Below are 144,179 nucleotides of genomic sequence, written 5' to 3'. Positions count from 1 at the left end.
CCTTTACTTGCTCTGTACATAGGCAAAGAGCCCTTGCTGAGGTCTCTGGATTTTCAGTGACACACTCTGTTTAGTCATTTGCGGTAAAAGAGTGTTCTGGAGCAGTTAGTATGGGCTCTGTCATGAAAGCTAACTGTTCCATGTTCCAGAACTTGATGAGGAATTACTAAATGGTAAGTACCACAGTGGGGTGGGAGTGTTCTCAGGAAATGAAGCAAACCAGTTTTCGTTTAGTTTTAGAGATGTGCTTGTTCAGCATTCACCAGAAGACTACTGCACTTTGTCCCTAGAACTTTTAAACTCTGTTCTTTGACTTCACGATTTTCTTCTTACTGAAGTGTGTCTTACATTGGACCATAATATAAGCAGTTCCCGTGTGGCTCTGTTTGAAGCCTGAGACATCTGCAATGCGGTCCTGACTATGAACACATGCCCCCCAGTTTTGCAAGTCCACGGTACACACTCTTGTGGGGAGCTCAGACCTTCACCTCCAGCAAACATTACTGCGAGGTAGAGGTGGGAAACTCTCATAACTGGATTACAGGACTTTGCAAGGACTGCGAGGTAGAGGTGGGAAACTCTCGTAACTGGATTACAGGACTTTGCAAGGATTCCTGGATAAATCGCAGTGATATGCTGCTCAACCCTGAGGGTATCTTTCTACTTCTGTGCATCCAAGTGGACGACCTCTGACACCTCTTCTCTGCCTCCCCAATATTGTGCCACTACATCCAAAGACCCCAGGGCTAAATAGGGGTGTTTCTAGATTATGCACATAGTACAGTAAGCTTTGTTGACAAAAGCTCCCTTATTTGTAATTTCCTCTCATGCTCCTTTTCTTGCCCTTTCAGACCTTTCATTTGCTGTGGACCCAAATGATGAGGAACAGCTCATAAACCTGTCCAAGGTCTCGGGAATTTTAATAGCTGGGTAGTGTCCTATCGTGGTGACTTCTCAAATGGGGAAAATCACTTATACCTCATGGACTTGAACTTCATCTTACCTTCAGGAGATTTATCTGCATTATTTTTTAAAGTGGTGACAATGTGAAGGATATACATTTGTCTTTTCTGTTTTATTTAAGTAAAAGTAATCTCTCTTATTTTCTTGTGTGGGATATGTGCACTTTTCATTTGCTGAGCTTCCTAGACATGGAGGAATGCATGGGTGTGGAAGCTCACTAAATGGATGAACACAAAGCACAGAGAATTCTCCTTCCAGGCAGTTCTTGTCAAAACCCAGTGTCACTTTGGGTCACTCTTCCTCCTCCATTCATCTGGCTAAGTCCCTCCCTCCTCCATGCGTTCTCGCTTTACTGGAATAGATTAGGTTCCATTATAACAAGACCTCAAGAACAGCTTATCTCTAACCTTTGTAAAACTCAACAACTCGACAACAGAATTCAGGTCTTTTCTAGTTTGCCAATCACAAGATGGATGGCCAATCTCAGTGCTCTTCATACCACATTCCAAGAATGAATCAGCAGCCTGGCGGCATGAAAGATAACAACAAAATATTTGAATAAATAAATTAAAGAATGTGTAAAAAAATATTAAAAGCAAAGGCTACAGAACCAACAGAAAGTTAAGATAATGAAGACACAGTAAGACAGGAAGTGCTGAGAAACATTATTGAATAAAGAAATGAATTATGTTACTGTTCAGATTAATGGGTCACAAATTCCCTTTAACTGAAAAGAAAAATATAGATCGTATATAATCTGACTCCTCAGTGTTGCTGTAAGTACTCAGTAATGAGCACAGTATTCCAAGAATACAGAGAAATTTTACTAGAATGATAGTTACAGACAAAAATGCCTTGATGCTTGGATACTGAACTAGTTTTAAGGATATTATATAAATAGTCAAAACACACATACACACACAGATTTGGGGGAATGTGTAAACCTCAGTTCTCAACCACACAAAATATCAAATAGCCAACATTCAAATTTCATTTCAAAAAATGCTCCAGACTTAGATCTTAGAAGTTCACAAAGTAATCAGACATTAAAGTAATTCTCTCCAGGAATCCCTGCTCTCCTTCTCTTCCCAGAGATTCTTCAGTAGTGAATATTCTGGCAACTAAATTCACTTCTGTGAAAATGTAGCAGCATAAAAGCTACACCTAGATTTTCAGAGTGTTGCCTAGGGAGTCTTTAAAGCAATCTGACAATCCTGATTCCCTCATCTCTTGGAAGGTTCCAAGAGTTGCTACATACTTAACAGTTTTGTGTTCACTTCTGGCACTGGCCAAAACGGAATAAATCCTCGAGTCCAACTCACCCACGGAAGACAACTAGAGACGTCTGAACAGACCACCGAAAGTAAGAACTCTGTATGTGAGGACTGCGAGAAGTTAAAAATAGAATGTGAACCCACTCAAATTGCCGACTGGGCGACCCCCACCAACACACACCACCCCCAAAGAGCCTTTACTTGGGATTTCTAAGACTTTACAGAAAGGGTGGCCCAAAGCGCACATGCTCCTTCTGACCTCACCCCCTCCTCCCCACCCCCACTCCCGCCCCCCAGATATTTAGGGCAACCTCACTGGTCATTACAGCTCCTCGCATTTTACACGAGGACGTGCAGATTTCTGCTCCTCCTCCTCCGCGGCCCTTTGCACGCAGGATTCAAAAACCTGGATCAAGGATAAAATGAAAGGATTGGAGAGAAGAAACAGACAGAGATACAGTCGCCCCGGGACAGTTTTTGATGCAAATTCCCTGTCAAATACAGGGAAGAGAATGACTGATTCCTCTAAGGCATAGGGACAATAACATTGTCAAACGGGGAAAGGAAAACAGTCTGTTCTCTAAGAGGCTGATGCAGGAGCTGGACTGTCTGGGCTTCTGAGCTTACCAGGTGTTCCTGAGATACCTGCTGGGCAGGAATTTTCATGTCCTTCAGAAAAATACTGAAGAGCTGGCAAAGACCAGATCAGAGAGCGAAAGAAGAGAGAACCAAATACAATAGACAGAAGAAAAAAGAAAACTGCAGACACAACAAAAACTATCCCGACGTTTCTCACAATTCTTCTTTGACATAAATACTTGACAAAAGAAAGTTAAAAAAGAAACAGATTTAAAAGATGATTGAAGGTGGATGTGGAGTGAAGCTCCGGAGGGCGTTATAAAACACACTGGGAGTGAGCAGTCCATAATACATTCCGTTGTAGGGCCCACTAGATATTTAGAAATACCAGTTTGGAACATGGGAGCTATCTTCTAGTGGGAAATCTGGGTTAGTGAATTACAGTCGAAGCCATAGGGATATGGAGCTCATTGTGGGAGGTATGCAAATCACACTTAGAGAATCACCATCTACCAAGGATGCTGAAAAAGGAGTCCAGATGGATAAAGGAAGACAGTAACCAGAATGAAGTGGAACCAGAAGGGTAAATACCAAAAGGTCAGGGGCCAATGGAGTGTTGACCTCCTCAGGAGGCCCTCCTGTCCTTGCCCACCTCTCCTCCAGCCCACTGATCCCAATCTCTCCTTTAAGAGTCCTACTCTTACAAAGGAACACTATAATCACCTTAATTTGGGAGGGCAGGAAAATCCGCCATTTATATTTTTTCTTACTGAACCAATCTGAGAACGCTCACTCTGGAGACTGAGGTCATCAATAAATACTGTCCTATCTTCGCAGGAAACAGTTTGGGAAGATCTAATCTGGCTTCGTATAAACAATCTAAGTCAAGAAAGTTTTTAACGAGACTATGTCAGGAATGCTTATCGATAAGAAAGTAGTTAGTTGGGAAATACTGTGGCCTGATTTCTCTCCTATATAGAACAAGACCTGTAACTCAAGAGTGTGTTGCCATAAATCACCTCATGGGAACAGGCATGGAAAAGAAGAGTGGCAAGTTCTGTCCAGAATGGCAAAGCCTGGAAACGGGCTATAGGACAGTTTCTATCTTGTCCTCATTATGGTAGAATTTGAGCCTATTTCTACATTACACTTTTTTTTAAAGATTTTACTTATTTGTCAGAGAGAGAGGGAGAGCACACAAGGCGGGGCAGAAGGGGGGAGCCCGGGGGAGGGAAAAACAGACTCCCCACTGAGCAGGGAGCCAGACATAGGGCTCCATCCCAGGACCCTGGGATCATGACCTGAGTCGAAGTCAGCAGACACTTAACTGCATGAGCCCTCCAGGTGCCCTATAGATTTTTTTTTTTTTAAATAAGGAAATACTCTCTCTAGAATATGTAAAGTGAAATAAATTTGTTATTTCTGACTCTCTTACTATAAACAATTCCGGTCTCCCTATTCATGAGTTCATGGTACTCTCTGCTTTTTGTAAAATGTTTAGATTTATTATTTGTAGTTATTTTTTTGTCTCTTTTTTAAAAAAGCAAGTACATCTAGTAAAAAGTGTTGGGTTAAGGGACAATATTGAGTTAAATATTGAAATATTTAATTTGAATTAATGATAATTATAATTAATAATAAATAAATAATAATTAATAATAAATTGAATATTGAATTAAAGCTGTTAAATAAAGCCTTCAGGCACCTGGATCCAGCAAGAGCCCTGTAGGTGAATCCCAACAGCCCAGAAGTGGGCTCCATCCAAGTCGGGGACAGGAGCAGAGGGACTTCTCAGGATCAGCTGACCCTGCAGGTCTGCAGACTGCTGACCCCCATATGCTCCTTGGGTTCAAGGTCCCAGTTTTGAGACAAACCTTTTGAGTCCAAGGGGATGAGGCAACTTCCCTGGGCTTGGCCCTCTGGCTGCCAGAGTTCCAGGGCGGGAAGGCAACCCACAATCTGGGTTTAGGCTCCCACGCTGGAGCAGCCTTCCTCCAAGGAGACTGGCTTTCCTAGAGAAATGTGTGTGTTTGTGCGGATGTGGTGGAGTGGGACTTGGAGTTTGCAGGGCCATCACCAGTAGGGTGGGCTCAGGACATAGACCCCCTGAGTGTGCGGAGCTGGGGGAGGGACGCTTGGGCCTGGCAGGGCTCCCTTAAAAGAGATGGTGTTTTCTTCTTTCGCTGTTACCCTTTTTATTCCTAATAATATGCAAGTGGTTTCTTGGGGCGCCTGGATGGTACAGTGGGTTGAGCATCTGCCTCTTGGTTTCAGTTTGGGTCACCATCTCAGGGGCTGTGAGATGGAACTCCCCTGCACACTCACCTCAGAGTCTGCTGGAGCATCTTTCTCCCTCTCCCTCTGCCCGTTCCCCCAAACCCCGCTTGCGCGCTCTCTCTCCCATCTCTCTCTAAAATAAAGAAATCTTCAAAAAAGTGGTTTCTTTACATGGTCAAATAAACTCACACGAGCAGTGTAAACACCTTTGAAATAAGCTCACGCTAGTGTAAACACCTCCAGCTGCGTGAGTGTAAAAACACATCACGGGCTCTCTCTGCTGCGGCTCCGTAAAGAAATCCTTTTATTACTCCTTTTATTTTTCTTCCATCCTTTTACTTTTAGCCTTTCTGAGATACATCTTACATTCAGCACAGAACTGAGTTTTGCGCCGTGATTTAATTTGACAGTATCTTTTTTCTTTTATAACTCCATTTACTTTTATTGATAGGAGGATTTTGAGCGGTTTTATTTTGGTTATAGTATTTTCTACTCTGTGTTTATGCCGCTGTCTGTTCCTATTTTGCTTGTATTTGTTGCTTTTGTTCTGGTGTTAAGATATTCAGCAAGGCTGGGTTTTGTTCTGATGGCTTCTGCATATAACCCGCTGCAGTCATCTGTTTCTTTAGACCTAGTCATTGTCTGCGAACTGCAACAACATTGGCTTCCCCTCTCCATGCTTCTTCATCTTCCACTCTGATGTAATAATACTCACATTAAATGTTTCCCTTGGCAGTAGCAAATGTGCCTACAGCCTACACTTCTACACACAAGACCCTGGGACTCCAGGCATCGTAGAGAAGGTGGTCTGCAAGCTCATTCTGTGCCATGCTTTTCTTCCTCGTGTTCTCCCATTCTTCTTAGTCCTGTCATTTCTCCATTATCAGAGCACCTCCTATTTAAATTCCTTTCTGTCCCTGTCATCCTGCCTATTCTTTTGTCTTTTAAATATACCCTCACTCACCACCACCACCACCAAAAGAAGAAGGTTTTTTAAAAAATGCCGGAGAAAGCACCCAAAAATGCATCCGCTCGTAGAATCGAAGGAAGAGAGAAAGAGTGTGAAGGAATCTTTTTTTTTTCTGGGGGGAGGGGAGGTCACACTGAGCTCGGTCTCCAAGAGAGCAGCACAGGAGAGTTGATTGGGAACAGGTGGAGTTTGTAGCTCTTCCTAGGAGGAGGGACGCTGGCCCCGCATAAAAAGCTGAGCAGAAGCGAGAACCAGTGATGTTTCAGATCAAGGTTTCCACCCGCAGGTAGGACTGCGAGAAAACTCCCTTAGCATTTCTTTTCCAAGAAAATATTCGATACTCTCATCTAAGCAAAAAGGCCGGAAGATCATATCTCATTAAACTAAGACTTCCTGTTTTCCACGTGCGGCCTCTGGTGTTTCTGGAACTAGAAGGTAAGAAAATTATCTGTACTTGGACATGCTGAGGACTGTCTTCTCTACCTCCTCCATGTCTAATCTTTTTCTTGGACTTCCGGAATTTTCTCCCCAGGTCAAGGTTCTGTCCTGGAGGTGGTTAGTGTGGTGGGTTCCCGGGGTGCAGACCACTCACTGCATCTGCTTTTGCTATCCTCACTGTCCCCTGCACGTTGGGACCAGAGGAGCCTCTCCTGGCTTCTGCTGCTGTTCTTACATTACACTACTGAGCTCTCTGTGCCAAGTAGGAATCTCCAAATTTGGAGGTGCCTGTTTATTATCAGTTGAGTTTCTAAGTTTTCGGACTCCCCAAACCCTTGGAAACCCTTTCCTTCACGTCCTCCAGGATGGCTGGTCATCTCCCCCTGGGTGTAGGCAGTTTAGTTTTACTTGCTCAATCTGGGGTTCCTGGGGACACCCCATCATGTTGTTTTCTCATAGACGCTGTCTTCTTGTCTCTCTTGCTCTGTCAGTACTGGTGGCAAATTCAGAGATACTACAACTATGCTGCTGCTAACCTTCTGTCTAGAAGCCCTATTGATTGAAATATTGAATGTGTACCTGATTTAAAGCTGTGATTTTAATTCCATGTTATTTGGCAGAGACACAGAAGAGCCTCCTTGGGCTTGTATTTTCATGCACTACAACATTTTTTAATAGAACATGAGACTATAATTACAAAACACAAACCTGGCCATCAGCCAATAACCATAAATTGAAACACTATGTAGCTGTTACAAATGAGGGACTGCAAACGTGCATAGAGGTAACTAGAGGCTTAAGTTTTTTCAAATTTACTCATGTAACAACATTATTGTAAACACACACACAACTACACATGCATACATCCTCAAGTAAATGGGTACAAATATTAAGAAATAACTAGATTGGGATGTCTGGGTGGCTCAGTTGGTTAAGCAGCTGCCCTCGGCTCAGGTCATGATTCCAGCGTACTCAGATCCAGTCCCACATCGGGCTCCTTGCTCGACAGGGAGCCTGCTTCTCCCTCTGCCTCTGCCTGCCACTCTGTCTGCCTGTGCTCGCTCCCTCTCTCTCCTTCTCCCTCTCTGACAAATAAATTTAAAAATCTTAAAAAATAATAACTAGATTGAGTGAAGGGTTTAATAACTACGTAATTTTATGTGCTGTGAATATGTTGTATGCCAGAAGCAGGCATTAATGTTTTTATTTCATTTTTAACTTTGAGGTAACACAGATTCACCTACAGTGGTAAACTACTGATACACCAAGGTTCCTTATGACCTTTGCCCATTTCCCCCCATTGGTAGCATCTTGCATAGCTAGAGTACATTACCACAACGTGGAAATTGACATTGATGCATTTCACAGGACTCGCTCAGATTTCAAATTTTATACTTATTTATGACTTTCCTTTCATTGTATGTATAGATTCCTGTAACCATCAACACAATCAAGATACAGAACATGCTACACAATGATCCATTGTCCCACCCTTCATAGCCCCAGCCAGCTGCTCATTCTTCCTGTCCTTAATCCCCACCAACTACCATGTGTTCTCCATCTCTACAGTTTCTCAATTTCAAGAACTGAATAGATGCTATCCTGTGTTTCAAAACCTTTTGAGACTGACTTTTAAAATCAATCTCATGCCCTTAGGGTCCCTTTAGGTTTTTTCCTGTATTCATAGTTTATTTCTATAGCTTGTTTATTGACGAGTAGTATTTCATGGTACAGATGTACACTAGTTTGACCATTCAACCATTGATAGACATTTGGTTGTTTTCAGTTGAGGTCTAATATGAATACAAAGCATACATACTCATGTGTATGTTACCGTGTGAACATAAGCGTATTTTATATCTGAGTAAATTGCCCAAGAGCCTTGCTGATGGGTCCTATGGTTACCACAGAATTTTGTAAGGAACGGCCACACTCTTTTTCAGAGTTACTCTACTGATGTACATTCCCATCAGCGATGTATGTGTGCTCCTGTTCGACGTGTGTGTGGTTCTGTTCATTTGCATTCCTGCTGGCATTTGGCACTGACACTTTATTTTAACTATTCTGAGAGAACAGTGATTTTTATTATGGTTTCAATGTGCATTTACCTAAGGGCTAAGTATACTGAGTATACTTTCCTTATTTACCATCTGTATGTCCTTTTCAGTTAAATGTCTATTCATAACTTCTGCCTATTTTCTGATTGAATGGGTTTTTAAAAACTGCTGAGAATTCTTGTAGATACAAGTCCTTTTTCAGACAGGTTGTAGGCGAATGATTTCTTGCAGTATGCGATTTGTCTTTTCAGCCACAGACTCTTTCCCAGGGAGAAGTTCTAATTTTGAGGAAGTCCAGTTTTATTATTTTTTTTGTGGATTGTGCTTTTGTTGTCAAGCCTAAAAATTCTTTACCTAACCCCAAGTCCCGAGGATTTTTTTCCTCTTTCTCTCTAAAAGTTTTACAGTTTTACCTTTAGGTATGTTTTACTTTGATCGTGTGAGGTAATTTTTGTATAAGGTGTGAGTTGAGGTCAAAGTTCATTTTTGTGCCTGTGGAGATCCAATAGCTTTAGCACTGTTTATTGGAAAGGCTATCCTACCTTTGAATTGCTTTTGCACCCTTTGAAAAAATAAGTTAGGCATATTTGTGCAGGTCCATTACTTCTTAATAAAATAAAGACTTAATGTTCATCAGTTATGGAAGTTGAATATGTATTTTTTAGAATATCTACCTCTGAAAATAGAATAAAACCACCCTCACAGGTCAAATTGGTCAATATGCCTGGTACTACTTCTCTTAAAAATATGAAAATGAAAACTAATAAACTGAAATTATATTATACCATAAATAATTAATGCAATTTTAATTAATGGGTTTTTACATACAGTAGAATGAGTTCTGAAAGGCCCATTTTTATCCTTGAAGCATGAACTTTTGCTTGAGACTGGAATTGATGCTCTACTGCCACCTTGTGGAAATTTTCTCCCATTACAGGCTCTCTTAAAAAGAAATGAGGGTAGTATGAGCTCCTGAGAGCCATTTTCTGCTTTCTGGATTTCTCAAATATGATGGAACTTTAGAGAGGGCTTTTTTCCTTTCTTAAAATGAGTTTGTAGGTATTTGTCTCAAGGAAATTTATTTGTGGTAATATATTTTAATAGTTTAATCTGTTAAATAATATCAGATAAATTTTAATAATTTATTCTGTTAAATATATGTCAGATAATCTGATTTAAAATTTAAACTACAAACCAAGAAGAGTGAGAGGTTTTTTCCTGTGAAAAATGAAAGTTGAATCTAAAAATTATAAAAACTTACGGTCTCTTGAAAAACACATTTTGAAGGGCTTGAACTCAAGATAACTTATTTTAAGAACGTAAGTCCCATTGGAGTTTGTATGCTTTCCAGACCAATGCTTCTCCAAATTAAAGTACACTGAGGTCAGCTGGGTGTGCCCTAAACCTGCAAGAGGTGACTGATGTTCGCTTTCTGCGACTATCTCAAATGACCTCAAGGAGATAACACACACAAGAACTGGTAAACAAGTTAGGCAGAGGTATGCAGGCAGTAACTTTGAAAAATCAGATATGATAGGAACATAATGCATTAAGATTACCTAAGGGTCTTTCATTTATCTCTGGAAATCAGTAAACCTGATTTACAACCAGGCTAATTCTACCTCCTACTGCACAGGGATTTGGAGAACTGCTTGCAAGCATGCCTACCCCTTCCCCTCTTTGCATACAATCCCCTGTAAACTAAAAGTTTTGGAGCAGTTCTTCAGAGCAATCTGAAATACTGAGTAAGACAGAGGGCAGTTACTGACCTATTTTGAGGTTGGCTATTTTTTTTTTTCCCAGTTGACATGAGTATTTTGTCAAAATGAATAAATATAACAATGAGTCAATTTACAAGGAAGCCTGAGAAGGCTCCCATGTGATATTGAGGTGCTGATCTTTGACCAATCTTTGAGCAACAGGACTGTGAACGACCAGTCTATAACCTCTCTGCATAGTCACCTGGGGAGCTCTTAACTTTATAAATACCTGGATCACATCAATTAAATTAAGATCTCTGGGATTGGGCTTTAATCATCAGCATGCTCAAAGCTCTAGGGTGATTCTAATATGAAGACATTACGTATTAAACCTAAGAAATACAATATAAGGGAGAAGCAGACCTCTGTTAATTAAAAAAGTACAAGGAGTAGCATTGTCGTTATCTTCCTGGAAATCTCAAGTGAATGTCAAGGTTGGGACAGAGAAACCAAAATGATCCTGAAAATACCTAACATGGAAGGCCATTGATAGACCTCTGTATAACCCGATGCATAGACATGAGGTCAGTTTCCGTAAACCATTAAGAATTAAGTCTAACCAGGGGCACCTGGGTGACTCAGTCGTTAAGCATCTGCCTTCGGCTTAGGTGATGACCCCAGGGTCCTGGGGTCCAGCCCTGCACCAAGCCTTATGTCAGGGACCCGGCTCTGAGGGACACCTGCTTATCCTTTGCCCTCTCCCACTCCTCTTGCTTTTGTTCTCTCTCTCACGGCCTCACGGACATTCTTACTGTCAAATAAATAAAATCTTTAAAAAGAATTAAGTCTAATCAGTAAATGAAAAGGTATCATATCACATAATATCATACATATCACGGGTTAGAAATATTGATACTGTAATGCCAATTGAATATTACCCCCACCTTAAAAGACCAGACCAGGCACCCTATTGCATAATCATTTTGTGAGACCTGTAAGTCAAACCATCATGCTGTACACCTTAAACTTATATAGTGATGTATGTCAATTATATCCCAATAAAACTAGGGAGTGATAGCAAAGGATAAAAAGTTGTGGGCGCCTGGGTGGCTCAGTGGGTTAAGCCACTGCCTTCGGCTCAGGTCATGATCTCAGAGTCCTGGGATCGAGTCCTGCATCGGGCTCTCTGCTCAGCAGAGAGCCTGCTTCCCTCTCTCTCTCTCTCTGCCTGCCTCTCCATCTACTTGTGATTTCTCTCTGTCAAATAAATAAATAAATAAATCTTAAAAAAAAAAAAAAAAAAGTTGTATAAACGGGGCGCCTGGGTGGCTCAGTGGGTGAAAGCCTCTGCCTTCGGCTCGGGTCATGATCCCAGGGTCCTGGGATCGAGCCCCATGTTGGGCTCTCTGCTCTGCAGGGAGCATGCTTTCTCCTCTCTCTCTCTGCCTCTCTGCCTACTTGTGATCTCTGTCTGTCAAATAAATAAATAAATAAAATCTTTAAAAAAAAATTTGTATAAACTTGTTTTGAAATCTTTTTAAAAACTCAGTTTTGTGCTCACTGATTCTTAAACAGTCACATGATGCATTTTCTGATTGTTAAGCATGCTTTTCTGTAAAAATAAAGTCTACCTTTTGAGTAAATCAAATTAAAGACTTCTCAGCCTGTCTGGATGGGCCCCATAACCCATGCTCAGAGAGCATGTCATTAATGAAGTGGTTCTTGTATGTAGGGCAGATAAGAATTTTCTGGACATCTTGTACTGGGCAGGAATCAAGATTTCTGGGTAGAGAAGCAGAAAAAAAAAATCACTGCTGGTCAAGAAGAACAAAAATGTTCTCTGAGGGCGCCTGGGTGGCTCAGTGGGTTAAGCCGCTGCCTTCGGCTCAGGTCATGATCTCAGGGTCCTGGGATCGAGTCCCGCATCGGGCTCTCTGCTCAGCAGGGGGCCTGCTTCCTTCTCTCTCTCACTGCCTGCCTCTCTGTCTACTTGTGATTTCTCTCTGTCAAATAAATAAATAAAATCTTTAAAAAAAAAATGTTCTCTGAATTTTCCTACTTGGATTCTGTTAACTCAAGCCTGTAATTTATTATAATATTACATATAAATGTAATAAGCGCGAACATAGTAGGGAGTCATAACATCACCAACATATGAAAGGGAGAAAATGCTGTTTTACCTAGGATACATATGGGGAAATAGGGACTTGAGTAAAAGTCTTGACTTTCAATTAATCTTTCAGGTTACTTCAAATGCATTCCATTAAAAACTGTATGCTGGGGTGCCTGGGTGGCTCAGTGGTTAAAGCCTCTGCTTTCAGCTCAGGTCATGATCCCAGGGTCCTGGGATCGAGCCCCACATTGGGCTCTGCACTTACTGGGGAGCCTACTTCCCCCTCGCTCTCTCCCCGTGCCTCTCTGCCTACTTGTGATCTCTCTCTGTCAAATAAGTAAAATATTTTTTTTAAAACACAACTGTATGCTAGCTGAGATAAAACTTCTAATGTCTATAGAGGAAGAAAGAGGCTAATGGTTGAGTTTTGTTTCTGATGCAAGTGACTGTGTCTAAAACTTAGGGAAACAATGACTCAATCTTTTTTTTTTTTAACCACTTATTGAACTGTAATTGACATGTAATTGACTCAGTAATTGAGTTCGGTAAGTTTTGGCCAATGTATACATGTCTAAAACCACCGCCTGATCAAGATAAAGAACAACCCTACCAGAAAGTTTCCCCCTCCCATTTTTTGCTCTCCTTCCCCTGACCCTTCAGGCTGCCCCTTCCCCTGACCCTTCAGGCTGCCCCTTTCTAGGTAACCACTGATCTGCCTTTTGTCACTGGAGACGAGCTTGCATTTTCTAGATTGTGTATACATACCTCATATACTATATAGCTGTTTCTGCCAAGTTGTTTCCACTTAACATTTACTTTGAGATCTGTCTGTGTTGTTATGGGCATAATTTTATTGCTGAAAGCTATTTGATTGAATGGATGCAACATCGTCTAACCACGTACTTGTTAATGCAAATACTGTTTCCAGTTTGAGACAGACCTAAGAACAAAATGGATGAAACCCATGTCTCTGCTTGCTGATAGCATCCAATTAGAGCTATCCTCTTTTTCCTTCAATTCTCCTTCAAATCCATTAGCCAAAGCTCCAGTCCTACAATAGGTTCTCTCTAATACTCTATTCCTCACACCTCCTCAGGGTTCCCCTTGGCATGAGTTTTCCCTCATCAAGAGGAGTTTTAAATGTAACTTGTTCAATTACAAGTGTGTTCCTGGTGGTCTTTAGCTAACGTTCCTTTCTAGGGCTTTTTCTGTGTCATCTAAATTGCCTAATATATAGGCAGAAAGTTGTTCATAATATTTTACTATTTTCATTTAGTATCTGTATCATCAACAGCGATGTTACTGAGTTTACCAAGTTTATTGATCTTCTCCAGGACCAGTAGGTTTTGTGGTTTTTGTTTTGTTTTCTCCATTGTTTTCTGTATAACACTGGTGTCTGTTCATACTATTTTTGTGCTTCTTACTTTGGCTTTAATTTCTTTTTTTTTTTTTTATTATTCTTAAATATGAAGTCACTGATTTGAGACCTTTTTTTTCCTAATTGTGGAGGCTGTTAGTGTCATACATTTATTTTTTTAAGTGTTACTAAATCCTACAGATTTTGGTATGCTGTGTTTTTATTCTAATCAAGCTTAAACCATTTTCCAACTTTCCTTTACATTTCTTTTTTTTTTTTTATTATTTCATTTATTTATGTGACACAGAGAGAGATCACAAGTAGGCAGAGAGGCAGGCAAAGACAAAGAGGGGGAAGCAGGCTCTCCGCTTTGTGCAATGCGCAAAGAAAGGGGGAAGCAGGCTCTCCGCTCCGCAATGCGGAGCTCGATCCCAGGACCCTGAGATCATGACCTGAGCTGAAGGCAGAGGCTTAACCCACTGAGCCACCCAGGTGCCCCTACATTTCTTTTTTGAATTATAAGTTGTTTATAGATGTCACTTAGCTTCCAAATAATTGGAGATTTTTCCAAATCTTTGTTATTGGTTTTTAATGTAATTCCATTATTCTCAGAAAACATACTATGTGGATTTTTATCATTTTAAAGTTGTTTAGATTAATTTTATGGCCTAGAATATGAACTTCCTTGTTAAATGTGCACAACTGAAAAGAACAATCTGCTGTTATTGGGTGCTGTGTTTCTTTTTTTTTTTTTTTTTTAAGATTATTTATTTATTTATTTGATAGAGATCACAAGTAGGCAGAGAGGCAGGCAGAGAGAGAGGAGGAAGCAGGCTCCCCACTGACTGGAGAGCCTGATATGGGGCTCGATCCCAGGACCCTGGGATCATGACCTGAGCCAAAGGCAGAGGCTTTAACCCACTGAGCCACCCAGGTGCCCTGAGTGCTGTGTTTCTTAAATGTTAATGTGTCGTTCATCTTCTACATATATTTTTAAAGTATAGTTAATATACAATGTTATTAGTTTCAGGTGCACAACATAGAAATTTGACAATTCAATACATTACATAGTGCTCACCACTGTTCAGTATAGTCACCATTTTCTATATCTGTTTATTTCATATCTGTTCTGTCAAATATTGACAAAGGAGTATCAAAATCTCCTACTATAATTGTGGGTTTATTTCCTTTTGCAATTCTATCTGTATTTGCCTCATGAATTTTGAAGGTCTGTTAGTAGGTGCATAAGTATTTAGGATCATTATATCCCCTTGGTGAATTGAACATTTTATCTTTCTAAAATAGCCTATTTACCACAATTAAATAATTGGGAAAAAATTATTGAAATGTCCAAAAAGGCAATAAAAAGAAAATAACAAGTTTCGAATTTTTATGATAGGCCAATATATATATACTAAAATAATTATCTACCTATCCTTTAAACTTTAGTTCTAAGACATACTTTCTCTGATATAGTAAAAGCCAATCTTGATTTTTTTTTTTTTTGGCTTAGCATTATCACGTTCTTATACCTTTTTTTCATACTTTCATCCTTAACCAATTTATCTTTACACTTAAAGCACATTTCTTATAGGACACATATAGACTAGACTTTTTATTACTATTTTTTAAAAAGATTTTATTTATTTATTTGACAGAGAGATCACAAGTAGGCAGAGAGGCAGGCAGAGAGAGGTGGGGAGAAGCAGGCTCCCCGCTGAGCAGAGAGCCCGATGCTGGGACTCAATCCTAGAACCCTGGGATTGTGACCTGAGCCAAAGGCAGAGGCTTTAACCCACCGAGCCACCCAGGCAACCTATTACTATTTTTATACGTTTTATTTTTATGTATATTATAAAACCCATAATACACTGATATTATTTTTTCTTAAACAGTCAAATACATTTAAAGAGATTTGAACATGAACAATGATCTATTGGTGACCCAAGAACTCTAATCCTGTCTCCTATTTTACTGCCTTAGGTGTATATTTTCTATCTATTTTCTCTCTCACTCCCCACTGCTTATAAAATGTAAGCAGGGTATAATGTTGGTGGCTATCTTTCCAGTTTTCAAGGGATGAGACCATTTAGATGGACCCATCATGGAACTAGACAAAGAACGAGCATTGCCCAGAAATACTAGACTTACAGGTGGTGTCAGGAACTGGGACTTTATTCCTCCATCCTGTAAATCTGTAAAAACACCTCTCTTTCTCTTTGGCTGTCAACATCAATCTCTCTATACTGGTGGTTCTCAAACTTTAGCATGGCCAGAATACAGTCAGGGATTTGTGAAACACAGATTGCTAAGTTTCCAATTGAATAATTCTAGGTTTGGCTTGAGGATTTGCACTTTTCATAAGCTTCCAAGTGATAACAGAGCTTTTAGTGGGGTGACCTCACTTTGAAAACCACTTCCCTAGATAGTACTCTAACACATTTTTTCTGTTTAGAGAAGGAATGAGTGGACTCTTGTTAAGTGTGAAAATCGTAAGACTATAGAGAATTTTTTTTGGAAATATAGCTATAGGAAGACTGATGTATATGAATGTTGGGCAGGAAAGAATGGACTATTTGATTATTTGCTGGCATGTTTTTGGTTGTCTAGTATTTGAAACCCTTAGCTCTGTTTGAGGAATATTCCACTCTGTGATAATTCAGGGCTCCGGGATTCTTTTCCACTAGAGAAGCTATAAGGTCTAGATCTTTCTGTTCCCTGACCTTGAAAGCTAGAGCACAGATACATGATCTAAGTGTTTCAATAGTGGGAGTAAAGATGGTCTCCTAAGCAAAGTGCTGCAGAGCAGCATGGTTAGTGTGATCTGGTTCCCTGCTGCTACAGCCATACTATCTTTGCCATTTTACTCCCATGACATAAATTTTGCCATAGTTATGGATGCCCGATTGCCTTGATTTCTGCCCACTTTAACGTTTTTGATATTTTCTTATCTTTCCAGAAATTGTGAGTTATGATTACTTTCCTATTCAAGTTAGTCCAAGTCAATGAATATTGCTTGCAAAATGGAACCTTATTGTTATCAAAGATATAGGTTAGTAGCAATGATGTAGGTTGCAGATGAGCTGCTTCAGTTTTAGTTCATGTTTTCTGATTGGCCTTTTAGTTCTTTTGCTTGTATAACTGTTCTAGCTCTGACTTCCAATTCTGTTGAATAAAAGTGACCAGAGCAGGCATTCCTGGGCACCTGGGTGGCTCAGTCGGTTAAGCAACCGCCTTCCGCTCAGATCATGATCCCATGGTACTGGGATCAAGCTTTGCACTGGGCTCCATGCTTGGGGTTGGGGGTGGGGAGGAATCTGCTTCTTCTCCCTCTGCTGCTCCACTACTTGTGCTCTCGCTCCGTGTCAAACAAATAAAAATAAAATCTTAAAAAAAAAAAAAAAGGAGTGGGCATCCTTGTCTTATTCCTGAGATTACAGGAAAAGTTAATCAGCTTTTTGCCATTGAGTAGGACATTAGCTGTAGACCATAAGTATGGCCTTTATTATGGTGAAGTATATTCCCTCTGTAGTTACTTTGTTGAGAGTTTTGATCATGAAATGATTTTTAATTTTATCCAATTATCTTTCTGCACCTATTGAGATTGATCATACAATTTTTATCCTTCATTTCATTAATGAGGTGTATCATGTTGATTGATTTGCAGGTACTGAGCCATCTTTACACCCCGGGAATAAATCTCACCTAATTATGATGAATGGTCCTTTTAGTATATTGTTGAATTTGGTTTGCTAATATTTTGTTCAAGATTTTTGCATCTATATTAATCAGGAATATTGGCCTATAGTTTCATTAGTTTTTTGGTGTGACTTTGTCTGATTTTGGTATTAGGGTAACTGTGGCCTCATAGAATCAATTTGGAAGTCTTCTAGCTTTCGAATAGTTTGAAAAGGATAGGTAGTAATTCTTTTCTAAATGTTTGGTAGAATGTACCCATGAAGCCATTTGGGCCTGGACCTTTTGTTTGTTGGGAGTTGGGTTTCTTTTTGTTTTTCTTTTTGTTTTGGTTTTTAACCAATTTAGTTTTTTTGTTTTGTTTTGTTTTGTTTTAAACCAAGTCAGTTTTATTCGTAACCAGTCTGTTTAAATTTCTGTTTCTTCAGTCTTGGAAGATAGTATGTTTCTAGAAATGTACCCATTTCTGTTAGGCTGTCTAATTTGTTGGCATGCGATTTTTCATTGTAGTCTCCCATTATCCTTTGTATTTCTGTCATGTTGGTTGTAACTTCTCTTTCATTTCTGATTTTGGGTCCTCTCAATTTTTCTTGAGTATTCTGGCTAAAGATTTATCTGTTTTGTTTATCTTTACAAGAACCAGCCCTAGTTTTATTGAGTCTTTTTTTTCTGTCTTTTTTTTTTTCTTATTTTTTCTGTGAGTCTTCATTTATTTCTTCTCTGATATAATTACTTCTTTTGAACAATTTTAGACTTTGTTCTTTTCCTGGTTCCTTTGGTGTAGATTGTTTATTTGAAATTTTTGTTTCTTGAGGTAGGACAATAGAGCTATAATCTTCCTGAGTTTTAAACTGTAGTGTTTCTATTTTCATTTGTCTCCAGGTTTTTTATCTCCTCTTTAATTTCTTTGACTCAGTAGTTGTTGAGTAGCATGTTGTTAAGTCTTGACATGATCTTCTTCCAGTTGTCTTGTAATTGATTCCTAGTTTCATACTATCGTGGTGGGAATAGATGATTAATATGATTTCAATCTTTTTACATTTATTGACACTTGTTTTGTGGCCTACCATGAGATCTATCCTAGAGAATGTTCTATGTGAACATTGAAAAGAAGCTTGAAAAGAACATGTGCTCTGCTGTTTTTGGATGGAAAGTTCTGTATATATCTGTTAAGTCCAATGTGTTATTCAAAAATACTGTTTCTTTACTGATTTCCCATTCAGATGATATCTACATTGATGTAAATGGGGGTATTAAAGTCCCCCGCTATTCTTGTATTACTGTCAATTTCTTCCTTTATGTCTGGTAATATTTATCTATTGAGATGTTCCAATGTTGGGTGCATAGATGTTTACATTGTTTTATCCTCTTGTTGAATTGACCCCCCCAACATTATGTTGCGCTCCTCTTTGTCTCTTGTTACAGACTTTGTTTTAAAATCTGTTTTGTGAGTATTGCTACCCTGGCATTTTTCTGCTTCCATGTGCATGGAATCTCTTTTTCCATCCTTCACTTGTGGTCCGTATATGTCTTAGGTCTTTTGATTGGAGACTTACTCCATTTACATTTAAAGTATCGATAGCTATGTATTTATTGCCATTTGTTAATTGTTTTCTGGCTGTTTTTGTAGTTCTTCTCTGTTCCTTTCTTATCTTTCCTTGTAGTTGAATTAGTTGAATGGCTTTTTTAAAAATTTATTTCTTTTCAGAGTAACAGAATTCATTGTTTATGCACCACGCCCAGTGCTCCAAGCAATACGTGCCCTCCATAATACGCACCACCTGGCTCCCCCAACCTCCCATCCCCCACCCCTTCAAAACCCTCAGATTATTTTTCATAGTCCATATTCTCTCATGGTTCATTTCCCCTTACAATCTCCCTCAACTCCCTTCTCTCCACCTCCTCATGTCCTCCATGCTATTTGTTATGCTCCACAAATAAGTGAAACCATATGATAATTGACTCTCTCTGCTTGACTTATTTCACTCAGCATAATCTCTTCCAGTCCCATCCATGTTGCTACAAAAGTTGGGTATTCGTCCTTTCTGATGGAGGCATAATACTCCATAGTGTATATGGACCACATCTTCCTTATCCATTCATCCGTTGAAGGGCATCTTGGTTCTTTTTACAGTTTGGCAACTGTGGCCATCACTGCTATAAACTTTGGGGTACAGATGGCCCTCCTTTTCACTACATCTGTATCTTTGGGGCAAATACCTAGTTGTGCAATTGCAGGGTCATAGGGAAGCTCTATTTTTAATTTCTTAAGGAATCTCCACACTGTTTTCCGAATTGTCTGCACCAACTTGCATTCCCACCAACAGTATAAGAGGGTTCCCCTCTCTCCACATCCTTTGCAACACACGTTGTTTCCAGTATTGCTAATTTTGGCCATTCTAACTGGTATAAGATGGTATCTCAATGTGGTTTTAATTTGAATTTCCCTGATGGCTAGTGATGATGAACATTTTTTCGGTGTGTCTGATAGCCATTTGTATGTCCTCATTGGAGAAGTGTCTGTTCATGTCTTCTGCCCATTTTTTGACATGATCGTCTGTTTTGTGTATGTTGAGTTTAAGAAGTTCTTTGTAGATCCTGGATATCAACCTTTTTTCTATACTGTCATTTGTGAATATATTCTCCCATTCTGTGGGTTGCCTCTTCGTTTTGTTGACTGTTTCCTTTGCTGTGCAGAAGCTTTTGATCTTGATGAAGTCCCAAAAGTTCATTTTTGCTTTTGTTTCCTTTGCCTTTGGAGACATACCTTGAAAGAAGTTGCTGTGGTTGATATCAAAGAGGTTACTACCTATGTTCTCCTCTAGGATTCTGATGGATTCCTGTCTCACGTTGAGGTCTTTTATCCATTTCGAGCTTAATTTTGTGTACAGTGTAAGAGAATGGTTGAGTTTCATTCTTCTACATATAGCTGTCCAGTTTTCCCAGCACCATTTATCAAAGAGACTGTCTTTTTTCCACTGTATATTTTTTCCTGCTATGTTGAAGATTATTTGACCATAGAGTTGAGGGTCCATATCTGGGCTCTCTACTCTGTTCCACTGGTCTATGCGTCTGTTTTTATGCCAGTACCATGCTGTCTTGGTGATCACAGCTTTGTAGTAAAGCTTGAAATCAGGTAACGTGATGCCTCCAGTTTTGTTTTTCGTTTTCAACATTTCCTTAGCAATTCGGGGTCTCTTCTGATTCCATAAAAATTTTTGGATTATTTGCTCCAGCTCTTTGAAGAATACCGGTGGAATTTTGATCGGAATGGCATTAAAAGTATAGATTGCTCTAGGCAGTAGAGACATTTTAACAATGTTTATTCTTCCGATCCAAGAGCATGGAATGGTCTTCCATCTTTTTGTGTCTTCTTCAATTTCTTTCATGAGTGTTCTGTAGTTCCTTGAGTACAGATCCTTTACCTCTTTGGTTAGGTTTATTCCCAGGTATCTTGTGATCCTTGGTGCTATAGTAAATAGGATAGATTCTCTAATTTCCCTTTCTGTATTTTCATTGTTACTGTATAAGAAAGCAACTGATTTCTGTACATTGACTTTGTATCCTGCCACATTACTGATTGCTATATGAGTTCTAGTAGTTTGGGGGTGGAGTCTTTTGGGTTTTCCATATAAAGTATCAACAAATTAAAACAACTCCACACACAAGAAAGGAAATAATCGGGGCGCCTGGGTGGCTCAGTGGGTTAAGCTGCTGCCTTCGGCTCAGGTCATGATCTCAGGGTCCTGGGATCGAGTCCCGCATCGGGCTCTCTGCTCAGCAGGGAGTCTGCTTCCCTCTCTCTCTCTGCCTGCCTCTCCGACTACTTGTGATTTCTCTCTGTCAAATAAATAAATTAAAAAAAATCTTTAAAAAAAATAAAAAAAAGAAAGGAAATAATGAATATTAGAGCAGAGATCAATGAGATCGAAACTAGAGATACAGTAGAACGTATCAATGAAACTAGAAGCTGGTTTTTTGAAAGAATCAGTAAGATTGATAAGCCATTGGCCACACTAATCCAAAAGAAAAGAGAGAAAGCTCAGATTAATAAAATTATGAATGAAAAGGGAGAGATCACAACTAACACCAAGGAAATAGAAACAATCATCAGAAGTTATTACCAACAGTTATATGCCAATAAGTTAAGAAATCTAGACAAAATGGCTGCATTCCTGGAAAACTATAAACTCCCAAAATTGAACCAGGAAGAAATTGACAACCTGAATAGACTGATATCTAGTAACGAGATTGAAGCAGTGATCAAAAACTTCCCAAAAAAACAAGAGCCCAGGACCTGATGGATTCCCTGGGGAGTTCTACCAGACTTCAAAGAAGAAATAACACCTATTCTCCTGAAGCTGTTTCAAAAAAATTGAAGCAGAAGGAAAACTTCCAGACTCTTTATGAAGCCAGCATTACCCTGATCCCCAAATGAGGCAAAGACCCCACCAAAAAGGAGAATTTCAGACCAATATCACTGATGAATATGAATGCTAAGATTCTCAACAAGATCCTAGCAAATAGGATCCAACAGCATATTAAAAAGATTATCCACCATGACCAGGTGGGATTCATCCATGGTTTACAAGGGTGGATCAACATTCGCAAATCAATCAATGTGATAGAACAAATCAATAAGAGAAGAGAGAAGAACCACATGGTCCTCTCAATTGATGCAGAAAAAGCATTTGACAAAATCCAGCATCCATTCCTGATTAAAACGCTTCAAAGTATAGGGATAGAGGGAACATTCTTGAACTTCATAAAATCTATCTATGAAAAACCCACAGCAAATATCATCCTCCATGGGAAAAAGCTCACAGTCTTCCTTTTGAGATCAGGAACACGAAAAGGATACCCACTCTCACCACTCTTGTCCAACATAGTTTTAGAAGTCCTAGCAACAGCAATCAGACAACAAAGAGAAATAAAATGTATCCAAATTGGCAATGAAGAAGTCAAACTCTCTCTCTTCGCAGATGACATGATACTTTATATGAATGACTTTCTTTAATGCTTTCTCTTTGTGGGTGTGTGTGTGTTTCTGAATCTATTATAAATTTTTGGTTTGTGGTTACCATGAGGTTCATATATAACATCCTGTGTAGATCCAGTCTATATTAAGTTAATGGTTGCTTAAGTTTGAACTCATGCTAAAGGAGCTACATGTTTACACCCCCCTCTACCTTTTATGTACAGGATATCATATTTTACATATTTTATTTCATGTATCCCTTACCCAAATTTTGTAGGGGTAGAATACTACTTTTGTATTTTAACAGTCATATTAGCTTCATAAATGATCTACTACTTCTAGTGTGTGTTTGCTTTTACCAGTGAAATATTTTTCTTCTCATAATTTTCTTCTACTTATAGCCTTTTCTTTTGTAGTTTAACCCATTTAGTGGTGATGAAGTCCTTTACCTTTTGTTTATCTGAGAAACTTCTTATCTCTCCTTTAATTCTGAATGGTAACTTGCTGGGCAGGCTATTCTTGGTTGAAGGATTTTTTCTCTTTCAGCACATTGAATATATCATGCTACTCTCTTATGACCTGCAAAGTTTCTGCTGAAAAACCAGCTGATGGCTTTATGTGGTTTTCCTTGTTCATAACAATTTGCTTTTCTTTTGCTGCTTTTAGGGTTTTCTCTTTATTTTTAATTTTTAATTTTATTCTAATTTTTTAAAATATTTTATTTATTAGGGACAGAGAGAGAGAGAGAGAGGGAGGATGAGTGGGGGGGAGGAACACAGGGAGAGGGATAAGTAGACTCCCCACTGATCAGGGATCCTAATGTGGGGCTCGACCCCAGGACCCGAAGAACATGACCTGAGGTGAAGGCAGAGGCTTAACCGACTAAGCCACCCAGGTGCCCCAATTTTTCCATTTTGATTATTATGCTTCTTGCTGTGGACCTTCTTCAGTTCATCTTATTTAGGAACTTTTCTGCTTCCTGAACTTAGTGAATCTTTGTTTCCTTCCTGAGATTAGGGGAGTTTTCAGGTATTCTTTCTTATTTCTGACAATATTTTCTTCTTAGTTGAAATATTATGTTCATGTTTTAGTGTAAGTACTTATATATTTAAGCTTAATTACCCACTTTGTATATACATATTTTGAAATTTATTATTGAAGTATGGTTGACATAAAATGTTATATTAATTTCAGGTGCACAGCATAGTGATTTGACAATTTTATACATTACTCATTGCTCACCATGATAAGTATCATCACCATCTGTCTCCATATGACATTATTATAATATTAACTGTATTCCTTATGTTGTACTTTTCATCCCTGTGACATATTTTGTGACTGGAAGATTGTACCTCTTAATCCCCTTCACCTGTCTCACTATTCCCCCAACCACTTCTCTTCCAACAACCAGCAGTTTGTTCTCTGTTCTTTTGAGTCTGTATGGGTTTTTTGTCTTTTTTTTTTTTTTTTTTGGTGGTTTTCTTGTTTAGGTTTTGTTTTTTATTTGTTTGTTTGTTTGTTTGTTTAGATTTCACATGCAAGTGGAATCATATGATACTTGTTTTTCTGACTTATTTCACTTAACGTATTACCTGCTAAGTACATTCATGTTGTCATGAATGGCAAGATCTCATTCATTTTTATGGCTAGTATTGCATTGTACATATATACCACATATTTATCTACTCATCTATCAGTGGATACTTGTCTCCTTATCTTGGCTATTATAAATAATGCTACAATAAACATAGGGATGTGTATATCTCTTCAAGTTACTGTTTGCATTATTTTTGGACAAATTCCAGTAGTGGAATTACTCGATTATATGGTATCTTTATTTTTAATTTTTTGAGAAACCTCCATACTGTTTTCCATAATAGTTGCTTCAGTTTGCATTCCTACCCACCAGTACATGAGGGCTCCCTTTACTCCACATTCTCACTAATACTTGTTATTTGTTGTCTTTTATTTATTAGCGATTCAGACATATGTGAGGTGATATCTCAATGTGGTTTTTATTTCATTTCCCTGAGGATGAGTGATGTAAAGCATCCTTTCATGTGTTTGCTGGCCATTTGTATATTATCTTTGGGAAAATATCTATTTAGGTACTCTGCCCTTTTTTTTTTTTTTCTTTCTTAGAAATAGGGGAGAGGCAGAGAGAGAGAGAGGGAGAGAGAATTTTATGCTTCGTGAGGAGCCCAGCACAGGGATCCTAAGATCCCTGAAATCATAACCTGAGCCAAAATCAAGAGTTGGATGCTTAACCACCTGAACCACCCAGGCACCCCGCCCATTTTTAAAGCAGGTTTTTTTGTTTGTTTGTTTGGGTTTTTTTTTTTTTTATTATGAGTTAAATCAGTTCTTTATATATTTTAGATATTAACCCCTTGTTGAGTAAATCATTTGTGAATATCTTCTCCCACTCAGTAGATTCCCTTTCTGTTTTGTTGGTGATTTCCTTTGCTGTGCAAAACAACTTTTTATTTTGGTGTAGTCCCAATTATTTATTTATTTTTGCTTTTATTTCCTTTGCCTGAAGAGATATATCCGGACAAATATTGTACAGGTGATATCCAAGGGATTACTGTCTACATTTCATTTTAAGAGTTTTATGGCTTTAGGTCTCACATTTAGGTCTTTAATCTACTTTAAGTTTATTTTCACATATGGTGTAAGAAAGTGGTCTAGCTTTATTCTTTGACATGTAGCGGTCCATCTTTCCCAGTAGTTTTCTACAAGATGATCTTTTCCCCATTGTATATTCTTGCCTCCTTTGTTGTAATTAATTGACTATATAAGTGTGAGTTTATTTCTGAGCTCTCTATCCTGTTCCACTTATCTATGTGCCTATATTTGCACCAATACAAGCCTGTTCGGATTATTATAGCTTTGTAGTATAGTTCGGAAATTTAGGATTGTGATATCTTCAGATTTGTTCTTTTAGGAAATTGTTTTCATTGTTTAGGTTTTTTTGTGGTTCCATACAAATTTTAGGATTATTATAGTCTGTAAAATAATGTTTTGCTCTAGGTATTTTCATGGGGATTACATTGAATCTGTAGATTGCTTTGGATAGTATGGGCATTTTTGATAGTGTTTATTCTTCCAATCCATGAGCATAGTATATCTTTCATTGTTTGTGTTGTTTTTATTTCTTTCATCAATGTCTTAATTTTCAGAGCACAGGTTTTCAGCTTCTTGGTTAAATTTATTTTTTGGTGTTTTATTGTTGGTATAATTGTAAATGGGATTGTTTACTTAATTTCTCTTTCTGCTACTTTGTTATCAACCTATAGAAATGGGAAATTTTCTGTTTATTGAGTTTGAATCCTATAACTTTACTGAATTTTATTTCAATTTTCAGTGAAACTTCAGGGCTTTCTATATAGTATCATGTCATCAGTAAATAGTGAAAGTTTTACTTCTCCCTTACCAATATGGATGTGTTTTATATCATTTTATTGTCTTACTGCTGTGACTAGGACTTCCAGAGATATGACGAATGAAAGTGGTGAAAGTGGACATTCTTGTCTTGTTCCTGATCTAAGAAGAATGGTTTTCAGCTTTTCATCATTGAGTACAAAGTTAGCTGTGGGTTTTCATATATGGCCTTCATTATGTTGAGATATGTTCCATCTAAACCCACTTTGTTGAGGGTTTTGTTTTGTTTTGTTTTAATCATAAATAGGTGTTGTATTTTGTCAAATATTTTTCTCCCTCTATTGAGATGATCATATGGTTTTTATCTTTCCTCTTATTAACATGATGGATCACATTGACTGATATGAAGATATGATTCCATCCCTAGAATAAGGCCCACTTGATTGTGGCAAATGATCATTTTAATGTATTATTGAATTCAATTTGCTAAAATTTTGTTGAGGATTTTTGCATCTATGCTTATCAGAGATATCTGTCAATAATTTTCTTTTTTGTAGTGTCTTTGTCCTCTTTTGGTATTGGGATAATGCTGGTCTCATAGAATGAATTAGGAAATTCTTCTTTCTCTTCCACTGTTTGTAATAATTTGAGAAGAATAGGTAGTAACTCTTTTTTAAATATTGGTAGAATTCACCTGTGAAGCCATCTGATCTTGGAGTTTTATTGGTTTTATTTTTTATTTTGATTACTGATTCAATTTTATTACTAGTAGCTGGACTGTTCAAATTGTCTATTTCTTCCTGATTCAGTGTCAGAAGATTGTGTGTTCCTAGAAATTTATCCTACATATTTATCCAGTTATTGTTTCATTTTTTTCCAAGATTTTATTTTTTTATTTGACAGACTGAGATCACAAGTAGGCAGAGAGGCAGGCAGGGGCGGGGAGCATACTTGCCTCTGAGCAGAGAGCCCACTGTGGGGCTTGATTCCAGGACCCTGGGATCATGACCTGAGCCGAAGGCAGAGGCTTTAACCCACTAAGCCACCCAGGTGCCCCACTGTTATTGTTTCTTTAAGATTTTTCTCCCACTTTCTTTTCTCCTTCTGGAACCCCTATAATATAAATGTTGCTATGATTGATTTTTGTTGCAGATGTCCTAGTCTGTCTTCATTTTTTAAATTCTTTTTTTTTCTTTTTGCTGTTCAGCTTAGGTGCTTTCTACTACCATGTCTTCCAGATTGCTGATCTGTTCTTCTGCATCCTTCAATCTGCTGTTGATTTTCTCTAACATATTTTAAATTTTCAGCTATTCTTCAGTTCTGATTGGTTCTTTGTTTTATTTTCTATCTCTCTGAAGTTCTCACTAGGTTCATTCTCTAAAGTCCATAGAGTATCTTTGTGACCATTACATTGAAATCTTTTTCAGGTAGATTGCTTATCTCCATTTCATTTAGTTCTTTTTCTGTGTTTTTATCGTATACTTTTATTTGGAACATGTTCTCTGTCTCCTTATTTTGTCTTTCTGTTTTTTTTTCCCCTTTGTATTATACAGTTCCACTACTTCTCTTGGTTTTTAAAAGTAGTGACCTTATGTAGAAGGTGTCCAGTGATGCCCTGTAACACAACCCCCCCTCATCACCAAAACCAGAAGCTCCGAGGGTGTCCCCTGTGTGGCCTGTGTTTGCCCCCCATGTGACTCAGCCTCAGCTCTTTGGGTGCACTGGTGGATAGGGCTTGTCCCCTGCATGGCTGACTGAGAAGCCCTGTTGCAGCCGCAGCAGGTGTTGTGGTGGGTGGGGCCACCCCTCATCCCATCTGTCCACAGTGATCAGCTGCATGTGCTGCTGATGCATGGGTGGAGCAGGCTTTGCTCCTGGCACAGCTAGCTGAAAAGCCCAGCTGCAGCTACTGCAGGCACACCAGTGTGTGGGATTAGTTTTTTCCATTCCTTTGAAGGGGAAGCCATCCCAGCTGAGGCCACCTCTCCAGTGTTGCAGGGCAGAAGTCACCATGGAGGGGCACCAGTTCTTACTGGAGCTGCCTGCTAGGTGAGGCAGGGCAGGAGCTGTTTGGAGGGGTTGCCTGCTGAGGTAAGCAGATGGGGTGGGGGCAGGTCTATAGGGAAATGTCAGGGCAGGCAATTGCTGCTGCTAACTAGGTAAATGGAGAGTGTCTGAACTGGTGCTGCAACCATTGGTTATCTAGGCTGAAGAAGGGAAAGAAAAACGGCACCTGCTAGCACTCCTGTTTCAAGAGAAAGCTCCTGCAGATCCCTGACTCTCTGGCATATGTCCTAAAATTAATCAATAAATTTTCTTTATGTATAACTCAGATGATTTTCAAACTGCTGCTCCAGTGCTGGGTCCTCTGCCAAGGTGTGTCCTGTAGGAGGCAGTGACTCAGGATCAGAATACTCTGTCATCTTCTTTCTCTCACATTTTCTCCCCCCACCCCCCACTTAGGTTCAATTAGCCAGCATATAGTACATCATTAGTTTTTAATGTAGAGTTCAACAATTCATTAGTTGCATAAAACACTCAGTGCTCATCATAATACATGTCTTCCTTAATACCCATCAATTCATCCATCAATGGGCATGCAGGTTGTTTCTGTTTCTTGACTATTGTAAATAATGCTGCCATGATTATGGGGCTGCAGATATCTTTTTGAACTAGTGTTTTCATCTTCATCAAATACTCAGAAGTGGAATTACTGGATGAATATGGTAACTATATTTTTAGTTTTTAAGTTGTTTTAAGTATAGTCAACACCCTTTCATTTGGGTCAGATGCTCCCAATGCCTAGAGAGGAAGTATCCAAAGCAAATTTTAAAATGGAATGTAAATAAGAATTATATCACTCTAAGTTCTGTATTTCTGGATTAGTTTTAAATTTGGTTTCACCAAAACTAACTAAGAAATAGTATAAAATTCATTAGAGCTGATTGTCCACTAGGATAGAGTATCTCTCCTTGGTTGTATTTTGCTTGGGGAAGGGAAGAGATCATGTGTCTCCCAAGGCCAATAAATTGCAAGGACAGTTTTCTCTAAGCAGTAGGAAAACACAATGTTTGGATACTAAGAGGTTGTCTTTATAGTAAGCCTGCTCACCACACCCTTTTTCTTCAAAAGATAACAGGCATGACTGGTATAACAGTCGTGGCATTTATCAATCTTTCCAAGTTTGTTGCAGTTTAGTGCTCTTTAAATTTTTTTGGAATTAAAAGTTCTGAGAATGTCTTTTAATTTTTTATGCATCTTGAGTCCAGTTTTACGGATTTAGTTCTAGGGACTTCTACCCTATTCTGCAAGATGTAAGGTACCCTCAGATATTTTGTATCAACATAAAGTAACTTTTATAAAATATCCTAATAGCATTCTTACTTATGAAAAAAGACTTTAAGAAAAAGTAAATAAAATATCTATATTGGTTAAAAATTGAGTGTTGTTGAGAGAATGACCTGTGTTTTAAGAGGTAGGGTAGATAGGTTGTTAAAATTTTGGTCTTTGTAAAAGCCAGAGAGCATTCATTGAATCAGTTATTTCACAGTCTCTTGGAACACACCATGGTTCTTTTATCCTTTTGTCTCTTCTCCCCTGGAACTTTTCCTACCTTCTTTCTATGAGCCAAGGTCTGTAATAACTTCACCACTTGGTTATCTGAAAACCTCTTTCACTTACTCATGAACACCCTTGCTTGTGTGGGTCTAAGAAAAAGAAGGCCTTCTACATGAAAGCTAAGGGTACTGAGAAGCCTGGTAAATGTCTAGAAGCCTTTCTCGGGATGGTTTGAGATTTAGAAGAGATTAAGCACTGAGTCCCAAATACTGGCAATGAAACTTAGGAAACTGTAGGATCGAGCTTCATTATGTCTAAGGCTTATAGAATAGTGATCATATTGTCATATTGTCCTTGGTCAGTTTGAGAGGTCAAGAAGGGTTATTTAATAACTGGAATAAAGACATTTTGGTTTTTCCAATAACAATTTCCAATTCCAAAATTGTCGAATACTCCTTTCTTGCTGTTTTACCTTGTTAGGGTCCCTTGGATGATAGTGTGGAAGAAAGTTAGGGACTTTCTTGGCCATTTACTGTTTACCAAGCCTCTTTCATCTGTAGACAAATGGGTGTGCTACACTTACACTATCATCGGGATGGCATAGTACCACAGGCCTCCCTTTGGGGTTGTCTGGTTCTTTGTGATGCTGGTGATCTCTGCTGATGTGGTAGTTTCCTGTGTCTCTATGAATTTGGCTTGGATAGGTTTCCTTAGTGTTGCCTTATACTGAAGGGAGGGGAGATTTAAAACTAGATCGAGTGGTTTTGGCTGTCACTCTAGAAGTCTGAATTTTGTTTTTAAGTGTAATGGAAAACTTTGAAGGATAGTAACAAAATCTGATTGCTACTTTAGGAAGAAAACTCAGCTAAGTCAGAGATGGTCTATGCAGGAGCAACCGTGGAAGCAGAGGCCAGTTAGGGGGCTGATGCAAAGGTCTAGATGAGAGATGATTGTGGCTAAGATTAGAACACTGGTGAAGTGGCTGGATTCAAGTTCCAATTTGATTGCAGAGCCAGTAGAACTTACTGGTGGATTGGATTCAAGGGTGGAAGAAAACAATGAGCATAGTCCCAGAAGTGTACCCAGAATCTACAAGGAAGCCATTAAAACCATTGCTACAGGTGGGAGAACATCTTGGCACTCAGCTGGGTTTAAGAATGAGAATAGTACACAAATGATAAAATCAGAGGGTAGCAACTTCAAAAAAGTATACACAGTGGAATAATGATGCAAAGCAAAGGGTCATCCTTGCTCTCTGACCCCATGAATTATGATGGCACTCATTTTCATTTCCCAATGAAATGGAAATCTGTCTGGTTTTAGGAAAGGGGTATCATCAAGTGAAAACTGGTGTTAGGTAAGATGGAGTAGAGAAAGGGTTAGAAGGCAGGTCAAAAATCTAGAGAGAATTATTCTTAATTGAATGATACAGAAGATACCGGATAATAGAGGGTGATAAATGAGGCTGGGTGATGAGAGTGTTGCAAGAAAAAGCACGAGGAGTCCCCTAATCTTAGCTGTCATGGAAAATGGGCTGAAGGCACATGTTCGTGATAAGGGATGAGAAATGCTGAGAAGGAAAATTTACCTTAAAGGCCAAATAGTATACTTATCAGTACCAAGCTTCTGTCTGGAATGTTAGCATTCCACACATCCAATGTTGGTGGGAAGGCCTGGGTGGAGGCCCAGTCTCTGTGGGTCTTTTCTAATGTCTACATTTACTGTTGAGTAGAGTAATTGTGACATCAGAAGAAAATCACCCAATCATGGTTTTCTGCTTTTCTTTTAAAATTTGTTTCCACTTTTATTAGTCTTTTGCACTTTTCTCACCATCATACTTCTTCTACTTCTCACTTGCCTTATAGATCATAGCATACCATACAATGCATTAACATTCTAACATCTTATTTTAAGTTTGAAACTGATTTTTGGCAGTTTTTGCACCCAGGATTTTAGAAATGCTCAACTGGGATGTATCTATTGTCACTAATTATAGTCATCATGATAACTGCCTTTCAGTTGTTTGAAAATGAACCTTGCTATCTGGATAAACAGATCATCCCATCACCTTGTGACATCATTAATGGCATAATGTCCCTATCTGTACAGTGGACATCTAGGTGATCCCTTTCATGTGAAAGATAAGACAACATCTTCAGACAAAACATGAAATGTGTGGCACAGCTAAACACCATTCCTTCTCTATTAAATCTTAATTATTGGCTGTTCCTTTTCTATTAAATCCTAATTATTGGTATGTTAAAGAATTTATATATACCACTTTATTAGTACATATCACACCTTGTTTTCAAGTCCTACTGTGACCCATTTGATGGAATTTGAACTTTGAAGATATAAGATTGGCCCTTTTAGCATGTGAGAAGGGGGAGGGAGAAAAGATATAAAAGCAATTTAACCTACTAATGAATTTGTATCCATATTAACAAAAAGCCAAAGACTTGCTGAACCAGCTAACCAGACTTTTTTACAATGGATTGGCAAGATAAAGATTGCAGATGCCGCCTGCTGAGGCAGCGACGACCTTCAGAATTAAGGTAATACTGCTTCTTCTTAGAAATATTCACATTTAATTACATATTCGATGTTTGCCTTGTCCGTGTATCGTAGGCTTTCTAAAGGCAAAGATCATAGCCTCGGGATTTTTCACAATGACTGGCATACTAGGGCCCCCTCTCAAGTCCCCTCCCTCCTCAGGAGCTTTGTATTATCCATTTGCTATTATTCAGTAAACTTTCTTTGCTGTTTTAAAAAAAAAAAAAATGTCTGGCATGCTTTAATCTTTCAGTGAATATTTATTGAAAAGATAATTTTAATTTGGGAAGATCAAGTTGGGAAATAATGCTGATTAATATGCTGATGTCTTCTAGTAGTCAAACTTTAGTTAGCTAAAAAATTGAATTAGGAATATGAAAACAAATTTCTGAAATAAGTTCTTTTCTTAAGCTTCCAGCCCCCACTTTTTTTTTCTATAGGCTCCTTGCTCAGCATGGAGCCCAACACAGGGCTTGAATTTGTAACCCAGAGATTAAGCCTTGAGCTGAGATTAAGAGTCAGACACTTAACCAACTAAGCCATGCAGGCACCCCTCAAATAAGTCCTTTTATTCATTAGTTCCCACCTTCTTTCTCCATCTAGAGATGAGAGAGATGTAGTCAATAGCCAGCAGTCCCTTGTGTGGCAGATAGAAAAAGCTAAGGTTCTGGAGATAAATGATGTAATAGGTCCTCAAAAAGTAGATGCATAGCATGTTTTTGTGTATACTGATACACAGAATGTCCGATATTGTTTGTTACCCAGAGAGGACCCTTGTCAACCCAATATTTATTTAAATTCCAATATTATTTATTTATTTATTAAAATTCCAATATTTTTAAGTAAAAACAATAATGGATATTCTGGGGAAAATGTTTCTTAAACTCTGAGGAGTGTAGTTACTTCATTGGCTATTGCTTCTGTTTGAATAACTTCATTCTACGTGGCTATATATGCAGTTTCAGTGCAGGGGGGACTTGTTTTGTTATAAAACTAATATATTTTTGAAGTCATTCATCTCTAAACTAGAAAATGCTAGAGTTATCAGTTAAAGTATGGTAACGGACTGCGAGAGCTGGGGTCTTTCGAGTCAGGGCTCTTTGGGAATACAAAAGTGTTTTTAAAATCTTTGTTATTGGAGTGTAATCAACATACAGTGTAATATTAGTTACAGGTAAGCAACGTATTTATTCAGTGATTCTCCACTTAGTGCTCACTACAGGAAGTGTAGTCACAGTCGGCTACCATACAGTGTTATTACCATGTTGACCATATTCCCTATGCTGCACTTTTTATCTCTCTAACCTTTTGTATAGCTGGAACATAGTACCTCTTAATCTCCTTCACCTATTTTGCCCATGTGCCTACCCACCTCCTCTTGGACAACCATCATTTTATTCTCTGTATTTAAGAATTTGTTTATTTGCTTTGTTTTTTAGATTTCACATATAAGTGAAATCATATGGTATTTGTCTTTCTGTGACTTATTTCACTTATCATAATACCCTCTAAATACATCCATGTCATCACAAATGACAAATTCTTTCTGTAGCCAAGTAATTTCATGGTGTATATATACTACTTTTTTATCCATTTATCTCTGGATGGACATTTGGGTTGCTTGCATATCTTGGCTATTCTACAATAAACATAGGGGTGCATGTATCTTTTCAAATTAGTGTTTGAGTTTTCTTCGGGCAAATATCCAGCAGAGAAATTACTGGATCATATGGTATTTCTATTTTCAATTTTTTGGAAACCTCCATCCTGTTTTCCACACTGGCTGCATCAATTTACATTCCCACCAACAGTGAACAAGGGCTCTCTTTTATCCACATCCTTGTCAACACTTGTTATTTTCTGTGTTTTTTATTTTAGCCACGTTCACAAGTGTGAGGTGATATCTCATTACAGATTTGATTTGCATTTCCCTGATGATAAGTGATGTTGAACATCTTTTCATGTGTCTGTTGGACATCTGTATGTTGTCTTAGGAAAAATGTCTATTCAGGTCCTCTGCCCATTTTGTAATCAGATAATTTTGGGTTTTTGGGATTGAATTACATATATATATATATATATATATATATATATATATATGTATGTATTTTAAAGATTTTATTTATTTATTTGACAGAGATTACAAGTAGGCAAAGAGGCAGGCAGAGAAAGAGAGGAGGAAGCAGGCTCCCTGCCAAGCAGAGAGCCAGATGTGGGACTCAATCTCGGGATCCTGAGATCATGACCTGATCCGAAGGCAGAAGCTTAACCCACTGAGCCACCCAGGTGCCCCTGAATTACATATATTTTGAGATCAATTAGTTTGACTAAAGATAATTTGGTTCAATGTTAACTCTCATGGATTCTACAAAAATTCCAAGAGAAAATCCATCAAATATGTCTAGCAGCAATTATAGTTCACTAGAAATGAATTTAGACTCCTCTAGCAACTTATTAGGACCAAAGAGAGATGCTTTACCTAAGATCATCAAGGCCACAGACAATGCAATAAAGATCGAGAATATAACCATAGATGTACTGTCCCCTTCATAATTTGCTTAGCAGGCATGTTTGGTTTGGCAGCAAAACTGCTTTTGGTTGGATACAAGGAATTCAGTCATGAATTGCTAAATATTTTCTTTGGGATGAAATAGATGGATGCAGGAGTCCTATTAACAGAGACCATCATTTTGCAAACCTTCCAGACACTTAAAAAAATATATTTATTTTAGAGAGCACGTTCACATGCACAAACAGGAAGGGGCAGAGGGAGGGGGAGAGAATCTTAAGCAGAATCCATACTGAGTGTGTTGCCTGATGTGGGGCTTGATCTCACTTCCTGGAGATCATGACCTGAGCCAAAATCAAGAATCAGATGCTTAACCAACTGAGCCACCCAGGCACCACCCCCTTCTAAATATTTTTAAAGAGAAATGCTCTATAACTGATAAGAAGGGGATGACAGGGAGGCTGACGTTTGTTGAGAACCTACTGTCCATTATGGCACTAGGCACTTAAAGTGGTTAATCTTACTACTTTGAACCTACACTATTTTAGTAAGGTAGGGGAAAACTCTAGTACAGAGGAAGAAACTGAGAATTACAGAAACGTGATGTCTTGCTCAGGTAGAGATTGACAGAACAACTGAATCCCATCGGACTTTTTATGTTGATATACGGTTAGGGAACTAATGGGGTGCGGTGGAGCAGCCAGGATCAGAAATGCTTCCCGAGTGTGACCAGTTAGGAATTAGGACAGAACCGGGCAACAGGGAGGAAAAAGCAGTATTTAAGTACACCTTGCTGCTGAAATTCAAGCAATTCCTGGAATGGGGCTGGCAAAGAGACAGTTCAATAGTGTGAAAATTAATAAAGGTTCGGAATCTCCCTAAAATGGAGATGGGAGGACAGCAGGGGTGGGGGGGCTCTAATGTTGTGCCACTCATGGCCAATTGGAGACCTTAACAGGAATAGGTGTATCTTTCTAGTCCTACTACTTTACTATTCCAGCAGGAATGAAAAAGCTCACAACCCACCCCAACAGCCCAGCCAATGAGATACTGTCACAGTCAGCCAATGAGAAGCCACTATGATTCAAACTCCCAGTTTACTCCAACAGACCTTTCATTTGCAACAGCAAGTCCTCTTCCTCCCTCTTTGCCCGCCCCCATAAAAGAACCTTCTTCTCCTTTGTTCTCTAGCAGCTTGCGTGTCCCGAATTGGAGTTTTGTGCAACTCCTCATCAACCCATTTTTGTTCGTGAAATAACTGACAGCTGATTTTTAAGGTTGACATTACTTGGTTAGGAGATATGGGACCCCAAGAAGACCCCCCAATAACTCCAAGGCTGGTGAGCAAACAGGTGCCAGACCCCAAAGAGCCAATTGAGCTCACTGCTTTATTGCCGACCCTGGAGTTTGAGGGTAAGTTTTCTCCTGGATTGGATCTCTGCTCTTCGTGTTTGTGTTGATCTCTAGGGGCTTTATTTGGAATCTGTGTTAAGGTCGCGTCTCTTCTGAGAGTCCTTGATCAGCATTTGGTCTCTTTGGAACTGGACTGTGCCTCTTGGAACTGTGCTGTGCTTTGGTGAGACTCCTTTTTGGAATCCGGATGTTCCTGTCGGCACTGTGCTGTTCAGGAATTTTTCTTTTTGCTCTAGAGAACACTTCTGAAAAAATGGGATTTTAACATGCTTTGAGGTGGTCCTTCCTTCTGGTACCCCTCCTGTTTAAAACAGAAATTTCTGTTTAAAAACAGAAATCCCTCCTCATGGGCATTTCTAATTAAATGGAGCAACTTAATCACAAGCTTTTTGGGAACTTTAGTGGCCATTATGGGGGAACTTATGATGTCTTCAGTCAGAAAGTCCCAGCTAAACAAAAAACTGAATGGGATGCCTCTTTAATTGGTACCTTGAGGCTTCCAAATGTTTTTAGGGTTCTAAGTTTGCTTCTTTGTGAAATACTACTTCTGAATTAACTGAGGCAAACAATTGAAAGGGATCAAAATGGCTTCTGAGAACTTTCTTCCCCCGCCCCTCTGTCTCCAGACATGTGGACTCCACCTTGTGCACAGGCCCTTCCTCTAGTGGTATTTCCTCTGTTCTTTTGTGCCTGCCTTTCCTCCTTCTAGCCCCCTCCCCATTCTAATCCTCTTGTTGAATTGCATTTTTCCTCCGAATCTCTAATCAGTACTTCCTATCCCAAATGTATTAAAATCTACCCTCTAAAGTTAAGTCTTTGGAGAATCTAACTAAACTTCAAATGTCTTAACATTCCTTGGACTAAGGCTGAATTTTGGGCCATAGTTTCCTAAAGTAACCAAAGACCCCTTTAGGTCTGCTGAAGAATTTAGCATAGTTATTTAAATGTACAACCTAGCTTCTTGAATTTTATCTGTCCACATGCCTGTTGGTGAGAGCCAGGTCAAATACGAGAAAAGATTAGCTCAGTGAGAACATCCTGAAAGGGATTTGGAGAAATAAACCCTAACTTTTGGCAAAATGCTTGGACACTCACAGGAAATGTCCACCAAGCAATTAGAGTGGCTTTTCCTAAGCCTGTTAATTGGAACAAAATTCATGTTTATACACAAAAGCCTGGTGAAACCGTATCTATTATAGTCAAGTGCAAATAATCTTTAAAGGAAATTCTGGTGTTTGTTTAGTTGTTGAATCCACTTGGGTAGCATTTAATTCTGCTTGTTAATGGATTGAAAGGGGCTCTTTCTCTTAGAGTTAAAAGGATGATGATGGAATGAGAAACCGTGTGCACTCCAGATTTAGTCAGTTTGGCAAACTAGCTTATTCCTATCCCAGATAAGTCACCTATAAGAAAGATGTCTACCAGTCTCAATTTTCAGTCCTGGAAAATTAAGTCTCCTCTACAGAACCAAAAATCCTAGTTTCTGCCATTATTGCAAAGGGCCAGGACATTGGACAAAATAACTTACAAATTTAAGCATACCAGGTGTCATCAGTCCTCAGGCCAGTCTTTCCAATGTCTTCCTAATTCCCAGTAATGGCACCCGGTGGAAATACAGGGGCTCTTCCCAATCCTCCCTCTTAATCTGCTTGGAGAAACCACTCTCCGGGGTTGGGGATCTATTTGTCCTGATTAACCTTGGAGTGGCATGCTCAGTGGTAACCCCACCGCTCTAAAGCAGCTTCTGTCTCCGAGTACTAAGGGTCTTTAATAAACCTCAACAGGTTCCTATCTGTCTGTCTCTCCTTTTGTCTAGGCCCTTTGTGAGATGCACACTCTTCTCCTTAGTTCCTCCAGCCTTACTCATTTATTGGGCCAAGATTGCTTAGAAAATAACCATACTGGAATTTTTCTCCCAAAAGGAAGAAATAATTCTGGATCTGACAGTAGTAATCTAAGTAGCCACCCAGGGAAATTAAATAACTCTTTGATAGCTCTTATTTACTTTGTTTCTGATATCACTGTGGCTGAGTCTGCAGACAGTGAACATTTGTTCTTACTGGATCAGCTACCAGCCTCTTTATGGGCAGGCTTTTCAGATTATATTGGCAGAATCCACAGTGCACTTCCCATCAAGATTCAGATGCATCAGAACTTCTCCTCAGAATTAATAAAGCTTTACTAATCAATTCAATTAATAAACTAACCTATATATAAAGAAGCCCTCTAAGGCATCAGTCACCTAATATAACATTGCAAGGCTCACGGCCTCATGATCCCTTGAACGAGTCCTTATAATGCCCCTCTTTTACCTGTGAGAGAACCCAATGGCAGAGGAATGGAGGTTTGTCCAGGACCTCTGAACAATAAATAACACTGTTATCCCCTGGCACCCTGTTATTCCTAATCCATGCTCTACTGATACCCATTCCCACCGAAAGCAAATTTTTCACTATTGCAGTGCATTTCTTAGTATCCCTATTAATAAGGATAGCCAGTATCTTTTTGCTTTCACTTGGGAAGAGTGGAATTATGCCTGGGCAGTAATCCTCCAGGGTTGTAATTAGTTTTTCCTTTTCACAAAACTCAAAAGCTGATTTGGATAATACAAAGTTTTCTGCAGGCTCTGTTTGTTACAATGCATAGATGATTTGCTTCTCTGCTCCCCTTCTCAAACATCTTTACAGGAAGACAGCATCTGCCTGTTAAAACTTCTGGCCTTACAGGGGCAGAAAGGCTCCAAAGAAAAAATGTAGTTTGCTCAAACTCAGTTTCGATACTTAGAGTATCTGATCTCAGAATAAGGACTACATTTGGATCCAGGTAGGCTCATGGAATCCTGAACTTCCCAAAACCTAAAACTAAGTGCCATTTATGATGTTTCCTTGGACTTGCTGTTTACTGTTGAAATTGGATTCCAAACTTCTCTCTTAAGGCTCAACTTCCATATGTTTTATTTAAAAATGACCCTAATATTTGGAAAGATCATGATGGCATAGTTTTGGGGACCTTAAAGAAAAGCCTAATAAAGCTCCCTGTCTTCAGACATCCTGATTATCAACTTCCCCTTTTCCTCATTGTATGTGAGGGGGAAGGGAATGCCCTTGGAGTACTCAACCCAAATTAGGGGAACATCATCAACCAATAGGGCATTATAACCAACAATTGGACCCTGGAGCAGGGGGATAACCCCCTTACCTTAGAGTCATTCCTGCCATTGCCCTTTTGCTTAAGGGCCACTCTGGAGAAATAATCACAGGATCCTCTTTAACCGTCCTGTGTCCTACGTAGCAGAACTCCCTTGCTACCCGCGCCCCACCCCAGCAATTCTCATCACACTGAACACTAAGTCAGTTGCCTTGCCTCCTAGGACATCTTCCTGCTAACTGCTACTCATATCATTCTTCTCACTGTAGTAACCTTAGCCCTGCTATTAACCTCTCCGTCATGGATGAGATCCCTCATGATTGCCTAATGCTGACAGATAACTTTTGACTCCCTTTGACAATTTATAGGAAACTCCTCTAACCAATGCATATTTTTCATGGTTTAATGATGTTTTTTCTATAAAGGCTGAAAATGGAGAATATTGTGTTTGGTGCTTGTCACAACTCCTTTGGAAGTCACCGAGTCCATACTTTTACCTGTGGCTATTTTGGCCTAGTAGGTTTAGTTATGTGCCATGCTTGGGCTTGTACAGCCAAGGGTAGAGTCACAAACATTTATACCAATAGTCGGTATGCCTTTGGAGTAGCTCATGACTTTAGAAGTGCTGTGGAAGCAATGCAGTTTGTTTACCTAAACAATGGGAATAAAATTAAAAATGGCTCCAATGTCCCAAATTTATTAGATGCCATACTATTGCCTGCAGCTCTGCCTATTACTAAGCTTTCTGGGTCTTCCAGACTCAAATTCCTAGAGTCCAAAGGAAACCACCTCACTGATATTTCCAACAAAACACTGTTCTTAAGGAAACCAAGACCAAAACCTGTCATGGTTGAAAGGGATGTTCTCTCAAATGATGAGTTGGGGAAAAAATGACAAGAGTTATTCAATAATTGACACTAGAGAGAGAAAAATAGTGGAAATCTAATAAGTATTGCTTTCATTAAAAGAAGAAAAAAAAAGATAACTCTGGTATAGACCCAATGCTCCTGCCTTTCTAGAAGTCCTAGAATTCCCACTACTTAATATTTCACCATCATTAAACCATTAGCCTACTGATAAAATCGGTCTTTGGGAATATTAGTGGGGAAATATTAAGGCTGCAAACAGTGCCTACATTACTTGTCACACCTGTCTGAAGTATAATCCAAAAAATCCTGTTCACAAACGAACTTTATACAGCTTCCCCGTCTCATGGATATAAATGTCTTTTCATTATTGTGCTTCATTATCTCACTGGACCAAGGCTTTTACCTTGTAGACAGACCAATGCTTATCCTGTGGCTAAAATTCTCTTAGGAAAAGATTATCCCTGCCGTGCCTGGGTGGCTCAGTCAGCTAAGTGTCTGCCTTCCAACCTCAGGTCATGATCCCAGAGTCCTGGGATCAAGCCCCATGATGTGCTCCCTGCTTAGAGGGAAGCCTGTTTCTCCCTCTCACTGTGCCCTACCCCCTGCTTGCGTTTTCTGTTTGTCTCTCTCAAAAAAATAAAACCTTGAAAAAAAAAATAGAAAAGATTACCCTCCCTGGGGAACACTCCCTCCCCTTGGAACTTCACAGTGATTAGGGAGGTCATTTTACCAGGCAGATGCTTCAGCAAGTCTGTGCTGTTTGGCCAGTTTTACAGCTTTCATTGTGCATACCATCTTCAGTCCTTGGGGTTGATTAGTTGCATTAACAGCACTAACTGACAAATTTTTTACAGAGTCTCCAGATATCTTGGCTGAAAACATTGCTGTTGGTCTTCTAAATTTCAGATCCACCCACCTTGGGATTCCTAAACTCTCACCCTTTGAGAAAGTCATAGGATATCCTAAGCATTTGGCCCCTGCCTCCTTTGACATGGAGTTGATAGAAGGGGATCTCCTTTAACATTGTTAAAGGCCTAGTTGCTTCTGCTGAAGATAAGCATGATTTTTGGTAGAGCAATCTTTTCACCATGTACTCAAGTACATGGGAGACAGACTTCAAGTACTCTGCAACTTGGAGATTTCATCTATTGAAATAGATACTTCCAGAGAAACTTATCAACCTCACTGGAATGGTCCTTATCAGGAACTGCTAACCAACCCTTGGGCCATCAAAGTCCAGGGAATAGATTCTTGGGCTCATATGACACATCAAAGAAAGCTATGAACCCTGACTGGATCTGCACACCAGCTGGTGATCTGAAAGTGAAGATTTCCTGGAATTGAAGCAGATGACATTTGATGAGACCACTTTCCCATAAGGTCCAGACCAGGACTGTGTCCCTTTTCCTTACTACTTTCTCTCTTTTTTTTTTTTTTTTAAGATTTTATTTATTTATTTGACAGACAGAGATTACAAGTAAGCAGAGAGGCAGGCAGAGAGAGAGGAGGAAGCAGGCTCCCTGCTGAGCAGAGAGCCCGATATGGGGCTCGATCCCAGGACGCTGGGATCATGACCTGAGCCGAAGGCAGAGGCTTTAACCCACTGAGCCACCCAGGTGCCCACTACTTTCTCTTTTATGAAAAGAAAATGCTCTATATTTCCCAAAGTCTTGCAAAAGTGAGAAATGTCTCCTTTTAACAGGACCTTTTGGAAACAGCCTTCTCACAATCCTAAGAGCTTTCTCTGAAGGGTGAGAAGGTCAGAACTCACAGAATTCTTTCATCTGAACCATGACCTGACTCCTGAGTCTTACCCAAATTCATGGTTTCTGAATTTACAACTTTACGTCGATATTATTGATGACACATTTGCTTCAAAACACTTCTTTTGAGATAGTACCATTTTAAAACATCTTTGAAGTGTTAGTTTTGCAACAAGTTCATCAGCTCCTGCTTCATGTTTATCCCTGCCCTGTATCTTCCCAAAGGCACTCCATTAATTCTTTCCATGTGCTTTTGTTCACCTGCTTTCATGGTTGCTTTAAGCGGAGACTTCCGCTATAAGCGGAAGACAAAGGGAGTCAAAAAGTTATCTGTCAGCATTAGGCAATCATGAGGGATCTCATCCATGACGGAGAGGTTAATAGCAGGGCTAAGGTTACTACAGTGAGAAGAATGATATGAGTAGCAGTTAGCAGGAAGATGTCCTAGGAGGCAAGGCAACTGACTTAGTGTTCAGTGTGATGAGAATTGCTGGGGTGGGGCGCGGGTAGCAAGGGAGTTCTGCAGGCTTGTTTTTGTAAGGGGAACCTTATGTAGGAGAAACTCCCCTAGGTTGGAATAAGTGCCAATAAGCATGTTATTTGGCTACTCTCAGACCTAGGGTACCAGTTGTCCTCTCTTCTACAATTTGAAATTGTCATGCTTTGTATAATTAAAGTGTTGTATTTTGTTCCCGGTCACACTTTTGTAAAAATCAATGTACTCAAAAAGGTGATGCTGGTGACTCAGTACTTCAAGATGATTTCCAATGTTTATAACCTTGAGAAGATACAGACTTGAAATGGGAAGTGCCTGAGAGTTCTCTCTCCAAACCTTCCCTGCTACTGTAATGTGGCCTTAAGTGGAACATGGGACCTAGGAAAGGTCCATCCTGGACACAAGGGACAAAAACCACGAAATGTGGAAAGCCTGACTTGTAATCATTGATGCTTTTGAGGGAAGGTCTTGATTAAAGGGAGGGAATGTAAATATTAATAAAGATAAACTTCACTCAATGGAGTGGGGAAGCCAGAAGAAGAAGGAAGCTCACCTACCACTCACCACCAATTGGAGATGCGAACAGGAAGAGAGATAACTTGCAAGTAGATACCATTTTACTCCCCAGCAGGAGGAATAAAGGTTTTCTCCTCCCCCAGCAACAGCTCAGCCAATGAAAGGCCACTATACTTTAAACTCCCTAGTGTACGCCGATGGACTTTTTTTTTTTTTTTTTACAACAGCCCTACCAAATACCTCGGGCTTTCCCCTATAAAAGACCAGCGCTCTGCTTTGTTCTCCCCCTTGCCTGTGGCTTTGCTGTAGCCTGCATGTTTGGAATGGTAATTGTCTGCTATTCTTCAACCATTTTTGTTGGTAAAACAGCATAGTTTTATTTTTAAAGTTAACAACTCAGTTCTTTAGGAAACCATTAGGGGCACATTTCCTTAGCCACCCATTCCATATTCCCCACAGCAGACTGTCCTGGTTACTGCAGAATCAACATTATGGAAGTTGCCTGCCAACAGCAAGTCTCTGTCTCCTCCCCTAGCCCGACTTCCTCTTTCCCTTTAAGGCCCCCTCAGGACAAGAGGGGACTGGAGTTGTTTGCTGTGCTTTGGAGGGCAGTACAGCAGCCCCTGCTTTGCAGAAAGCTGCTGGTGGGCAGGTACTCACCCCGTCCCCTGCTGTGCCCTCTGTTTGGCCTGCAGGCTAGAGGCTGGTTCTTTCCCGAACACCAAGCTCCGTCCCCAGGGAGTCATGGCTACGTCCAGGGGCCGTCTCTATCTTTGGATGTACTTGGCTGCAGCGCTGGCATCTTTCCTGGCAGGATTTATGGTCGGTAAGTATGAACCCCTTCTCCCCAGTGCAGGGCTGGCACTTCACCCTATCGAGGCTGGGGAGGAAGGAGAGAAAGCAACCCTGGAGGCTGTGTGGGCTCCCTGAGCTCCCTGCGTGTGGCCAACTCCAGGGATTTCAGCCCAACTGGAAACCGAATGGAATGCATTTTGACCTTTTTAATGAAGTGTGACTGAAATTCAAATTCATTAAAGGTTCAGTGAGCTCAGGATGCTTGTCAGGAGCTGTTTGGTCAGAGCTATCATTCCCCACAGGCATGAAAAAGGTGGTTTCATTTACAAGCACTATTAATGAGTCAAAACTAGCAAATAATATGAACAGCAGTGCAAAAATTGCCCTTCCTTCATCATTTACTAAATAAATATTTGTGGAATATTTCTTGTGTGTCAGACGCTGTACTACAAACTAGATCACCCTAAGGAGAAAAAGAAAGTTAGAGTCCCATGCCTTGGTGTAGGAAAATGAAAAGAGTATCTCCTAAAACTAGTTTTAACCAACTCAAAATTACACTGCATAGCAGAATTTGAAGGATTTCTATACTTAATAGGAATATTTTTGTAAAGCTCACCTTGAGCTATTTCTGAAGTAAGGACAATTTTTGGGCTTCTAATTTTTGTAAAGTCAAAAGCAATTATATAAGTATATGGCAAGTATAGATGCATGAATTATCTCCCCTAGGCTGGTTTATTAAGCCTTTGAAAGAAACTACAACTTCACCGCCCTATCATCAAAGTACACGGTGGAAACTCATATCTGAGATGAAAGCTGAAAATATCAAATCATTTCTTCGGTAAGTTTGTTTTGATGTTTGGTCTTAAAAATGTTGAAAATATCTCAGAGCGAGAAGCATATTACAACTGGTTATATTCACCTGGGTAATCTTTATGTGAAATTATACCATCTCACATTAATTTATGTAGTTCAGAATGTCCCTTTTAACCACTCAGGGTAAAATGTATCTGAATGTTGCAAAAGTGGGTCTTGGGTCTTTCTTTAACTTCATGTACAGAAAAAGGATCTGGTTGCTTTTTAAAGAGATGTTTCAACTTCATGTAACTTTAGACAGCAACTGAATCTTGTTTCTCCCTTATGCCTGCTTTTAATCAGCAATTTTATTTGAAGGTCATTTTGTCAGGAAGACTTAGATGGTTGTAAACTCAGATTTAAAGGAGGGGAGATTAAAGTTTCAGACTGTCTGCCACAAATTAAACCTTTATGTCACATTGCAAATATAAGTAACACAAACTAGACAAAATGAGAGCAAAAGGATCAGTGCAAATCCACCATCCTCTAAGCATGAAAAAGCGTGACATTTCAGGGAAATGATAATGAACTCCTTAAAGGCAGTCACCATGATGTTTGTTTCTATATTCAGACTCTCTCAAAGGAGGGTCATTAAAAGAAACAAAAATAACAACAAACTCAGCTTTATTGAAGTATAATTTATGTAAAAGGAACTGCATCATATAAAACCTTAAGTTTGACAGTATTGACGGATATATAGTAGAGTCAGCAAACCAATTCTTGAGTCAGGATACAGAAATTTTACATCATGCCCTTTGCAGTTTATTCCTGTCATCACGTTTAGCCCTACGCATCAACTGATCAGTTTTATGTCATTGAGTTTCTCTGCATTTTTGAGAATTTTATATAAATGGAATCATACAATATGTACTATTCTGTGTCTGTTTTCTATCATTCAGCTAATAATTTTGGAATTCATCAAGGTTGTTGCACATATCAGTTTATTGCTTTTATTGCGGACTAGTATTCCATTGTATGGATATCTTGTAATGTGCAGTTGTTGGACTTTGGGGTTGTTTTTTATTTTTGATGATGATGAACAAAGCTGCTATGAACATGTGTTTATAAGTTTTTGTGTGGACATACATTTTCATTTCTCTTGGAATGGCTGTATTGGATGATAAGCATTATGTTTAGCTTTTTAAGAGAATGTCAAACAGATTTCAAAAGTGGTAACAGTTTTACACTCCTGTGCACTATGCATGAATGCACCAGCTGCAGCACATCCCGGTCAACACTTAGTTTTGTCTGTTGTTTTAGTTGATTTGCATCTTCAGTATAACGAGTGATGTTAAGCATCATCTCCTATGTTTATTGGACATTTGCACATTTCAAAAAGCATCTGTTCACATATTTTCCTATTTTATTTATTTATTTAAGATTTTATTTATTTGTTTGACAGACAGATCACAAGTAGCCAGAGAGGCAGGCAGAGAGAGAAAGAGGAAGGAAGCAGGCTTCCCGCTGAGCAGAGAGCCCAATGCGGGACTTGATCCCAGGACCCTGAGATCATGACCTGAGCAGAAGGCAGGGGCTTTAACCCAGGCACCCCCTATTTTCCTATTTTAAATTGTTTTCTTATTGAGTTGTAGGAGTTCTTTATTTATTCTGAGTACAATTCCTTTGTCGGACATGTATTATGAATATTTTATTCTGTTCTTTGGCTGGACTTTTTTGTTAGTGGAGTTTTTGAAGTGCAGAAATTTTTAATTTTGGTAAAGTCCAGTTGACCAAGTTTTGATTTTCTTTCTTTTTTTTTTTTTTTAAGATTTTATTTATTTATTTGCCAGAGAGAGAGAGCGAGCACACAAGCGGGAGGAGCGGCAGGCTGAGGGAGAAGCAGACTCCACACTGAGCCTGAGCGAGGAGAGTGATGTGGGACTTGATCCCAGGATCCTGGGATCATGACTTGAGCTGAAGGCAGACCCTTAACCAACTGAGCCACCCAGGCACCCCAATTTTTGTTTTTTTGTTTCATAGTCTATGTTCTATCTCACTTTGGCTATTAGAAGTATGAAGATTTCCTTCTATGTTTTCTTTTAGATTTTTTTTTTTTTAGAAGTTTTATAACTGTAGCTTGTATATTTAGGTCATTGGTCTACTTCAAGTTAATTTTTGTGTATGATATGGTATAAGAGTTGAAATATTCAATTATTTCTGCAACACTTGTTGAAAAACATTTATTTCCATATTTTATTGCCTTGGCATATTTGTCCAAAGTTACTTGACCATATATTTGTGGCCTGGTTTTGGATTTTTTTTTTTTTTTTTTTAAGATTTTATTTATTTATTTGACAGAGAGAAATCACAAGTAGACGGAGAGGCAGGCAGAGAGAGAGAGAGAGGGAAGCAGGCTCCCTGCCGAGCAGAGAGCCCAATGCGGGACTCGATCCCAGGACCCTGAGATCATGACCTGAGCCGAAGGCAGCGGCTTAACCCACTGAGCCACCCAGGCGCCCCTGGTTTTGGATTTTTATGTTTTCTTTTATTAATCCGTAGATCTCAACACTACATACTGCTGGCTAGTGTAGCTTAATAATAAATCTGAGAATCCAGTGGAGTTAATCCTATAAACTTTTATTCTCAAAATTTGCTTTGACTACTTTGGGCCATTTGTATTCTATATTAATTTTAGAATCATCTTCTGAATTCCTACAAAAAACCTGGAATTTTTAATAAACTCTTTTACTAAACTCTTTTACTCAACTCTATAGATAAATTTGGAAGACAAGTAACATCTTTAAAATATAGAGTCTGCCAGTCTCTTTTTTTATTTGTCATGGGGGGGTACTATAGTTTAACTTTTCAACCATGGAGGGACATTTATGATTAGTTTTTGGATATTATGATTAATGTTGCTATTCACATTTATGTACAGGTTTTACATAAGCATAGGTTTTCATTTCTGTGGCATAAATGCCCAAGGATTAAAAACTGCTAAGTTGTATGGTAAATACATTTTTAGTTTTAGAAGAGTTTGCCTGCTTTCCAGTATAGATGTATTGTTTAGTGTTTTCCATTGACATCATTATTTTTAATTTTACCCCTTCTCACAGGTGCATAGTGATACCTCATTATGGTTTTAAACTGTAGTCCCCTAATAATTAATGATATTGAACATCATTTTATGTGTTTATTCATCATTTGTATACTCTCTTCAGTGAAATGTCTGTTCATGTCTTTGACCTATTTTCTATTTGGATAGTTTTATTTGTTTTTTTTCCTCTTGAGATTTGAGAGTTCTTTATATTTTCTAGATAAGTCTTTTGTCAGCTTTGTGGTATTCAAATATTTTCCCCTCTCTGTTACTTGTCTCTTCATGTCTTTAACAGAGTTATTTGTAGATTAGAAGTTTTAAATTTTAATGAGGTCCAGTTTATTGCTTTTTCCTTTTATGGATCATGCATTTGGGTTCATATCTAAGAACGCTTAGACTAGATCTCTTTTCCCCTCTCTCCCCTCCACCCTGAAACTTTATAGTTTACATTTTACATGAATTTTATGATTCATTTAATTTTTGCATAAGACATAATGTGAGGCTGTGGTGCATTATTTTGCCTGTAGATGTCCAATTGCTTTGGCATTATTTGTTGAAAGGCTATTCTTCTATTTAATTGCTTTTCACCTTTGTCAAAGATCGGTTGGGCATATTTGTGTGAGTCTATTTCTGGCTTCTCTACTCTGCTCTGTTAATCTGTGTGTCTTCTCTCTGCATGTACCACATAGCCTTGATTGTTGAAACCATATAGTAAGGCTTAGTAATGTGTAGAATGATTCCTCTCATCTTGTTTTTCTAAACAATTGTTTTAGCTATTCCATATCCTTTTCCTTTTCATATAAAATATAGACTTAGAAAGGTGCTTTCTCATACTGCTGACTGCCTGTGTTTACCATGGCATATGTTCTTTTCCGGGGAATCATGTTGTGAATATTGTATTTAAACACAATTTTTAAAATGGAATACCTAGAAATTGATATCATTAGCTTTTTAAAAAATCTTTGAGGTAAAAATGATAATACCTAAAGGATGAGTGATGCATCTAGAATAGTACTGAGGCATATTGTCTGAATATAGTCTTTAATTCCCACTTGTATCTTATTTTCATTGTAGTTCTTTTACAAAGCTCCCTCATCTGGCAGGAACAGAACAAAATTTACTTCTTGCCAAGAAAATCCAAACCCAGTGGAAGAAATTTGGACTGGATTCAGCCAAGTTGGTTCATTATGATGTTCTCCTATCCTACCCTAATGAGACAAATGCCAACTATATATCAATCATGGATGAACATGGAATTGAGGTGATGTGCAATTGTTGGTACTTATTGTGGTTTATAATCCCTGTTGTTCATGTGAATTGGGATGTAGAGTCAAGTAAAAATAGAAATTGGCTAATAGTGCAGTGGAGCTCATATTTTTTGGAAAATTGATAAGTTGCAAACTAATGATTCAGTGTCTACTATATATTAGGCACAGTACTAAGTTTTAAAGATGGAATGAAGCCTAGGAACAGGATTCTTTTCGCATTAAGTAAGTCAAGGCAGTTGTTGGAACACATCATTTTAAATCAATATGGTGAGTGTTATGAAGAATATGTTTTGGGATCTTTACACAGAAAAGATTCACTTAGCACAGTCTGGGACATAGAGAAGGTTTCCTGAAAGAAACCTTTCTGATACGAGAGTCATGAAAGATCCTAAGGAGTTAACCACATGAAAAAGCAAAGTAGGGGGCTAGCACTTGGCTGGCTCAGTTGGTTAAGCCTCTGCCTTTGGCTCAGGTCCTGATCTCAGGTTCCTGCTTTCCCGCCTCTCTCTGCCTGTCTTGCCTCCTTATGATCTCTCTGTGTCAAATAAATAAATCTTAAAAAAAAGAAAAAGCTAAGTAGAAGAATCCAGGCAGAAGAGAAAATAATGGCAAAGGTTTGGAGACCCATAACTAACTTAGTATTACTGGGGAACTTAAAAATTTTCTGTATTTCAAAACTGTAAAGTACACTTTGGGCCACAGTAGGAGATAAACCAGTATATATATTTTGGGGGCAGGTCACAGAATGGCTTATACATTGTCCTAAGGGGCTTAGAATTCAGCTTCAGTCAATGGAAACCATTGACAAGTTCTAAGCAATGGAAGGATGTGACAAGAGAGGCATTACTTAGATAGTTTGGGTCATCTGCAGGTTAGACCTTGATAGACAAGGAGTTCAAATTGGAGTCTTATGAAAACAGTCCGGGTAAAAGATGATGAAGCCCTGAATCAGGATGTTAGTAGAAATGAGGAAGAGGGATGATCTAAGTAATAGTTAGGTGGCAATACTAGTGGAAATTCATTCGTGATTGCCTGGAGTAAGGAGATGAAGACAGAGTTCAGGATGACTCTGAAGTATCTGTGGCATGGGCGGCTGGCTAGTGATGCTACTAGTAATAGCAAGGAAAGCCAAAAAGCAACAGGCCGGGGTGAGGGATGAGAAATTCAAAGTCGGACGTGTTGAGTCTGGACATCCAAGCTGAAATAATCATCCGGCCCTTGTGTTGGTGGAGATGTCCATATATAAATGTACATAAATATACATATCTGGAAAGGTGGACATTATAAGTGTACGGACTATGGATAAAATTTGGGGAGTCAGTGAAATCTGATGACAAGAGAGTATAAAATGAGGCAGATCATAGACTGGGGATAAAACACAGGAAATATTTAAATGCATTTGAAAGAAAAGGGGTCCAACAAAGAAAGTTGAAAAGGAATCATTGGAAAAAGAGGAAAATCCTGGGGGTGCCACCTTCACAGCCCTGTTTTTATATGGTAACTCCTAGTCACCTGAGATTGCGTGCATTTGTTGAAGTTGCTACCGCTTTGAAAGCGGTAAGAACAATAAAGCTCTTGCTCATTGTTGCCAGTGGAATTTACCTGATCAGTTACTGAACCTACTGTCAGAATGTTTAATCTTAAGTGTACACTTGGGGGCATTATTCTTTAATAAAAATCAGGAATATTTTTTTCCAACTTCATGTATTTCATGTATTTTTGATTCATGTATTTTTGCTAGGTTTTCAATACCTCCTACCTTGAGCCGCCACCTGATGGATATGAGAATGTTACAAATATTGTTCCACCATATAACGCTTTCTCAGCCCAAGGCATGCCAGAGGTAAAAGGACTTTTTACTCAACTCTTTAAGCCTTCTTTTGTTATTTAAAGCATCTGTAAAGGACTAGAACAAAGGAGATTAGGTAAATCATACTTGCTGATCCATACTTAAAGATTCAGTGCTATGAACACACTTTCTAAAAATAATTTAAGGGGTGCCTGGGTGGCTCAGTGGGTTAAAGCCTCTCTGCCTTCGGCTCAGGTCATGATCTCAGGGTCCTAGGATCAAGCCCTGCATCGCATCGGGCTCTCTGCTCAGCAGGGAGCCTGCTTCCTCCTCTCTCTCTGCCTGCCTCTCTGCCTATTTGTGATCTCCGTCTGTCAAATAAATAAATAAAATCTTTAAAAAATAATAATTTAAGAATAAGAAAAAACAAATACATAAAAATCGTAGCCTTGTGAAGCAGATGCCGCTGTGAAATAACAACCTGCTGAACACATCTTTAATTTGGTAATGTCAGTAGATGTTTCCACAAGCTCTTTTCCTTTGTTCATAGTCTGATTTTGTTACAGGTTTATAGATCTTACCACACAAGTGGTATTTAAAAATGAAACATGGGATTTCTTTTTTCTTTTAAAAATCTCCTTTGTTTCACCTACCACCCACCTTTCTCCCTTCTGGCAATCCTCTGTTTGTTCTCTGTATTTTGAAGTCTGTTTATTTAGATTCAGCATGTAAGTAAAATCATATTTGTCTTTCTCTGACTGACTTCTCTTAGCATAATATCCTTTAGGTCTATCCATGTAGTTGCAAATGGCAAGATCTCATTCTTTTTTATGGGTAAGTATGTGCACATGTACACAACCCAGTTCTTCCTTATCCGTCAATAGACACTTTGGTAAAGAATGATGCAGTAAACATTAGGGTGCCTATATATTTTTTGAATTAGTGTTTTTGCATTCTGTGGGTAAGTACCCAGTAGCAGAATTACTGGATCCTATGGTATTTCTATTTTTAAGTTTTTGAGGAACTTCCACACTGTTTTCTACAGTGATCACACCAATTTACATTTCCACTAACATAATGCAAGGATTTTTTCTTCTCTACATCTTTGCCAGCACCTGTTATTTCTTGTCTTTTAGATACAAGCCATTCTGACCCATGTGAGGTGATATTTAATTGTGATTTTGATTTGTGTTTCCTTGATGATTACTAATGTCGAGACTGTTTTCATGTGTCTGTAGCCCATCTGTATATGTTCTTTAGAAAATTGTTCATTTCAGTCTTTTGCCTATTTTAAACAGATTAGGGGTGTATATATGTATTTTCTGGTATTGGGCTATTTGAGGTCTTTATATAGTTTGGATATTAATCCCTTATTGGATATATCATTTGCAACTATCTTTCCCCTCTTTAGTTATGTTTGTGGTTTTCTTTACTATGTGAAATCTTTTTATTTTGCTGAAGTCCCAATTGTTTATTTTTGCTTTTGTTTCCCTTGCCCAAGGAGACATATCTAGAAAAAATGTTGTTAAGGCTGATATCAAAGAAATTACTCCCCTGTGTTTTCTTTTAGGGGTTTTTATGGCTTCAGGACTCCTCTTTAGGGCTTTAATCCATGTTTATTTCTGTGGCTGGTGTAAGAAAGTATCTTGATTTCATTCTTTCACATTCAGCTGTCCAATTTTCCTAGTATGATTTATTGTAGAGACTGTCTTTTCCTCACTGTATTTTCTTTCCTCCTTTGTCATAGATTAATTGATTGTGTAAGTGTGGGCTTACTTATGGACATGTTCTGGTCCACTGATCTAGGTCTGTTGTCATGCCAGTACTATGCTGCTTTGATGACTAGAGCTTTGTAGTCTGTCTTGAAACTGGGATTGTGATAACCTCCAGCTTTGTTCTTTCTCATGCTTCCTTTGGCTTCGGTGGTTCCATACACATTTTAGTATCATTTTTCAAAGTCCTATGACAAAGGCTGTTGGTATTTTGATAGGGATTGTGTGGAATCTGTAGATTGCTTTGGGTGGTATGGACACTTTAATGATATTAAATAAATTCCACTCTGTGAGCATGGCATATTTATTTATTTATTTATTTATGTCTTCTTCAATTTCTTTTATCAGTATTTTATAATACAGGTCTTTCAGCTCCTTGGTTAAGTTATTCCTAGGCATTTTATTATTATTTTATGATTGTTTAAAACACAGCTGGGATTTTTAAATGATCTCTATTTCCTTTGGTTCCGTACCTGCTGATAATCTCTTCAAAACAGAACACACTGTTTAAAGTGTTACATACTGGCATTTTTTTCTACCTTTTGAAGTATTGAAATATTTTCTAAAAACATACAGAATTAGCACATACCAGTTTTTTAGGCCCAATCTAGGAAAGATAATTTTTGATGATGTGGTATTGTGGATCAAACTTATTCATTGGTTTTCCTTTTAATTATAGCAGTAACCTATATATTTTTAAATTTTTTCTTTTCCTTATAGGGAGATCTTATATATGTGAACTATGCTCGTACTGAAGATTTTTTCAAACTGGAGAGAGAGATGAACATCAATTGCAGTGGAAAGATTGTTATTGCAAGATATGGAAAAATCTTCAGAGGAAATAAAGTATTGTATCACCTCCTTTTCTAGAGAGAAGAGGATTTTGTATATCCTCTAAATGTAAATGATCAGCTTGCATCATGTTTTCCAGAATTACCTCAATTTATATGTATTTAAAAAATCTTCCTATTGGCCATGGTTGCATGGGAAATCTTGCTGATGTTGTTTTAAGATTTTATTTATTTATTTGACAGAGAGAAATCATAAGTAGGCAGAGAGGCAGGCAGAGAGAGGAAGGGAAGCAGGCTCCCCGCTGAGCAGAGAGCCGATAAGGGGCTCAATCCCAGGACTCTGGGACCATGACCCAGGAAATCTTGTTTTTATGTTACCTCATACATCTAGAAAGGGAAATTACTTTTATTACAGCAACAAAATTTGCTTTTTAAATTTTTTTGAGGGAAATTTTATGTAAACTGAAAATGAAAGCTCCCCTACATGACCCATTTTATTTTCCCACATGTGATCAATCTTCACAGCTTTTCTTAGACCCAATTCTGTGACATATGAATATAAATATCTTTTTTATATGCTGATTTTACAAATATTATACATTTTTTACAAAGATGCCATCATATACTATATTTAACTTTATTTTCTCACTCAGCAATAATATATAGGTACTCCTCCACATCAAAACACTGAGTGTTGTATAATGTGTGATTAAGACTAGAGGACTCTAGATTAGATCCATACACCATAGATTCTGGTCTAGTCTAGGCTCCCTGTTCTATTGATCTTTTACTGTGAGCAAGTTACTTATCTTTCTTTGTCAGTGTTTCCTTATACATAAAGTGGGAATGCTAATAATAGCACTGATCTCCTAGAATCCTTATAAAGATTAAATGACTTTATGTTTGGAAGCACTTATGATAGTGCCTGGTACTTAATTGGTAGTTAATTCTATAGAGGTGCTTCCTAAGTAAATATGTTGTTATTTTGGATGGGTGCATAATACTTTGTAGAAGTGATAAGCAGTGTAACCATTCCTATGTTGACAGATGCTTGGCTTGAATTTATTACTATTAAAAATAATTCCATTGTGAACATCTTTGTCCATACCCACTTGAATATTTATATGAAGATTTTTGTAGTATGGATTCCTAGCAATTTAATAGCCAAGTCAACATGTATATTCTTTCAAAATTTTGGAAGGCATCATCTAATTGCCCTTCAAAAAAGTTGTGACAGATTGTTCTCCCATTCATATTGTAGAATGTTTTCTGAATATTGAAGTGTGTTTTAGTTAGCCAAAACTGATTGTTATCTATCTTTCACTACAATATTTCTGGTAATGGAGACTTCAGAATCTTGCTGGAAAGATTTTCCTATTTGTGGTTAGTTTACATTGTTAGAAAATGTTTACAAAATACAGTCAGCAATTTTTCACACACTCTGTATAGAACTTTAAATTAGTTTAGTTCTACAAGTATTTCTGTGCTGTGCCAGACTTTGGAGGGTGGGTAGTTAAAAGTGAACAAGACATGGTCCCTTTTCTAAAAACATCCTCAGTCTAGCAAGAGAGAAAGTTACCTTAAAGGTATTTTAAAATACAATGATCCATCCTATCACAGAAATATGTACAAAATAGAAGAGGTAGAAAGAAGGGAGTCATTAATTTTGCAGTTTTGGCCAAAATAGGAATGTTTCACAGAAGAGAGAGGAGCTTGCTTGGAGTTGTTCAAATAAATGAGAGCTCTTAGTTCCCCCAGGAGAGAAACTGTAATTAAGGCATAAAGAACTGAATGTGTAGCAGCATCATAAAAAGCAGTGTCTCCAATTCCTTACATTATTAAATTGATTTTCTCTTAGACGAATTAATCATCTGCCAGTTCTCCATTATGGATTGCACATTGCCCCTGCAGGTTAAAAATGCCATGTTAGCAGGAGCCATAGGAATCATCTTGTACTCAGATCCAGCGGACTACTTTGCCCCTGCAGTACAGCCTTATCCTAAAGGATGGAACCTTCCTGGAACTGCAGTGCAGAGAGGGAATGTGTTAAATTTGAATGGCGCTGGTGACCCACTCACTCCAGGCTATCCGGCTAAAGGTAAGCATGAATGGGCCTGCCCTGGTTCACCCATTTTTGCAAAAATACTACTTGCCCTTAGTGAAGGCCTAAAAGTGAACATCTATTGAATAACCTTCAAACTGCATACAGTTACAATATTTTGGATTACTATGGCTAAGAATTAAAAAAACATTTCCCATGTATTACTTTTGTTTCACATTTTCATGAGGTGTGCACATGGAGGGGGAAGCGTCAGTTGAATTTCTCTCTACTTTTAGCAGAGGTACAGAAACACAGACCCCCATACCCAAAGTAATACTACTTTTACCAAACTAGAACTTTGGTTTTCTGAATTGCTTGGTGATACTATCCTTCTCTAGCTATCATACATTTGTATTATTATTATTTTTTTGAATACCTGTCAGTTTTGGGGTGTTGTCAAAACTTTTCACATTTCACATGTTAAAACGTCTGTGTAACTGCCTTCACAATTAAGATAATGAACCTATCCATTACCCAAAAGTTTTCACTCTCTCTAATGCTTTCCTCCAAACCCTTCCTACCCACTTCCTGCCCGTCCCTAGGCAACTACTGATCTACATTCTGTCGGTTTAATTGTTTTGAGATCCATCCATGTTGCTGTCTGTGTCAGTAGTTGATTCCTTTTTATGCCAAGTATTTCCTTGAATGGAGACACTGCAGTTTGTTTATTTACTTGTTGATGGACATTTGGATCGTTTTTTTTAGTTTGGGGACTCATATATAAACCTCTATAACAGTTGTATACAAGCCTTCATATTTACATATGCTTTTATTTCTTCTGGGTAAATATATAGAAATTTGAATGACAGGATAATATGAGAGATGCGTATTTAAATTTCAGAGGGATTTTCAAATTGTTTTCCCAAGTGGTTGTACCATTTTACATTCTAGCAGCAGTGCAGGAGTGTTGCACTTGCTGTATCCTTGCTACCTTTAGTTTGGTCAGTCGTTTTCATTTTACATTCTAATAGGTATGCTAAACCTCCAAGTTACATTTTTTTCAAAGTTTTGGGGGCTATTCTAGGTCCTTTCCATGTGAATTTTAGAACCAGTTTATTAATTTCCACTGAAAAGTTTTCTGGGAATTTGATTGAGACTGAATTAAATCTGTACGTCAATTTGGGGAGAACCGACATCTTAAAAAAATAATATTTTGATCTGTGCACGTGGCACGATTCTGTTTACTTAGATACTCTTTATCTCTGCCTGTTTGCAGTTTCACTGTATGGACTGTGCACATCTTTCTCATTTACCCATATGTGTTTCCTACTTGTATGCTTTTTAATAATATATTTGAAATTTCTATTTCCCTATGTTCAGTGCTAGTAAGTAGAAATAATTTGTAGAAGAAATACATCAATCTTGTATCCTGCGAACTTGCTGAACTTACTAAATAGTTCTAGTAGGTTTCTATAGATACCATCAGTTTTTACATAGACGACCATGTTTTCTGCAAGTATGTTTTTTTTCCCCAGTCTGGAGGCCTTTTACTTTTTAAAATGTGTTTGCCTTGGTATACTGTATTTCTTATACATTCCTGGAAAAAGGTGTTAGCAGAGATGTCCTGACCTTGTTCCTGCCTCAAGAAGAAAAAATCCAGTCTTGGGCTATAGGTTTTATTTTAGATTCTTTTTGTCAGATTGGGGGAGTTTACTTCTAATGGACTAAGAGCTTTTGTTTTAGCACATTTATCTAGGACTGTATAATGAATTTTGTCAAATGCTTTTACTGAGTCTTGAGATGATAGTAAGTTGTTATGTTACTTTCATTAAATTATACTAATAGATTTTTGGACATTAACCCAACCCTCCCAACCTAGGATAAACTCTACTTGGTCATAATGCACTATCCTTTCACGTGCTTTGGTATATTGTTGAGTTTAAAATTTTGTTAAGCGTATCTCCTTTTATTCATGAAGGATATTGGCCTGTAGATTGATTTTCTTGTACATGTTGGTCTTATTTTGGTATCAGAGTAATGTTGGCCTTATGCGCTGAGTTGGAAACTATTTCATCTTCATTGTTTTGTAAGAGTTTCGAGAGATTTTGGCCTATAAACATTTGGTAGAATTCCCTAGAAAATCTTGGCCTGCAATTTTGTTTGTAGGCATGTTTTTAACTACAAATTCCATTTTAAAACAGGTATGTGGCTATTTAGGTTGCCCATTTATTGTTGAGTGAACTTCAGTAGTTTATGTCTTCAACATATTTAGTCCATTTCATCCAAGTTAAACTTGATAGACTTGTTCATAATATTCTCTTGCTGTGTGTGTGCGGGTGTGTGTGCATACACACGTGCATGTGCAGGCACGAGAATGAGATTCTCTTCTTTATTCCTGGTCATGGCAACTTTTCTCCCTCCCTCCCTTCCTTCCTTCCCCTAAACTGTCTTGCTGAAGATTTATGAGTTTTATTGATCTTCTCAAAGAATCTGCTTGGATTTTATTCATAATTGCTACCATTTTTCTGTTTCCTATTTCTTATATTTCTGCTCTGATCTTTATTATGTTCTTTCCCTGCTTATTTCTGCTTCATTTCTGGAACCTTGCTGTCATTTGATTGGAATCTTTCTTTGTTTCTAAGCTAGGTGTTTTAGTGCTATACAACTATTTTGGCTGAAAGCCAAAGTCCCAATGAGGTTGTAATTCTGACAGTACTTTTTAGTCTTCCTTTAAAGAGAATGTTGTATTACCATTTGAATAAGATCTTTATTATTCCCAAGATCTAATAAATTCCCCCCCCCCTTTTTTTTTTCAGTTATACCTAGTTTCAAAATTTGGGACATAATTTCCAGGCAACTAGTTAACTAAAGCTTCCCTAAGGATTCAAGAGATCCCTGAAGAAATAAAATATTCTTGTAAAATTCAAGAGATTTACATGCCATGTCAAAACAAATTTGGAAATTTATAATCCCCACAGTTGATTTTACATTAAAATTTGAATGATTTAATTTCTTACTGTTGAATTAAATAGGTCATATTAGATAAAACAATCAGTGGGTTTGGGGGAATTTTAAATTTTGATATAATTTCAAACATGTAGTAAATCTGATATAATTTTAACCATGTAGTAAATATAGTAATAAAAGACATTTCTTTATACCCCTTGCCCAGATTTTTCAGATGTTTTCATTTTATACAATTTCTGCAGAGTACACCTTTAGACTTGATGTCAAAGAAGGAGTGGGAATTCCCAAGATCCCTGTGCATCCTATTGGGTATAATGATGCAGAAATATTACTACGGTATGATTTTCTAATTGGATATGATATTTAAGATGTTTTATACTAATGTGTCTATTTTCTTGTCTAAAACCAATGTAATCTAATTATGTTAAAAGTAAAGTCTGGTTGTATACCTGAAACCGATGTTATATGTCACTTATACCTCAAAAACATTTTTTATTTATTTTTTATTTTATTATTATTATTTTTTAAAGATTTTATTTATTTATCTGACAGAGAGAGATCACAAGTAGACAGAGAGGCAGGCAGAGAGAGAGAGAGGAGGAAGCAGGCTCCCTGCTGAGCAAAGAGCCCGATGTGGGACTCCATCCCAGGACCCTGAGATCATGACCTGAGCCGAAGGCAGCGGCTTAACCCACTGAGCCACCCAGGCCCCCCAAAAACATTTTTTAAAAATTAAGGAAACAAAGTAGGAAAATACTTCCTGAAGTAGGAATAACAGAGTACACCAAGAAATGGCAAGAAACCATTAGTCTCTTACAAAAGAAAGTATCAAGTGCAAAACTGTGTCCAAGATAAAAATACTGACTGGAGATTTTTTAAATAGTTGGATTTTCTTTGATATTCATTTGATGTTTGTACTTGACTTGTATTTTAAAAATATTACAGGGCCCACTACTTATTAGATGTGTGAACTTGGACCAATTACTTAATCTTTCTCTGGTTCAATTTGCTTATCTGTGAATGAGCACAGTAATTGTTTCTCCCTGATAGGGTAATTATGAGGAGGAGATGAGACCAATGCAAGTGTGTAAAGTATCTAGAGTATAGTAAACATTTAACTAATGTTTGCTAATGTTGCATTCTGTCACTGATTTTTTTTTTTTAAGATTTTATTTATTTATTTGACAGAGAGAGAGATCACAAGTAGGCAGAGAGTCAGGCAGAGAGAGAGAGAAGCAGGCTCCCCGCTGAGCAAAGAGCCCGACGCAGGGCTCGATCCCAGGACACTGAGATCATGACCTGAGCTGAAGGCAGCGGCCCAATCCACTGAGCCACCCAGGCGCCCTGTCACTGATATTCTTTCACAAATTTCCAACTTTTGTTTTTTAGATGTCTGTACCAATAAAATTTAATAATTGCTAGGTAATCAATCACCAGCTTCCCTAGAAATTAATTTCTTCTCCTTTACATAGTCATGAATTTCCTATTTTCACTATTTCTTAGATCTAACACTTCCCTATATAAAGTCAAAAATAAGGAGGCTGATGCTTCTCATTTCCACTCCCTATTTTTTTTTTTTCTAAGCCCTCTTACCATAAACATATTAAATACTTCATATCTTTCAATTTTGGCTCTCTTGATAAAATGTAAGTTCCACAAAAAAAGGGAATATTAATAGTACTTGGCTCAATACATATTTGTTAAATGTACGAATGAAATATCACATTATCAGCCTCCATGATTTCTTCTAAGAAATTATGATGCTCAGCCTTTTTCTGTTACTTTTATTTTCTCTCAACAGCCACATGGGAGGAATTGCTGTACCTGATGACAGCTGGAAGGGAAGTCTTAATGTGGATTATAACATTGGGCCTGGCTTTGCAGGGCATGATTCCTTCAGGTAATTTTATATTACTTTAATAGACTGGAATAGCTTTCTACGTTTAATGGAAAAATGTCAAGGTAACTTCTTTCAGGTATATTTTGCTTGTCTTTTTATCATTTTTCGTAACGAACAATTGATCATTTTATATCACTTAAGTACTTATAGAATGATGTCCTGAATTCTTCTTCTAATAGAGAGATCACAACATTTGTATTATAAAGTCTTAAACATGACTACATTTGAGTTCAGATTTAACATTTTAACTGCCTTTTTCATCCAAAATTTTAAAACAATGTTTCAGATAACCCAGTATTTTAAATGTATAACATTTTGAAAGTTACCTTAAGGGAAGGAGTAAAAGAGAAGAGAGAAAGGAGCTCATGTTGATTGATCACTTGCTGTGCAGTGAGTTAAAATAGGTAAACACGGAACTGTTGTAAAACTCAATGCGTTAGCATTGGCCCTGTTGGAGAGGAGTGATCCCAGAATATTTATTCATTGAGCTTGTAAGTTTCCCACTAGATCAAGGCAGGCAGGAAATGCTAGCTGGAGAGATCAACTTGTGTAGAGATCAACTTGGCAAGATTTAGAACTTTAAGTAGTTTGATTTGCCTGTGGGAGAAAGGGAAATTTAACACTGATAAATCAGTGTTTTGGTTAAGTCTTTTGATTAAGCCCAAATCAGTGGATCAGTCTTGTTTGCTGTAACTTTACATTAACCGTGCAAACTTGGATTCTTACTAATTTTTTTAGTTAAGAATGTTTTTTCAGCACTTTTAAAATATTAGGAGTTAACTCCTTTTATTTTAAAGGAATTTTAGAAATACTGTAAGTGCTTATTTATCTCTAACTGAGAACAAAGAGTTACTTTAATATAGAAGTTTTTTATATACAGTAGCAAGAAAACCTAACATACAGAGTGAAAGATAAAGGCCTGTCTGATTTAGAAATGAAACATAATGACACAGAGAACAGAGAAAACATATGGCTTCAGTTGTGTAATTTCAGTTCAGGAGTAAATTCAGAAACATACATATCTAGACCTTTCTTGGTCTAGATATCAAAATGTTCTCCTTCACCATGGGCACAAAATTCCTAATTGATTTGAGCTCAAAATGGACAAATACACAAATAAAAATCTCTTGTTCACCAAAAAGAGCTTTTAATAATCTATTAACCCATTTATAGAGATTCTGTCATTTTTCACCCAGATTAACTGTCCAGATTATCATTTCTCACCCAGAAGAGCTCTTGATAATTAATCCATTTACAGAGATTACCAAGTGACAAGACATAAAACCAAATTCCTAACCATTGCTCCCACCAATAGGGAATAATTCACCTGCCATAAGCAAACTAGAAATACAAAACATAAAATCAGTAGGAAAGATAGTATAAAGTTAGAAGTCCACAGAAAGAGAGACAAACCAAGAAATAGACTCTTAATGACAGAGAACAAACTGATGACTACTAGAGGGAAGGCAGGTGGAGGGGATGGGTGTAATAGGTGGTGGGGAGAATAAGAGTATACCTACCATGATGAACACTGAGTAAAGTATAGAACTTGTGAATCACTATATTGTACACCTAAAACTAATACAACACTGTATGTTAACTGTATTGGTGTTGACATTAAACACTTCCTAATTAAAAAGAGATACAGAGTCAGCAGAGTGAAAATTCTGTCACTGCTTTGGTTTAACCTCAGAGCCAAAAGAAGACATGTCTGGGTTTAAGCTACCCATACCTGGTTCTACAAGGTGAATCCATTGTACATCTCAGTGGGACTTCAAAAAATGGAACAAATGATAATATTTTTAAGTAAAACCATGTTTTTCCTACAAATATAAAATGAACATGTGTCAAAAATTTCATTTAATTCATTAAATAGTAAGGGAACCACAAAGGAACTAAAATTTGTTCAAAGGAGAATTCAATGGTGATACCAAAAATATCAGCACATCAAGAATGCTGAAATGGAAGTACTTAATAGCAGAAAACTAGCTTCTTCTACCTTGAAGGAATCCATTATTCACTAGACAGATTTCAGTGGATGTGGAAATTCCACAGTTAATCTTGATCTCTATGGAGTTGTGAAATAGTCTAGTCAAAGACAGTGATAGGCAGAGGTAACTGATAGATGAGCTAAGGCCTTTCTCACTTTTTCCTAACTGGAGTGTATTCATTCATTTTACAAATATTTATTGAGTATTAACTGTAACCCAGGCACTATTCTGCATACTGGGAATTCAGCAGTGAACAAAACAGACAAAATTCCTTCCCTGTGGAGCTTACATTATAGAGTTCATGTTGTTTGGAACATGATGAGTTTGAAGTGATAACAGGACCAACAGATCCTTTTTTAAAAACTTTTCGAGTCATTAATTCTAGAAACTAGAAAGACAGAAGTATTGCATATGTGGTTGAGCTCCTCTGAGGATCTGAACAGATAATCTATGTTTATTTTCAGGTTTTGATTAAAATAGATTTTTTTCTTCATTCCTTGTTTGTAATATTCTTCTTTTATTCATTTAATGACATAATATCAATGATTCAGGGTTTCTTACTGATAAATCTTAGGCTTATTTTTAGAAATATGCTAGAAATCTTTTTGCTTCTTTGCTATTTTTATCTCTCAGCAAAATAAATCCTTAATGTCTTAAAATATAAAAAATACCATTAGTTTTTTTCCAAAGGCACTTTATTGAATATCACACGATTTAAATATGTATTCAGAAGCACAATATGCTTGTAGAGGGGAAAAATCAGTACAGGTTCTGACCACCTCTTAGTTCTTCCACTCATAAATAACCACAAATTAGAAACTGCTGGGAGTCCTCTCTTCCACCGCCCGCCTCCCACATAGATAAAGATTCGTTTTGTTTCCTTTAAAAATAAGACAGTATTTTCCCATGTCATTTTGTATTCATAGAATGTGAATGACTTTTTTTTTTTTTCTATTTTAGCCTGACTATATTTTTCCTTTAATTTGGTTAATTGTATTTCATGGGTATTTAAAAGGCTGGCCCAAATCAGAATCAACAGTGATGGATGGATAGAAAGTTTCATTATATAGTTGTTCTGTACATTTTAGGAGGTGCTTTCCCAAATTCCCATTTCCTTCCCAAATTTCCCATTGCTTTTTGGCAGTACTCAGCCAGCTATTTACTTAACAATTACTGACATTCTGCTTCAACAATCTTGCACCAGCAGGCATTAACGTAAATACAAAGACACAATTTAAAAATGCTTATCTTTCCCTTAAGACATAACTGGCTGCCTTCCTTATTTTTGCACTTTGTATACAGTGTTTTTAAAAATTTTAGAATGAATACCCAAAACATTTTGAATAAGAGTATTTTGGACTTTAAATATCAACAATATAGCTATGAGGGAGGAATAATAAAAATATGTCAGTTTTTAAAATCTGACTTTAAGCATGCATAAGTACTTAAGAGTAAAATGCATTAGCCATTTACACATTGCACTTAACAAGTGTTAGATTATTGAATTAGTTTGTGGATATATGGGAATTCATTGTCCTATTATAAAATTATCTGTAATTTTGAGATTTTTCATAATAAAATGGTGGAACAAAACTGTTAGATGTAATAATTTATATAAAGTAATTTATTCCCTTTGAAATCCTAGGAAGGTTAGAATGCATGTTCATAACACCAATAAAATTACAAGGATTTACAATGTAATTGGAACGATCAGAGGATCTGTGGAACCTGGTGAGTCTGAATATTTTTAAACACTTCATTTTTACAAAGATTACAAGAGTAAGAGAAAATAAACTTCAGTCAATAATTGATTTTTTTCTCTGATGTGAAACAGCTACATTTGAAAAAAAAGATTGTACAATGCTAAAAGAAACCCCTATCTTATAGTGTTGATTTTTTTTTCCTATGGAGGAAACTCAACCAAAAGGAAGTTTAAGTTAAAAACTTAAATCGCAGGCGCCTGGGTGACTCAATTGGTTGAGTGACTGCGTTCAGCTCAGGTCAGGATCCTTGAATTCTGGGATAGAGTCTGCATCCAGCTCCTTGCCTAGCAGGGGGTCTGTTTCTTCCTCTGACCTTCCCCCTCTCATGCTTGCTCTCTCCGTGTCTCTCTCTCAAGTAAACAAATAAATAAATAAATAAAATCTTAAAAAAAAAAAAAACCTAAATCACAACTATTTGTAATATATTGAAAAATTGTAGTTCTTCTGAACACATTATTTTCCAGACAGGTATGTTATTCTAGGAGGTCATCGGGACTCCTGGGTGTTTGGAGCTATTGACCCAACCAGTGGAGCTGCTGTTTTGCAAGAAATTGTCCAGAGTTTCGGAAAACTCATGAGCCGAGGTAAATGATGTTTCTTTGGTTGGTGATGACAAAAAGTGACTCACTTAACTGTCCTCTGTTTTTAGATAGGTGTACCTAATTAATGCATGTTAACAATGATTGCAGGCTGGAGACCGAGAAGAACTATCATTTTTGCCAGCTGGGATGCAGAAGAGTTTGGGCTGCTGGGGTCCACAGAATGGGCTGAGGTAAATATGACTACAGGCTTTTGTTATTTTCTTGGTCAGCAGGGAAACAAATCCATGTATCTCAGAATAAGCACAGATCCCATTTGAGAAATAGTTTGCTTTTATTTTCACATTAGTTTGGCAAAGCAGAATAACCTCTAAATTACTGGGCCAAAACCAAATTTATTCTTGTCAAAGCATTTTGGTTTCCATTTGCATTTGTTTTGTGAATAAGTAAAATTTGTAAGCTCAGAGAATAAACAAAACTAGCAAGCTTTTCTGACGAGAGGACTGACCTATGTAAAATGGATACAGATCCTTGGAGATAATTTTCAAGTTTTTAAGTTTTCTTGGAGTTCTACTTAGGAAAAACCTATGATATTCTTGCTTAAGAGAACTAAGGTGACTGTACTTGGGTTGTAATTTTACACTTGTAGATTCCATATAAATTGCAACCATAGCTATATTTCACCATTCTACAAAAGATTATGCTTGATTGTTGAGTAGAAGATAATTTTGTAAATGGAATTACTTTAGTAAATTGTCTTTATAATTTTAGATATTTATTTTTTCTAAAGGTATGATTGATTTTTATGTTACACTGCCTCCTAATGCTTTATCTTTAAGTGTCTCTCCTATGCCCCCTTCTTTCATCTTCTTCCCTTAGCCTTCCTATCGAGTAACTAAGTTCTTTAATGTACAAGGTAAGGAAATGCATTTTGTAAAGACATGTGCACTATATAAGCACATAGTCCCCCAGCACCATGAATTTATCTTTTATGAGCTGAGATTTTATAGCATTGTTTTAAAGCATGTCATACACTTCTTGTTACCTAGTTTTTAAAATAATTTCCTCCTGACTCATTTCCTCTTTAAATGATAATGTGAATGAAATAAGTATGGAAGTAAAATCAAACAGTTTCTTGTCTCCTGTCACTTATCCTTATATTTAGTTGACATTGCAAAGTTTTATCATCACATCGGTAATTATGAATATGCATTTTAGAAGTAGACTATTTAGAGAAATCAAATTTCCTTTTAGAAAAGCAAATTCTTTTGAGTGCATGAATATATAAATAGATGTCCCCGTTTCTCTAAATTTAGCAGCTTAAAGTACAATCTAAGATATAAAGTAATAAACATACTTTGCAGTAATTTAATAAATGTGGGTTAGGGACAGTTTCAACACTTTCCAATATTCAACAGCATACTTTCTTTAAATATAGTTAAGGAATCTTCTTTATTTCTACTAAAAATGTGTTGCAATGGAAACTCTGACTTTGTATCTATAATACAGGCAACTGCCATCCAGCCATTGCGGGCAAGTGTATGTATTGTTGATTTGGGTTTCATAATATTTTGTTGGGAATTTCTGAGTCTGTGTTCATCAGGGATATTAGCCTATTGGGGTAATGCTCGCTTTATAGAATGAATTGGAAGCTTTATTTCCTCTTCTGTGTTTTGGAATAGTTTGAGAAAGAGAGGTATTAACTCTTCATAAATATTTGGTAAAAGTCATCTGTGAAGCACTGGGCCTGGACTTTTGTTTGTTGGGAGTTTTTTGATTATGGATTCAATTTTGTTACAAGTAATTGGTCCACTTAGATTTTCTATTTCTTCCTGATTCAGTTTTGGAAGATTTTATGTTTCTATAATCTTATGTTTCTTCTAGACCGTCCAGTTTGTTGGTGTATAATTTTTTTATAGTATTTTAAAATCATTTGTATTCCTGAGGTGTTAGTTTTAACTTTTTTTCCCTGATTTTTACCTGAGTCCTCTTTTCTTGATGAGTCTAATATTTTATCAATGCTGTTTATCTTTTTGAACAATCTGCTCTCAGTTTCATAGGTATTTTCTCTAAGTTTCCATTTCATTTATTTCTGCTTTGATCGTTATTATTTTTTCTCTCCTTTCACTAATTTTGGGCTTTGTTCTTTATCTAGTTCCTGTAGGTATAAGGTTAAATTGTTTGAGATTTTTCTTATTTATTAAAGTGTAGACCATAATGTATTTCTATAAAACTTTCTTTTTAGAACTGCTTTTGCTGTGCCCCAAAGAATTGAATTATTGTTTCCATTTTCATTTGTCTCCACATATTTTTTTTATTTCCTCTTTGATTCTTTCATTTACTTACTGGGTGTATGATAGCATATTGTTGTAACCTCAACATATTAGTGTTTTTGCCAGGTCTTTGTCATTTATTTCTAATCTTATACCATTGTGGTTAGAAAAGATGCTTAAGATAATTTTGGTCTTAAACTTACTGAAATTTGTTTTGTGCACATATCCCGAGATCAAATTTGGAGAAAGTTTCTTGTGCAGTTTTAGAGAAACGTGTGTTCTGCTGTTTTGGGGTGGAATATTCTGTATATAACTGTTAAAGCCATTTGGTCTAATGACTTATTCAAAACCACTTTTTAATAATAGATTATCCAGACCCAAAAATCTATCTATTGCTAGATGTGGGCTTTTAAAATCCTTTGGAGTATAACTATTGGTTTCTAACTTTTAATGTCTGTTAACATTAGCTTTATATGTAAGGTGCTTATTTAGTATTATTATATCTTCTTGTTGGATTGATCCCTTTATTCTTCTATAATGTCTTTGTCTTTTAAAGTCTATTTTGTTTGATATAAGTATTGGTACTCCAATTCTCTTTTGCTTCCATTTGCATGGGTATCTTTTTCCTTTCCCTTCTCTTTTTGTCTGTGTGTCTTTTGATCTGAGGTGTGTCTCTTAGATTGCACACAGATAGATTTTGTTTACTTATCCATTCAGTTACTCTGTCTTTTGACTGGAGTACTTGGTCCATTATAGTTAATGTAATCATTCATAGATACTACTCATTGCCATTTTGTTAATTGTTTTCTGGTGTTTTTTGTAGTTCTCTCTGTTCCTTTGTTCTTCTTCTGACTTCTTCCTTTGTGTTTGATGGTGTTCTTTAGTGTTATACTTAGGTCTCTTTCTCTTTTTGTGTATTATGGATTTGGGGTTACCATAAAGTTCCCATGTATACAGCAATCTATATAAGTTGATGGTTGCTTAGATTTGAACACATTCAAAAGCATTAAACTTTTACCCCCAAAACACAGATTTTATTTATATGATGCCATATTTTGCATATTGCCTAATATGCTAAATATAGTTGATTAGTTTTCTTTTAACCTTCATATTAGCTTTGTAAGTGATTTATCTACTACCTTTACTAGATGTTTGCTTTTACCAGTGCAACTTTTTCCTTTCATACTTTTTTTCTTGTCCTCATTTAAAAAAACTATTTCTTTTGGGTGTTCAGCTTGGTTGCTTTCCAGTACTCTGTCTTCCAGCTCACTGATTTGTTCTTCTGCTTCCTCTACTCTTGTGTGGAATTCCCTCTAGGGTTCTCAGTTGTATTTTCAGTTCTGGTGGGTTCCTTTTTATACTTTCTCTTTGTTGAAGTCCTTAATGAATTAATCCACTCTTCTCTCAAGTCTGGTGAGCACCATTATGCCCATTACTTTGAATTCCTTCTTAGGTAGATGGCTTATCTTCATTTAGTTCTTTTTCTGAGGTCTTGTTCCTTTGTATGAAACATCTTTCCCTGTCTCCTGACTTTTGTCTGACTTTGTCTTTGTTTCTACATTAGGTGGAACAGGCACCTATCTCAGTCTTGAAGAAGTGGCCTTATGTAACAATGCCCCTGTGTAGACTGTGTGCTTAGTGGCTTTGGCTAGCTGATTGGTGCTGGATAGATGCTGGCTGTGGCACTTTGCACAGAGGCATCCTGTCAGGTCAGCTTGAGCTAAAGCAAGAGTAGTTCAGAGGTTCCTAGAGCACTTTGCACCATGGTCCCCTGGAAGGACAGCTGAAAGGGAGCAGGTTCAGGCCAGGGTTTTTGGGGAGCTCCACGTTGTGGCTGCTTTGGTGGGAGGGCTTGGGTGTTGACCCACAGGCCAGGTGTGTGCTTGGGTCACCTTGGTGGAACAGCTGGACCTGGTGTGGGTGAGGGGACCAAGTACCTCTGATCCTGGAAAGAGTTCCAGTAGTTAAGCTCATTTGGCAGACTTCTAGGGTTAGTAAATGAATGTCCTTCACTTAATAGTCTAGTTTCCCTTTGAACTCTGTTTTGTTTTTCTGTGACCTAGGGTGGGCAAGTCTGCAAAAGATTCCCTCAGTCATATCTCTCCCTGCTATAGGTTGTCACATTGTGGTTAGTTGTTCCCAATGTTACTGTGTCTCTGCTGTTCCTACCCTTCTATATGTGGTCCCTCTATGCTTTCTTGTGCAGAAGCTGTTCAATCAGCTTTCATTATTCTTCAGGAGGAATTGCTCTATATGTAGATGTAGATTTGTTGTCTAGGAACTGAGTTCAGGGTATTTCTGTGCTTCTATCTTGGACCACCTCCTATTATAGCATGTTCCTAAGGTAGCAAGCCAGATAGAAGTAAGAGGCTCTCTCAGCATATTCCCATCTGTGTGACAGTGTTTTCTATCTTTTGTGTGTGTGAGTGAGCGAAAACAAGGGGAAGCAGGAGAGAGGTAGAGAGACTGTCCTAATGTCTTTACTTCTTTCCCTGTAGTTTTTTCCAAATTACTTTCTCTCTTTTATTTCCTCTTTTAATAATAGATAAATGGAAATTCTCTATTTCCTCACTTTTACTTTACTTGGGTATCCAGTCTCAGTATATCTCTCAAACTTCAGTGTATGCAAGGGTTTCCAGGGATACCTTGTAGAAAATACAGATTTCTAGGACTTTCAGAAATTCTTGTTCATTAGGTCTGCAGTGGAGCCCAGAGTCTGGGAGCCTCACCCTATATTCTAATCCAAGAAATCAAGGAACCACACTTTTCTGTGACAATTCCTATTGCTATGAACAGTAGCTATGCAATATTTTTCCTACCGATTTTAACTGCATTAACGTTCTTAATCAGCCAGTTCTCTGCATTTTCTTAGAAATTATGTTCAAAGGCATAGGTGTTTGATTCATAAAGATATTGGTAGACCACTTTTATACTAAGTTGTTTTTTTTTTTTTTTTTACATTCCCACAATTGTAAATATTGTGAATTAACTAACAACTTTGCTTCAACTGTAGGAGAATGCAAAAACACTCCAGGAAAGAAGTGTTGCTTATATCAACTCAGATTCATCTATAGAAGGTATATTTTATTTTAGATTATTAAACATCTTTTGAATGTGCAAATTGTAACTAACTTATAAACAAAGATTATTTTCTTCCTGTCAAATTTCTCAATGATACCTTAATTTTCCACTTTACCACAGAGAAAACCATGATTCAAATGAGTCTATGTATGATTCATAACTAAGCTACTGATCCTAATTTCTTTAGTATATTTTCCATTTGCCTATCTTGAATTACTACTTAAAACTCTAGTATTAATTACAGTCTTCCTGTGGAGATATTAAAAAAATTAGGCTAAAATATTTCAGAATACTTTACAGAATATTCCACACAGAAATACTTCCTGTATGTACTGCAACAATTTGAAGCAAGCACAAAGTACAGACTTCCCTTGGAACAGGCTTGCATTTCATGAGGTCTAGATAAATGTCAGAGCGTACTTATTACTGAAACGCTCTAGTCTCATGTCTTGATACTGTTGAATTGGGTAAAAAGGGAATAGACTTATCGCTTCATTTGCCAGAGTCCCCCTAAGAAATACCACCCTAAGAATGATGCGAGGGGTTATGGTGGGACTTGCTGCCTCAGCAGCCAAAACCCTCCTATAACTTCCTCTGTTTGAATTGTACACTTTCTTGCTCCTGAAGAACTATTTCCACCCTATTAAGATTTTATTTACTTGATAGACAGAGATTACAAGTAGTCAGAGAGGCAGACAGGGAGAGAGGAGGAAGCAGGCTCCCTACTGAGCACAGTGCCCAATGTGGGGCTCAATCCCAGGACCCTGAGACCATGACCTGAGCCGAAGGCAGAGGCTTTAACCCAATGAGCCACCCAGGTGCCCCTCCACTCTATTCTAATTCCTTGGGAATGATGCCTTCAATTTCAAGTCTACTGTATCTTCTTTATTATTAGAAATAGAGTTCTATTGGAATTTCATTTGGAAGTATTAAAACACACTGTGTTTTATTTTTCCAGGCAATTATACTCTCAGAGTTGACTGTACACCCCTTCTTCACCAGTTGGTGTATAAACTGACAAAAGAGGTAAATAAATCTGTCTTGTTTTCTAATGAATGGGTAAGTGAATAATACCTATTTTCTTAATTAGTAGTGCTTTTTAAACTGGAAAGAGACCTTAATACAGTATTTGTATGACCTAACTGTAAGAATAGTATTGCTAGTCTCTTCTAATAGTAGCTATTAATAATTGTGTGCACTGTTGTCATGTTGTAGGTATACAGAGTCATGTGGTAGAGGCATTCTGATAGTACAGTGAGCTGAACTGGAAAAAGCCTTGGGTTCAGGCCCAACAAAGTGAATTTTAGCAGCAAAGATAATAAAAAGACATGGTTACTGAAGCCAAATACTTAGTAGTCCAGAGAGGATATATACTCATAAATGAGGAATTATACTTCACTAGAATATTGGATTCTACAAGCAATGGAGAACAATTATGGAATAGAAAATGTGAAATCCTGGGGTAGGTGGGCAGGCATCAGAAGAGGTTTACAGAATATTTAGTGCATGGGCTGTAAAATGGAAGGATATGAGAGAGAAGGCATTCTCAGCACAGAACACAATACCTGAAGCAGATGTGAAAATAGGAAAAAAGTATTTCCTGACCTCTGGGTGGCTCAGTGTGACATAAGTGAAAGGTTTTGGTGGAGAGATGGTAAGAAATGGGGCATGACAAACAGGCCAAGTTCAGACATCTGGTGATGGAGAAATTAAAAATCTTTAACAAGGTTATACATTATCATATTTACCCATTAGAAAGAGCACTGTCAGTGTATAGATTAAGCTGTAGCAACTCTAACAGCAAAACAAAAATAATCATATAGGAATTTTGTAAATATTGATAAAAAAGTATTCTGAGCTCCCTAATGTACTCTAAAAGTTATATAACCTATTCCCTTAACATCTCTGTACTTCATTTAAATAGTTCATTGTAGAATTACAGAAATAATTCCTTGAAGTATGTGTCACTTTTCTGAAGGTACTATTTTCCTACTTTCCCTTATTATTGTTCTTTTTCCTATTAGTGTCTCTAAAAACTCCTTTTCCCAAAGGAATCCTCTCATTATCCCAACTGGCAACAAATTGGATAGCTCATGTTCTTGATCCTTTTATTGGAAATGTCCCATAAAAACATCTCCTTTAAAAGCAAGCTGTAAGGAAAATCCTGAGAAAATCCCTTTCAGCATATGCATTTATGCTTTGTGCTGTCCTAGAGAGATGGCTCCTGCCTTTGATGTCAAGGATAAGAATAATTTTAGGGGTGCCTTGGTGGCTTGTTAAGCGTCTGGCTCTTGATTTTGACTCAGGTCATCATTTCAGGGTTGTGAAATTGAGCCATGTCAGGCTCCATGTTGAGAATGGAGCCTGCTTGAGATGCTCTCTTTCCCTCTGCCCCTCCCCCCATGCTTGTGTTCTCTCTTAAAACAAACAAACAAACAAAAAACCAACCATAAGAATGTTAGGGCCAATAGGGAGAAATTTAGGTCTATGCCCCTTTGTAAAGAGGCAGATGCTTACCTATGGCCACACCAAAACCCAGTAGAAAAAGACTTTTGTATTCTCCTGTGAACCGATCGTTATAATTTTACCAACTCCTAGTATGTGTTAGCATAGTCACATCATGCTGGTAACATGAGAGTAAGATAAGAGTTGTAGACAGGGCAGAGCTTAGAGAGAAGGGCAGCTGACTGATCAAAGAAATGGGGCAAGGTGTTGAAATAATGGAGGAGGGTCAGCACCTATGAAGATGTGTTGATTAGAGACAGAAGTATGATCTCGGGAGACCAGGCTGAAGGGACACCGTTCTGGTTAGTGGTAGATTGAGATGGTGATTCCAGAAAATGAAAGGATTTTTCAGGGAATTCAATCTAAGCAGGATATGGGAGTTGGAGCAGATTCTCAGCTACTGCAAGTTGGTAGAAATGGATTAGAGTAGAACCCGATGAGTTGGCTGGAAATAGAACATCTCTGCAGCTGCAATGTGCTGCTGGCAGGCAGAGGGATGACTGTGGAGTGCTGGGACTGTTTTTAAGCTAGGGCTTCATGTGCAGTGATAAGGCAACAACCAACTCTGTATAAGGGCAGAGAAAATACCAGAGAACTGATGTTGATATTAAGATGGGGACCATTATTCCCACTTTCACAAGGTGAGAAAACTAGGGCTTCAAGGGGGGAAGCAATACACAAAAGGTTAAAAGGCTCCCCCCCCACTTTTTTTTTTTTTTTAAAGATTTATTTATTTGACAGAGAGAAATCACAAGTAGACAGAGAGGCAGCCAGAGAGAGAGAGAGAGAGAGAGGGAAGCAAGCTCCCTGCCGAGCAGAGAGCTCGATGCGGGACCTGATCCCAGGACCCTGAGATCATGACCTGAGCCGAAGGCAGCGGCTTAATCCACTGAGCCACCCAGGCGCCCCCTTTTTTTTTTTTTTTTAAAACAAAGAGCTATAACCAGACAAATTACAGGTGTGTACGTGTGGTAATATGAATTTAAAATACATGTTAGCCTTCCAAGTCTGCAATTTTTCCACACATTGCCCTGCTTCAAGTGAAGAATGAAAAGTATGTTTATACTTTTAATGAGGATAGTATAAAAGGTTCATGCAATTTACAGAAGATCTTAGAATTTCCAAATAGAAATCTGAGCGTATACAGAGCTTTTACAACCCATCAAATTCCAACTTTGCAAAAATAAATATAATGTGACTTTCTAAAATGGCAGTACCTCCTTACCCCACCTGCCCTACAAAACCAACTTCAAACTTAGTGTCTTCAGCCTCATCTCCTGCCCTGAGGCCTCTTTTTATAGGTCTTCATGGACAAAAGCAATTTACTAAAGTAAATCTTGTATCTGGTTTGGCCCAGTAACTTACTACTAAAAGAGATCTAAGCTCCCAGAAATCATAGTGATGACATTTGCTGGAACTCTAGTAAAAAGTTTACCAAAAGAAGGAGATTTTATCCCAGGTATAGGGCAAAATTACCATTAGGTAGCCAACAAAAATAAACAAGAATTTGGATTTTTTTTCCTGCCATTTGCTTTTGTTTTTCCATAAAGAACATGACATGTATCCATTTGGTTAAAAGCTGATAACATATGGTCTTATTATTGGCATAAATTTAGTTGTTCCTGGGTCTAATTCACAGTATTCGATTTTTCATTCCAGATCCCTAGCCCAGATGATGGTTTTGAGAGTAAATCTCTTTATGAAAGCTGGTTAGAAAAGGACCCTTCATCTGAAAATATAAACTTTCCTAGGTAAATTACTTGTGTATTTCTTACCATAGGATAAATTATGAATTCCCCTTTGCCCCTTGTTTCTCCAAACATGCAATTCTTAAATGTGTCAACAGTTTGACTAAAGAGAATCCCATAGGATCCTGCTTGTAGCCTTCGATTTGCTAACTGGACAGAATAGCTGTCTTTGAATCTATGAGAGTCTAGTTTTGCAGAGTTTTAGTCAAAGTTATTTTGCCACATTATCAGGTACTATTTTGCATTCTTGAATTAAATTTCAAATATGTTATATATGTTAATAAATCATGTAACTGCAAATGATAATGATGAAGTACAAGAACAGGATTATTTGCTTCTAAAGGGGCATGATAACCACCAGATTGTCTTTACCTGTATTCAATGTAGACTGTTTAAGTATTAATCTTTTTACTTCATATTCATACAACAGCAGCTTTCTTGATTTTTTTGTTTGTTTGTTTTGTTTCTCCTGCAGTACTATTTCTAAAAACTAGTAGAGGATGGTAGAGTGTATAGCTTCATTCCATATTCTAAATAAGGGTTGTGAAAGTCTGTTTCCACTATGAAAGTTTCACATGCTTAAAAAAAAAATTACTGGAGTAGAAAAAAAGGTCTGAAAAACATCTAAGGTTGGGGTCGCCTGGCAGCTCTATTGGTTAAGTGTCCACCTTAGGCTCTGGTCATGATCCCAGGGTCCTGGGATAAAGCTATGTCTGTGCCTTACTCAGCAAGAGGTCTAATTCTCCCTCTGCCCCTCTGTGCTCTCTCCCTCTCAAAAATCTTAAAAAAAAAACAAAAAAAAAAAACCCAGGGTCTAAATTTGGGAGTGTATAGTTACATTCTTAATGCAAATGTAATTTTACTTTCTGCTTTACTCACCATTAAGAATTTTTCTGTTAGTATATATATGTGTGTGCGTGTGTATAGTGGTTTTCTTTACTATATGCAAAGAAATCGATTTTAATTAAATTTCTAAATAAGTCACATTTAGATTCTTAATGATCTTATTTTTTTGTTTCTCTTTATTTTAAATATACTTTAACATGGCAGGGTTTTTGTTTTTGTTTTTAAGATTTTATTTGAGAGAGAGAGAGAGAAAGCAAGTGGGAAGAGAGGCAGAGGGAGAAGCAGACTCCTGCTGAGCCAGGGACCTGATGGGATGTGGAACTCCATCCAAGGGTCCAGGGATCATGACCTGAGCCAAAGGCAGACATCTGACTGAGCCACTGAGATGTCCTTCATGGCAGTTTTCTTCCTAGATTATAGTTCTCTGGGAATGATGAAATCTTACTTTTCCCTCTAAATAAATACCATAACATGCTGACAATATTAGAGACTACTGTCTTGGTAGGCAGCCTGCTTCTCCCTCTCCCTCTGCTTACTGCTCCCCTGGCTTGTATACTGTCAAATAAAATCTTTAAAAACAAAACAAAACAAAACAAAAACACTCTATATAGTTCCTAGGTTGCTGTCTTTGGTGGCACTGTTTAACTCCATGTAGTAAAGTATTTTTGTAGTAAAGTACTTTTCCTAATTCCTGTAAATATACTATGCAATTCCTTGCTTGGTTCACTGTCCCATTTAACTTCATAATTTTTATTTATTTCTCCATTTGTGTATATTTATTTTCTACATTAGGATCAACAAACTGGGATCTGGAAGTGATTTTGAAGCTTATTTCCAGAGACTTGGAATTGCTTCAGGCAGAGCCCGTTACACTAAGAATAGGGTAAGCCATTGTATTATTTTGGATACACAGCATAACCAACTTGTTAGGAATTTTAAAAAGTCTAGTTTTTTGGCACTAGGTCACATGGCCCAGGAAAAATTCCACGGATAAGGGCTGACTTTATTCCCTTTGTAGATGGACTAGGAATTTGGGTTATTCTGTGTATCTTCCCTGCAGGATTATTCAGTGAAGCAATAGTTAACAAAGTAATGCCAGATACTTAGCTGGTTATCAGAACCAAGTAGTTCATATCTTTTCTGGTGTAGGTTTTGTTGGAAAGCCTCATTCTTATCTTTTCTTGAGGAAAACAAGCAGGTGAAGAACCTGTCTTGGTTACAGGGGATGCCAGAGTCTTTACTGGTTACAGAGTCTTTATTGTTAGTAACCCCTCTTCACATACCCACTCCTGCCTGTCATCTGAGCCCAGGGCTTCTGACTAGGGAATAAAACAAGTTCCTCATTTTTCAGTTGAATCTTTTTTCTGTTCTGCACTGACTACTTTATACCACTGTCACTCAGACATACTGATGATGTGCAAGTCGTAGGATATGCCAACATATACCATATGTCTGCTTGATTATGTAAAAATTATGTAATAAACTGGGGTGCCTGGGTGGCTCAGTGGGTTAAAGCCTCTGCCTTCGGCTCAGGTCATGATCCCAGGGTCCTGGGATTGAGCCCCGCATTGGGCTCTCTGCTCAGCAGGGAGCCTGCTTCCCCTCCTCCTCTCTCTGCCTGCTTGTGATCTTTGTCAAATAAATAAATTTAAAAAATCTTAAAAAAATTATGTAATAAACCAAGGTGAAGATTCCAACAGTAAACTCAGATTAGTCACAGATTTTAGTAATTTTGAAATAACTGCAGTACACCAACATCTTGCTTTTCTAGAATACATACCCCTTGCAAACTGGATTACCCAGAAGATGACTGAGAACAGAGAAGAAAGCAAAAACAGTTCCAAAATAACCCAAAATAAATGCACAAGTCTGTATACTAATACTCATTAAACTTTTTCAAGGCTTATTCACTGATGACCTATTCTGGCATCAATCTGAACAAAGTTATCTAGTTTTTAAGACATTGTAGATTAAAAGCAGAGTATTAGAGACTGACATGGGGGATTCCTTGTAGTGATACTAAAAGCAATAAAAATGTTAACCTTATAGCAAAGTAGCAGATAGACAAAAACTAAATTTAGGAAAGGCAGTCCTAAGTCAAAAAATATTTACTTAAAATACCACTATGTAATAATTTATCCTGGTAGACCATAATTATGTAATAAAGGATAAATAGCATTTAGTTATACAGTTTGGAAAGGAGACAAGGTACTTAAATATCAAATTCCTAAACATATGTATCTTAGCCAACCAGAACCCTTTGTTTTCAATCAATTGATAATTTTAAACTGTGCTAATATACAGTTTGAGTATACTCCTTAATTTCAGTTATCAGAAATACAATAAAGACAATTTTCAGGAAGTATTTTGAATAAAATTACATGAATTATAAAACAACAGTGAAATTTAGACTGGTAAAACATGATAGTGTTTTAGTTAGATACTAAGTTTATTCTGCTTCATTGTGATAAAACTCAGGGTGCCACAGGATTGTATTTTTCCTGCAATCATTTTTATTATATCAATCCTGTAATTTGAATATTTAATGTTTGTATTTAGTACCTGGTTTTTTCCTCCCCTTCCCCCCCACCCCTTCCAGAAAACAGATAAATACAGCAGCTACCCGGTATATCACACGATTTATGAGACGTTTGAATTAGTAGAGAATTTTTATGATCCCACATTTAAAAAACAGCTTTCTGTGGCTCAGTTACGAGGAGCACTGGTTTATGAGCTTGCAGACTCTGAAATCATTCCTTTCAATATTGAAGACTATGCAAAAGCTTTGAAAAACTATGCATCAAGTATCTACAATTTATCTAAGAAACATGACCAACAACTGAGAGACCACGGAGTATCATTTGGTAAGAATGGCTGGGTATTTTATAATCTTTAAGTCAGAGCTTTAAGACAGTCTCCTCTTGTCATCACTGCACACTCTGATCCTAGAATATATACCTGCATCACTTAATTCTTACCTCTGGGAAAAAACCTAAGCACTTTTTAAAGAATGTAATTTCATCTGATACTATAGGATGAATCCATATTGTTAAGTTAATGCTACAGACATTGGTTTATAAATATTTTCCTGATGTTGCTGCCTTTAAAAATATTTTTGCTGTTAAAAGAACAATACTACAATACAGAGATGAGAAAACCTATTCCACTATATATGTAAGTATCATTATTATTGCATATTATTTGTCTACATGCAGGATTTCTTTTACATGGTTTTAATCACTGTTTCGTATTTATGTAGCCATTTTGTGGTTACTATTTTATACTGTACCCCTTACAAAGCAGGGATGAAATGGGTCTGAAAGTGGTTACTCAATTCAAATCCTGGCTTTAATATTTAATCACTGCATGATGCTGGGAAAGATACTTGGCCCCTATGTGTGTGTCAGCTTCCTTAGGAGTGAAACAGTAAAGAATATAACGTGTTTCCAAGACAGCTGTGGGTGACTGACCTGGTTAATACATAGAAACAATGTTATCTACTAGTAGGGTTTTATTTTAATCATTTTTAATCTGGGAGTACATGTTCTTAGTATACACCAAAATTATCAAATTTGTATTCAGTGTCTACCATCTACAAGTTCTGTGTTAATTCCTGGGAGATAGAAGGATGTGTGAAAAATAATCATTGCCCTCAAAGAGCACAGAATTTCACGTGAGGGAGAAGACCAAAAGGCCGGGGACAAGTTGTGATAGGAGTATACAGAGAGTACTACGGGAATACAAAGAGTAAGTACAGAGTAGTCAGTAGTGGCTTTTGAATATTACTACATCCAAATTTGTCACCTTCAAAGTTATGATGAGCAGTAGGTACTAAGTTCTAGAGAAAGATGATGCAAAGAAAATTTAGGAAATTGTGTTTATATCAGTGATTGGAGAACCTCTGTAATGAAGGGGCAAATAAAAAAAAAAAGATTAAACTGCAGACATAAGATGGACATTCATGGTTCTTTGGCTATCCAGCACCCAGTTCTTGTCCTAGATGCTCTGATTTTTCTTGGTTGGATACCAACTTGAATTGATAAAGAGAGGGCACACACTTAAAATGGAATGACTCTCTTTACACAGGTTAAGTAGCCCAATCTATCTCTTAATACCCAGCCTTCCCCCTGCCTCCCAACTGTCAAACTCTCCAACTCATTGGTGACACTCCATCCAGATTAAACACTGATAATCTTCTATCTCCTACCTAACATGCCCTACTCCTTTCTCAATCAAAATTCACCATTAAGTGCCAGGCAAAAACAGGCACTCAAAAAATGTTTTAATGAAGGAATGATGGATGGGATGGATATATAATCTGCACTCCTGGTCTCCAGTTCATTACTTCCTTCTACCATTACAGTGCACTGTCTTCCTACTAGTCTCCCAAAATTGTTTACGCCAAAGTTATCACTCACCCCTATTACTAAATACCAGGGACACAATTTACTTCTTATCCATCTGGACTGCTGTGGTTCACTGGAAATTTAAAATTCCTTCCTCAATACTTTTCTGTAGCTTCCATAGTACCTATTATTATTTCGTACATGGTTTTAAAAACAACTATACTAATTAGAGCTTAAAGGAAATCTAGGACAAAGAAAGATTTGTATTCTTTATTTTGAATGCACTGTTTACTAGCTGTGTGACCTAACAGCTTGTGTCCGGAACAGTAAATACTCTATCTGTAAAATGAATATTGTCTCCCCTGCTTTACAGATTAATGAAAGGATAGCAATAATTTCTGTTTATGTTCAATTTAGAAAAGATACAAAATAATAAATAGGTAATTGTAATAAAAAGTACACTGAGAACCTTCTCACTTTACTTAGAATCTTTGTAAACTAGAGAAAAGCCTGACCAGAAAAAAACAACCACCTGACCCTATTTCTGTGTCCACATACATCAGCTTGTCACAGGCAGACTTTAAACAAGATCTTAAATGCACTCCTTACAAAGAGGGCTTAACACTGTTTTAGTCTATAATATTGCAAAAACATAACTATCTATAGCTGTATCTTGTATCTAGCATACAGATGTACCAATAGTATGTATTGAATGAGTACATACATGAATGATGCATTTCTGGTAAATTAGGAGTTAAAAGAATTATTTATGTCCTAGACTCCTGGAAGTTATTTCCTGAAGAAACAATTGTCATTTTCTATTTTATATATGTATGAAATTTTTATATACTTTTATATAAAATATATACATACAGTTTCTTTGTTATAATATTTTCTGATAATCTCCATGGATCTGCAGGAAGGCGCAACACTGTTTGCCTATCTATTCACTCATATCTGCCTGGAATGGGGACAGCAGGAAAGTGAACATGTGAAATAAGCAGCACTTACTAACTGACCTTCCACTTTTGTATTTTTAAAAGATTCTTTATTTTCTGCTGTGAAGAACTTCTCAGATGCTGCTTCGGATTTTCACAGAAGACTTACACAAGTTAATCTTAATAAGTAAGTTTCAAATGTCAAGCTCTCCATCATTCTGAAAACAGATGTGGTTACTAGAATGAGTCATGTACACTTACACTTGGCTCTACCTCACTGCTCTTGAGGTCTGTGATTCAGCAGCATCAGCATTACCTAGGAGCTTGTTAGAATGAGAGTATCAAACGCCTTCCAAGACCCACTCAATTCGAATTCCATATTTTAATAAGATGCTCCAGAATGGTTTTTATTCACACTGAAGTTTGAGAAGCCTTACTCTAAATAGTAGACAAAAACTCATCCCCACGACAAAAGCCAAGGAGGAGAGCTGGGAATTCATAGTTCCACAGGCTTAAGTGCATTTGTAGTATGAATTTCACTATGATCCCAATACTTCCCTGTCCTAATGCAGAATGTTTTTATTGATACAATTGTTGCATTTCACTTAACCACTTGCTTGAAACATAATGAAAAGCTCCTTGGATTGTAGGAAAGCCAGAGAACTTATGTAGCACCCCAGAAAGAGAGCTGGCAGATTCCAAGTGTGAAAGGGGAGTCCTGGCATGCAATACCTCCCATCCTTCTTGTAGAATGAAGCAACTTCCCTTCATTTGTTGCTGTTCAGCGTTTATTCAGTGGCACTAAATGGCTTATCAAGAACTTGATAGCACACCCAACCTGCCTCTGCAGGAGGCCGGGCTCTCCTCCTAGAAAGAATTAAAAATGTCTTTCTATTCTTTCTGTGATCTTGAAAAACAAATGAACCACTACCAATAGGTCTTTCTTACTGTAAATATTAGAAAGATGCCTCTGTTGTCATATATGGTTTACATATGAGGCATTACCATTAATCTGCATTTTCTTAAAAGCTATTGATTTTAGAAATTCGTTTTTCCATGCCTTATCCTGTATTATTTTAAAATCCAGTTCCATGGTAAGGGTTATAGTTACTTATTTCTTGTTTTCCCAGTCCCATTGCAGTGAGAATCATGAACGACCAACTGATGCTCCTGGAGAGGGCATTCATCGATCCCCTTGGTTTACCAGGGAGGCGGTTCTATAGGTAAGGAAGCAACAGGTGTTTCACTAAAGGACATTAGCTACTTCTCTGTGACCAAAACCAGCATGCTTTAAACTCTTGCCATCAGATGAACGGAAGGCGAATATGTATGCTATGAGGAACATGGGTAAGATTATGTATAGTAGTTGTAAGTTGTAGTATCAGAAAACTTAACTTCATGTTTATTGGTTTGCTGCAGATGTAAATGATAAATGGTAGATGAAAAATAACTCTAAGAAAATCTAAAAGCTATAAAATTTAGAGGGAATCTTAGAGCTTCTGTAATTCAAACTTCTACATTAATCTTTACTATAGCATCTGAGGTAAGTAGCTATTTAGCCTCTGAATCTTCCAGTCCATAGGAAGCTTACTACCCTCATGAGGAAGACCACCTCATTTTAAAAAAGGTCTAATGTTAGCTTCCCTCAGAAAGATCTTTTTCTCTGTAATTTTCCTCCCTCTGACCCTGTTCCTTCCTCCCTGTTCAGCTCTTCAAATTCAAATAGGATAAATCTAGGTCTATTTCCATAGAACATTATAGTTTTTTGAAGATGGCTGCCATGTTCTGCTGAAGCAATATCCTCTTTTTGTATCTGTACCTCTATGCTTTATTTCACTGTCTTGGCCGTGTTTGGACAGTCTCATTTTTCTAGGTACCTCTTAAACTGCATGCAGGTCGTTGGTGAAAATTTGTGAGGCAACTTATCATCAGATACCATGTGCCAGACATAGTTCTGCATGTTAGCTTTCTTATAAATATTAGTTGACTAGTATTAGCCTTTAATTATAAGCATAGGCTTTCAAGCCCAGCTCTGGCTCATACTCAGCAACCTGGGCGAAAGACTGACCTGAATTTCAGGTTCCTCGGCTATAAAAGGAGAGGAGAGTATAACTGCTTTCATCCCATAGACTCAGAGATTTCAGGCAGATTAGCTCAGAGAGGAATGTACTCACAAGAAGCTATTTTAATAAAGTTATAAACAGTAATAGTTATTGATACAAATAAAACAGCCATCGGTTAAGTATGTACATGTCAAATAAAAAGCTGAAAGCAAATCTACATGTTAACCCCCTCTTGCCTGTATTAGTCTATTATTCATAAGCAAAACACCTTTTTCTCAAAATGAATGCAGACTCTACAGAAGCTTGTAGGAGAAAAAGGGACCATGGTCCTTCAGCATTTCCTTCTGTAACCCACACCCAGGCATTTGCTATTCTCTTTAAAGAAAATCGTTTTATATACATGTGTACATATGTATTTTTTCATCTGTATCTAAATTAATAGGACCATACATTTTGCATCTTGCTCTTTTTTCATAACAATTTATCTTAGAGATCTTTCCATGCCAGTATATAGTTTTAGCTCTCTCATCTGGAATATAGTATTGGTTTGGCATGTATGTATAATTTTTAAGTCTCTGTTGACTCTTTAATTCAATTTGTTTTCCCCTCATTTACTTTTAGTAAAGTACTGCCATAGTATGTCCTTGTGCCCTTTTGGACATTTGTTTTTGTATCTATATAATCAGTATGTGGATTTCAGGGTCAAAGAGTAAACACATTCTAAGTAACTGCTACACTGTCCTCCAAAAAGACTGCACTATATTTAAAAACTTATTGGGAATTATTAACTGAATATTAAAGGCTATATTCTAAAGCGAGGACAGTACCAGATGGTAATGTAGGAAGATCCTGAACTCCCCTCAACCCAGGGACACAATGAAGCTGTAACTATATATGTAACAGTTTCCTCTCAAAAAGACCAGAAGACTAGCTGAGCCACTGCTTCATATCAAACAAGAAAAAGGCCATACCAAAGAGAGTAGTAGGAGAGTCCAAGAACTAATCATGCCATAAACCCATCTCTAGGTACGCAACCCACAATTAGAAGGGAATTTATAAATCCAGAATTTCTCCCTTGAGGAGAAGGGTTCATACCTCAAATAGGGTACACCAACTTTTAAGACTTGCACTTGAGGTTAGCCTCTAAAATATCTGGCTATGGGGCACCAACTACCCAAAGGGCTACAGTGAACAGACCAACAGCTCTTACAGAGCTTGCATGGACTCACCTGCCACAGGGCCAATACAGAAGGAGCCCTCTGAAAAGCAGACTTCATGTGAAAGATTCATTTGGTAGTCTTAATGCATCTCCTGGAGGAGGCTGGTGGGTGCCATCTTTGTGTTGTTCTGCTGAACTCCAGAGCACCAGTATCTCCTGGAAGGCAGCTTTTTACCTGTGTCTTGTACTTAGTGTTTACAGCTGCTGGCCAGGGATGCCCTTTAATTGTGTGGCTCTGGGAACACATGGGGCTTACTTACATTCCTGAGTCCCATGAGACTGTAACAACTGAAGGCTGTTCTTAGAAGAATTTTTTCTAAGAAAAATAACTATCTGCTGGTACAGGAGGTTTGGCCTAAGAAGAAAGCTCTAGGGCCTATGGCTGATGGCAAGAGTCTTTCCACTCCCCCTCTGACCTGCCCCAGTTTGATAGTATATCCCAAAAAAGGAGGGTATACTTTTGTTGGGCATTGGTTTTTGCCACTGCTGCCAGGGCACACCTGTCCATTGGGTCTGGGGCCCAGTAAGGTCCTACAAGACTGAAACTAATGGAGAAAGAGGTCTTAAGACAGCAAGAGGCAACAGACCCAAGCAGCTCAGTCTTCCAAGTGACGGAGGTCTAAGTTTAACATCATGGCTACAGCCTGAGGGGCAGGCTTCCACTTGAACACACGTCTAAGCATTAACTATAAACCTTACCAGGGACATCGGAGGGCAGGTGCTATTTTTCGTGTTCTCACTCTTCCTGTTCCAGATAGCAGACTGAAATATAAGCATATTTACTTACCCTGGAGCTTCAGCCTGCTGTAGAGCAGGCCTTCCATCAGGCCCTCTTTTAGAGGCCTACGGCAATGCTCTCAGGCCATGTAGGTGGGGGCAGTAACACCTTTGTGCTCCTTCTTATTGCAGCTTGCTGCTATATTCCAGAAAGCAACTTATGTACTCAGTTGGAGCTCCAGTTTTTACTACTGTGTCTGAGGGACACCTCCCTATCATGTGGCTCTGGTGGCCACCCCAGATTGCTTACAGTCCTATAAGGTGGTACATATTTGCATACTATGGAAACCAAACCCTCAGGCAACTTTTAATCACCATGAATTTAAGGCCTGAGATAGTCAAGGGGACAGTGACAAGTCTTGGCACACCCTCAACTACCTAGAGGAGTTATTAAAAAGAGGCTGTTGGAACAATCACAAAAATTGGAGAAACAAATGGAGATAGAGCAAAGTTAGATGAAAAGGTTCATCTACTTCGACACTGGGAGAGGTGGCTGTTTGATCTAAGGCATAGAAACTAACACAAAGTTAAAAAAAATTCAACAGGAATATACCAATGAAAGGTAAAACCACAGAAAAAGAGCTTAATGAAACAGAGATAAGTAATCTACCTGATAAAGAGTTCAAAGTATGGCCATAAAGATGCTAACCAAATGTGAAAGAATGGATGAACACACTGAGAAGGTGAAAAAGAAAAGTACCAAAGAGAAGTCATAAAACTGAAGGATATACTTAGAGGGGTTTACAGCAGAAGAGATGAAGCAGAAGAAAGTATCACTGAACTCAGAGATAGGGTACTGGCTTTCACCCAAACAGAGCAAGGGAGGAAAAAACAAAAGAGAACACCAAAAGCTTAACGAACTTCTAGAAAACATCACTCCCAGTGTAGGGACAGAGGGGGCTACAACCTGCCCTCACCTAGAGAAGAAAACCAACATCCAGATCCAGGGAACCAAAAGAGATCCACACTAACACACATTATAATTAAAATTCAAGGACAGGGAATTTTAAAAGCACCAAGAGAATTACTTGTTATGTACAAAAGAATCCCCATAAGATATTTGTATTTTTCAGAGGAAACTTTGCAGGCCTGATAGGACTGGCATGATATAGTCAAAGTGCTGAAGAAAAAAACTGAAACTAAAAAGAAAAAAAAACCTCCAACTAAGAATATTGTATTCTGCACCATTATCATTCAGGATTGAAGGAGAAAGAGTGTTCCAGACTAACAAAGGCTAAAGGGATTCATCACCACTAGTCATATGAAATGGTAAAGGGAGTTCTTTAAAAGCTTGTGAAGAAAAGGTGCTAATTAGTAACAAGAAAATAGGAGAGTGAAAATTTTACTGATACAGATTATAGTAAAGGCAATATATTAAATAGTATGAAGGGTAATGCAAGAGTTATAAAAGTAAGCATAACTGCAATAATAAGGGATGCACAGAATTAAGAGGAAGTAAAATGTGACACAGAAAACAAAACGTGGTGATAGGGTTGATATAAGAGTAAGAAGGGAGAGCTTTAGAATGCCTTCAAAGTTAAATTGTACTGTTCATGAAAGTCCACTTTAAATTGTTACATTAGTGTATGTAAGGCTCACAACAGCCACAAACCAAAAGCTACATAGAGGCTTACCTCTGATATACTGCAAGGGAGGTCACAGATATTTGCAATAAAGCAAGTCACATGAAATTCCTGATTTTCTAGTACATATAAAAGCTTTGTTTATACTATATTGTAGTCTATTAAGTGTGCAAAGCATTCCTAAAAAAAAAAAAAAAAAAAAAAAAAAAGTACATACCTTAATTTATTGCCCCAAATGCTAACCATCATTTGAGCTTTCAGCTAGTTGCAATCTTGCTGGTGGAGGGTCTTGCCCTGATGTTCATGGCTGGTGATTTGTGTGGCTGTGGCAATTTCTTTAAAGAATACAGCCACGAAGTCTGCCACATCAATTGACTATTCTATTTATAAGATTTCTCTGTAGTATGTGATGCTGTTTGATAGACCTTTACCCACAGTACAAGTTATTTCAATATTGGAGTCAATTCTCTCAAACTTAATTAAAAAGCGGCAGCAAGGCTTTATGTAATACTTTAAACCCTTTGCTGCCACTGTTGAAGGCACTGTTCTACCTTCACAGACAGCATCTTCACCAGGTATAGATTCCATATAAAGTAACGACTTTCACTTATCCGTAAACAGCAACTCTTCATCTGTTAGTTTTATAAGCTTGCAGCAATTAAAATATAATTACAAAAATTAAGACCAGTATCCCTGAAGAAGAGATGCAAAAATCTTCCACAAAACAGCAAAGTGAATTTAATATATTAAAAAGATCATTCACTATCCTCAAGTTGACTTATTTCAGGGATGCAACTCTTTGAATATTCACAAATCAATGTAGTATATGACATCAACAAAATGAAAGGTAAAAATCCTATGACCAAATTAATATAGAAGCAGAAAAACCATTTGACAAAATACAACATCTGTTCATGATAAAAATTATCAGTAAGTAAAGTGAGTTTAGAGCCAGGCCATGTAAGACCTACCCCCTTGTACCCTAATACTCATGGTGAAACACTGAAAGCTCTTCCTGTAACATCAGGAACAAGACAAGGATTCCTACTCTTACTTTTATTTAACATAGTCTTGGAAGTTCTAGCTGCAGCAGACAGGAAAAATAAATAAAAGGCATTCACATTGGTAAGGAAGAAATGAAACTATCACTATTTGCAGATGACATGGTAATAAAGAAAACCTAAAAACAAAAAATGAGAACCAATGAATTCAGTACAAACACAATGCACAGAAGTCTATTACACTGCTATAGACTACTAATAAAGTAGCAGAAAGAGAAATTAAGCAAACTCCTTTACAACTGTATCAAAAAGTATAAAATACCTGTGAATAAATTTAACTAGAGGTGAAAGATCTGTACTCTGAAAAGTACTAGATAGTTCTAAAATGGAACAATTAAAACAAATGCAATCCCTATTGAAATACCAGCAGCATTTCCCACAAAATCAGAGTAAATAATACTCAGGTTTGTATCATAAAAAACATCCCAGACAGCTGAAGCAATTCTTGTGAAACAGCAAAGCTGGAGGTACATACAATCCCAGATTTCAAGATATACTACAAAGTCACAGTAATCAGTATGATACACGCAGAAAAACTGACCCAGAGATTAATGGAATGGAACAGAGAACCCAAAAATAAACCCATGCTCACGCAATTAATAACATACAAAAAAGGCAAGACTGCAGTGGAGTCTCTTCAATAAATGGTGGTGGGAAAACTGGACAGCAACATACAAATGCAATGAACCACTTCCCTATATCAAAAAAAAAGCAACTCAAAATGGACTAAATGCCTAAATAAATGTTGAGAGCTAAAAGCATAACACTCCACCAAAAACAAAAAACTCAGCAACACAGGCAGCAATCTCTTATACACTGGCCTTGGCAAAATTTTTCTGGATAGGCCTCCTTGGGCAGGGAAAACAAAAGCAATAATAAACTTTTGGTAAAATATTAAACTAAAAAGCTTTTGTGCAGCCGAGGAAACCAACAAAATGACAAGCAACCTACTAAATGGGAGGAGATAACTGCAAATGATAGATCTAATAATGGGTTCATATCTGAGATACAAAAAGCCCCCAATAATCGATTAAAAAAATGGGCAGAGAACCTGAATATATATCTTTCTGAAGAGTACACATGGCCAAGAAACATGAAAAATGTGGTCCCCATCATTAATCATTAGGGACATGCAAATGAAAACTGAGGTATTACCACCTCACAACTCTAAGGAAGGTTCGCATCAAAAAGCCAAGTGTCAGTGACAATGTGGAGAAAAGGGAACTCTCGTGCACTGTCAGTGGGAATGTAAACTGGTGCAGCCACCAGACAAAACAGTCTGGAAGTTCCTTAAGAAATTAAAAATAGCAATCTACATAATCCAATAATCACACTGCTGGGTTTTTACCCAAAAAAGCCTGTAAAACACTAAATGTACAAATATATACTTAACTAAATACAAATACATGCATCCTTATTTTACCAAAGTGTTACTTACTACTGCCAACATAAGGATGCAAACTAAATGTCCACTAATAGATGAAATAAAGATGTAGTATACATACAATGAAACGTTCCCTAAAAAAGAATGAAATCTTGCCATCTACAACATGGCACCCAACTAAGAGGGTATTATGCTAACTGAAACAAGTCAGAGAAAGACAAATACCATCCAATTTCACTTCAAAACAAATGAACCAAGAAAAGAAACGGTGGTTGCTAGAGGGGAAGGTGGCAGGAGGGTGGGCAAAATAGGGAATTAAGTGGTTCAGATTCGCAGTTATAAATAAGCCACGAGGATTAAAGGTACACCACAGGAAATATAGTCAATAATACTGTAATAACTTTGGTGATAGATGTAACTAGTTACTGCAGTGAGTATTTCTTAATGTATGTAACTATATGTAAATGTAAAACTGTACGTAAAATGTACATACCCCAAAGTAATAACACTGTATTGTCAAATGTATTCCAATAAAATATAATAAAAGTTTGATATATTACAAGAGTAACTGTAGTTGGAAAAATGGTGTCAAAAGAACTGCTAGATGCAGGTTTGCCATAAACCTTCAATTAAAAAAAAAACACAAAAATGTATCTTTCAAGCACAATAAAATGAGGTAAGCCTGTATTAGATACAAGAAAAGATAAAAATTTAAGCATATGTTCCAACAAACCACAAAGGGCAAGAGGAGGAAAATAAGGAACAAGGAGGAACTACAAAACAGCAAGAAAACAACTGACAAAATAATATGTACATACATACTGATTATTTTGAATGTAAATGGAATCTGCTCCAATGAAAAGACAGGGTGCCTGAATGTAAAAAACAACAACAACAACAAAACAAGAAAGACCTGTCTATATCATGCCTAGAAGAGACTCACTTCAAATGTAAAGATCCATACAGACTAAAGATGAAAGCACAAAGATATCAAATGCAAATGGAAGCCACAGAAAGCAGGGATAGCTATACTGGTATCAGACAAAATACTTTAAAATGGAGACTGTAATAAAAGACAAAGAAGGAAATTACACAATAAAAGGGTCAAACAAGAGGATGAATTTGTAAATATTTATGCACCCATCATCATAAAAGCACCTGAACACATAAATTGAGACCAAAAGAGAAACAGCAGTACAACAGGAGGACTAGAAGGAGACTTTTAATACCACATATCAATAGCTAGATTCCAAACAAAATAATTACTATGGAGACATTAGTCTTAAATGACGCATTAGACTATATGAAATGAAACGATATACACAGAACATTCCATCCAAAAGCAGAACACACATTCTTACAAGTGCATGTGGAATATTCTCTGGGATGGGTCATATGTTATGCCAAGAAAACAAGACTTAATTAATTTAAGAATCCAGCATTTATTTTGACTACAGGGGTATGAAACTAGAAATCAATTTACAAGAAAAGTGGAATACTCACAAATAGATGGAAATTAACATTCTACTTACTAAATAGCTAATAGATTAATGAAATCAAAAGACAAAAAAGATACCTTAAGAAAAATGAAAATGGAAGTAGAACATGCAAAATTTATGGGATGTAATAAAAGCAGTTCTAAGATTGACATTCACCAGCAATGAATACCCAATACCTCAGAAAAAAGCAAAACTCTTAATCAACCTAACACCTACCTCAAAGAAGTAGAAGAATGACAAATAAAGCCCAAATTTAGGAGTAGGAGGAAATAACAAAGAGGAAATCAAGGAAACAGAAATTAAAAAGCCAAAAAAAAGTTCAGTAAGACAAAGAGCTAACTGTCTGAAAAGATGAAATTTATAAACCATTCACTGGATTCACCAAGAAGGGAATGGGCTCAAATAAAGTGAGGAGACACTGTTAACTAATACTATGGGAATAAGTAAGAGACTACTATCAACAATCATCTGTCTGCAAATTGGACAATGTAATAGATATGGACAAACTTCTAGAAACAAATAGCCTTCCAGAACTTATTAATCAAATAGAAAATGTGAATAGAGCAGTTATTAGTGAGGAAATTGAATTAGTAATCATAAACCTCCCAACAAACAAAAGTCCAGGACCAGGTGGTTCACTGATGAATTCTACAAAACACTGAAAAAATAATCAGTACCAATTCTTTTCAAATTCTTCCAAAAAAAAAAAAAGAGGGAACGCTTCCAAACTCAATTTAAAAGGCCAGCATTACCCTCATAGGAAAATCAAATAAGGATGAAAAATTACCAGCCAATATGATGAACATAAAAGGAAAAATCCTCTATAAAACTTAGCAAACCGAATTCAACAATATATTAAAAAGATCACGTACCACAAATGGGATTTATTCAAAGATGGTTTATACAAAGACGGTTCAATATCCACAAATAAATGTTATATACCACACTAACAAAATGAAGGACAAAAATGTCTTAACAGATTCAGAAAAAGCGTTTGACACAATTCAACATACACTTTATTAAAACTCATCAAAATTATGTAGAAGAAATGTAACTCAATATAATAAAAGGCACGTAAGACAAACCTACAGTTAATATTGTATTTAATGTAAAAGGCTGAAAGCTTTTCCTCTAAGATCAGGAACAAGACCAGGATGTTTTTCAACACAGTATGGGTAGTCCTAGCCAGAGCAATTAGGCAAGAAAAAACCACCCATATTGGAAGAAGTAAAACCATTGTTATTTGCAGGTGACATTATGTAGAGATAAATCTAAGGAATCCACCAAAAAACTGTTAGAATGAACAAGTTAAATTCAGTGTAAGGTGAAGATACAAAATCAATATACAGAAACTGATTTTATTTCTATTCACTAATAATGGGCTATCAAGAAGAGGAACAAAAAAATAATTCCATTTACAGCTGCATCAAAAAGAACGGAGTATCTAAGAACTTAACCAAGGTGAAAAGCCACAGGACTATTAGATGTCAGTTCAAGGATTCAAACCAGGTTTGTACAAACCTTGTATCTATCTTATACATTTTTTGCTATACTCTGCCTTTCTAATTCTCCAGTAAAGGACAAATGCAGTGAATGCATAGTCAGATTTCTTTGCTTAAAGTTATACTGTTACATAAGTATTGTAAATCACTTATAGGTCTTCATTTTAGAATAAAAAAAGTGAATGCCAGGAGGAGACACACAGTATTGTTAAGGTGTGGTCTGACAAAAGGGAATGAATAAAAAAGCATATAAAGTGTAATGTATGTATACTCTAGCTCAACCTACCATCTATTTTTTTTTATTAGGCACATCATCTTTGCTCCAAGTAGCCACAACAAATATGCTGGAGAATCATTTCCTGGGATCTATGATGCTATGTTTGATATTGAAAATAAAGAAGACCCTCATTCAGCCTGGACAGATGTAAAGAAACACATTTCTATTGCAGCCTTTACAATTCAAGCAGCAGCAGGGACTCTGACAGAAGTGTTAGAGTGAGGTGTCAGCCAAGTGGCTAGCCATTTAAAGTGTTACTGAAAGTCTGAGGATAAAACTCTCGTTTTTGATAATTCATGATGCCAGAGTATTCTATAATCTTGCTTTTCATGTCATGTTTTGACTTTAGACTTCCATCCTGTCAAAAACAAACACCCCAGTTGTGGGGCAGAAAAACAAAGTAACTGGAAATTCCCTTAAATGTCAAAGAATGTGGGACTTTGGCACATTGCTAATAAAAATGTAAAATGGTACAACCACTTTGAAAAAGAGTTCATTAATTTTACAAAGTTAAACATACAGTTGACTCTTGAACAACATGGGTCTGAACCGCACATATCCACTTACACGTGAATTTTCTTCTCATATAGTACTGTATATGCATTTTTTCTTGATGATTACATTTTCTTTATTTTTAATTGTTAAGAATACAGCATATAATATACAAAATAGGGGTTAATCAATCTGCTATTGAGGCTTCTCCTCAATAGTAGACTATCAGCTGTTAAATTTTTAGGGAGTTAAAGTTATTCAGATTTTTGACTGCATGGTGGACTGGCACCCGTAACCCTCACATTGTTCAAGGGTCAACTACAGTAACCTTTGCAAGTTATTATTTCAAAAGTTATTCTGTTTTCATCATCTTTAAGAAAAGACAAGTGATTATGTGGTAGAACAGTGTAATTAAGGATGTTACAGAACATGCCTGAACTATTTCTTAAAAACATCTTCCCCTAAGAATACTTTACCTATGAGATGGTTTATGTAAGCCACCTGGTAACCACAAAGCAAAAAAAGGGGAGACTGAACAAATCACCATGGAAATCCATTTTACAAAGGTAGAAAATAGAAAAAGGTACAAAATAGGAAACACAGGAGATACAAGACTAGAAGGCAAACAATAAGATGGTAGTATAAGTAATTATGAATGGACTGATTTCACCTAAGGTCAGAGTGACTGGATGAAAAAGAAAAAAAAAAAAAAAAAAAAAAAAAAAGGACCTAACTCCACTCTACAGGAAATTCACTTTAGCTTTCAAGACATACACACACTCAAGTATAGGAATAGAAGAGGATATTCCATGTAGGTGGATACCAAAAAAAGTTGGTGTAGCCATACTTATGCCAGAAAAACATACACTTCAAGCCAAAAACACTAGCAAGTGTGATAAAAGAAGTCATCACATAATGATAAAGTAACAAAGACGTCAAGAAGAGAGAATGCTCAAAAATATACACACATGCAGCATCAGAGCACCACGATTAAAAAAATTTCACCAGATTAAATGGAGAAATGAGCAATACATTAATAGGGAACTTTAATACTACTCAATAAATTAAATCAAAAAGGAAATACTGGAATTGAACCAAAACATATTCCAAAACAAAGTGATTTAGCAGTTATATATAGTAATATTCCATCCAAGAACACTATAATACACACTTTTCTCAAGGGCATATGAACATTTTCCAGGGCAGATCCTATGACAGGGCACACAACAAATTTCAGCAAACTAAGACTGAAAGTATACCGACTCTCTTTTCTGATCACAATTGTATAAATCAGACATCAGCAAGAGGAAGCTAGAAAAATCTAGTACATGGGAACTAATAACACACTTCTAAACAGTAAGTCAAAAAATAAAAATGGGAAATTAAAACAAATGAAAAAGGGAATATGACACATCAAATCTTATGGGATAAAAGCAAAGCAGTCAAGAGTCAAGTTTATAGCATGAAATGCGTTATCTTAAGAAATTACAAAGATCTCGACCTAACTGTACCCCTCTAGGAAATATAAAAAAGAATATGCTGGGCGCCTGGGTGGCTCAGTGGGTTGAGCCGCTGCCTTCGGCTCAGGTCATGATCTCAGAGTCCTGGGATCGAGTCCCGCATCGGGCTCTCTGCTCAGCGGAGAGCCTGCTTCCCTCTCTCTCTCTCTGCCTGCCTCTCCATCTACTTGTGATTTCTCTCTGTCAAATAAATAAATAAAATCTTTAAAAAAAAAAAAAAAAAAAAAAAAAAGAATATGCTTACAGGAAGCAGAAGGAAGGAAAGAAAATCAAAGCAGAAAAAATAAAAACCCTATTTCAGAAAAAAACTACCCATAAAACTAAATGCTGGTTCATCAAAGAGATAAAACTGACAAAACTATTATCCAGACTTCGACAAAGACATAAAATTATAAATGAAAAAGACCATACAAGTGGTACTACAAAATACACAGGATCATAAGAGACACACACACACACACACAAATGTGAAAAGACAGTAATGAGCAAGAGATTGAATCAGTCATTTAAAACCTCCCAGTACAAAAAATAACCCAGGACCAGAGGGCTTCATCGGCAAGTTCCAATAAACACTCAAAGAATTAGTACCAGTCTTTCTCAAACTCTTCCAAAAATATGAGGTACAGGGAATACTTCCAAACTCAGATTAACAGGCCAGCATTATCCTGGAACCAAAGCCAGATAAGAATACAACAAAAAAGCGGTGTCTGGGTGGCTCAATCAGTTAAACATCCAACTCTTGATTTCAGCTCAGGTCATAATCTCAGGGCTATGAGACTGAGCCCCATGCAGACACTGGGCACAGAGCCTGCTTAAGACTCTCTCCCTCTCCTTCCTAGTCTGCCCACTATTCATTGGTGCGCGTGCTCTCTCCCTCAAAACAAAACCACAAAAAAAAATGAACTATAAACCACTATTCCTGATAAACATAAACATAAAAATTCTCAACAAAGTATTAGCAAACCAAATTCAAGAACACATAAATTATACACCAGGGCTAGATGAGATTTTTCCCTGGGTTGCAAGGATGATTCAACATACACAAATCAATACATGACTTTTCATCACATTAATGAAATGAAATCACATTAATGTAATGAAAGAAACATCATGATCATCTATGCATTTGACAGAATGCAAAATCCTTTCATGATAACTTTTGGCAGACTGAGTATAGCAGTAACATACCCCAAGGTAATAAAGGCGATGTGTGACAAACCTCCAGCTAACATGATATTCAGCTGAGAAGAACTGAAAGCTTTCCCTCACATCCAAATCAGCAAGAAAGAAGTCAAACTGTCCCATTTGCAGTTATAGGACTTTGTTTACGCCAAATCCCAAAGACAACCAAAACACTGCTGGAACTAATATTTCAGTAAAGTTGAATGACGCATGATCAATGTACAGAAATAAGTTACCTTCCTATACACTAAGGATGAAATACCTGAGAAGAAAATTATCCCATTCACAGCATCACAAAAGATCTATTTAGGAATAAATTTCACCAAGGAAATGAAAGATATACAATGAAAACTAAGACTTAGCTAAAAAATGAAAAGACACAATCAAATGGAAAGACATAATTTGTTAATGGATCTAAAGAATTAGTATTAAAAAGTCCATACTACCCAAAGCCATCTAGAGTCAATGCAATCTCCATCAAAATACCGATGGCATTCCTTACAGAAATAGAAAAACAATCTTAAAATCTGTATGAAACCCCAAATTGCCAAAGCACTCTTGAGGGAAAAGAACAATGCTGGAGGTACCACATTCACTGATTTCAAACTATACTACAAAGCAACAGCAATAAAAACAGCATGGTGCCAACACTAAAACAGACTTATAGATCAACAGAACTGAGAGCCCAAAACTAAACCCCTGTGTATAGAAGTCAACTAATACTTGAAAGGGAGCAAAGAGCACCCAATGGGGAAAAGAGGATTCTTCAAAAGATGGGTGTTGGGAAAACTGGATAAACACAATGAAATTAGACTCCTCTTACCACTCACAAAAATCAACCTGAAATGGATCAAAGACTTATACAAAAGACCTTATACTACAAAACTACAGGAAAACATAAAGAAGCAGCTCAACAATGGTCACAGCAGTGTTTGAAATATCCCAAAAGCACAAAGAAAGCAAAAAAAAAAAAAAAAAAAAAAAAAAGCAACAAAATGAAAAAGCAAGCTATGGAATGGGAGAAAATTTTTGCTAATCAGGTATCTGACAAAGTACTCAAATCCAAGACACATAAAGAACTCCGATAACCGGACACAAAAACACCCAAGAGTCCAAAAACTGGGAAGAACTAAACAGATACTTTCTCAAGACCTCTATCCACATGGTCAACAGGTACATGAAAAGATGTTTCACTTCAATAACCATCTGGAAAATGCAAATTAAAACCACAGGGAGGGATGCCTGGGTTGGCTCAGTCAATTAAGCGTCTGCCTTTGACTCAGGTCATGATCCTGGGATTGGGGTCCTGGAACTAAGTCCTGCATCGGACTCCCTGGTCAGCGGAAGCCTGCTTCTCCCTCTGCCTGCAGCTCCTCTGGCTTGTGTGCAAACACACTCTGACAAGTAAATAAATAAAATCTTTAACACAAAAACCACAAGAAGATATCACCTTATTATATCTTTTCAAATGGCTATCAACAAAAAGACAAACATGTAGCAAGGATGTGGAGAAAAGGGAGCCCTTGTGCACTGCTGGAAGGAATATACATTTGTACAGCTACTATAGGTAATAGTATGGAAGTTCCTTAAAAAAAAAAAAAAAAATTAAAAAACCGTAACATAAATTCTAGTAATTCTACTTCTCGGTATTTATCCAAAGAAAATGAAAACATTAATTCAGAATTACATATGCATACCCATGTTCACTGCAGCACTATTTACAACAGCCAAGATATGGAAAGAACCTGTGTCCACTGACAGGTGAATGGATTAAAAAGATGTGATATGTATACACACACACACACACACACACATATTCACTCATGAGAAAGAAGGATATCCTGTCATTTGTGACAACATGGATGAAGGACTTGGCACATTATACTAAGTGATGTAAGTCAGACAGAGAAAGACAAGTGCAATATGCTGTGACTTATCTGTGGAATTTAGAAAGGCCAAAGTTGTAGAAACAGAAAATAAAAATGGTGGTTACCAGGGGACAGAGGTTATGGAATCAAGAACAGATGGAGTTTAAGGGTACAAATTTGTAATACACAATTAATATGCCTTAGAAATAAAATGACCATACAATGAATAAAAACAACAAATTGTTATTAAATTCATCAAACTTGCTAAGAGATTTGAACTTAATTATTCCAACTTTCAAAAATAATTATCAAATAATTATGTAATGTGATAGAGGTGCTAATTACTACTTCAATGGCAACCATATTACAATATGTAAGTGTATCAAATTCACATGTTGTACACTTTAACATTCCTTGGAAGCAAACCTGTGTGGTTGGTCAATTACCACCAGCATGAAGAAGTCACTAAAGTGTTTTTGTTAAATGAAGTAATTAAGCAAAGGGATGGCTACAATGCTGAAGATGCTTACAGACTTTTAGATCTTATTAAAAATGTTAATAAAACTTATAAATCTCATACCTATCAAACTCAGGACTTCTTGGAGAGTAACTAAGAAAGCTAAAAATCAGCTAGTCTCAAGGTTATCTGGCAAAGTGTTTATATAAAAAGTAAATCAACCATGTATGCTAGAGATTTCCCTTTGGAAGACGGGCCCTGTAATTTATAACGTAATGTGGTTTTTGATTCATTAAACACTTAGGGTTCAGGTTTTAAAAGTCCCTTCTAATTTGATGGAATATCTTCCCTAACTCTTCACAAATGAGAACCCATCCAGTTTTCACATAATTGAAAGAACGAGTCTGTCTGCAAAACACCAATAATTTTAATGTGTTGCTTCTTTCACCCCATTACAGTGCCTATGTACTGTATCTATGTATCTGCTTATGTACACAGAGATGTAGAAAGTTGTTCCAAAGTCCAGGTGACAGTAAGGCCAACTTACAGGCACAAGAGTTTACAAGACAAATTCATTGCCATCACTCTATTACTTTCATTCAGTCCTGCAGACTCCATCCATAATTCTTCTGAATTGCCCACCTGTACATTAAGGTCCTTATTAAGTATTTCAGTGCAAAAACTGAAAACCCACTATCCTTTTGTGATAATTTGGTCATTTGATACTAAGACTAATAAACAAATGGCAGTTACAATTTTACGTTTTGCATGTTTAGGTGTGTTTAGTGTCATGTTAAAGAGTTTAAGGACTTAGGAATCAAAGTCCCTCAATTTAAAATCTAATTTCACCATTTGCTACTTATGTGACCTGACGCAATGTATGTGGTTTTCCTTTGCCTCTGCTTCTCTATCAGTAAAATATGAGTATTAGTATGTAATCATATGGAGGTGTTCAAAAATTAAATGAAAAGCTATTAAAAACACTTAAAGTACTTGGCAACTTCTAGGTGCCAAACTCTTGAACAAAAAAAATAGCTATATAGTTACATCTACAGTCTTGAATCACTTGTAACTAATACCTAAATTCCTAAACCTCAACTCCAAAATCTATGAAGTCTTCTAACCTAATCACTAGTGAATTATGAAGTCTTGATGTTAGACACTTACTTTTCCTGGTTTAAAATTACCTGCTTGAAAAATGGAACTAGAATTCCACCTAACTGAATACCATTGTTCTAATTTTCCTTATCTTGGTATTGGCTTTCTGCTCCCTTAAATTTACTCCTCTCCTCTGCCTCCAACTCAGGCTTTTCTTGCTCATAATTTAAGGAGTTTTATGGTTAGGTGGGAGAAGTGCCCTGGAAGGAATCCTTAAGGTATCAAAACCAGTCCAAGTTGGCCTTCAATATAATGTCTGTAATCTGAGACTAGTCTGTTATTAGAATCTAGCTTTCATTTGTAGGGAGCCTTTTCAAGTTTTACACACAATTATAATTTCAAGAAACCCACTAATCCTAATAAACTCAATGCAGTGAATGTTATAATTTGTGGATTTGCTGATACACATAATCTTTACATTCTTTTTCACCTTAAGAATATATCATGCCTAACCAAATTGTTTAATCACTGAACTGACAGAATCAAGCAAGAGATAGTCTGTGGTGAATTTTGTTTTGTCAACCCAGCAGCCTTCTTTCCCCATTCTTCTGGCAAATAACTTTTCTTTCAGTGGCACACACTGCATATTCAGGGTATAAGCCTGAACAATCCTGTACTGGATGGTATGTACCCGTGATTCCACCAATGAGAATGACACTTGATTTCTTTTGACTGTCTTTATCAATACACATAAATTCAACCCTAAGAAAACCAAAAGACAAATGCCAAGTGAGGGACAGTCTACAAAATACCTGACCAGTCAGTACTCCTCAAAACTGTTAGGGTTTTGAAGGAAGTCTGAGAAATTCAAAACCAAGAGGAGCCCAAGAAGACATGATGACTAAATGTAATGTGGCATCCTAGATGGGATCCTGGAACAGAAAAAGACATTAGATAAAAATTAAGGAAATGTGAATCAAGTATGGATTTTAGTTACTAAAATGCATCAACACTGGTTCACTAATTCCAGCAATTTTATCGTACTAACAATTTTTATCTCCTGTAATTTATCAATGTTAATTATAGAAGAAATTGGATATGGAATATATGGGAACTCTCTGTACTATCTTTATAATTTTTCTTTAAATCCAAAACTGTTCTAAAAGAGAAAGTAAATTTAAAAGAAATTAGACTGATAAGAGGTTAAAAAAAAAAAAAAAAAAAAAAAAAAAAAGCACACCTAATCACACTTCCATGCTGCTAGTACAAACTTTATTGTACATCAACATTTTTATGCAAATTTTTGAGCCTCATTTCCAGAGTTTCTGATTTAGCAGGTCTGAGGTTGGGGACCCAGAACTGGCACTTCTAACAAATTCGGAGATGTTGATCCTGCTGGTCTAGAAATGGTATTTTGCTAGTCACTGGCTTTGCCTAGAAGATGAAAGTCAGAAACCTCAAATGATCCCTTGCTTATTTGTCTTTCCTCTGCTGGCATCTTTCGTTGCAGACACTTTAGATAACTGCTTTAAGCAAGTCTCATACTAAAGGGGAAAGACAGACAAATCTGATGCTGTTTCATTACAGATTTTTCTAACATGCAGATATGAATTCCTATCTGTAAAGCTACATACAGGATACATACCATTATCAAAAAGACAATGGACGCTTGTTTCTGAAACTGAGGATTCTGAAACTTCTTTGGAGGCTGTTGAGACAAACTAGAGACCTAAGAGTTGTCAAATCACAAATGAAGAGTTTATAATCTAGCTATTATTATAACTAAAACAATCCAGACAAAAGGACTACGTATTTTATTTTATAAACTTATTTTCTAACAAAACATATGAAACTAAAAATTTGTTCCTGGTGACCAAACACAGTGTTACCAATTTTCCATGCTATGTGCCAATGTTTTATGGAAACTATCACTCCAAGTGGCAGACACAAGCAGCACAGAGCAGTTAAAAGCACAGAACACAAAGCCAGGCTATTTGAGCTTAAAATTACTACTACTTATAAACTCACTAGCTCTGACTTGGGCGAGTTATTTAACCTATGCAATCAATCACTTTCCCCATGTGTAATGTAAGGATAGAACCTACCTCACAGAGTTATCATTAGGGGTGAGCTCATATTCATTAAAGTCCTTAAAACAGTGAGTGGCCCATAAGGAGGTGGTTGTGGATCTTCTTGATATTTACAAAAGCCAATCAATACGCCAAGCACTATACTAGAAAATGGCAATATTATGATTGGCCAAAACAGTCAAGGTTAGTCAGTCTACAAGAGTATACAGACATTCACAAATCAATCATACAAAAAAAATATGAATATCGCACTGTAAACTAAAATAAACATTTGCAGGAAAGGACCACACTATTTTAAAAGCAGTAGCCTTACTATACACATCTAGTTTGATTTGTGGAGGATGACAGGAAAGTATGACAGGTTCACAGATGTATCCCTCTTCCAGGCTTAATAGTAATCTTACTTCAAGTAGCAAAGTCTTAGAGGTATTTTAACAATCCAATCATTTGGGCAATATACCTGCTTGGTCAAAAAAAAAAAAAAAAATGGAAACCGAATTATTTTGACATAATTTTTAATCAACATAAAAATGTTTAGGGCTGGAAGTTTTATTTCACTTTAATGGACATTAGAGGTGGCCTACTAAATTGGAAAACTAAGAAAGGTCATTAATTAACATTTAATTAAAACATGCCCCTTTGGAGAAACTGTTCTTGAAGGAATTAAGAACAATATAAAAACTTAAAATCAAATAGTAACGATGCAGAAGAAAAACACTGCAAGCTCAGTACTTCAGAGATAATGCTATGTGTATAAAACACCCAGGCATTTACACTTAAATAAAAAAGGCAAGTCATGCAACAACTCCAGAAAGTTTAAGTTCCAAGGTACTTAGGCGTTAAGGATGAAATCAGGTAAAAAAATCAACTGCCTATCGACAGAATTAAAATAAATGAAAGGAAATATTAACAAAACTTAAAAGCAAGCTAGACTTAGCTTGCATTTCAGAAAGGATGACACAGATTTATAATACAGGCAAAAGAATAAAAAAAATACCCAATATGAATGCCTATTCAAAATTAATATGCAATGAAACAAACAAAACCCTAATGTTAATGTTCTAACAGACAACTTAAAAATACGTGGTAGTTACTTTAAAAAAAAAAAAAAAGTAAATAACCAAATGCCTTAAAACTGATACCAGAACTCATTAATGAGATTTTAAAAATTTTTTTATTGTGGGTGTCATGCAGCTTCAGGCTGGGGAATAGCTGACTTTTTTTTTAAAAAAAGTAAGGAGTGGCAGAGCAACACCCCGAAGTCACTTTCAATTATTTGCAAGAGCTCTTTAGGTTTTTCTTCACCCTTAAATGGTTAATTGTCTAAACAAAACGAAACAGGTTACACTTAATAAGAATTAAAATCTCTAGCATAAAATGATAAAATAGATCATTAGTCCTCTGCCAGTATATGGTTACAAGAAGTTTCATCACTGATCTATATAGTCATTTCTCTCTATGGTATGTTGATTTCAATTTATATTTTTAATGGTTTACAAGTTACTGGCTGAAATTATTACAACAAAACTAGGGCAGGTTTTAAGAACTACCCTTCAAGTGTTCCACTAAAAAAAGGATGGTCAAAATCAATTTTCTAATTTACGTAGTAATATTGTACCTATTGTACTAATTCTTAGTTTTGCACATGTTCTATGGTCACGTAAGATTTTAATACAAGGCAAAGATTACTATAGGAAGTAAAAACTGCTCTAAGTACTTTTTTTGCAATTCTTCTATAAATCTAAAATTATCTCAAGATAACAGGTTAAGAAAAATAAAAACTCAACTCTTAGGACCTTACTACCTTTATATTAGCAAAGATACTGAACAAGAAAAAAATAGTACTTTTTATTTCCCATGTTGAGTTTAGCTGTCAGATTAGTTACCAAGTGTATAATAAACTTAGTTTTCACTGCTTTGCTATAGTAATTACTTTGAATGCTATGAAAGACAAACATATTTCTAGAGAAACAATACACTTAACATTTTTAATTTTCTTGACAGATAAAGTGACACAAATTCTACTCAACAATAACTGTCCCTTTATGTATGAATCTAAGATAAAAATATTTATATTTTTATTTGGGCAACAAATCAGGTTCATAGGAGTAAGAGAGGAAATAGGATTGGTCACTAATGTAACCACTAATGTAACTGAATACATAAGCTGCAACTTTCCCACACATACACAAAAATACACACAGAGTCAGTGCTTTGTAACTAACTCTCAGGTGAATAATCCACTTGCTTTAAATAATAGTTCAACTACATGTAACACCTTAAGATATTGCTTAGGGGGAAAAAAGTCTCAAGAAGAAAACATTAAAAAAAGTATATTAATTACCACCTCAAATCAAATCAAGTATCAACCTCTCCCCTAAAGAATAAATAAGATTTTATGTCTCCAAATGAACCCAAGTCCTTAAATTATGAAGGATAATTTTAAAAAATTTAAATACAACCCCAAGTACTAAAAACTTATAATATTCTCTTTTGGCCCAGTTGTTCTGAAATGTTTCCATGGTTAAAATATTTATTTTGTTAAAATACCATGTACCCTGAAAGCCCAGTTGCCAAGTTTTTTATGTCTTTATTTGTAACAGAGCTAAATCCTTTAATAATTACGTAACTACCTTTAGTAGTTATTGGCTAGTTGAGCGAGACATACTCTTTATTAACCTGTACTTCTAAAACTGTAATTATGCAAATTATCTTTGTAAGAATAAAAGAAAAACACTCAAGGGGCTTGGGAAATAATCATTTTAATCTACATTAGCATAATTCATACCCAAATTTCTTAAGTTTTGCCAAAGTTCTGGCCTTCAGACATTTCTTAATTTTAGCTTTCTTGGTGAGCTCTGCATTGCCTCAAAAAGTAAGCTATCTTTAATGGGTTTAATTAGCATAAACAATCTAAGCCTGTGATACCTGTAGTTAATGAAGTATATACACAATCAACATTGTATCACCTAGAATTGTCAAGCTATTCATGAAAGTCTTAAAAAAAAAACCTCTAAAAGAATTCAGCTATTTTATTTAACATGTAATAGGTATTTCTCATAAAGAAAAGCTTAAATATTTAGTTTTCTGATACCCTAATGTATTTCCATAAGCCTTTAAGTCTACGGTTCAATACATAAAGGTTCCCATCACGGAGGCCAGATATATAATTTCTCTTTGCAAGTAACTAAAGATTTTAAAAGGGTGTAGGCTATAAATCCGATACAATTTAGTCATAACGCCATACAAAGACCTTATAAAATAATCAGGAAAGAGATGTGTACCATTATTGCTTAGTCTTAATAAAATGGCAAATTCTCATCAAATTGATACCCCTCTACTCTTATTTATAATGTTTTCTATACATTTAAATCATAGCGCTTGGCAAGTAATACAGGTACTGATATAATGTTTTAATTCAATTAGTTGTAAACAAATTCCAATTTGTTATTCAATGCATATATTCCCCTTTAACTAACACTACCTCAGAATTATTCCTCCTAGAAAAAGTAACCTTCCCAAGGATAAAACAATGCAGAGCTTTATCTCCTCCTTAAAGATTTTCAAGTATTATAGGAACACAAACTCATGAAAAAACTAATTAAAAATCCGACATTCCATCTTGCTTTACTAATTATGGGGTAACAGAAAAGAGATGTGAACAAAACAAATGTTCTTTTACACTTCTCTGCTCAACATAATATTATATGGAAAAATACTGTAACTATGAGCTACTTTCTAGCTTATCAAGTAAAGGACCCAACTACAGTTCTGTCGAGTGAGGAGAAATGAATACTCAAACTTAGGTAACTCAAAAAGAAGATGGGAGGCACAGAAAGATAAACTGACTTTGGCTTTTAAGAACCTACCATTGACCCTGAACTGCCAGATTCAACAATAACAGCAACAACAATGACAACACAGCAACAAGAGAGGACAGCAGCAAGCCACCATTTTACCACACAGCTAAGAATTCTGAAATAGGCAATAACTTTCTATCCCTGTCAACTCATTCTGCTGTATCTTCTTTTGGTTTTTCCGGCTTTTTGGTAGCAGGCAGTTCAAGGCTTGCCCATTGCATAGGTTCAGCTTTTCTCATGGTGATCTCAATCTTTGTTGCAGTCATAGTTACATAACTTCGTGTTACATCAATCACCTGCAACACACCAGAGAATGATGGTAAGCCTCGATGTTGTTTTTCAAGTCCCAGAGAAAAATACTCGTCTTGTCTATGCTAATAATCACAACTCTGAGCATCTAAGGCCATTTTTATACCCAGATTTAAAGTTTTTAGTAAGAATTAATGGTAAGTTATATTATCTATTTTGTATCATTGATTTCTAAAGTATGGTCTTCTTACTGTAGAAACTGTTTATTTTGAAGCAGTAGAAAAAATTCTGGATACTTACACCCCATAATTTCACATTTTGATGAAATTCCTTCTCTCCTTCAAATACAATGTGCACATTTAACTGAAAAATATACAGAAAGTTAACTGATCAAATCCAAGTTGAAGGAATAAGATTTAAACAATGATTATAAATAAAAAAGATACTGATATAAATCCTTTCAGCTATTTTAACAAACTTCCAATATTGTGTATTTTTTTTTTTTGAGGAAACCATTAACAGAGAAGAAAAATTAACTGAAGTTTCATATTGAGAACGAGGTACTATATTATTTAATAAAATCTTCTAAGCTACTGTAGTATTTCCAGAATGCTTCAGAAATAATTCTATTTTATATAGAAATTTTCACTTACAAAAGTTTGACAGTAATTTCAAACTACTTTTTTGAATGAAAAAGATTAAAAGAATCTTAAAATTGACCCAGAGTATTTTTAATACATTAATATAGAGAATCATGTATGAAGACAATTTTTTCTCAAAGATATTTAGTGTACTTACCAATGTACTATTTGCTTCTACTTGGCTAAGTTCTGGAAGTGAATTTTTAGCATACACTGAAATGGTGACTTCACCCCCAGTCTGATGCCAGTCATGTCTACAAGGAACAACTTTTTTCCCCTGTAAAAGAAGAAAACCCTTATGAATTTACAAAGTGCCATATAACCTCTAAAAAAGAGGAATCTGAGTCAAATTATATTAAAAAAAATTACCATGTGCAACTGAGCCCTTAATGTTTTTAAGGGCAAACAATCTCTAAAAGGTTTACAATCTCTAAAAGGTTTAAACAGTAAAATACATCACAATACAAATAATCTTTATAATCTTATGGTTGGAGAACATGCTTATTCTTCCATTTGTGTTTTTTCCTTTTAGGGCCATAGCATCACTATACATTGAAAAAGGCAACTTGAAAACTCCTATTAAGTTTTATCCTATTTTAACATTTCTGAAATCCACTAAGCACAGTCATAAAAACATTCTATGAAAACCAAGACATTTGCTTAGTGAATAATCCAGATAACATCTTAACCTCATGCACTGAAATCTTCCACTTATTTTAAGTTGGAAGTTGACGACATGTTGAAATTTCCAGTTTCTACAAGTTGGAACTGACTACTTATAGCAATCTACTATTTGCTGTTATAGAACAGTTTATTTTCCCCTAATAATAAAATGAAGAAAAAAGTGATAATTTGTGGAAGAAATGTTTTGGGTTATTATTACAGAAATAACTATTACCTACTAGTAGAACATTGCTTTATCAAGGACTATTTTGAAAAAAGAGACAAATCGTGATTAGTTTCATAAATTTACGAAAGCAACTTAGTTACATAATGCAGGAAACTGTGAGGCACTACTGTTCTTTTCTTTTTAGTTAACATATAATGTATTATTTGCTTCAGGGGTACAAGTCTGTGATTCATCAGTCTTACACAATTCACAGCGCTCACCATAGCACATACCCTCCCCAGTGTCCATCCCCCAGCCACCCATCCTTCCCATACCCTCCACTCCAGCAGCCCTCAGTTTGTTTCCTCGGATTAAGAGTCTTTTGTGGTTTGTCTCCCTCTCTGGTTTTGTTGTATTTCATTTTTCCTTCCCTTCCCCTATGATCCTCTGTCTTGTTTCGAAAATTCCTTATATCACTGAGATCATATGATAATTGAGACACTACTGTTGAAAAAGCAGTATTTACATTTTGGTATAATTATGCTAACTGAATTTAAAATTGTTTGGCTCCCTTACATTTTTTTGTCCTTAGCTACTAGCTCAGACACTTAATACTTGATTAAGTGTATGCATTAAAATATAACAAGAATATTATTACATCAAGGGTTAGACTCTGAAAATTTCTGCATATAATAAAAAACATTTATTTTTTTAAGCTTAAAACTTTCAAAATTTTGGTCTTTGGAGAAAATACAGAAAGACTTTACTAAGTTTTTTTGCTAATAAAATATTCCTGCAAGTTTTGGGGTAGACAAGTTATTGTAACTTGGAGTATATATTTATAATACCAAAGCATGTTACTAAAAATCAGAAAATATAGAATACTCAAATGCAGAATTGAATGAATCCCTAAAGCAATTTGGAAATTTACAATTGTTCTGTAAGTTAAAAGACACATATAGTGAAAAGGTTCATTGTTAGTGGGGTTGTTACTGCCAATATAGCACATAAAATTAATTTATTAAAAAATATGTTGCAAGAGCTAAGGTGCACTTTCTGACAATAAATTGGCTGCCTTCTTAAAATTTAATGGGATTCTGGACACTTATTTGCATAGCCTATGTCTTTTTAAAAAGCTATCCAGCGAAGTAAGGACTAAAGTTTTTCTCGTTTCAATAAAGTACCCTTTAGCAAGCAGAGGCATTCAAGACAATTGGAAAAAAGTCAGCCATCCTTCTCTTTGGCCGCTAGATGGAGCGATTTTGCATTGTAAATGGCTGAGTCAAGTTTTAAGAGGCCAGAAGAGAATCCAAAGTCGAAGTGATTAGTAACATGGAAGGAGAAGAAAAATGATTTAAAAACAAAAACAAAAACAAAAAACAACAGAACGTGGGGAGAGCCTATGGAATTACAGAAACACATGCTTCAATTCTGGCAGAGGCTTCAGTATTTCACAAAAACCTGCATATATGCATCATCACACATAACTGCCACTTGGATTAAAGGGCAGTGCTCTAGACATTTGACTCAAATTAATTTTAATTTTTAGGCTCATCAAACCTTTATGCAAGAGAGACATTATTTCTGAAGACAGAATAATCTTAAATCTTTAAAAAATGACAGATAACTATATCCCAATGTTTTTATGAAAATGCTACTTACAGCATCCTTTTTAGTCCACATGTGCTTCCCTGTTGTACAGCCCTCTTGTGCTAAGAATGTATTGAAATCAGAAGTTTTTTTTCTACAGCAGCTCCAGTATTTCATCCTTTAAATTATCACAGAAGAACTTCAGAAATAAAATCTTACAACTACCACAATGACACTGTGATTTTAAAAGGTAAATAAGTATGTGCAACTTCAGTATTCTACAGAGAGTCTGAGTTACTAAAGAGAGTTAAAACTATCAGGAAACTAATCATTTTAAAACCAGAATGGCATTTATTGTAGTAGTTCTGGAGCTCCTGAGTAAAGATGCTTAAAACCATCACAAAATTCCAAATCTGCTTTTCACTAACTGCTCACATTCCACTTTCCTCATAAAGTTCCCCAAAAGTGATAATGACCAAAGGTTTTAACAGAGTGAAGACTTTAACATGCTACTGCATTTGTATAAACTACAACACGCATGGAAGAGGGCTCAGCTGAGGGCTGTGGAAAAGTGTGGATTTTCTTGGATGACACAATATTGATGACAGATATTAGTCAGACTCAAAAATTCTAGATGTCCAGCAATGCACAGAGCAGTCCTTCCAACTAAAAACTATCCAGCCCAAATAGAGTATTCCATTGAAAAATAAGAGAATAAGGAAAAACATGCAGTATGAATCACAATGGCCATTTCACTGTAGTAACTGTTTCAGTTTTCTCATATATAGAAAGATAAAACCCACACTCTAGGTTTTTTCTAAAGATTATATAACAATGTAAGTAAAACACTAATAATGCTGCATGGCAAATAATGTTTATAGGCACATTAACTCTTCTAACCTCTACCATGAAGTTTTAATAGTCATGTATAAGTTACCCTTCATGAAAAATAGGTACTCCAGAATGATATACACAGACTTCTTCTAAACTCTGTGGACCCTGATAAGTCTAAAAGAGAAAAAAGAGGAAAAAATTAGCTTCACATCTCACTGTCCTATTTCACAAACATTTGTAGAACTGGTGACCTCTAAGAACTATGAAAATGCTCAAGAAATAACAATTACCTAAAACATTCATAAATTCACCCAAGTCATTCCAATAAGGGATGGAAAATGATTCCTTTTTAGATATGCTTAAGTTTTAGTTCCCTGTGAAAAAGGCAAATAGAAAAGCAGGCAATGGGATATATTAAGATGTTTTCACACATTCAGGTATGAGGTCACAATTCAATGTATTTAGGTATTTAAATTTATAGAACAGTATTGAAATCAAGGGACTGGTATTCTCAATGGAAATACAGTTATAGCATGATTTATGTGTACAGGAAACTCTGTGTGGGCATTATGAATTAATAAGCAATTCTGGAAGTTCTATAGTGTTGTTTCTTATCCCTAGGAAGGGTAAAATGAGCTGCAGACCTATAAATATATCCAGGGTTTGTCTGGAAGATCCGGGCCCCAGTGCTGCTGTAGGTGAAGGCTCTACAGATGAATTCACAAAAAGTAATGTTAATAAAACACAGATGCAGCCAGCAGTATATTTTTTATTCTGGTATTTATAGCAACCACCTACAAGTACAGAAAATAAAATTCTGTATATTTACTTTTGGTAAATCCAACGTACTGCCTGTGTATCTCCTAAAGATTCCATAAGCACATAAAAATCAGCTATGTTAGATTCTGAACTTATCACTACTTCCCCCTCAACTCCTACTCTTCTTCCTACTTATGTGATGGCACCATATCCATTCAGTCTCCCAAAGCAAAACTGCTTTCTCCCTCCGTCCATGTTTTCTATCATGAAATCCTGCCAATTTAGCTTGAAAATATGTATCAGTTTAATCTTCTAACCTTCCTCATGATCCCTAGCAGATTTTAGACAATGAGACTGCACTAACAGATTCTAATTCTTTTCTTTGCCTTCCATTTCTGTATTCTAAATAAAATGTGTATCACTCTCTTTTAACAGTCGTTTAATTACATCTACCACACACCTTACAGTTACCAGTTCCAGGTGGTTTGTACATTTTAAAACTGCCTCTATATATGAGAAAATACTCATGACCTTCATGTAGACAAACTTCTTAAAAAGAATAGGAAGAGCACTCGTCAAACAGAATGGACAAATTAGGTTTCATTAAAATTAAATAGCCTTTGCTTTATCAAAAGTCATTATTGAGACAGTGAAAATATACAGTATCTCTCTGGTTAAAAATAGTAAGAATTCCTAAAACCAAAAAGAAAAGCCAACTGAGAGAAAGAAAAATACATAAAAGATTTCAGACATTTCACAAAAGAGGACATCCAATTGACCGATAAACACCCAGAAAGGTACCCAACCTCATCATCAGGAGCATGCAAACTAAAATCACAATGGCAACACTACACACTAACAGAATGGCTAAAATATAGAAGACTGATATTACAAAGTGTTAACCAAGGTGTAGAACAAATGGAATCAGCCCCATATACTGCTGGCTGATGTGTAAAGACGACCATCTTGGAAAACTATGAGGAACTATTTGTTAAAGCTGGACACAGACACACTATCATCTGGCAATTCCATTTCTAGGCATATAACTAATAGAAATGTATCCATGTGTCCCCAAAAGTCAGGCACAAAAATGTTCATAGTAGCATTAAACAAAAATATTTAAAGGACAATAGAAAGGGTAAGTTGATGGGCAACATTCACACAGCAGCACATTTTAAGACAAAGAAAATGAATAAACTACGGCTACATGCAACAAAGATAACTGTAACACATTTCATTAAGCCAAGGAAAACAGGAGTGAGAGAGAATCCTGGTCTACAATTCTATTCACCTTAAGCTCAGAAACAGGCAAAACATTGATTAAAAATGTGGTTATATTTGGGAGAAAATAATAAATGGGAGAAGGTGTAAGGAGGGCTCTGCTTTGTGAAAATCCCTTGAGCTATAAATTTACTTACATCTGTATACTTTTTAGTATTATATTTCAATGAAAAAGATCAAATAAGGGCCTCTCTAACCTACAGCATGTTCTAACTTTTCAGCACTATAAAAGCCTTTAAAGATCTGGTCCTAACAACTTCTCTTTTAATCTCCACACCAACAAATTTTATACATTACAAACAGTTCCTTGTTGGCTGTATACTGCTATCACCTCTGCTTGAGATATCCTTTCTTTTTGTCCATTTACAGAATTGGCATTCATGTTTCAAAATCTGTCTGAGATCGTTTCTCTCTGGTCTTCCTGCACTACCCACCATCCCACCTGCACTGTCTCCTCTACCCCAGTATTTAGTTACTCTCTTCTATCTACTACTTCAACCTTACATAATACATTTCCATTTCCAACCCTAATAAGCAAAGTGATCTCAAACTTAACATGAGGGAAAATTACACACCCGCTCCCCAAAACCTGTTTTCTCCTTCTTGGTTAATGGTGTCATCAGTCACCCAGCTGTTGGAGCCCCATGTCCCCTCCACTTAAAGTTCATTAGCAAGTTCTGCTAATACTGCGTCATTTGTCATGAGCCAGGCAGGCACCACTCGAGGCATTTAAGATACAGCAAAGAACAACAACAACAAAATTCTGTCCTTGTAAACCTTACATGAGAGAAGGAAGGGAAGGGAAAGTCAGATCACAAAATACATATGCAAAAGAAGTAGTGTGTTAGAAAGTGATTAGTGTCCTGGAGAAAAGAAGGATAGCTGAGAACGGAGATACTGGAGGGCATGCAATTTCACATGGAGAGGTAGGGGAAACTCACTGAAATGTTTGAGTATATCCCACATTTAACCCCTTCTAAAAAATAAGCTTCCAACCACACTGCCTGGTCTTTCACAATTGCAACCTAGCTGTTTTCCCCTCCTCTAGTTCCCAGTGCCCATTACGTATGCCAGATTATCAGCCAAAGAGGTCTTTTTAGAACTCTGCCTTAGAACAGGGAATGTGAGGGCACCTAGGTGGTGCAGATGGTTAAGCATCTGCCTTTGGCTCAGGTCATGATCTCCAGGTCTAGGGATCAAACCCCATATCAGGCTCCCAGCTCAGTGGAGAGTATACTTCTCCCTCTCCTTCTGCTTTTCCCCCCACCTGTGCTCTGTCTCTCTCTCAAATGAATAAATAAAATCTTAAAATAAATAAAGAGAATTCTTCCCATTATCAAAAAAAAAAAAAAAAAAAAAATAAGCACCCTACACTCTTCACTGTGCCCTATAAGGACTGCCATAATTGTGTTCCCCAACTTACCCCTACCTTTCATATTTTCCACCCCTGACCAAGCCCCACTGACCTTTCCCATAATTTCATGAAAAGCCAAGCTTTAAAGGCTCTACACATACTGCTCCCCTATCAATTTGGAGGTTTACATAACTCACTGCTTCATTAAATTTCTGATTTAGTGTCACTTACCAAAGGACTTTCTTGACAGCCTTCTTTAACAGTTTTACTGTCCTTATTTATTACATTTTGTCTACCTGAATTCCTAATATTTAATTATCTATGTGTCATCCTTCTCCCTAAATTGGACTACCAGCTCCACAAAAGCAGAAATTGTTGCTTTACTTGATACTGTATTTCCAGCCCACTGCCAAGTGTCTGACACACAGTAAGTATTCAGTAAATGCTGACTGAATTAGAATTACTTATTCCATGATTCGGTCAGATATACTTGTCAAAGACCAAGTCTCTTATCCATGTTCACAGTCCTAGACCACAGCACACTGACCAACACGTAATAGGCACTCAAATGTTTGTTGAATTGAATCAGTAAATTGCATCCTCTTCTTCAAAAATTATTTTACTTCCATAACACAACACAAATTTTATAATATATACCTTTGAACACCCTCCATTTTTACACGAGGTCCCAATCTTAATTTCATCACTGTCCTCTTCTAAAAGAAAGAAAAGAAAATCAAATTAGAAACATTAAATACTTTAGTATCATTCTTAAATAACCTTCTTCATAAAACAAGTATTTGGAAAAATACTAAATCTAAAATAGACTGAAATTTTAAAACAATTTTGAATTATTAAGTTTTCTAAATGACCTTTTAGAATAAGAATAATTGATAAGAAATCAATTACTGTGATTAGGTTTTGCCCATGTCCCCAAATGATATATGACACATTTCTATTCTATAATGTAATACAATATCCACAATCTTAACCTATCAGAGAGAAATCATGAAATGGGTACTACTTACCTCCATGGTACTGAGTGTAGGTCAGAATATATTGAATATATTTTATATCACACACAACGAAACATTTACAATTATCAAATAAATTTAACAGTTAAAAACTACTGAACCACAGAATAAAAATGTTTAATTAGCAGTTTCTCATTTTAATAAAGACATTATGGAATAAACCACCAATTGATTTTGTGATGTTACTGGTATTCAGAAAAATAAATTCTTTACTATAATGTGCTACCTTTTTATATTTATATTCATTGAACCATACTGCTATCTCTTTTTTATAATTGGTTAATTGTACAGAAAAACCCACAAAATGAAATCTTACCTTTCTTATTTTCTTCATTCCCCGAGGTTAGTTTAAGTTTATCAAGTGCTTGTTTTAGCGAGGCAGCTATTTTTAATTCCAAGTTTGTCATTGGTTCATCTGGGCTGGAGAATTTTTAAATTTTATTACTATTGACATACCGAAATATACATATGTATACACACACACACACATATTTTTTTTTACTAAAAATACACTAAGAATCTATAAAAACTCAAATGCTTTGTGAATCAAGTTTTTCCTATTAAATAGTATTTTATAAATAATTGCTATACGTAACTATACTTTCAAGTTTTAACAGAAAAATTCTGAAATTATAATACTATGACTCAGGCACCTGGGTGGCTCAGTCAGCCAAGTGCCTGACTCTTGATTTTTTTTTTTTTTTTTTTTTATTTGACAGAGAGAGATCACAAGCAGGCAGAGAGGCAGGCAGAAAGAGAGAGAGGAGGAAGCAGGCTCCCCGCTGAGCAGAGAGCCCGATGCGGGACTCGATCCCAGGACCCTGACATCATGACCCGAGCCGAAGGCAGCGGCTCAACCCACTGAGCCACCCAGGCGCCCCCTGACTCTTGATTTTTTAGATCAGGTCACATCTCAGGGTTGTGAGAGCAAGTTCTGAGTCAGGCTCCACGTTGGGTGTGGAGCCTGTTTGGGATTTTCTCTCTCCCTCTGTCCCCCCCATAAATGAATACATAAACAAATATATTAAGGCTCAAATAATCATGCTATTGCCAACATGGCAATTATTAATTAGTATTTATTAAAAATTATTAATCAGTAAGTCTAATGGGAAGTGAAGAACAGGAATCCACATTTGCCAACAAGGAACCATAAAGTACTTTTCATTCCACACCCAAGCAAAATGCTAAGAATACAAATTTTATTTTTTGGGAATATAATTAACAGGCAACAAATAAGTACTAAGGGAATCTATATTCCTACCAGAAGGGATAATTCACTTTGTGTGGACACTGGTTATATACATCCATACATTCAGATAGAATTATACCACAAAGTAATTTCAATAGGGTTAAAAATCAATACCACCCTCCAACACTTTATTTGTACACTTTATATAAAGCCATTCAGTAAGTATTAAGAATATCAACAAATGCAACAAAAATAGAAATCCCAAATTATTCAATCCACATCCTTAATGAAAACAACTGATGTACGGAGTATTAACACAGTACATAAAAACCTATATTCCCATAATCTCTACAATACTACCAAATGAATTTACAGAAAAATACTTAGTATCTCTCACTTAAGTAAATAGTCTATTATTTAAAATATTAATTCACACTGCTAATTATAGTAGACACCACTGTAATACTTATGAATGAGCCATGCCAAAGTTGTCTTTTCCTCAATTTTTTTTTTTTTTTTTTTTTGGGTAACTGGCAAATTGGCCAGCAAAGCACTTGATAAAGTCGCTCATGATTGTGAGTAGGTGGAGATGGAATAAAAATCAGTTTAAGTAGTTTGGTTAAACGAACAAATTATCAAAAAGTCTCACAGGCCTCTTGTATTGGTCCAGTATTATTCAATATGCTGTAAAATTTATTTAAGATCAATAAAGTAAAAGTCATGAAAACCATTAGGTCCATTATGGGAATAAAAATATCAACTCGAGGGGAGGCCCCTGAGTGGTTCAAATGGTTAAGCGTCTGCCTTCAGTTTATGATCTCCAGGTCCTAGGATTGAGTCCTGCATCGGCCCCCCTGCTCACCAGGAAGCCTGCTTCTCCCTCTCCTTCTCCCTCTGCTTCTGCTCTTTCTCTTTCTCTAATGAATAAATAAAATCTTAAAAAAAAAAAAAAATCAACTCAGGCCATATTTGAGGCCAAAAATCATCTAAGTCTTATATTTTGGTTCTAAAGCAATACTCAACTGCAAATGCAAAATGAAGGAGGCCTGGTTTAACAGTGGCAGCCAACACCATGTGTGAGACTGTGAAACAGAGTTTAGTTGACCAGAAGGGAAGTATGAAGAATCTGTGTAATTCTACTGAAAAAAGAGCAAATGGTATTTTAAAAGTACTCTAACAGATCTGCCATCTAAATAAAATAAATAAAAAAATATACACACTTAGTAACAATAAAATGGTTTACTTTAAAATGAAAGTAAATTCTTCTTCACTAGAATTATTTGAAAGGAAACTAAATATCCTTCTCAGGAATATCCTAGAAGATTATCAATAAAACAGCAGGGGAATAAAGAGGAAGATGTCTAAAATTCTTTCTCAACTCAAATGGATTCTCTGACAATTCCTTTCTAGAATTTCACTATGCTACAGTGAAAAAGACATGTCAAGTCATAAGGCAGATGTGGGCTCTTCTGCTTTTGACATATTACGATGATATACTGAACAAACATACAGGAGAAGTCTACTGTGTACATGCTCTCAACTTGAAGGGGGGGAAAAAATGGAAGGTATACTTAAGGGAAAATCCAAAAGATAACAAATTGGTGACCTACCAAGTCACTACCTACCATAGTACCATATGGTACTATGGTAGGTAGTGACTTGGTAGGTCACCAACTTGTACCATAAATGGTACTATGCAAAATCATAAAATACCAAGAACAAATGCTATTATCCACTCATGAGAAAAACATACAACCATACAAAGTGTACCTTGGCCTTTTTATTGCTTCTACTGGTTTAGGGGCTTGAATGATGTGCTCCTGAAATTTGGGTTTCAATTCAGAAAGTTCTTTCTTCTCAGTAGTCTTGACTTCAGGTTTGACTGGCTCAGGTGGCTTCTCACTATTATGCCTGCCTTTTGTACAGCCCTGTTAGGAAAGAGAAGAGTTATCCTAGAAACTGTTTCCCGTGCCATAATAGAAAAATTAGTTTTCTTTATTAATAAATTCTATTGTATGCTTTCTCCACAGACTTATTTTAAGAAACCAAAAACAAAACTCTAAATTTGCAATATTTGTAAAAGTTCTTACATCTTAATGTATTCTAAAAGAAGCCATTAAATTACACTTCCTATCAGGTTCTCCTATATACACAGCATAAACTTTTTTTTACAATAAAATTCTGGAAATCTCACACAGAATTCTACAAACTATAAACCCAAAAGGGCCTTTATTTGAGCCCTAATTCTTCTCCTTATCAGCTATTTGACCTTGAGCAAGGGAAATCTTTTTAGTTTCCTCAAAATAGATGGATTGGCACTTAAGATATTTTTTGAAAGGATTAAGTAATATAGAGTAGTTGTCAAATCTGGCAGATGGGTCAAACATTCATTATAACATCCCTGAAATTTTAATTTTAATGGCAAGTCATTTCCTTAACAGTTTTTTTTTTTCTTTTTTTTCTTAAGGGTATACAGAATAAATGGTACATCTTGGTGGTATCTTAGATTTGATAAATACCCATTGCCCCTCACTATAAAAACTCCTTAACGTGCACATGTCATTTCCTTCTCGATGTACTTTAAAGACTACTTATATCAAGGACAAACCTATACTGTCAGGTGGCTAATTAGTATCATGAAGCTTTTATCTCTAAAATAGATACATCCCTTATTTTAAAGGCTGTCAAAGGAGGTGAGCTCCACCTTAAAAAAAAAAGGCTCTATGTGCAAATTAACAGACTATTCAACAGAAGTCCCAAATCAGACTCCTCAAATCTGGAGCTTCCCACTGTTTATACTTTCTCAGGAGTTATTCTAGGAAAAAAAGTTGATACTTACTGCAATGCTTAAAAAATCTGAAAAATCAGTTGTTCTTCTCTTACAGCAAGACCAACCCTATGAAACAGAAAAAAAAAACAACCCTGAAAACTGAATATGCACAGAACATAACCCACTAAAAGTCTACTTGCTCCTACGTCCTGGAATCTGGCAGTGACTTGCACATATATAGATTTCATAGTTGTGAAGTGTTATAAATGAATCAAGTAAAATGATTTTTAGTTTTTGATTAAAAAAAAGCTAATTAACCAATGTTAAAGGTGATATGTGCTGTGACTGATTACAAAAGGAAGTACTTTAATACAGAGAAATAAAAATCGCTTCCTTTTTCCAGACTAGTGTTTGATTTTTAGAAGAGAAACATTTTATAATTTCTAAAGGCATCATATATTTTAAAGGATATGGGGAGTAAGTGAAGTGTTTTACTTTAAAAATCCAGAAAATTAGAGACATTAATGATAATAATTCAGCTTCTAAAGAACTCACCGTAGGTATACCCCAACAATAAGCATTCCATTTTCAGTACATAGGCTGATTAGCATAGGAACCTAAGAATTGTTAGCTCTTTGAAGGTTAAAGGATCTTATTAGTGACAAGCATAAAAATATAGAAACTGAAATGCTATGTGTGATTACTAAACAAAATATCAAGTGGCTTACCAAAAAATGGCTTTAGGCTGTCATCTGTAATTCCAATGTATCATAAAGAATAAGAAAACAAAAATGCGGCAGTTTCAAGACTTGGGATGTTCCAAATTAAGACTAGAGGCTAGGATTTGCACTTCTCCATCTGGGACTCACTGTTTTTCTCAATGTACTATATGAAGAATTTGGTAGTGATTATTTTCACACTATTTTCTTACAAAATTAAAGAAAATGTTAAATATACTGTAATTTAAATTTTCCTTTATTTTGAAATTGAATTCTTTTTACTCTGAATTGAGATATAGATGAAAACCTACTATAACCTTAAAATATAGTATTTAGTTAGCATTGATAATATAGTCATCAGAAAAGTTATTCTGTAAGAGAAAAAGCTTTATTGTCTTAATCATAAATAAATAATTACAGCAGATATTCTGGGTATATAGGGATACAGACATAATACATAATATTTGTTCCCAAATGCCAATCTGCAACCTATGGCAGTCCTCAGTATAAAAGAAAAAAATGAAAAGGGCACCTGCATGGCTTAGTTAAGTGTCTGCCTTTGGCTCAGGCCATGATCCCAGTATCGAGCCCCACATCAGACTCCTTGCTCAGTGGTGAGTTGGCTTCTTCCTCTATTCCTCCCCTAGATCCCTTTTACTCTCTCTCACAAATAATAAATAAAATCTTTTTTAAAAAATGAAAGCTAAATTTAAGTGAGTATAAGGTTGTCATTTCTTAAGAATTGTCTCTTCTCTGTCTATGCCACTTCTAATTTGAATATTAAAATATTCTTTCTTTTGTATATGCCATGTTTAACTTATCTGCCAATAAACTGGAAACAGAAAACATTACACTGATTTACCTATTTTGTCCGTCTATGTATTTGTGGTGAAATCCAATAGTATTAGAAAAAACAGGTCCTCAAGAGATATTTATAGAGACAATAACAGCAGGATTCGAAAAGAGACAAAAATACTTCTGAGTGAAGTCCTTAAGATTAATTCAACAGGGTGATTAAAAGTTGGGTAGTAAAAAAAGAGCAATGGGGGCACCTGGGTGGCTCCGTGGGTTAAGCCTCTGCCTTCGGCTCAGGTCATGCTCTCAGGGTCCTGGGATCGAGCCCTGCATCAGGCTCTTTGCTTGGTGGGGAGCCTGCTTCCCCCCATCTCTCTGTCTGCCTCTCTGCCTCTCTGCCTCTCTCTCTGTCAAATAAGTAAAATTAAAAAAATTTAAAAATCTCAAAATAAAATAAAATAAAATAAAGAGCAATGGACTGAATGACTAGAAAGTTTGTGACATCATAACTAGCAGCAGCAAAGTTGAGATGCAGGCTATTTTTGGAATAAGAGTTCATTCACTTTCAAGTGAACTGGTTTGCAGTTGCAAATGAACTACTGGCACAGCGATGCCGTTTAAGGAACGAAACACATGCACTAAATAAGAGAAAATAGAAAGCTAAAGACAAAGGTGAAATACATCTATGGCTAGGAGACAGTAACATAGCATAGGAAAAGAAAGAAAAAGAAAAATATACAGTAAGAAAAACAAACAGAATAAATGACAATTCAGGAAAGATTCCCCTCACTCTTCTGCAAAGGGGAGTATTTCCCAGAACCAGTTTCCATCCCCCCAAAAGTCTGTAAAGCAGCTAAAAAAATGTAAGAAGAGTCAGCTCTGAACTTGCCCTAACAAATGATTGTTCTGTTTCCCACACTTAGAACTAAACAGACTAACATAAACTCGTTATCTGTTTATACATCTTTATTAACACTTGGCTATCTACGGGTTAAATGCCAAAAGGGTCCAACTACTCCTTGGAAGGATAATTAGACATTCAAAACGCACCAACAATATTTAAACATGTAAGACTGCTTATGTTCTTAAAACCAAAGTACCAACACATAAAATGACGGCAGCCACACCACAACATTTTCTTCTGAGATAAATGTTACCATATTATCATAACTCATAAAAGATCAATAAACACACCAAGAAAAACCTGTTCAAACAACATTTTATTATTTCTCTAATTCTCTGAAACACCAAGGAAGTGCAGGTGGAAAACAGGTGGTATCTCAGTTTGGCACCCTTCACTGTTTGTAACTATCTTTCCTAAAATCCAGAGCTGTTCTTATTACACAGTAGCTGTCTGACAGATTAAGAAATTAAAATTCAATACACTTATTTCACTTCCCCTCAAGATTAAAAAGAAATGAGTACAGAAAATGAGCTGGAATGGAAATAACATAATTTTATAACTGAGAAAGATCTTAAGATCACCATCAACTGTCTTTGCCTTTAATGAAGTATTTGCTTCAAGCACTACAAAACAGTCATTAAGAAAGCAAAAAGTCACAAGTTGAGGAAAAAAAAAATTTCGTATTGCACCTCTAATTTTTTTTTTTTTTAAAGATTTTCTTTCTTTGAGAGAGAGAGAGCTCAAGAGCAAGAGGGGCAGACTCCCCATGGAGCTGGGAGCCGGATGCAAACTCGATCCCGGGACTCAGGGATCACAACCTCAGCCGAAGGGACTCGCTTAACCAAGTGTGCCACCCAGTTGCCCTATACCTCTAAATTTAACACACAAATATGAATAGAATGAAATATACCAAGTTCTTACCTTTAAGGCATCATGAAAGACTGGAACACCTGGGTGATATGTGCAAGCATCTGGTTAAAAAAAAAAAAAAAAGAAAGGAGAAAAAAATACACTTTGCTATATGAATTTAAAAAAAAAATCATTATTTTTTTCAGATGTTAATATTTAATCCCTTTTCCAAATGCAGGTAATACTCTGCTTTTCCTTAAAAATTCACAAATGCCTGAGTTTTATCCATGGCACACAGCACTTAATATAGTATTGCATTACAATAGCAATAGCTAAACATGTAATTCAGGAGTATGATAGCTGTAGATAAAAATACAGAATAGTCCAAGTGTAACAAATTGTATTCTATTCCTTTAATATTTGTAGTACCAAGACTTCAAGCTCTGATTTTGACCATCACCTTCCAATCCTTCCAATTATATTTACAAAAATACTATCAAACCAGAGCATTCTTATGTGCACTGATCCACAGATTGCCCAAGAGATTCTCTAAAAAGAAATTTTAGAAGGATATGCTCAAAATTTTAAAAACTGATGTAATATGTAATTGCTAATTTAACTATTGTGGACAGGTATCAATAGCTAGATACAAAACTCATTCAATAGATGTTTAAGTTCTACAGTCTATTTTCAGGGTTGCCACTGATTGTTATTCTGTATCTCCCTACCATTTCCCGTAACACCATCAATTTTCACTAACTCATGCAAATAAGCTTAATACAGTTTGCAATATGAAATATTACATTTAAAAAATCAGATAGTCATAAACAATTATTTTCTGACTCCGAGCTTAGAAAAAAACAGGTCAGCTCTACATCAGCATGATTTTCTTATATGGGTACTTTGCCCCACCTTTTGTTGTCTGTTTAGCTTTTAATAACCCACAACCACTGATTCCTGCTGTTGCTTAAAATATTCCTGGTACTTACAGAAATCTTCCTACTGCTTTATTAATAGACAGTATGGCTTCCTTAGTAATCAGATATTACATAGATACTATGTTAGGCTAACAGAGTGAGAAAGTGTCAGGTATTTTCATTGTACATAACTAAACCCATGGAATAAGAACAAACTATTAATTGAGGGAAGTAATGGAATTAAGAGTGAAAAAAGGAGATTCAAAGTAGAAATGAATATGCAGAGGGATATTAAGTTGAGAACAGAATTAAAAAGAGAACAAACAGAGCATTTTCAAATATTAAATATCATATATCAGAGGCATACATAAAATACATAATGCTTAACAACTGTAAGAGGCATAATTATCATAATGATCAGTTTGGGCAGAATGGCGGCAGGACTGAATCAGGTCTTAACCCTACAACTAGTAGCAACAAAATTTGACAATCACTGCTTTCAAATATAAGTAACAAGCAGATGGTTATTTTTCTCTCTAGCCTTTATCAGTTTTACCAGTTTTGTTCAAAGTTGTATTTTATGGGTAACATTGTAGCAGTTAAGAGCCAAGGGCTTTTCATTCTGGGTCTGACCCTGGCTCAAATACAGGCTCTGCCTCTTAGCAGCTGATTCAGTGTATGTATGTATGTATATATATACACACACACACACACACACATATATACACATACACACACACACACCCATATATATATAAAATATACATATATATGTATATGTGTATAATGTATATACAATTTAGTCCACATAATATGGACTAAATTGTGAAGTGGTGCTTTTCCCAGAATAACTGTTTAATATGTGAAGATACCAACTTTGTCTTCTTTAAACATTAATTTCACTTGTGTTTCAAAACTAAAACCAGGTAGAAGCTTAAAAGGATACCTTAGAAGGATACTTTTTGCCCAAAGGTCAAACCTTTCCCACTCCAAAGAACTCTCCTAACCAAGTCCACACTCTACTCTTGGCTCCTACCTTCTACTTTCTATCTCCATTTTCTTAACTTACCACTGAAACAACTTACTCTTAAGTCTCTATCCCCCATTTTGCCAAAGCAATGAAACTTTCCACAACCTTACTGGAGCTCCCTGCTGAATTTAGTATTGATCACACAACCCGTGAATGTCTACTCCTCTCATTTTCCCACTCCCCTAACGCCCATCTCTTTCCTAGGCATAATACACACACACTCTCTCTCACAGACACACAGGCGCACGAGTGCACACACACACACACACTTGCTGCTGACTTCCAGAAAATGGCTGTATCTCCCTCATAATTTCAGGATAGTACAGAACATTCTATAACAAACATTTTTACTTTGGGACATTACTATCCTAAGACAAAGCCTCAGTCTTTCCCTTTACTTAATATTAAAGTAAAATATGGCAGACACTAAGGCAATCTACTTTTTGCAAAGGTTACCAAAAGCAAAGGCTTTAGGGATGCCTGGGTGGCTCAGTGGGTTAAGCCTCTGCCTTCAGCTCAGGTCATGATCTCAGGGTCCAGGTTGGATCAAGCCCCATCCAGCTCTCTGCTCGGCAGACAGCCTGCTTCCTCCTCCCTCCCTCTGTCTGCTTCTCTGCCTAGTTGCGATCTCTGTCAAATTAACCCCCCCCCCCCACCAAAAAAACACAAAGGCTTTAAAACCTCTTATTCTTCCATTCTGTCAACCACTGAAAGCTCACAATTTTCTCTTTGAATAACTTCATAAAAATGTCAATGATGAAAACACGAATATTGTACAAAGACTGAAAGACCGGATTCAATTTTATCAACTGAATTCTGCCAAGAGTCTTATTTATTTATTTATTTTTCAAGATCTTTCAGGCAGAGAGAGAGGGGGAAACAGACTCCCCGCTGAGCAGAGCCCAATGTGGGGCTGGATCTCAGGAAGCTGGGCGGAAGGCAGAGGCAACCCAGTGAGCCACACAAGTGCCCCGAGCCTTATCTTTTTAAACGTCACCAATTCACCTGTGCACCAAGTAAGTCCTTCGGACAGCTCAGAGGTGAAAAAGATTTAAAAAGGTGTAGATTTTCATTTCTTTCACAATGCAGGAACCATGGTGCTACCATGTTGAACCCCGCTTCCCCTTAAAATACATTAACACGCACTTCATAGGGGTGTTGCAAAGATTAAACGAGATGATGTAGTAAGTGATAGATTAATGCTTGGCATATAGAAAACACAATAACTGCTAACTGAATTTGACAAAGTGGGGTCATTTCCCACAATATTCAAGAAATCAACTCACTTTATCCCATTCACCATTCAAAATTAAAATTCACTGTTCACCTAGTCTCATCACTTAACTTTCACTTTACATCCTTAACTGTATACGTAGGAACCATCACTGTATCCTAAAGATGCCACGTTATTAAAATGGGAAAATCACAGAAAAACTACGCAACAAATAAGGCTACTGAGACAAGGGTAACAAATGAACCATCCACCCCGCCAGTTACATCAAAACTTAGCGTAAAGATACAGAGTAATTTTCCTAACCCAAGACACTTAAAAAAAAAAGTAACTTTGTAACAGCTGAGTGGACTGAACCAGCAGAAAACAAGACTTACAGGAAAATAAACTTCTACGCTAAGGCCAGGAGCCGGACTTCAACGCCGAAGTCCGTCGGCCCGCTGCCCAACCCTCCCAGCCGCCCGTCTCACTCACCTACACGCGCGCACCTGCCGCTACGCGAGCCGCGCAGCGCCTGGGGAACTTCTGCTCCCCCAAGGAGACGGGGCAGAGGGGGACAGGGAAGGGAGAAAGGTATTAAGGTTCCAGGCGAGTGGGCGAGTCAGCGGACGGCCGGGAAACACGAGGGGCCGGGAGATGGGTCCGCGGGGCTGCGCGGCTGCGGGGAGCGGGTCGGACGCCTCCACCGAGCGCTACGGGTGGGGGCGGGGGGCGAGCGCGGCCCGGAGGGGCCGAGACGGGGCAGGACGACGGCCGCTCGCGGGCTGACCCGGGACGCCCTTGGGCCCAAGGGCGTCCCCCCGGCTGAGGGGGAGAAGGAAGGAAGGGCTGGCGGCGCGCTTCTCTTACCGTCGGAGTTGTTCTCGGGATCGAAGCGCTGGCCGCAGCCCCGGTTGTAGCACAGCAGGGCCATTTCCTTTCCCCACCGTTCAAGGTCGGGGCCGAACCCAGGCGAGAGCAAGACGGTGCGCGTCCGACCCCACTGCCGCAACCGCGGGTCTGACGGCTGGGGCGGCTGCCGGCTTCCGGAAACGGCCGGTTCCGCTTCAGGAACCTTCGCGAATTTTCCGGTCGCGCAGGCGCAGAGCCGATGGGAAGAGGCGGAGGGAGCGGCAGGAGCCCGGGCCGCCTCGGGGCGGACGTGGGTCGGGCTCCGGGGGCTGGCGGCGGGGTTTGGAGGTGGCGCCGGATATTTGAAGACGAAACACCTTCAAAGCAGAAAGCGATGGCATCCTGGGGACGGACTCTCTCCAGATTTCGTCACCGGGTAGCTCGTGCCGCCCCAAGGCCGCCCCGCGGGCTGGGCCCCAGCGCCGCAGCCGCCTCCGGGTTTTTGAGACCGCCGTGATCGCGGCCTGGCGACCTCGCCTCTCGGCTGTTCCGGAGGGGATGCCGCCCCCTGCAGTGCGGGCGAACCCTCTGCCTAGAAGGCGGTCGCTCGGGAAACGAGCCGAGGAACGGGGACGAAATCTCCCTGGTGCTGAGGTCGCAGTGGTCCTGATCTCTGGAGCGCTGAAGAAATGCACGCCTCGGGGGCAGTTGCGTTAACGGAATGATGGAGGCCGAATCACTCTGAAAATACAAAGCACTTAAAATCAGGATATCTATCGTATTGATCGAATACAGTGCTAGAAATGGTGACTGTGGCTCTAAGACCCCGGGGTAGATTGGTGCTGTTTCATGTTAGCCTCCATTTGATCGGTTTGCCAATACTTGTTTCTTCAGTGCTGGCAGCGCTAACAAGATTTCATCAAGTGCGTTTTCAAAAAAAAAAAAAAAAAAAAAAGCGGGGTATCACACTAACGAGCGCACGCTGAGGGTACCAGCTGCAGCCTGTCTCTTTCCCAAACTTGGGACATTTGAAATAAAAGCAAACACTTCTTAACAACAGGTGTACTGACATTCGTAAAATAGTAATATCCATTGTTCTTTCATAGAAGTAAAAACGTATACAATGTTTCCAGTGATACCAAGTCTGTCAATGAGAGATGGGCTCAAAAATCTTCCCATCCCAATACAAAACACTTTTCTTTTTTTATATTCCCTTCTTTTTATACCTAGAACTATTAAATTTTTATGTAGTAATCTCAACATGGATATATACCATATGCTATTTCTCATTTAACCTAACCTGAATACTTTGGTCTCATAATCATTATAAATGAAAACTCAGTTAAATAAATTAGCACTGTGGCCCTTCTTCCTTTCATCTTATCAACTTTATTATATATTGTTTTTCTTACGTTAGATTTACCTTCTAGATAAGTTTTGATAAGTGGCAGTGCTGAGGTAAAGGGCATAAGCCTTTTAAAATAAATTTAAGATTTTAAAGATAAATGTAGCCGATAGTTTCCAATAGGTGGTACCAATTTTCAGTTTCACCAGCCATGGCCTGGAAGAACAGGCCATGGAAATTAATCTTACACAGTTAGAAATGGACTGATAAGATGTTTAGAAAGTTTAGGTTGTTTTTAATTTCATGGTCTAAGTGCCCTACTATCACTACAACATTACCAGCATCATTAGTAAACTCTTCCTAATGCATTTAATATTTGTCATTTTTTTCCAGCTACATTTTATAATCAAATTAATAAATACCTTGGTAGATAATTCAAAAATGCAGAAATATATTAAGAGCAAACCAATAATTCTACCACCCAACAATAAATACTGAATCACTAAAATAACTAATAAATTTATTTCTAGTCCTCCCCCCCCCCCAGCCTGAGCATTTATTTATTGGTATAAATGTTAAACAGAACAAAAAAACAGCAACAAAACCCCCAAAGAATTGAAGTCATAATGTATATGGAAGTTTATATTCCTCTTCTGGGTATTTTAATAAACTACAAAGTTATATATTTTTTAAAAAAAGATTTATTATTTGAGAGAGACAAACAGGGAGCAGGAGCTGGGAGGAGAGGGAGAAGCACCCTCCCAGCTGAGCAGGGAGTCCAATGTGGGGCTCAATCTCAGGACCCCAGGATCATGACCTGAGCTGAAGGTAGGCGCCTAAGCAACTGAATCACCACGGGCTCCTAAGTCATTTTTTTTTTTTTAAGATTTTTATTTATTTATTTGACAGAGATCACAAGAGGGAAGAGAGGCAGGCAGAGAGAGAGGAAGGGAAGCAGGCTCCCTGCTGAGCAGAGAGTCTGAGGCAGGGCTCCATCCCAGGACTCTGGGATCATGACCTGAGCCGAAGGCAGAGGCTTACCCCACTGAGCCACCCAGGTGCCCCTTAAGTCATTCTTAAGAAAACAGAGACAATACATTCCATTCCATTCAAGCCACAGTACCACTTATCTCCACACTCCATTGCGGACCACACAAACTGTTTGAGAAGCTCTCTGGTAGTAACACAGCATAATTTATATAGCCTTTAAATCGAGGTCCCATTCCCTTCCTCCAGAACACACATACTGTTACACAGAATCTTGAGATTTTTTCCATGTTATGAAAACAATGGTATGGAATAGTTAAGCGTGGATCTTTGGATTCAAACCCAGATTCAGATTCTAGCTCTGCAATGTAGTAGCTAATAATCATTTCAGGAAATCCTGGTTTCCATTATAGACTTGAACTGGCTATCCTATTGACAGCAGGAAGTCCAATCTCTGGACTTAAGAAGTGATCTTAATTATTTTGATTACTCATGTACTATTGAACATAGACATTTATCTCCCTTTTCAGATCCCACTTAAATTGTGGAGTAAACAAATAAAAGTAAAAAACAACCCCTCCCCCCAGGGGCAAATTTGAATAGGGCATTTCAACAGACAAATTATTTCAACACATTTTGTTTTGCTTAAATTTTTTTTTTTAAAGAATTTATTTATTTATTTGACAGAGAAATCACAAGTAGGCAGAGAGGCAGGCAGAGAGAGGAGGGAAGCAGGCTCCCCGCTGAGCAGAGAGCCCGATGTGGGGCTGGATCCCTGGACCCTGAGATCATGACCTGAGCCGAAGGCAGAGGCTTTAACCCACTGAGCCACACAGGTGCCCCAATTTTTTTTTTTTTTTTTTGGTATTAGGAATATTTGTCTTTTTGTTCAAATTTTCCCCTGTATACTAATACCTAATTACCTCTTACTTTTTATTTCTTAGGCTTTCCCACTCTGTCAGATTTAATTGATTTTGAGTTTCAGTTGTTTCCTTGAGGGCAATCAATGAGAGTACTCCTCTTTTCTTCCTCATCCTCTCATTTTGTTTTTTTTCTACGTTTTTAGAAAATGTAGTATTTGCATACAGTCTTTGACCCAGAATCCTAGCTTTATTACTTATTATATAAATATATTTATTGTTAATTATATGTCAATATATGTATATTTATCAAATCTATCTAAATGTATTTACTTACAATAAATATATTAAGAAATGTTTTCACTGGTTACTACTAGTCTTCTACTTTAAGTTTCCTGGCATTCTTGTCAGATGAAGCTTATTTTTTAATAGAGTTGACAGGAATCATTTATGAAAAGTATTCCCTGATCTTTTACATGTCTAAAACACCTTCCTTTAAAGACCTGAAACTTGAAGGAGGACTTGAATGGACATAAAATCTTTATTTCATACTAAGAGCTCAGAATTTACTTATTTCACACTAAGTTCAGAATTTACAAATATTTTTTATATATAACTGAACTGAATTTCTTTTTTTTGTGACCAAGCCTATGTTGAATCAAAGGGAAAAACCTCATTATAGCAGTACCTATTTTCATGTTGCTTCCCTGCAGCAATCAAACTTTTAGAAATGTCCTGAACTTGGGGCACCTTGGTGCCTTAGTCAGTTGAACATCTGACTCTTGATTTCCACTCAGATGATGATCTCAGGGTCTTCCCCTGTGGAGATCTGTGCTCTGCATGGAGTCTGCTTGAGATACTTTCTCCCTCTGCCACTCCCCTCACTCTTGTGTGCTTTCTCGTTCCTTCTAGAAAAACAAATAAAATTCTTAAAGAGAAAAAAAAGTTCTGAACTTATTTCACTACTCTGTAAATCAGTATAAATGTCCTACGACAGTACAGTACCACATATTTTATAAATGATTCTTCCAAAATTTGGTTACTTTTTTTTTCAAAATAAACTGAACATCTTTAGCTGAAATAGTTAATAAATTTGGATTTCTAAAAACCATCAGCTTTTGAAGTCCATAGACTACTGCAACTGAAAAAAAAATAAAAACAAAAGCAAAGACACCCTAAAGATAAAAAAGATTACAAATAAGAATTACATTGAAATTTATCCCTATAAAGCAAGGAGGAAATAAAACAACTAATAAGGGGACTAGAGGTGATAATTTTGTATATTAAAAAACATACACTGATGCTTACACTCTAGTATGCATGCACACAGTTATTTGAAGAGTCCCACTTTTCTAAAGTTACCCCATGTTTGAATTTCTGCTATAGGCAGCAATCCCAATGGAAGTAATTTAGTAAACTGTGAAGTACATTTTCTTCTGATTAAACTCGCATTTATTTATGTTTTTAACTTTTTAAAAAAATTTTTTATTTATTTATTTGACAGGCAGAGATCACAAGTAGGCAGAGAGGCAGGCAGAGAGAGGGTGAATCAGACTCCCTGCCCAGCAGAGAGCCCGACGTGGGGCTCAATCCCAGGACCCTGAGAGCATGACCTGAGCCAAAGGCCGAGGCTTTAACCCACTGAGCCACCCAGGCGCCTCTTTATGTTTTTAACTTTTAATTCCAATCTAAGATAGTGTCCTTGTTAATTTTAATAACCTAAAAAATAGGAGATGAGAATCATATACATTGTGCCTCCCACCTCCGGCCCACCACTTTACTCCAGTCATTGTGGTTGTAACCTGACATCTCCTTTCATCTGCATAACATACCTTTCTCTGTCCAGTCCCAGGCTTCTCTGGTGCCAATGTGTTAGATGCTTGTTAGCCTTTCTGATACCTACCAAACTTAGAAGTGGAAGGAGTAAAGTGTATGGTGCAACCCTTGACCAATTCGTGGCTGGGAACTGGTAGATACATGCTTCTACTTCTGTGCCTCAGGTAGACAATTCTGAAGTGTATTCTACAAGTCTTCTTAAAGGAATTAACTGCCAGCTACTAATGACAATAATAATGCTGCTCAATAATTTACCCTAGGAGTCGATTTTTCTTCCCTCTCTTGTCTTTCCAGTTTCCCATTCCTCTCATTTGGAATAATTTCCTAAAATAAACTATTTCCTAAAATAAACTGCAAGCTTTTGTCTCCAGCTTTGCTTTCAGAGAGGACCTAGGCTGAACCAAACATTTTGAAATATGTACATTCTTACTGAATATCTTTTTTTAAATTAAGCCTTCAAAAAATTAAATTCATCATATCTCAGAATTTTATTGACTAAATTCTACTAACAGAAAAAAGAAAAGACAACTTTACAGGCTGAAAGTTTGAAGCTGTTGTCGATTAGGAAGAATTTATTTCCTTGTGCAATTAATTGCTGGCATTTCCATAACATTACATCTCCTTTATTGTCTACAATGCTGGCCTTTCCAAACAATTTCAGTTTTCATTACACTTTGGCTCTTTAGATGGTGCATATGAGTGCCAAATGACTTGTTCAGATTTGAATAACCAAAATTAAAGATTCTGTTGCTGACTCATTTATTTGTAGCTCACTTTTCTGTTATCCTATAAATAGAGGAATAATCACTGGGACTTTCAGTTTCTACAAAATTTTTTATACACGGTCCTGATTTTGGAATATTTTGCACTTCTTTTCTAAAGAGAAAGCCCTTTTTTGTGATAGTTTCTTGTATATCTTCTTTTCTTCCAAACTATAAACTTACACAGTTTGTCTAAGTGGATAACAGATTTTTTAAAAAAAACATTAAGACACACAAATCTGCTTTATATATCCAACTAACATGTAAGATCTTTGAAACAGGGATTTTTGTCTCTTTATTCACTATTACATCCTGAATGTTTAGAACAATGACTCACATAAGATAGGCACTCAATAAGTATTTGTTGAGCAAATTGAATGAATGAATTTGTATGTGCTCAATAGGAAAAGAAATAAAAGGCAATAAAATAAAATTCAAAAGATGGTCAATTACAGCCAAATTTTTTCTTTAGCTTGTAGAATTTGGAGAAAAGTGAACAAAATATAAATATAGAAAATAATTCAGAGCTATTTATATTACAATTAGCAAAACAATATTTAAAAATATCAAAGTCAATGTAGACTGAAAAGGTAGTTTGCATGAAAGCAGCAGAAGAAAACCTTTAAGTTGGAATCTATTTCTAAAAAACAACTTAATTATGGTTAATTATGGCTCACCATGTCTCCCAAAACTTAAGCATTGTTGTAAGATATAATCTTTTTTTGACCACAAGATGGCAGCAAAGACTTATTTTAGAATCACTGGACTCCGTTACACCAAATGGTGTCTGTCTTCAAAAGTTACAATGTGTCTCTTAATCTCGCAAAACAAACTGAGGTTTGCTGGGGGGAGGGGGGTTGGGAGAAGGGTGGTGGGATTATGGACACTGGGGAGGGTATGTGCTTTGGTGAGTGCTGTGAAGTGTGTAAACCGGGCGATTCACAGACCTGTACCCCTGGGGATAAAAATATATTATATGTTTATAAAAAATAAAAAAATTAAAAAAATTAAAAAAAGTTACAATGTGTGAGGAAAGTCGGGGATACATTTTTATTATTCCTGGGAGGTATCACTTCATTAGAAAAGTTGTATCCTTGGTGCCCAGAGTTTCTGTGACTCTATACATGCTCTTCTCTTTTATACTCTCTGTCTCAGTATCATTTTCTTTATATCCCTCCAGATTAATCTTAAATCACAAATCTGAATATGTCACTTAACTAAAAAAACAAAAAACCAAACCAAAACAACAACAACAACAACAACAACATATAACAACAACAATGAAAAACCTTCGATAATTTCCTAAACCATGTGGAATAAAGAAAAATCTTTTCAGTTTATTCACTCAATCTATTCAGTAACTATATTCTATGTACAAGTTGCTGTGATAGGCACTAGGAATAGAAACATGAATAATGCTTGGGCTTTTCATTTTGGGAATTACAAACATGTAAAGACATAGCTGCCACAAAGCACTTACCCGGAGGAAGCTTGATCTGGGGACTGATGAGGTATAAAAAAAAGGGAGGAAGGTGAGTTTGACTGTGGGGCATCACGGTCTGGAATTCAGGGAAAATGTCTGGGCTTCAGAGAGCAGTTTGAGAATCAATACACAAGTATAATCAAAGGGCATATAAATATAACTGACAAATTTTTTCATTGAGTCCCTATTTAAAAATGTATACATTATAATTACAAAATATTTAAGAACTATAGAAATGATTAATGTGAAATTCACTCAGAATTAATGTGAAAATTGGGGCACCTGGGTGGCTCAGTGGGTTAAAGCCTCTGCCTTCTGCTCAGGTCATGATCTCAGGGTCCTGGGATCGAGCCCTGCCTCGGGCTCTCTGCTCAGCAGGGAGCCTGTTTCCCCCCCCCCCCCCCCCACCTCTCAGCCTACTTGTGATCTCTGTCTGTTAAATAAATAAATAAATCTTAAAAAAAAAGGGAGAGCGTTAATGTCAAACTCACCCAGAATATATATATGAATATACAATAGAGAGAAAGACTTATCTTACATATAAACACAACTTATCTGTGCATACTCTGAACAACTGTCTATGTATATATAAAAGATCATAAATAGGGTCTTAAAACACATCCTGTTTTTGTAACCGCAATTCACTTAATAATAAGTTGAGATGGGGAAACTGGAGGGGGCAGCAAAAGAGACTGAAGAAGACTGGTTATATAAAAGGAAAGGCAAGCTGTGCGAGAATCTAGAGAACGGTGCCACGTATGACAAGAACTGAGTGACTTTTAAGAATGGAATAATTTAGTGTCAAGTTCTATAGAATGATTAACTGAGAAGAGAACTAAGAATAATCGATTGGATTTGGCAATTAGTATCCTGGGTGGCGGTAACCTCTGCCAGAATAGCTTTAGCCTGACTGCTATATGACAATGAGGGATGAGAAGCAAGGAAGGGGTGGCAGTTGTGAACTTTTCCTGTGAGAAGATTCAGTTGAAATGGAAGAGATTAAAGCATAAGTATAATTTGTGAAGAAACAGCTAGGTGGACAAAGAGAGGTCTAAAATACGAGACAAATAGGAAATAACTAATAGAACAAGATTCTGGAAATGGTCAGATGTGCTTTAAAAATAAAACTAGGCAAAGTATTTGTTTATACACAGAGGGTATTTCTTTTTTTTAAAGATTTTATTTTCTTAATTTATTTGAGAGGAGAGAGAGAGGGAATTTCAAGCAAACTCCCCACTGAGTGGAGGGTCCCACTTGGGGCTTGATCTTATGATCCTGATATCATGACCTGAACCAAAATCAAGAATCAGACACTTAAGCAATTGAGCCACCAGGCACCCCCGTTTTTGTTTTTGTTTTTCTTTTGAGTATAGTTAAATTTTTAGGTGCAGAAGTGAAAGTTCTCATTCAAGGGAGTCCTGGGTGGCTCAGTTGGTTAAGATCTGCCTTTGGCTCAAGTAATGATCCCAGGTCCTACCGTGGTCTCCCTGCTCAGCGGGGAGTCTGCTTCTCCCGCTCCCTCTCCTCCCCTCTCATGCTCTCTGTCACTATCTCCATCTCTCTCTCTCAAATAAAATCTTAAAAAAATAATGTTCAGGGATTTTTACACTATGGTCTCAACCCTTCACTAATACACTTATACGTGAATCAAACTGAATTATTTCCTCTTGCCCTGATATATCCACCCCACAATTTCTTTATTGCTTGTTCACGTCATTCTCTCTTCTCCAATCTCTTCTTATTTAAAGCTTATACATTCTTCAAGCTCCAAAGCAAATTATGCTTCTTACTAGAGCTATCCTCACTACATGATCTACTTCAAATGTGACTTCTCACTTTCTGGAACTTACAAGTTAGTCAATGTTATCCCCAGTAACACCACCCGTATAGAAGGAATACTGGGGAAAAGCAAGGCAAGCATAAATGGGATGGTGGTTGGAGAAGAACATTCCCGGTACATGATCTTTCATGGACTGACAAGATAAGAGAATCTTATAGGTAGTGGAATGGTTTTTTTTTGTTTGTTTGTTTGTTTGTTTGTTTTGTTTTGTTTTTTGTTTGTTTTTTAAAGATTTAATTTATTTGACAGAGATCACAAGTAGGCAGAGAGGCAAGCAGAGGAGGAAGCAGGCTCCCTGCTGAGCAGAGAGCCCGATGCAGGGCTCGATCCCAGCTCCTTGGGATCATGACCTGAACTGAACTCAGAGGCTTTAACCCACTGAGCCACGTAGGTACGACACCTGGGTTCTTTGTTTTAATATGGCTCAGTTTCAGAAAATATATTCAGTTCTCTTAAAATTTAATTCAATTCACTGCTTTTTAAAACACAAACTTCTCTCCTAATATTAAACATAAGCTGTAAATTAAATTTGATGTGTCAATAGGAAATGTGTAATTTTTGCTTTGTTTCTGTATGTTTCCAAAATGTGATTTGAAAATTTTATTATACTGTTTTCATAATGTGAGTTTTTATCAATATATAAAAAGAATAAAATTAAGAAATATAAAAAGCATTGGATAGTAATATAATAATCAAAAACAAATAACAAGAAGAGCCAGGATTTGGAGTTAGACGACCTGACACTGAGTACAAATGTATGTCACCTCTCTGGTCCACATGCTTTCTAACCTAAAAACAGGTTGTTAGGAGTGTCAGTTGAAAATTGTGAACCACAAAGCTTGTAAAAATATTAAACATTTTTAGAAGCATTCATGTAAAAGGATTTTTATTTAAGAAGATTTATTATCATTACAGTATACAATCCTCTATAGGTTCACAGATTTCTATGTCCATATTGAAACCTTTGCTTCTGATCACTAAGCATGAGTTGACATGGGGCACCTGGGTGGCTCAGTGGGTTAAAGCCTCTGCCTTCAGCTCAGGTTATGGTCCTTAGGGTTCTGGGATTGAGCCCTGCATCGGGCTCTCTGCTCAGCAAGGAGACTGCTTCCCCATCTCTCTCTACCTGCCTCTCTGCCTACTTGTGATCTCTCTGTCAAATAAATAAATGAAATCTTAAAAAAAAAAAAATAAAAAGAGTTCCTCAGCAGAGTGGCTCAGTTGGCTAAGCATCTGTCTTTAGCTCAGGATATGATCCCAGGGTCCTAGGATCCCTAGCCCACATCAGGCTCCTTGCTCAGCAGGAGCTCCTTGCTCTGCCTGCCTCTCTCTCTCTCTCTCTGACAAATAAATAAATAAAATCTGAACAAAACAAAACAAAACAAAATAAAACACACAAAAACAGAAGAAAAAGAAAGTTCCTTAACAGGGGCACCTGGAGGGTGCAGTTAGTTAAGCCACCAACTTACTGGCTAAGGTCATCATCTCAGGTTCAGCGTGAAGTCTGCTTGGGACTCTCCCTCTCTGCTCATCTTCCCCACCCCCATCCCATGCTCGTGCACTCTCTTTCTCTAATAAATAAATAAATCTTTTAAAAAAACCAAGTTCCTCAGCAAATGCTTTTGTTAAATGAAGTAATAGGGAATAATTGGTCTTATCTTAAATCCCATTAAAGGTTTATTTTTGGTTTTAAAAATCAGAAAGTCTGGGAGGAGTCAAGATGGCAGAGAAGTAGCAGGCTGAGACTACTTCAGCTAGCAGGAGATCAGCTAGATAGCTTATCTAAAGATTGCAAACACCTGCAAATCCATCGACAGATCGAAGAGAAGAACAGCAATTCTGAAAACAGAAAAACAACCACTTTCTGAAAGGCAGGACTGGCAGGGAAGTGAATCCAAAGCGACAGGAAGATAGACCCCGGGGGGGAGGGGCCAGCTCCCGGCAAGCGGTGGAGCAACGGAGCACAAAATCAGTACTTTTAAAAGTCTGTTCCGCTGAGGGACATCGCTCCAGAGGCTAAACCGGGGTGAAGCTCACGTGGGGTCAGCATAGCCTCAGGTCCCGCAGGGCCACAGAAGGATCAAGGTGTCTGAGTGACGCAGAGCTTACAGGTATTAGAACTGGGAAGCCGGCTACAGAGACAGAGCCGAGGAGTAAGGTCTCAGCTTGGGGTTACCTTGAACTGGTCGCAGGCTCGGTGAGCTTGGAGCGTGGCCAGAGGTCAGGCAGACGGGAGTAACTGGGCCTCTTCTCTGACGGCACACTTCTCCTCCGGACCAGAGACGAGGAGGCCGCCATTTGTATTCCCGTCCTCTGGAACTCTATGGAAAGCACTCAGGGAAAAACAACTCCTGAAAGCAATCCCAAGCGGATTCCTCAGCCCGGCCCCTTTAGTATTTTACTTGCTCCTTCATATACTCTTATCTGGACAAAATGACAAGGCAGAAAAATTCACCACGAAAAAAAGAACAACAGGCAGTACCGAAGGCTAGGGACCCAATCAATACAGACATTGGTAATATGTCAGATCTAGAGTTCAGAATGACAATTCTCAAGGTTCTAGCCGGGCTTGAAAAAGGCATGGAAGATATTAGGGAAACCCTCTCAGGAGATATAAAAGCCCTTTCTGGAGAAATAAAAGAACTAAAATCTAACCAAGTTGAAATCAAAAAAGCTATTAATGAGGTGCAATAAAAAATGGAGGCTCTCACTGCTAGGATAAATGAGGCAGAAGAGAGAAATAGTGATATAGAAGACCAAATGACAGAGAATAAAGAAACCGAGAAAATGAGAGACAAACAGCTATTGGACCACGAGGGGAGAATTCGAGAGAAAAGTGACACCATAAGATGAAACAACATTAGAATAATGGGGATTCCAGAAGAAGAGAAAGAGAGAGGGGAGCAGAAGGTATATTGGAGAGAATTAATGGAGAGAATTTCCCCAATATGGCAAAGGGAACAAGCATCAAAATCCAGGAGGCACAGAGAACCCCTCTCAAAATCAACAAGAATAGGTCCATACCCCACCACCTAATAGTAAAATTTACAAGTCTTAGTGACAAAGAGAAAATCCTGAAAGCAGCTCAGGAAAAGAAGTCTGTAACATACAATGGTAAAAATATTCAATTGGCATCAGACTTATCCACAGAGACCTGGCAGGCCAGAAAGAACTGGCATGATACATTCAGAGCACTAAATGAGAAAAACATGTAGCCAAGAATATTATATCCAGCTAGGCTATCACTGAAAATAGAAGGAGAGATTAAAAGCTTCCAGGACTAACAAAAACTGAAAGAATTTGCAAACACCAAACCAGCTCTACAGGAAATATTGAAAGGGGTCCACTAAGCAAAGAAAGAGCCTACAAGTGGTAGATCAGAAAGGAACAGAGACAATATGCAGTAACAGTCACCTTACAGGCAATACAATGGCACTAAATTCATATCTCTCAATAGTTACCCTGAATGTGAATGGGCTAAATGCCCCAATCAAAAGTCACGGGGTATCAGATTGGATAAATAAACAAAACCCATTTATATATTGCCTACAAGAAACTCATTTTAAACCCGAACACACCTCCAGATTTAAAGTGAGGGGGGTGGAAAACAATTTACCATGCTAATGGACATCAGAAGGAAGCAGGAGTGGCAATCCTTATATCAGATCAATTAGATTTTAAGCCAAAGACTATAATAAGAGATGAGGAAGGACACTATATCATACTCAAAGGATCTGTCCAACAAGAAGATCTAACAATTTTAAATATCTATGCCCCTAACTGGGAGAAGCCAACTATATAAACCAATTCATAACAAAATCAAAGAAACACAACAACAATAATACACCAATAGTATGGGACTTTAACACTCCCCTCACTGAAATGAACAGATCATCCAAGCAAAAGATCAACAAGGAAATAAAGGCCTTAAATGACACACTGGACCAGATGGAAATCACAGATATATTCAGAACATTTCATCCCAAAGCAACAGAATACACATTCTTCTCTAGTGCACATGGAACATTCTCCAGAATAGATCACATCCTCCGTCCTAAATCAGGTCTCAACTGGTATCAAAAGATTGGGATTATTCCCTGCATATTTTCAGATCACAATGCTCTGAAGCTAGAACACAACCACAAGAGGAAATTTGGAAAGAACCCAAATACCTGGAGACTAAACAGCATCCTTCTAAAGAATGAATGGGTCAACTGGGAAATTAAAGAAGAATTGAAAAAATTTATGGAAACAAATGATAATGAAAACACAACGGTTCAAAATCTGTGGGACACAACAAAGGCAGTCCTGAGAGGAAAATATATAGCGGTACAAGCCTTTCTCAAGAAACAAGAAAGGTCTCAAGTACACAGCCTAACCCTACACCTAAAGGAGCTGGAGAAAGAACACGAAAGAAACCCTAAACCCAGCAGGAGAAGAGAAATCATAAAGATCAGAGCAGAAATCAATGAAATAGAAACCAAAAAAACAACAGAATAAATCAATGAAACTAGGAGCTGTTTCTTTGAAAGAATTAATAAGATTGATAAACCCCTGGCCAGATTTATCAAAAAGAAAAGAGAAAGGACCCAAATAAATAAAATCATGAATGAAAGAGGAGAGATCACAACTAGCACCAAAGAAATACAAACTATTATAAGAACATATTATGAGCAGCTCTACGCCAACAAATTTGACAACCTGGAAGAAATGGATGCATTCCTAGAGACATGTCAACTACCACAACTGAACCGGGAAGAAATAGAAAGCCTGAACAGACCCATAACCAGTAAGGAGATTGAAACAGTCATTAAAAATTTTCAAACAAACAAAAGCCCAGGGCCAGACGGCTTCCCAGGGGAATTCTACCAAACGTTTACAGAAGAACTAATTCCTATTCTCCTGAAACTGTTCCAAAAAATAGAAATGGAAGGAAAACTTGCAAACTCATTTTATGAGGCCAGCATCACCTTGATCCCCAAACCAGATAAGGATCCCATCAAAAAAGAGAGCTATAGACCAATATCCTTGATGAACACAGATGCGAATATTCTCACCAAAATACTAGCCAATAGGATTCAACAGTACATTAAAAGGATTATTCACCACGACCAAGTGGCATTTATTCCAGGGCTGCAAGGTGGGTTCAACATTCGCAAATCAATCGATGTGATACAATACATTAATAAAAGAAAGGGGGCGCCTGGGTGGCTCAGTGGTTAGGCCGCTGCCTTTGGCTCGGGTCATGATCTTAGGGACCTGGGATCGAGCCCCGCATCGGGCTCTCTGCTCAGCAGGGAGCCTGCTTCTTCCTCTCTCTCTCTTCCTGCCTCTCTGCCTACTTGTGTTCTCTCTATGTCAAATAAATAAATAAATCTTTAAAAAAAAATAAAAGAAAGAACGAGAACCATATGATACTCTCAGTAGATGCTCGAAAAGCATTTGACAAAGTACAGCATCCCTTCCTGATCAAAACTCTTCAAAGTGTAGTGATAGAGGACACATACCTCAATATTATCAAAGCCATCTATGAAAAACACACCGCAAATATCATTCTCAATGGAGAAAAACTGAAAGCTTTTCCGCTAAGGTCAGGAACACGACAGGCATGTCCGTTATCACCACTGCTATTCAACATAGTACTAGAAGTCCTAGCCTCAGCAATGAGACAACAAAAGGAAATTAAAGGCATCCAAATCGGCAAAGAAGAAGTCAAACTATCACTCTTTGCAGATGATATGATACTATATGTGGAAAACCCAAAAGACTCCACTCCAAAACTGCTAGAACTTATACAGGAATTCAGTAAAGTGTCAGGATATAAAATCAATGCACAGAAATCAGTTGCATTTCTCTACACCAACAACAAGACAGAAGAAAGAGAAATTAAGGAGTCAATCCCATTTACAATTGCACCCAAAACTATAAGATACCTAGGAATAAACCTAACCAAAGAGGCACAGAATCTATACTCAGAAAACTATAAAGTACTCATGAAAGAAATTGAGGAAGACACAAAGAAATGGAAAAGTGTTCCATGCTCCTGGATTGGAAGAATAAATATTGTGAAAATGTCTATGCTACCTAAAGCAATCTACATATTTAATGCAATTCCTATCAAAATTCCATCCATCTTTTTCAAAGAAAGGGAACAAATAACCCTAAAATTTATGTGGAACCAGAAAAGACCTCGAATAAATAGCCAAAGGAATATTGAAAAAGAAAGCCAAAGTTGGTGGCATCACAATTCCGGACTTCATGCTCTATTACAAAGCTGTCATCATCAAGACAGCATGGTACTGGCACAAAAACACACACGTAGATCAATGGAACAGAATAGAGAGCCCAGAAATAGGCCCTCAACTCTATGGTCAACTAATCTTCGACAAAGCAGGAAAGAATGTCCCATGGAACAAAGACAGCCTCTTCAATAAATGGTGTTGGGAAAATTGGACAGCCACATGCAGAAAAGAGAAATTGGACCATTTCCTTACACCACACACGAAAATAGACTCAAAATGGATAAAGGACCTCAATGTGAGAAAGGAATCCATCAAAATCCTTGAGGAGAACACAGGCAACAACCTCTTCGACCTCAGCAGCAGCAACATCTTCCTAGGAACATTGCCAAAGGCAAGGGAAGCAAGGACAAAAATAAACTATTGGGATTTTATCAAGATCAAAAGCTTTTGCACAGCAAAGGAAACAGTTTACAAAACCAAAAGACAACTGACAGAATGGGAGAAGATATTTGCAAACGACTTACCAGATAAAGGGCTAGTGTCCAAAATCTATGAAGAACTCAGCAAACTCAACACCCAAAGAACAAATAATCCAATCAAGAAATGGGCAGAAGACATGAACAGACATTTCTGCAAAGAAGACATCCAGATGGCCAACAGACACATGAAAAAGTGTTCCACATCACTCGGCATCAGGGAAATACAAATCAAAACCACAATGAGATAACACCTCATTCAGTCAGAATGGCTAAAATTAACGAGTCAGGAAATGACAGATGCTGGTGAGGATGTGGAGAAAGGGGAACTCTCCTACACTGTTGGTGGGAATGCAAGCCGGTGCAACCACTCTGGAAAACAGCATGGAGGTTCCTCAAAATGTTGAAAATAGAACTACCCTATGACCCAGCAATTGCACTACTGGGTACTTACCCTAAAGATACAAATGTAGTGATCCGAAGGGCACGTGCACCCAAATGTTCATAGCAGAAATGTCCACAATAGCCAAGCTATGGAAAGAATCTAAATGTCCATCGACAGATGAATGGATAAAGAAGAGGTGGTATACATACACAATGGAATACTATGCAGCCATCAAAAGAAATGAAATCTTGCTATTTGTGACAATGTGGATGGAACTAGAGGGTATCATGCTTAGTGAAATAAGTCAATCGGAGAAAGACAACTCTCATAGGATCTCCCTGATATGAGGAAGTGGTGATGCAACATGGGGGGTTAAGGGGGTAGTAGAAGAATAAATGAAACAAGATGGGATTGGGAGGGAGGCAAACTATAAGTGACTCTTAATCTCACAAAACTAACTGAGGGTTGCTGAGTGGAGGGGGGTTGTGAGAAGGGGGGTGGGTTTATGGATATTGGGGAGGGTTGTGCTATTATGGTGAGTGCGGTGAAGTGTGTAAACCTGGTGATTCACAGACCTGTACCCCTGGGGATAAAAATATATTGTATGTTCATAAAGAATAAAAAATTAAAAAACATAAGCATTAAAAAAATCAGAAAGTCTTAATTACATGTCTTAAATATAAATATGGAATATTTTGATCTATTTTTCTGTCAATGAGTATTGAACTTTAGATTTTGATCCTAAAATCATTTTACCTTTTGTTCATGCATATTAAATATTTTAATCAGATTACCAAACTGAATATTTTTTGGTGCGAAAATATTTGGGGGGAAGTAAAAAATATACTTGGGGGACTAGGAGTCATTGTATCAGTTTAATCTATTAATCAATTTTTTCTCCAAATTTTTATCATTTTCATTTTAAATTTCCTATTATTTTCATTAAGATCATTTTTCTTATTAAGTTTTTAACTAACATTTGATCCATTGATTGTCTTGTGCCTATACAACATATTATCACTTAATTTATGCTACTGGAATTTTCTTTGGTGACCATTATTTCTACCAAATCCAATGTGCTTGCATCAAATACCTAGAATTTTAGCTATTTACAAATGTTTTTGTCTTGGATATTTGTACCTGTCATGTCATCCAAATCTTAAAGAATAAAGTTTAGGGGTGCCTGCGTGGATCCGTGGGTTAAAGCCTCTGCTCTCGGCTCAGGTCATGATCCCAGGGTTCTGGGATGGAGCCCAACGTAGGGCTCTCTGCTCAGCGGGGAGCCTGCTTCCCCTACTTCCCTGCTTCCCTCTCTGCCTGCTTGTGATCTCTGTCATATAAGCAAATAAAATCTTTAAAAAAAAAAGACTAAAAGTTTATATTCATCTGTTGGCTAATCTTAGAAAAAAAATATATAGAACAATTGTTTTCAGATAGTTTAAAACTGAGCTAATGTCCACACCTGGCTTCTTGTACAGATAAACCAATCCTTTCTTATTTTTTTCCATAATCTTGTGTCTTAGCAATGTTTCTACTTGATGCTTAAACTATATTTATAATGCACTTTTTCTTTTCTGAGAATCTGCATAATGAGTCAGTTTAGGAGTTATCATTTAAATAGATATTTAAAAATCATATATTTGGTCAATTATCTGGGGTTCTGAATAACATATGCTTAGGCTTTTTTCCATTTCTTTGAATAATGAAGGTAATACAAATTATTTTGTGAGAAATATTAGTGATAAAATCCTCATGAGGGTGCCTGGGTGGCTGAGTTGGTTAAGCGTCTGCCTTTGGCTGAAGTCAATCTTGGAGTCCCAGGATCAACTCCCACATTGGGCTCCCTGCTTGGCAGAGAGTCTGCTTCTCCCTCTGACCCTCGCTCTTCTCGTGCTCCCTCTCTCTCTCTCAAATAAATAAATAAAATCTTAAAAAAATAAAAAAGGACGAAAAGAAAATCCTCATGAGTTGTTCATGAGATAACTGAATGAGGAATTCATAAAAATCAAAGCAGAATATGTTTGAGAACTAAGGAGAAACAATATTGTAATACAAGAACAGAAGTTTTAAATAAATATAGTTTCACAAAAAATGTTCCAAAACTAAAATCATGCTATGAAATATCTTTCCCATGGGAAGTGTGAACACTTCAGTTATTCAAAACCAGCCTGGAAATAGCATTAAGAAATATACGCTTGGGAGTAATTTTATACAGTGGTTGAGTTGACTAGGAGCCTAATAGGCCTCTACCATATCTCCTTGGTATGGCTTAAATAAAATAGCAACTTCTACACAGTATTTGCCATTGGAAAACAGAAATTCAAAAAATAATGTGACCAGTGCAGGTAACATGATTCTTTTAATAAAATACAGTCACATTTTACTGACCTATCAAATAATAGAAGTAATGATGATTTTCAAAGAATTTTGGAAATAAAAAATGTTATGAAGTGTTGTCAGGCTCTATGATATATTTTCATTCACACATATTACTTCTCTGGAAAAATAATTCTATAAACTGAGAAGTGGAAGAGCAAGGGGGCTAATATAAGGGAAAGGAAAAAATAAATAAGAAGGAAGTGGAAAACCTCTGCTAGGAAATTTAAGGACATCAGATTTCAATGGGACCAGTTCAGAATATATTCTTATTTATAATAACATAAAAAAGGAAATCCAGATTTTTCAGCTTCAGATGTGTTAAGAAGTAAATAATTACTGTTTTAATGAAAAAAACCCACCTTTTAAAATCTTTTACTGGTAGCATTGCCATTTTCAAGATCTAAGGTAAAGAATACTTCACTGGTTAAACTTTAGAGTATTTGTTTCATGATGTTTCAGTTCGCTTTTTATCATTGGAAATAAGTAAATATGTCTGAAATTAGCTGCACAAACCACAAGTTCGGAAGCCAAGAACAATTTGATCAACATAAATTTCCAAAATAGAGGATTCCATATTTACTACAAACTGACAGTCCAAGGCTCTTCAAAAACACCAAAAGTTAACAAAACAATATCTAAATATATGCATGTTTATACTTGTCTATCTAAATATGATTTCATACTTTCTAATAATGGTTGAGAACATGGGATCATTTATTTTTTTACATTCATTACTAAATACGACAACAGGAACCCTTACCCTGTTTCAGCTTTTTCCATTAAGTAATCCTCACAAGAACGGAGATGGGTACTTTATTATTCTAAGTTTTCAGATTAGGAAAATGAGACATAAAAGAGTTTATTAACTCACCTCTGTTATGACAGCTGGTAGGTCACAAAGACTTAATTCAAACCCAGACATTCTAAATGCAGAGCTCATATTCTGGGGCTTCGTCTAAAGCATTTAAAATAAGTTTACTTTATAGTATTTGGGTGTTAACAGAATTAATACAAAAGAGTACTAATATATGTTATTATAGTTGTGTAGTAAATTGCTATTACCATCTCAGTAAGTGTTCTCTTGTAGCTGAAGTTAAATTCTACTTTCCCTTTTAAATGCCTAATACAATGTCATTATATAACTCTGTGGGTGCCTGATGCATATTTGTTAAGTTATATATTAAAGTTTCACAGAGAAAGTTTCTCAGATAAAAGGGGAAAGGTCAATATTTTAAAGCTACTTTTATTCTATAGAGGAAGTTTAAAAAAAAAAAATTAAACAGAGCCCTTGGGTGGTTTGGTTGGTTGAGCATCCAACACCTGGTGTCTGCTGGCTCAGGTCATGATCTGAGAAGTGAGATGGAGCCCCAAGGCCTCCAGCTCCGTGCTCAGAGGGGCCATCTCTTCCTCTCTCTCTGCCCCTTCACACGCTTGTGCATATTCTCTCTCTCTCCTCTCTCTCTCTCGTTCTCCCGCTCACTCTAAAATAAATTAGTGAATCTTTAAAAAATTTTTATATAAGTTCTAATTTTGTGCTGATTGAAGATTCATAAGCAGCTGTAAAAAGATAATACTGAGACATCTCACGGACGGACCCTTTACATGGTTTCTCCTCACATGGTGATATTTTGTAAAACTATAACACAGATGCCGTGATGAGGAAATTGAGATCAAAACAATCAATTCATTTTCAATTTCCCCAGTTTTACCTGTACTCCTTGCATGCTGTGCATTTGTGTGCCTGTATTTGGTTGTGCGCAATTGTGTCTCCCTGTATCAGTTCATGTAACTGCTATGGCAATCAAGGTACAAAACAATTTCATCACTATCCTTTTTTTGTTTTTTGGGGGAGGGGGACAGGGAGAAGGAAAGGGAGGGGCAGAGGGAGAGAAAGAAACTTAATTGTAACCCTGAGATCATGACCTGAGCCAAAATCAAGAGTCTGATGTTTAACCAACTGTGCTACCCAGGCTTCCCCTTACTGTACCCTGT

At 37.1% G+C, this 144,179-nt stretch overlaps 3 protein-coding genes across 3 annotated transcripts in view; 2 read left to right on the top strand and 1 right to left on the bottom strand.

Annotated features, from left to right (window-relative positions):
- LOC309840273 (tripartite motif-containing protein 77-like) overlaps positions 1–1,108 on the top strand; it is a 21,190-nt gene extending 20,082 nt beyond the window's left edge. The window contains 4 exon segments of the mRNA XM_082682356.1: positions 1–22; positions 393–690; positions 694–747; positions 751–1,108. The exon segment at positions 1–22 is cut by the window's left edge and continues 13 nt beyond it. Of these exon segments, the coding sequence (XP_082538482.1) occupies positions 1–22; positions 393–690; positions 694–747; positions 751–879 (503 nt within the window). The 3' untranslated portion in view covers positions 880–1,108.
- Positions 1,109–43,128: 42,020 nt separating this feature from the next.
- NAALAD2 (N-acetylated alpha-linked acidic dipeptidase 2) lies at positions 43,129–91,696 on the top strand. The gene is made up of 19 exons (XM_082684396.1): positions 43,129–43,439; positions 44,135–44,246; positions 48,372–48,558; positions 50,307–50,408; positions 52,847–52,972; positions 54,829–55,015; positions 58,168–58,261; positions 59,727–59,825; positions 63,462–63,547; positions 64,044–64,163; positions 64,269–64,351; positions 69,405–69,468; positions 70,431–70,498; positions 73,637–73,728; positions 75,364–75,454; positions 77,171–77,435; positions 79,961–80,042; positions 80,986–81,078; positions 91,250–91,696. Exons 1-19 carry the CDS (start codon positions 43,358–43,360, stop codon positions 91,440–91,442), a joined length of 2,226 nt encoding a protein of 741 aa, XP_082540522.1. The 5' UTR covers positions 43,129–43,357; the 3' UTR covers positions 91,443–91,696.
- A 7,940-nt stretch (positions 91,697–99,636) lies between these two features.
- Positions 99,637–124,627, bottom strand: CHORDC1 (cysteine and histidine rich domain containing 1). Its single transcript, XM_082684399.1, has 11 exons — positions 123,612–124,627; positions 119,657–119,706; positions 116,387–116,443; positions 115,318–115,475; positions 112,675–112,778; positions 111,982–112,040; positions 108,034–108,104; positions 107,169–107,274; positions 104,835–104,954; positions 104,337–104,399; positions 99,637–104,083 (listed from the first exon to the last, which is right to left on the bottom strand). Exons 1-11 carry the CDS (start codon positions 123,673–123,675, stop codon positions 103,937–103,939), a joined length of 999 nt encoding a protein of 332 aa, XP_082540525.1. The 5' UTR covers positions 123,676–124,627; the 3' UTR covers positions 99,637–103,936.
- Between the last annotated feature and the right edge of the window lie 19,552 nt (positions 124,628–144,179).

The sequence above is a fragment of the Mustela nivalis genome (genome assembly GCF_964662115.1).
Source record: "Mustela nivalis genome assembly, chromosome: 9".
NCBI classification, from domain to species: domain Eukaryota; kingdom Metazoa; phylum Chordata; class Mammalia; order Carnivora; family Mustelidae; genus Mustela; species Mustela nivalis.
The sequence above is the reverse complement of the archived record's forward strand: the minus strand, read 5'-3'. Positions and strand labels throughout refer to the sequence as shown.

Excerpts from the sequence above, each read along its gene's own strand:
- NAALAD2 (XM_082684396.1), top strand. The coding sequence starts at position 43,358 with ATGGCTACGTCCAGGGGCCGTCTCTATCTTTGGATGTACTTGGCTGCA. Across the intron at positions 50,409-52,846 it reads CAGCCCAAGGCATGCCAGAG|GGAGATCTTATATATGTGAA; the intron begins GTAAAAGGACTT and ends TTTTCCTTATAG. Across the intron at positions 77,436-79,960 it reads AGACCACGGAGTATCATTTG|ATTCTTTATTTTCTGCTGTG; the intron begins GTAAGAATGGCT and ends TATTTTTAAAAG.
- CHORDC1 (XM_082684399.1), bottom strand. The coding sequence starts at position 123,675 with ATGGCCCTGCTGTGCTACAACCGGGGCTGCGGCCAGCGCTTCGATCCC. Across the intron at positions 115,476-116,386 it reads CAGATTTTTTAAGCATTGCA|GGCTGTACAAAAGGCAGGCA; the intron begins GTAAGTATCAAC and ends CTTTCCTAACAG. Across the intron at positions 104,400-104,834 it reads TAGAAGCAAATAGTACATTG|TTAAATGTGCACATTGTATT; the intron begins GTAAGTACACTA and ends TATATTTTTCAG.